General features: G+C 37.0%; 4 protein-coding genes and 1 long non-coding RNA gene across 6 annotated transcripts; 2 read left to right on the top strand and 3 right to left on the bottom strand.

Annotated features, from left to right (window-relative positions):
• Positions 1-10,061: 10,061 nt before the first annotated feature.
• Positions 10,062-12,182, bottom strand: LOC126818303 (uncharacterized). The gene is made up of 2 exons (XR_007679188.1): positions 11,511-12,182; positions 10,062-10,187 (listed from the first exon to the last, which is right to left on the bottom strand). It is a non-coding gene; the product is annotated as an uncharacterized LOC126818303 (long non-coding RNA).
• Positions 12,183-16,574: 4,392 nt separating this feature from the next.
• On the top strand, positions 16,575-37,682 carry LOC126818290 (tetratricopeptide repeat protein 39B). The gene is made up of 16 exons (XM_050545622.2): positions 16,575-16,685; positions 17,810-17,841; positions 19,363-19,467; positions 20,311-20,386; positions 21,607-21,739; positions 22,377-22,509; positions 25,318-25,417; positions 25,941-26,006; positions 26,858-26,969; positions 28,534-28,601; positions 30,045-30,104; positions 32,608-32,699; positions 35,127-35,285; positions 35,773-35,890; positions 36,954-37,065; positions 37,564-37,682. The coding sequence occupies exons 1-16, from the start codon at positions 16,635-16,637 to the stop codon at positions 37,680-37,682; spliced, it is 1,536 nt and encodes a 511-aa protein (XP_050401579.2). The 5' UTR covers positions 16,575-16,634.
• Positions 37,683-59,390: 21,708 nt separating this feature from the next.
• On the bottom strand, positions 59,391-64,388 carry LOC126818135 (adenosine 3'-phospho 5'-phosphosulfate transporter 2). The gene is made up of 7 exons (XM_056100502.1): positions 64,320-64,388; positions 63,223-63,661; positions 62,701-62,822; positions 61,156-61,310; positions 60,462-60,667; positions 59,971-60,063; positions 59,391-59,429 (listed from the first exon to the last, which is right to left on the bottom strand). The coding sequence occupies exons 2-7, from the start codon at positions 63,457-63,459 to the stop codon at positions 59,391-59,393; spliced, it is 852 nt and encodes a 283-aa protein (XP_055956477.1). The 5' UTR covers positions 63,460-63,661; positions 64,320-64,388.
• A 52-nt stretch (positions 64,389-64,440) lies between these two features.
• On the top strand, positions 64,441-87,574 carry LOC126818134 (THO complex subunit 1). 2 transcript variants are annotated; one of them, XM_056100533.1, is made up of 20 exons: positions 64,441-64,509; positions 65,096-65,169; positions 65,495-65,555; positions 66,489-66,555; positions 67,881-67,999; positions 69,049-69,097; positions 69,302-69,397; positions 70,116-70,195; positions 70,812-70,873; positions 72,522-72,630; positions 73,035-73,166; positions 74,322-74,422; positions 75,971-76,088; positions 80,159-80,271; positions 81,885-82,013; positions 83,157-83,240; positions 83,407-83,554; positions 84,099-84,231; positions 85,646-85,824; positions 87,388-87,574. In XM_056100533.1, the coding sequence occupies exons 1-20, from the start codon at positions 64,459-64,461 to the stop codon at positions 87,484-87,486; spliced, it is 2,004 nt and encodes a 667-aa protein (XP_055956508.1). In that variant the 5' UTR covers positions 64,441-64,458; the 3' UTR covers positions 87,487-87,574. The 2 variants fall into 2 exon arrangements, with proteins under 2 accessions (XP_055956508.1, XP_055956509.1); XM_056100534.1 differs by lacking the exons at positions 74,322-74,422; positions 75,971-76,088; positions 80,159-80,271; ... (4 more) ...; positions 85,646-85,824; positions 87,388-87,574 and adding an exon at positions 74,040-74,093.
• A 26,092-nt stretch (positions 87,575-113,666) lies between these two features.
• Positions 113,667-136,684, bottom strand: LOC126818287 (choline transporter-like protein 1). The gene is made up of 20 exons (XM_050545616.2): positions 136,629-136,684; positions 131,647-131,739; positions 130,612-130,754; positions 129,623-129,868; positions 128,483-128,591; positions 127,632-127,695; positions 126,612-126,720; positions 125,501-125,567; positions 124,752-124,799; positions 124,249-124,320; positions 123,963-124,029; positions 122,772-122,833; positions 122,162-122,268; positions 121,508-121,561; positions 120,885-120,971; positions 120,253-120,368; positions 119,481-119,647; positions 118,617-118,709; positions 116,949-117,041; positions 113,667-116,397 (listed from the first exon to the last, which is right to left on the bottom strand). The coding sequence occupies exons 1-20, from the start codon at positions 136,671-136,673 to the stop codon at positions 116,341-116,343; spliced, it is 1,899 nt and encodes a 632-aa protein (XP_050401573.1). The 5' UTR covers positions 136,674-136,684; the 3' UTR covers positions 113,667-116,340.
• Between the last annotated feature and the right edge of the window lie 581 nt (positions 136,685-137,265).

Raw genomic sequence — 137,265 nt, 5'->3', positions numbered from 1 at the left:
GTCATTGAGTCAATTGGCGTGGTTGTACGTGACAAGGAGTAGGGTCGCCTGTCCAACCTCGTGGGTTTTCTCCGGGTCCTCTGGTCTCCCCTCACTGCTAAGGACCCCTATGCGCAAGCGAATTATTGAAAGAAAATTGAACCATCTGTTAGTCCCGAAATGACCTAGTTTGTGTCGAGTGGACGCTAAATCTCTCTCTCTCTCTCTCTCTCTCTTCGTCCCGGGGTAATTGTCCATCGCCACCACGTCTATGTTACGCCCCGGTCCGAGCTACCCAGACTCGGGACAGCCCTAGTGTAACCGCCAACCCTGAAAAGACAGACAGACAGACATACGGACGGACAGACAGACAGACAAACTAACGACAGTCACAAATATTAGACTAGATAGGTAGAAAAGTTGGATTTAGAAATAGGGTATGAGTAGGCATGGTTATCCAGTCGAAGAAAAAACACAGGACGTCAAACCCTATTTTATTTCATTTCACGTTAATGCTACTTGGCCTGTAGGTGCCATTCGATCTACTGCCTGATTCAGTTATCTCATTGTATGACGTCATGGTCAATAGACGCAAAGCCCAAGTTAATGACCTTTAATAGTGCTTGTAGCTGGCGTTTCTTTTATTTTGGTTTTTCTTATGCTGTGTAATAATAATAATAATAATAATAATAATAGGTTCAGTCTACATGTACTTTACGATTATAGACTCTTCTTCACGAAAAGTGAGCCACGGTGGCTAAGTGGGTAAGACGCTAGCTCCGCTCGTTAGTCTGGAGGTCGCGTGTTCGATCCCTGGTTCCTCTTGTCAGTGGTGCAGGACGGAGGGCCTGACAAGGACAGCTGTCTAGTCGTTCGGATGGTACGAAAACAAAAGAGGCGCCATATTTACATTGGGGTGCACGTAAAAGATCCCTTGGCAATTGGAATTCGATATAATATTAGGCCATAGTGCCGAATCCCGTGCAAAATTTCCCACATAGCACACTGTATGGCTTATGTCCGTCTTCATTAGCCCAATATGGGAGCAGAACAGTAGGACGTTAAACCCCATTTCATTTCTTCACGAAAATCTACGAAATATCTTTGCATGGCACGTGCCTATAAAAGCCAAATGCGACATATCACTAGTATGGAACATAAATAATATAGTGAGTAGGTACAGTCACGTGGAACACAAAATTGTGTCTTTGTACACTTGACGTCATCAAAACCGTATATAGATCAAATTGCGACAACTGTGAAGCCAGAAATAAATTACATTAATTATTCGCTAATAAGCTGAAAACCACATGTTAAGCTGATCTGCTATTGCGTAGTTTACTTACATAGCGGATACAAAATATCTCCCAGGAAAGGGTCTATCATCTTTGGGAGCCTAAACATCATGGCCCCTTTTTTTATTAGGTTCGGGATCTTTAGAAAGTACATTGGTGTTCGGAATAGAATAGTATATTTGGACTGGAATTGGTGTTCGGACTGGAATGGTATTTAGACTGGAATGAGATGTGGTCTACACAATGGCGTACACGCAAAAGAACCCATAACAGTTGGAATTTGATAAAAGAGTAGGCTGGAATTTCGCTGTCCGTGCAAAATTTCCCTCATAGCACACTTCATTAGCCCAGTATAGGAACAGAACAGTAGGACGTTAAACCCCATTTCACTTCGTTTATCAATGATATGTTCACCGTATAATTGCCCCGCCCCCACGTCTTTTCACCACTAGCATGTATTAATGCCTCGTGAAAATGTGATAATGACCCTCCCATCTAGTTACCCCTAGCATGTGGATCCCACCTAAATTAACAATATGACGCACCTGTTCTCATTGTGTAGGAAGGCGTTCTGTATCCATGCTATAATGAGGCTGACGTATATAGTTGTCTTGTATATATTGAGAGATATTCAAAACGACGGAGACACGTGAACACGATCGGCTGGAGAGCAGAACTACATTTCCTTCAACTAGGAACTGAATTTGGAACTAAACGTAACTGAGAACTAAACGTGGCTGTAACTGAGAACTAAACGTGGCTGTAACTGAGAACCGAACGTGGATGTAACTGAGAACCAAACTTAGCTGTAACTGAGAACTGAACGTGGCTAAACCTAATCATAAGAACTGAATCTGGTTGGAACGAGGAACGAAAAACGGAATTTGGTTAGAACTAAGACCCGTATTTGGTTGGGACGAAACCCTGAACGTGGTTGAAATTACAAACTGAAGTTAGTGGTACACATTTTTGGAAAGCACAAAAACGCGTATTTGGTTGCGACGAAACCCTGAACGTGGTTGAAATTACAAACTGAAGTTAGTGGTACACATTTTTGGAAAGCACAAAAACGCACCCAAGCTGGCTGTGTAGCTCTTCTGAACTCTGCATCATAAAAAGGGTGTCACGAGAAGGAAAGAGAAAAAATATCCCGTATTCCATCTGGTGCGCTGGAAATTGATTGATCTTAATAAATCGTTTTTAAAACTTTCGGATTCTTACCGAAAAACAACCGAGCATTTTCATATAATATTCAATATCCAGGTGTTGTATTTAGATGCAAGCTATTCAATATATACCTGCTGACGATAAAATGTTTTTTACTAGAACAACACCTGATGAGGTGACATGTTTGGTCAGGTGTAAAAGTCTGCTAACGAGAAACAGAGTTGGTATCAACGAAAGTGACCGAGGTTCGACAGCAGAACGGCTTTTAAAATCGGCTTTAGTCATAATACCAGACCCGCTTACCACGCCCTCTATCACTGTTACGGTGGAAAGTTCAAGCCAAGTTTCGCTGAATGATGAGCGTGTTTTACGACCAGGTGCTACTCGACATTACCCTGACGCCAAGTTGTTGGAGGCTAGAGGCAGTCTCTCTCGTGTTTTAGACAACTTTCGACAACACGTACCTACTAGAATATCTGTGGGGATTAAACACCTGGAGTCGGATTCTAACTACCTTACAGTGCCAGTTGCATGACTAACCCTAACCCTAACCCTAACCCTAACCATACGAGGACTGCTCTCCAGTCTATGGAAATACAAATTATCTGCTTTCGTCATTTTATTGTGTGGCATAGACTGGGCCGAGGCAGTCGGAATTTTTCACACCGATTGAGAATTCAATACCTTTGTTACATGACGTGACCAAGCGAACGTAATAAAGAATCAACAACTACGATCTGGATAGTTACTACCACAACAACGACTACGACCTGGATAGTTACTCCCACAACAACGACTACGATCTGAACAGTTACTCCCACACCAACGATCTGGGGCCGGTTGCTCAAAGCTCTGTTATCTTTTAACGATCCGTTAACATGGAGTTAACGGATAGTTAACTTTAACGGAGAGAAAGGTTGTTGCTGGAAGCCCCGTTAACTTTAACGTGATGTTAACTTGGCGTTATATTTAATGGAGGTGTTAAGCTCCTTTATCTGTTTAATGATGGCATTAGTTGGCTGTAGCAAAAAGTCATAGATTACCTATATATGTAATTTTCTATAGAACATTCTAGAGAGTTGGGCGATGCGGGCCAATTCCATTTTCTATAGGGTGAAATTCTATACTATTTTACAGAATTTTGGTGGCCTGTAGGAAATAATGGCCGCATAATTCTGTAGTGCAAATCCCATAATTTTTCCTACAGATTTATGCTAAAATTTCTAAAGAAAAAAATAAAGTATTCTATAGTTTTTTTTTATAGGTTTTTTTCTAGTAAATTCTACAGTTATGTTTTTGTCTTTAATCAAGTTTTGTGAACAGACTGCACAGTTGTCTCACTGTCTTCAGTTTCTTGTTAATACTAACTTCTATGAAGTTGTTATACATGTACATTGAATTTAAAATTCAGCCAATGAACAAACAGTATTCTCTCGGATTAACTTTAATGAATCCGTTAGCTAACGGATAATGAAAGTTAGAGTTTAATGGATCGTTAAAATAACTTAGTTTTGAGCAACCGGGTCCTGGACAGTTACTCCCACAACAACGACTACGACCCGGATAGTTACTCCCACAACAACGACTACGATCTGGATGGTTACTCCCACAACTACGACTATGATCTGGATGGTTACTCCCACAACAACGACTAAGATCTGGATAGTTACTCCCACAACAACGACTACGATCTGGACAGTTACTCCCACACCAACGATCTGGATAGTTACTACCACAACAACGGCTACGATCTGAATAGTATCTCCCACAACAACGACTACGATCTGGACAGTTACTCCCACAACAACGATTACGATCTGGACAGTTACTACCACAACAACGACTACGATCTGGATGGTTACTATCACACCAACGACTACGATCTGGACAGTTACTCCCACACCAACGATCTGGATAGTTACTGCCACAACAACGACTACGATCTGGATAGTATCTACCACAACAACGACTACGATCTGGAGTTTATCTCCCACAACAACGACTACGATCTGGATAGTATCTCCCACAACAACGACTACGATCTGGATAATATCTCCCACAACAACGACTACGATCTGGATAATATCTCCCACAACAACGACTACGATCTGGATAATATCTCCCACAACAACGCGAAGGGTACATTCCTTACTATATATATAGATGCGCTGGTTTATTAACAGACGCAGGTTTAATTGTTTTCTTCGTATTAGCCAGGCCCAGATTAAAACCTGTTGAAACCCGAAGCACTTGGAAGATTTTGGCGCCCCCCATATAGTCATGTTCCTGAAGCAATGATTGTAGGTTTTACAAGATCTTGATAATATGTGAGATGAGATTAGAATCTGTTTGATATATCTATAAATTTATGGACCTGATTAAAAATATTAGAATTAACATCAAGACTGTAGGCTGTGGAGCCGAATAAAAGACAGTTTATATTTTTAAAATCGTGTTGTAATTTGTCTATGGTTTCTGTTCGTGCAATTGAATGTAAGGAACATCGCAGGAGGTAATGAAATGAAATGAAATGAAATGGGGTTTAACGTCCTTCTGATCTGCTCCTAACGTGGGCTAATGAAGACGGGCATACGCCATACAGTGTGCTATGAGGGAAATTTTGCCCGGACAGCGGCACTACGGCCTACTCTTATATCGAATTCCAACTGTCAAGGGATATTTTACGTGCACGCCAATGTGTACACGGGACCTCGGTTTTTCGTCTCATCCGAATGACTAGACAACTGTCCTTGTCAGGCCCTCCGTCCTGCATCACTGACAAGGGGAAACCACGCCGGAATAGTTAAAGGAAGGTCAAGTTTTCTATTGAAGATGCCATATAGTTAACTATACTAATGTCCAAAAGAAAGTTTACACTGTGCATTTTGTGCTGCATCAACCAAAGTCGTTTTTCCATGGTATACGGTATTTGGGTAGAATGTCAATTTGTTTCACATTTTTATTTTGCTTAAAAATGTTGAGTTTTGACGCAAGAGACAAACTCAGTAATGCTTTATCAAATGTTTTTAATCCAAACAAAACTTAGTCATACTTTTAGTGTGTATACTTTGTTTTGGACATCAGTATATTCAAACAAAATACACCATAAACATTACACCAAGCACGTGGTTAGAGTTTTTCTGAGGATTTTATACACGTCAGTATATTGAAACAAATAAGGTAACAGTAAAAAAATAAAAAAAATAAATAATAGTGAAAAACTAATCAATGAATTTTTAAATTAAATATTATTGATTCGACATGTAACAAAGCAGAAATTCTGGAATGCCTCGCCTCCAGGGATGCCGTAAGCATGTGCTTATTTTGCTTAATGGTAGTATTCGGATATTTTTGCTATGGAATGAAAATAAATATTATATTCTGTAGTATTTTACATTCACCTATTAAAGTTATAATAAAGTTAATCTGTAGTATTTTATATTCCCATATTAAAGCTAATCTGAAGTATTTATATTCCCCTATTAAAGGTTTGGGGGCGTTTGGAAAAGTGGACCATGAAAAATGTATGAAACATTTTCTTTTTATTTTGCTAGAACAATAATAGTTTATCCTATTATCTTGTAAAATAAGGGGAAAATATATTCTACAAAATTTTATCATGTGGTGTTTTTCACCACAAGAGTTCCACAATATATTAGAATTAGAATTTTTTTTTTCTTTCAAATATTTCTGCTCAGAACCCCTATGTGCCTGTGTGGTACCACATTCCACAAGATTTTCGATAGTATTTTGAGTCTGTGGTGTTTTTCACCACAAAACTTTCACAAGAAACTGGACATAGATAAAAAAAATAAAAAACCTCCGACCCCCTATATGCCTATGTGGTACCATATTCCCCAAGATTTTCATAGAGTGTTTTGGGTCTGTGGTGTTTTTCACCACAAGAGTTCCACTAGATACTGGACTTTGGGTTTGAGTTCAAGATCAAAGATTCCATTGGATGAAGACTTGCAGATGTGAAAATATGAATGTCATACTCTTGGACTCAATTCTGTACACTGTCGGGGACCCTCAATTTTATTTCTAGCTGTTACATTGATAAGGTACTCTGTTACACCAAAAAGGGTATTTTGACTCTGCTGGTAAACATCTACATGTTTCTAGTAGACGCTTCCTCTGGAAATGTGAGATCATTCATACAATTAGTGATCCTTCCTCGTTAAAAAGGAAATGAAATCTGTTTTAACGTCCTACTGTTCTGCTAAACCAATGTGTTCACAGAGAGAGAGAGAAAAATGGGGTTTAACGTCCACTGGACACAAACTAGGTCATTTCGGGACTAACATATGGTTTAATTTTATTTCAACAATTCGCTTGCCCATAGGGGTCTTTAGCAGTGGGAGAAAACCGGAGGACCTGGAGAAAACCCACAAGGTTGGACAGGCCAATGTGTTCAGGGGACTTCACGATTTTTCATACCATCCAAAAGACTAGGCACTTTTGCTTGTCAGATTCCCCCATTATGCACCACTGATAAGGGGAAACTACATCAGTAAATCCTTTGGACCTTTCTCGACAACACGGGAAACGAAACCGAACTCACCCAGTTGCTTGTATGCATCTTACTCAATGAGCCATGGCAGCTCCTCTAAAATAAATGAAATGAAATGGGGTTTAACGTCCTACTGTTCTGCTCCTAAACTGGGGTAATGAAGAAGGGCATACGCCTTACAGTGCGCTATGAGGGAAATTTTGCCCGGGCAGCAGCGCTACGGCCTACTCTTATATCGAATTCCAACTGCCAAGGGATCTTTTACGAGTTCGCCAATATGTACAAGGGACCTCGGTTTTTCGTCCCATCGGAACGGCACAACAGCTGTCCTTGTCAGGCCTCCGTCCTCTCTAAAATAAAACTCATTTTTCTATAATAAAAGTTTTAATTTAAAATTGTACAGACATATGTTACATTTCTCTCTTTCCACAAACATTACAAGGCTGTACCTTTCTGCAATATTAAACATTACAAAGTTGTACCTTTCTACAATTTTAAAAAGTTGTACCTTAGAGCAATATAAACATTACATAGCTGTACCCTACTGCAATATCAAATATTACAAAGTTGTACCTTACTGCAATATGAAACATTACAAGGTTGTACCTTACTACAATATGAAACATTACAAAGTTGTACCTTACAGCAATATTTACACTACAAAGTTGTACCTTACTGCAATATTAAACATTACAAGGCTGTACCTTACTACAATATCAAACATTACAAAGTTGTACCTTACAATACTCCATACAATATGTACTCGTACACTCTGCCCTCATACACAACACACATATAAATATTTACATATTACATACAAGAACTTAAGTTTAAAAAAATTATACTTTTCAATACATACATATCTTCCCAGATGACATAATGATATATTAAACATTGAAACATATATATTATGATGTACATCAGTCTTGCGTAATCAGTTTTTAATTACTTTATATAATTTACACGATTATTTCTATACAAGAGCATCGCTAACGCTGCAATATACGTCCACATTCCAGCTTTGATTGATATGGTACTTTTTAAAATTAAGAGAATGAAATATGAAATGGCTGTAATATGACCAGAGGCAAAGAAGGCTAGGCGTTGGGGTTGTTTTGCCAAATTTACAGACAAAATACTACAAGAAAGTGGGTGTGACACTGCCCCAGGAGGTCGGGGCAAGCATCAAAATAAATAGTTGCCGTCTTTACGGTATAAGGAATAAATATGCAAAGTTCCAAGATGATCCATTCAGAATTGCAGCCTGTAGACGATAAATACAAAAAATGGGCGCGGCTCTGCCCGTATGGGGGTTGGATATGGAAACAATATAAATAGGTACCACCCTGTTATCAAAATGTCAACATCAATAGTTACCGTCCTTAGGGTATAAGGAATAGGTATACCAAGTTCCATGGCTCTGCCCTTGGGGGTTGGATATGGAAACAATATAAATAGGTACCACCCTGTTATTGAAATGACAACATCAATAGTTGCCGTCCTTAGGGTATAAGGAATAAGGATACCAAGTTCCAAGATAATCCATTCAGAATTGTGGCCTTTGGGCTCTCGAGGCAAAAATTGTGCATGGCTCTGACCCTGGGGGTTGGGCAATCACCGAAAAACAACAGGGGGCATCCTTAGGGTATAAGGAATAGGTATGCAAAGTTTCAAAAGGATCTGTTAAGAATTGCGGCCTGTAGGCGACACAAAAGGCACACAAACATTGGGCGTGGCTCTGTCCCAGGGGGTCGGGCATGCACAAAAAATAATAGAGGTCAGCCTTAGGGTATAAGGAATAAGTATAAAAAAGTTTTCAAGATGATTAAGCATTGCAGGCTGTGACATACAGACACACAAAAAAAAAATGGGAGCGGCTCTGTCCCCGGGGCTTGGCATTCACCACAGGGATGTTCCTTAGGATAGAAGGAGTAAGTATGCAAAGTTTCAAGGTGATACGTTAAGAAATGCGGTCTGTAGATGACAAACAATGAATACAAGAAATGGGCGTGGCTCTGCCACTGGGGGTCGGGCATGCACCAAAAACAATAGGGATCATCCTTAGGGTATAAGGAATTCATATGAAATTTTTTCAAGACTATTAATTAAGAATTGTGGCCTGTAGGCGACACACAGACCCAAAAAATGAAAATGGGTGTGGCTCTGCCCCTGGGGGTTGGGCATGCACCCCAAATGATAGGGATGTTCCTTAGGGTACAAAGAAGTATGCAAAGTTTCGAGATGATAAGTTAAGAAATGCGGCCTGTAGACGACAAACAAACAAATACAAGAAAGGGGCGTGGCTCTGCCCCCTAGGGATCGGGCATGCACCAAAAACAATTGGAGGCATCCTTAGGGTATAAGGAATAAGTATGTAAAGATTCAAGATGATCTCTCAGAATTGTGGCCTGTAGGCGACACACAGACACAAAAAAAAAGAAAATGGGCATGACTCTGCCCCTGGGGGTTGGGTATGCACCCCAAAATGATAGGGATGTTCCTTAGGGTACAAAGAATAAGTATGCAAAGTTTCAAAATGGTATGTTAAGAAATGCGGTCTGCAGACGACAAACAAACAAATACAAACTAGAAATGGGCGTGGCTCTGCCCCTGGGGGTCGGGCATGCACCAAAAACAATAGGGATCTTCCTTGGGGTATAAGGAATAAGTATACCAAGTTTGAAGAAAATCCAGTAAGAATTGCGCCCTGTAGGCGACACAAAGACACACGAAAAGAAAATGGGCGTGGCTCTGCCCCTGGGGGTTGGGCATGCACCCCAAACGATAGGGATGTTCCTTAGGGTACAAAGAATGTGTATGCAAAGTTTCAAGATTATTAGTTAAGAAATGTGGCCTGTAGACGACAAACAAACAAATACTAGAAATGGGCGTGGCTCTGCCCCGGGGGGTCGGGCATGCACCAAAAACAATAGGGATCTTCCTTGGGGTATAAGGAATAAGTATACCAAGTTTGAAGAAAATCCATGAAGAATTGCGCCCTGTAGGCGAACCACAGACACACACACACACACACACACACACACACACACACACACACAGACAGGGGCGACGGCATAATACGTTCACATTATGAATGTGGACGTATAATAAACTGGCAATTATTGTGTATAAAATTTTTGTATGGATGATATCAGATCACTACATATTACCATGGTGGCTGCATTGGTTGTGGATTCTGGAGATATGACATGACTACTGCTGATATCGATAACCTATTGAATATACAAATAATATAGATACAGAAACATTTAATAGTCTCTCATTGCTATAAAATTGCTATAAAATAAAATTCAGTACGACTAGGATACATGTATATCCTTCATTTCAATACTATTTTTAAAATTTAGCATCTGTCAGCATGTATATAGTATAAAATAAAATAATCATAACGGTACACGCAAATTTTGACCTAATTCCAACCAAGATGTCACGTGTTATTGGAATTCGACATTGAGATTCCGTCGGGAAAATATCCACTGTTTCTCTCTCTGTGTATTCGGTGTTCTATCCGGGGATTATATTCAATGAAGATTTAAAATTAACTTACTGGTCAAGGAATTCATCAATGTATGATCCAGTTATATTTTTTAAAAATAATATCCAGAATTCACACGGACGGACGGAGTGTGGAAGACGCACGATTCGCAAACCATGCCGAGGTCGTGGCTTATTAATTATTTTACTGAACATATTTAATATAATGAATAATTACTGTATATATACAGCTTTAATTTTGCTTCCAGAAGCCATGTCATTGTCCTAAAAAAGTTTGATAAATACGTTGTCCGCACAAACGACAGTGGACGAAAAAAACATGTGACCGACCTTGACAGTGACAAAATAGAATTGGAATGACCCAATTTAACCCCTGTGGGGAATCAAATTGCCGCTCGAAAGGATAAAATCGTGGAACCCAAACTATTTCGTTTCAAGGTTGGCATGCTAAATATTTTTTAAGAAGGATTAAAATAAATAATTAGGAAACAAATAAATTTTTATCGTAACTGAAATATGCATAAATACTCTACTTCTAAAAGCAGTCGCTGTGTCATGATCGGGGAATTTTCCATAAAATTTATTACATAACAAAAAGACAACAACCAGCCAGAAACTCGTCAAAATTATAAGTTAGAAGTAAACAGTAAAACAAAAACACAACAATTATTTTATTTTATTATACATATAGTATGCTATAAAGTAAGTCATACAAATTGACTGACTGACATTCAATAGTCGGTCGGACTCGACAATTCTCCTAGATTTTAGTTTGTTTTTTTTTATATACAAAAGTTTTACGCGAATCCTTATAGATTCGCATCGTAACCTCTTGCGAGAATCCCAGCGCGAATTAGATTCGGAGATTCGCGTGAATTTCTAGCTCTGCATGAAGATCTGACAAGTTATAGCGATAGGTCACGTCAGGGGTCAAAAGACCGACTTATGACCCTATGACGTCAAACATTTGATTAACCAATCAGCATTGATGTTACTAGTGGATTACCCACAGTTCCATGAAAAACAAGCCTAAAGCTCACCGTAACAGACCGTTTCGTTGGCTTATCCCTGTCACCATTCAGAACACGAGTTAAATAACAACTCTTCCAGATCCAAGTGTAGTAAAGACAAGTAAAACGAAATTTTGAACTATAAAACGAAAACGAAATAGGATCTGTGTTTTAACCAGATTGATGCCGTACCCTCTCTGAAAACAGGAAAAAAGTCAATCACATCATTTAGAAGGCTGATGCGCGTAGAAATATTACGATACAAATAATTGGGCTTTTCATGACTGATCCCGAATGAGACATAACTGACATCTCATGTTGGATTATATTTGAACCATTTTAAATCAAAATGGATTCATACTTAGGAACTTTCGCGACGAATGACCATACAATTTCATAAGATTTAGTCCCGAAGAGCCCCACATTCTTCATATTTATGAGAGAGAGAAATAGGGTTTAACGTTCACTTGACACAAACTAAGTCATTTTATTTCAATAATTCGCGTGCACATAGGGGTCTTTAGCAGGGGAAGGAAACTGGAGAACCCTGAGAAAACCCACGAGGTTGGACAGACGACCCTATTCCTTGTCACGTACAACGCCAGTTGACTCAATGACAGACGTTATGATACAGCGTGCACACGCTAACCATTCAGCCATCCAACCCCCCTCTTCATATTCATATCAACACATGAAAGGGTAACTTACATAAAACTACTGAGCATTTGTTTCGTATCTTCTGAGGTTCTTGAATTTGCAAAGCTTATGAAAGAGCAATAAACTGCCACCCATGCACACCATTTTAACTATAATTAAAAAAAACAATGAATATTAAAACACAACATCACGTCAAAAACACAATGAATATTAAATGAAATGAAATAGGGTTTAACGTCCTACTGTTCTGCTCCAAACTGGGCTAATGAAGACGGGCATACGCCATACAGTGTGTTATGAGGGAAATTTTTCCCGGGCAGCGGCACTATGGCCTACTCTTATATCGAAATCCATATCGGGTCTTTTACGTGCATGCCAATTTGTACACGAGACCACGGTTTTTCGTCCCATCGAAATGACTAGATAGCTGTTCTTGTCAGACCCTCTGTCTTGCATCACTGACAAGGGAGAACCATGCGGGAAAAGGAAAATCTGGATGAACTTTCTCTGCCAATGTAGGGATCGAACACCCGACCTTTAGGCTAGCAAGCCAGCGTCTTACCTACTCAATGTCCACTCAACACAAACTGGGTCATGGTTCAATTTTAATTCAATAATTTGGTTGCGCGCATGTGTCTTTAGTGAGAGAGAGAGAGAAATGGGGTTTAACGTCCACTCAACACAAACTAGGTCATTTCGGGACTATCATATGGTTTAATTTTTTTTATTTGAATAATTCGTTTGCGTGTAGGGGTCTTTAGCAGTGGGAGGAAACCGAAGGACCTAGTGAAAACCCACGAGGTTGGACAGGCGACCCTTCTCCTTGTCACGTACAACCGGGGAAACGAAACCCTGCCAGTTGACTCAATGACAGACCGCATGATACAGCACGCGCGTGTTAACCATTCGGCCATCCAACCCCCTGGGTCTTTAGTAGTGGGAGGAAACCGGAGGACTCGAAGAAAACCCACGAGGTTGAACAGACTACCCTACTCCATGTCACCTACATGTACAGGTGGATTGAAACCATGCCAGTTGACTCAATGACAGACCTTATGACATAGCATGCACACGCTAACCATTCGGCCATCCAACCCCCTCCTCCTCCCCCTGCGTTTAGAGAGAGAGAAATAGAGAGAGAGAGAAATGGGGTTTAACGTCCACTTGACACAAACTAGGGCATTTCGGGACTAACATATAGTTTAATTTTATTTCAATATTTCGCTTGCGCGTAGGGGTCTTTAGCAGTGGGAGGAAACCGGAAGAGAGAGAGAGAGAGAGAGTTTAACCTCCACTTGACACAAACCAGGTCATTTCGGGACTAACATATGGTTCAATATTATTTCAATAATTCGCTTGCGCGCATGGGTCTTTAGTAGTGGAAGGAAACCAGAGGACTCTGATAAAATCCACGAGGTTGGACAGGCGACCCTACTCCTTGTCACGTACAATGTACAACCGGGGAATCAAAACAATTTTACGTACCTTCATCATTAGACCACACATACTAAAGATCATTCCTAATAAATTCATATAATCTGGTGTAGGGTCATCTGATGGTGTTCCTTGTGCTGGTGCCTTGTACCTACAGTAGAAAAACAAGAATATAACAGTTTTCTTTATCAGAATTGACAAAATTATTGTCTCATAAAAATTCTAATCACTCTGCTTTAAACCCGAGAAGTAGATGACGAAAATTAATCAAGGTTTTATGTAATGAAGTTTATATACAAAGCATCAACAAATCAAAATAACTGTTTCTCTAAGCCCAAGCTGAATAGGATAGACCTATGCTTGTCACCAAACTCTGTTATAGCATTCACTAAAGAAACAGCTACACCAAGTCACCAAGTTTTATTTTCAATTGATATATGTACAAAAATCAACAGAAAAATAATAAAAAAAACCCATCTATAAAAACATAAATATACAATGTTAATTTTTCGGATGGCTAAATGCATCCAAAACTCGCATTTTTTAAAAAAGTTTCTAGCCAATAGACACATACATGTATCCCTGGTTGATAAAACAGTCTAGCCTCTCAAAAAGATTGAAAACTTTGATTCTGCTCAGGTGTCGCAGTGTAGAACGTGTTAAAGCGAGAATTTCATATTTTCTAAGAAAGTCAAAACATAATTATTTCTATGTCTTTTGCTCAATAGGTTGTCAACTCACTATTATACGATCATAGGTTAGTTAGTTAGTTAGTTGTATTTTACGTCCGCTTCTACCGAGGTGATATCGCAGACATAGGTATCATAGGTATCATTCTCACACTTAAAAATGTTTCACACCGGAAATAACACAATTCCCTCCCTTGTTTTTCTATTCCCTACCATGGAATAGCTATCTTCAAACATTTGAATTTGAAGTTGAAAATGATATTTTTGCCAATTTCTTAACTGGCAATAGTGAATTATAGGATTATTCTTTATCAAGGTAGGACTGTTTATACATAGCGTCGATTTGAAGGCTTTATTTTAATACATTTTAAAAATATAACTTAAAAATATGAAATTGTAGCTTTAAATGCCATTCTGAACTAGAAATGGTACCACTACTGATGTCTTCCGCCTTACTCCAGCCACAGTAGTGGCTCGTTCTACAGAGTTCCATTGCGCAAGTTTTTTAGTCAAATGACTACAAAAAGGTTACTGGCCTATAGCTCCCTTTAAGTAGCTAAGTCTCTAACTCAATATCATCCAAAATCTTCAACATTGAAAACGCGATTTATTTGTCAAATTAAATCAACATTCATGTTGTGATCTTACCGGAAAAAGATGGGCTTTTGATATCCAATATTTAAGACAAAATAAACATTTTACCATTGGTACACGAATCGTGTACCATAATGCGCTTCAGCCCCAGTTGTATCAAGAGACTCGAGGGACGAGGCTAGACACATTGCACCAAATCAAACGGCTTATGTAGACTGGAATAACCAGACGCTAGAAATTTGCACTCGCTTGAGACTGCTGGCTTATTTCGCCGAACATAAATGATTTGAAATTGGAGTAAAAACGGAAACCATTGAATGTAAATCAGTTTATATACATTCATACTACAGTATTATATGTGTTGGGACCCACTTTTGTCAATTTCTAGGTCCCAAATGTTAGCGATTTAGCTCCTTTAATTTACACATAAACTGACCCAAAACAGTACTGCACATAGCTTAACATATAATAAATCAATTCCCATTGAAATAAATGTGAAGCCTTACCGCATAATTATATGATTTGATGAAACCCAACTGCTACGCGAAATTTCAACTGGCCGGTGTCATGGCGGCTTGAGTAATACGGCATTACAAGAAACATCGCTATGCAAATGTAGAACGCATAACCACAAAGAAAAACTGTTCAGTAACCATTTTAGTGGTCCAGTCTTCACTATTTGTCATAGAATTACTTATTCCAATACAAACTGTATGTCCTATGATATGTCACTGTGTTGACAATTGTGCGTTTGAACCTATTTGAACTTGCGTTTAACGTTACAAGTATAGTAACTAATTCTGGACTAGTTCCATTCGGAAGAGTGTCTGATCAGACGGTGTCCTATCACTGTTCCTATTAAAGTAGCTAAGTCTCTAAGTCAATATCATCCAAAGTCTTACACGTTGAAAATACAAATTATTTGTCAATTCAAATCAACACTGATGTTGTGATCTTACCAGGAAAAGGCAGGCTTCTGATATCCAATATTTACATGTAAGACAAAATAAACATTTTACCATTGGTACACGAATCGTGTACCATAGTGCGTTTTAGCGTCATTTGCAACAAGTGACCAGAAAGAACGAGGCTAGACATATTCAGCTGGAGAGCCTGCTTAATAGACTGGAATAACCAGACGCTAAAAATTGCTATAGGGTTGAGACACATGCTGTTTTTCGCTGGATATAACTGATTTGAAATTAGAGTCAAAAAGGAAACAATTGAATGTAAATCAGTTTATATACAATCAGATTAGATTATTATATCCGTTTCGACCCATTTGGGTCAATTTCTAGGTCCCAAATATTAGCGATTTAGCTCCTTTAAGCTGCAATATGAAAATCATTTCTCGCCATATCTGACACAAATTTATAATAGGCCTAATTCATTATCAACATTGTAGCAGAATTTTGTGACCGTTCCTAAAACTAGAAGTAGAATATAAACTAGTACGTTATTTCTTTTACTAACCGAATAATTTTATTTGGACGCCTTGGGTCGTTCACGTTGTTTTTCGCCTCGTTCGACATATTTTTAAGATACTGGAACAGGAATATCAAAAGAATTGAACTTCTTCAACGTTGACTTTCTCACCGACACGAGTCAAATTTCCACCGGAAGTTGTCTTCTTTAACAGGAAGTAGCAAAAATAGGTAACTCTCAGCGAACTTCCGATTTCGTCTGCTCATAAAAATTAGTATTTAATAAATGTAATTAATGATAAAGTTGTTAGATTACATAAACATAATTTAATTCCTCCATATGTCTTAATCTTCAGATGGACGAACAAGAATTACGAGCCGAATTGGAGAAACAAGACGATGACGAGGTTTGTTGAACAGGATTACCATTGCCCTTATGGCTTTTGAACGAATATCACCAAAACATGTACACGAACACCATTCATGATTCAATGACCAATAGATACCTTCAGAAAAAAAATAAAAACAACCCATAATAGAAATGCTACGACTTTCTTTATTTTAAATCTAGAACATTTAATGGATTATACACAAATAATACAATTAAATTTTACCTAATTGTAATAAATATGGCTACGTCCTCCTGCAGCGGACCCTTCTTATTAAAGTAGCTAAGTCTCTAACTCAATATCATCCAAAATCTTCAACATTGAAAACACAAATTATTTGTCAATTTAAATGTACATTGATGCTGTGATCTTACCGGAAAAAGATGGGCTTCTGATATCCAATATTTAAGACAAAATAAACATTTTGCCATTGGTACACGAATCGTGTACCATAATGTGTTTCAGCCTCAGTTCTAGCAAGAGACTCTGGGAACGAGGCTAGGCATATTGCACCAAACCAAACGGCGTATGTAGACTGGAATAACCAGGTGCTAGAAATTTGCATTCAATTGAGACTGCGGGCTTATTTCGTGAAACATAACTGATTTGAAATTAGAGTAAAAACGGAAACCATTGAATGTATATCATACATTCATATTACAGTATTATATGAGTTGCGACCCACTTGTGTCAATTTCTAGGTCCTAAATGTTAGCGATTTAGCTCCTTTAAGGCTAAGGCGTATGAAAAAATCCTATAGAAAAATTGTAGACCCCTATGGAATTTTGTTGGATTCTATAGAATGCTATAGAATGCAACAGGAAAACAAATTCATTCTGTAGTTTTTTTCACATGACAATAGTTTTGTACAGGATTGGTAGATGATTTTTTTCTAAGTAGGCTATAATTTCCTGGCTGAAAGGTTTAAGTTTTGTATTTTTATCACACATTTGGAAATTTTATACAATTTCCCCGATTTGCTGTGAAGTGTACTGTTGCGGCCACGTATCTTCTTTGGCGACACATACTGAAATGGACTGGAGTGTACATCCCTGAAAAGCTTAAATAAAGTCTCTGTGGTGGAATTGAACCATTGCCTTTAATAGACTGGGTTTTTTTTCTTTATTTGTTTATCTTTTCAGGAGTTTGAAGATGCTGCAGAAAAGATTAATCTGTAAGTAGATATGGATTATAACAGATTAGTTCTATCATTAGTGATGGATAATAGATTAGGCCTATTCTATCATTAGTGATGGATAATAGATTACTTCTACCATTAGTGATAGGTAATGGATTACTGTCTTCTACCATTAGTGATAGGTAATAGATTACTTCTATCATTAGTGGTGGATAATAGATTACTGCTATCATTAGTGATGGATAATAATATATTACTTTTCTATCATTAGTGATGGATAATAGATTACTGCTATCATTAGTGATGGATAATAGATTACTGCTATCATTAGTGATGGATAATAGATTACTTCTATCATTAGTCGATGGATAATAGATTCCTGCTATCATTAGTGATGGATGATAGATTACTTCTATCATTAGTGATACTTAATAATAATAGATTACTTCTATCATTAGTGATGGATAATAGATTACCTCTGTCATTAGTGATGGTAAATAGATTACTGCTATCATTAGTGGTGGATAATAGATTACTGCTATCATTAGTGATGGATAATAATATATTACTTTTCTATCATTAGTGATGGATAATAGATTACTTCTATCATTAGTGATGGATAATAGATTACTGCTATCATTAGTGATGGATGATAGATTACTTCTATCATTAGTGATGAATAATAATAGATTACTTCTATCATTAGTGATGGATAATAGATTACCTCTGTCATTAGTGATGGATAATAGATTACTTCTATCATTAGTGATGAATAATAGATTACTTCTATCATTAGTGATGGATAATAGATTACTGCTATCATTAGTGATGGATAATAATAGATTACTTCTATCATTAGTGATGGTAAATAGATTACTGCTATCATTAGTGATGGATGATAGATTACTTCTATCATTAGTGATGGATAATAGATTACTTCTATCATTAGTGATGGATAATAATAGATTACTTCTATCATTAGTGATGGTAAATAGATCACTGCTATCATTAGTGATGGATAATAATAGATTACTTTTATCATTAGTAATGGATAATAATAGATTACTTCTACATTAGTGGGATATATTTCTTTGACGGAAGATATTCTACACAAAGTTATTTACCTTTATATTAAATTTAGAGCATTGGATTTTCCAAGCGATACGAAACCGGTCCAAAGTCCTTCTCTTTAAATGGAACCACCAGGTCAACAAAGATACACCACCAAAGTATGATAGACCTACTCATTCAGTTTCTTAACAGACTACAATCTGACCTCGGTCCTTAAAAAAGAGTCAAATTACAGGCCCAGGACTGTACATCACAGTTGATGCTTATGGCTAGTCCCCAGATCCATTCACTTGTTTTGATATTTGCTGTTTATTTCTTGCAATGTCTTTGTGTTTTGTCGTGTTCGCAGGTTTGATTTGTTTTGCACTTAGTGCAGTCCTCCTGCACTTACTAATACAATATAGTCACCTCTGTGTTCCGATTATCGAAACACTCTCGTCGAAATCTATACTGTCACATCAAACCTTATCACATCATATATTACAGGCCAAGTGATATGGACTTGGCAACGTCCATATCAGAGACAAGTATTGCCCTTAAGTTATTCCTTAATAACAAATTTACGGATGCGAAGGAGAGAATGGAACCACAGTAAGTCTTGTTTATAGTTTCATCTTATTAAAAATAAAAATATTATTGTGCAGGGTGTAGAGCCTGGCAAGTTACAGCATGTAGTCATCCCGATGAGTCGAAAACCAATTAAGGTCCTGTGTACACATTGGTGTGCACGTAAACCAATGAGAGTTGGAATTTGATATAAGAGTACGCCGTGGCGCAGGTACGGGACAATTCGTCCCCTGGCAACTTGTCTCCTGACAACTAATTCCCGGACAATTCGCTTTGACATATGAGCCTTTAGCAGTTGCAGGAAACTGAAGGTCCCGGAGAAAATCCACAAGGTTGGACAGGCAACCATGTCACATGACATGGAATGCTAGGTTCCCACTATCACGATTCGCACTACGATTGAAATCGTGGTTTTAATAGTGAAGTAATCGTGGTGATCCTATCAGGTCTTATCATATATTGAGGTTGGTCATAGCAATCGTGCTGATGGTATCGAAATGTACCAGAACGTATCTGCACGTACCAGATCGTTGGCTCGGTAGGGACAATCCTAATCTTACGCATCGCACGACAATGGGAACTTAGCATTAGACTGTATGGCCACCCAAACTTCCATATTCTAAGTCTGACTAATGAATGTAAAAATGTTTATTTAACCAGTCATGTATTCCACGTGACTCTATTTATCTCTTCCATGTGATTCTATTTATCTCTTCCATGTGATTCTATTTATATATTTGTGTATTCCATGTGATTCTATTTATATATTTGTGTATTCCATGTGATTCTATTTATATATTTGTGTATTCCATGTGATTCTATTTATATATTTGTGTATTCCATGTGATTCTATTTATATATTTGTAGTTCGTTGAAGAGTATGTATCCTGCTTTAGGTTATGGAACCATTTTATATCTTCAAGCTGTCATGACATTTGACATGGTAAGAGTATTATCCTTTCATCATTTTGTGAGGGCTAACACACCTGCCATGGTGGATGAAATGAAATAAAATGAAATGGGGTTTAACGTCCTACTGTTCTGCTCCTATACTGGGCTAATGAAGACGGGCCTACGCCATACAGTGTGCTATGAGGGAAATTTTGCATGGGCAGCAGCATTATCGCCTACTCTTATATCGAATTCCAACTGCCAGGGGATCTTTTACGTGCATTCCAATATATACACAGGACCTCAGTTCTGCTCCACTGACAAGGGAAAACCACACCGGAAAATCTGGATGAACTTTGTCGGCCAATGCAGGGATCAAACACCCGACCTCCTGGCTAGCGAGCCAGCGTCTTAACCACCTAGCCACCGTGGCTCCGCAATGGTGGATAAGTGCACCAAATGTAGGATTTAGACAAAGAGAGAGAGAGAAATGTGGTTTAACGTCCACTCGACACAAACTAATTCATTTCGGGACTAAGATATGGTTTAATTTTATTTCAATAATTCCCTTACGCGTAGTGGTCTTTAGCAGTGGGAGGAAACCGGAGGACCCGGAGAAAACCCACGAGGTTGGACAGGCGACCATACTCCTTGTCACGTACAACCGGGGATTCGAAACCATGCCAGTTGACTCAATGACAGGTCGTATGATACAGCACGCACATGCTAACCATTCGGCCATCCAACCCCCCAAGATTTAGACAAAGACCTGGCCGTTCTTGTTATAATAGTTAAAAAATAGATAATGCAAAATGTATATATTGAAAATTTCATTCAAATTACTTTATCCTGATTGAAGATATTAGCCTTTAAAGGTTTGTCAAGATGTGTGCATTGATTGTAACCATGGTATTGGTTGTTTGTGGCAAAGCCTCGCTGCTCCATTTTTAAATTAAATGGCCAAACTGTTCTAATCTACTTAAAATAAGAGCCATCTGATGACATCGAGAGTTGATAATGGTCTCGTCATAATGTTGTGTGATTGGAGACACCTAGATTGTTGTGTCTCTGTGTATTCTGTGATGGTTTGTATATCTGGAGACGCCCTAGATTGTTTTGTCTCTGTGGTGTATTGCGTGGTGGTTTGTATATCTGGAGACACCTCGATTGTTGTGTCTCTGTGTATTCTGTGAGTGTTTATATATCTGGAGACACCCTAGATTGTTCTGTCCTGTGTATTATGTGATTGTTTATATATCTTTTCTATTACAGACAGATATAGAAACAGCTATACAGACCATTAAAAAATCTGTTGCTGTTTGTAACAGATTTCGACGGAAAACAACCGTCATGGGGTCATTCCGTAAATCTTTAACCAAAGTTAATTACAACGATCTTTCAGAAGGTAAATTTTTCCTTATTAATTTAAGGGGTAGGGGAGGGCTGAGGTAGTCGAGTAGACTCTCTACTAGAATGTCCCAGGCTTGTATCCTAGGGTGGGGGTGGGGCTGGCAGGCTGCGGGAGTCGAGCAGACTCTCTACCAGAAAGTCTTGGGTTTGTGCCAAGACGAACCATCGTAGATTTTCAATCTTTGTTCCCATTTGCAAGGATTTGGATTCATTTGGATAAAAAAGAAGGCCATGAAAAATTTCCGAAAAATCCTTTTGAATGGAAGATTTAAAGAGGGATATATTAAACATTAATTAGACATTAATTAACTTATCCAGATCATAATCAACTCTTGATGGCATCAGATTCCTCTGATATTAAATAGAGTAGAATGGTTCAGCCATATGTTAATTTAATTTAAAAATGGAGGAGCGAGACTTAGCTTCGAACAACCAGTAAGGTGGTTGAAATTATTGCACACGTCTTGTCAAACCATCAAAGGCTAATAGCTTCGCTCGCAATAGAGTAATTTGAATGAAATTTTCAAATTATTCATTTTACATTATCTGTTTTCAAACTATTATAGCAAGAATGGCTAGGTCTTTATCTAAATCTTACATAATTATGTTTAAATGTTTGTTATATTTTTTAGAGGAAATCCATGCTGAAATATGTTATGCTGAATGTCTGTTGTTACGTGCATTACTCACGTTTATACAAGACGAGAATTTAATCAGTTTTGTTAAAGGTGGACTCAAAATACGTGAATGTTATAAAATATATAAGTAAGTAGAAATATTTAGTTAATTCATGGCCAGCTCCACAATCACTGAGTCACTGTGGCAGATTTTGTTATACTATGAAATTTATGAAAAAAAAAGGTGCCAACACCTAAAAAATTACACGATAATGTTTTTTGCTGGTTTCTGGTAGTATTTCACTGCCACAAGACGTCTTGGTTACTTAACTAGCTCCACAATCACTGAGTCACTGTGGCAGATCGTTATACCATGAAATTTATGAGAGAAAAAAAAAGGTGTCAATCCCTAAAAAATTACACAACAAGGTTTTTTGCTGGTTTCTGGTAGTATTGAGTGTACTGAATAACATCTTGAAAGTTTACCAAAATGGAAAGAGTTTATTTCATCAGTTTTCACATATATTTGAAATGAAATGAAACAGTACTTAACATCCTACTGGGCTAATGAAGACGGGCATACAACGGCACTACGGCCTACTCTTATATTAAATTTCATCTGTCAGTATCAGAATATTGGAATTATGTCACTCAAGATCATTTCACAAAGTTTTTTGTGGTGGGCCTAAATAGTATATATATTTAATTTGAATAAGAAGATCCTAGTCTGTCAAAACATCAAACTTGTTAAGATCTATACCCCAACACTCATTCACTATCTTTTTGGTGTTATCATGGCCCCTATAATACGGTTGGACCTTGGTGTAACGGCAAGAAACAATTTTATAATAGTTTTCAAACAAATCTACTTACGTGTCAGTCTTGTCGGCCATTTCTGAACTATCCCCACTGCATGGTACGGATGGTCACAACCGCATTTTGAACTAAATGTCATTCACATGCAGATAGTTCAACATCAGGGCCTCCACAGTTAGCGATCCAGCATCTTACTCACTGACCCACTGTACAACCGAACCAACTTTTACAGTTGTAATCCGATGAAGAATAGGCAGAAGCGCATTTTTATATAGTCTTCACCGTCTTTTATATAGTCTACACTGTCTTTTATATAGTCTACACTGTCTTTTATACAGTCTACACCGTCTTTTATATAGTCTACACTGTCTTTTATATAGTCTACACCGTCTTTTATACAGTCTACACTGTCTTTTATATAGTCTACACTGTCTTTTATATAGTCTACACTGTCTTTTATACAGTCTACACCGTCTTTTATATAGTCTACACTGTCTTTTATACAGTCTACACCGTCTTTTCTACACTGTCTTTTATATAGTCTACACCGTCTTTTATATAGTCTACACTGTCTTTTATACAGTCTACACTGTCTTTTATATAGTCTACACTGTCTTTTATATAGTCTACACTGTCTTTTATATAGTCTACACTGTCTTTTATACAGTCTACACCGTCTTTTATATAGTCTACACTGTCTTTTATATAGTCTACACTGTCTTTTATATAGTCTACACTGTCTTTTATACAGTCTACACTGTCTTTTATATAGTCTACACTGTCTTTTATACAGTCTACACCGTCTTTTATATAGTCTACACTGTCTTTTATATAGTCTACACCGTCTTTTATACAGTCTACACCGTCTTTTATATAGTCTACACTGTCTTTTATATAGTCTACACCGTCTTTTATATAGTCTACACTGTCTTTTATATAGTCTACACTGTCTTTTATATAGTCTACACTGTCTTTTATATAGTCTACACTGTCTTTTATACAGTCTACACTGTCTTTTATATAGTCTACACTGTCTTTTATACAGTCTACACTGTCTTTTATATAGTCTACACTGTCTTTTATATAGTCTACACTGTCTTTTATACAGTCTACACTGTCTTTTATATAGTCTACACTGTCTTTTATACAGTCTACACCGTCTTTTATATAGTCTACACTGTCTTTTATATAGTCTACACCGTCTTTTATACAGTCTACACCGTCTTTTATATAGTCTACACCGTCTTTTATATAGTCTACACTGTCTTTTATATAGTCTACACTGTCTTTTATATAGTCTACACCGTCTTTTATATAGTCTACACTGTCTTTTATATAGTCTACACTGTCTTTTATATAGTCTACACTGTCTTTTATACAGTCTACACTGTCTTTTATATAGTCTACACTGTCTTTTATACAGTCTACACCGTCTTTTATATAGTCTACACTGTCTTTTATATAGTCTACACCGTCTTTTATACAGTCTACACCGTCTTTTATATAGTCTACACCGTCTTTTATATAGTCTACACTGTCTTTTATACAGTCTACACCGTCTTTTATATAGTCTACACTGTCTTTTATATAGTCTACACCGTCTTTTATATAGTCTACACTGTCTTTTATATAGTCTACACCGTCTTTTATATAGTCTACACTGTCTTTTATACAGTCTACACCGTCTTTTATATAGTCTACACTGTCTTTTATATAGTCTACACCGTCTTTTATATAGTCTACACTGTCTTTTATATAGTCTACACTGTCTTTTATATAGTCTACACCGTCTTTTATATTGTCTACACTGTCTTTTATACAGTCTACACCGTCTTTTATACAGTCTACACTGTCTTTTATATAGTCTACACTGTCTTGTTAGTGTTTATTTTGGGATTATTCATTGAGATCCACACTGACCTGCACCATTCCAGGGATTCTTCAGCCCACTATTGTTACTCAACCTGATTTCATTGGCTAAGCCTTCACACCATTCAGAACACGTCAACGATAACAACTCTTCCATTTTGAACTATAAAAACGGAATGAAATATGATCTGTGTTTTACTCAGATTGTATTGTTACTGTTAGTCTTAGAATTATTTTATATTTTTAATTGATGTTTATTTCATTATTTTAGAGAATGCAATAAAATATTAAAATCAAGGAAATGGACGGATGAAGAACATCGGTTACATTTTGAGAGTGGAGTAAGGATGGGTGTTGGTGCCTTTAATTTGGTAAGTTTATTTGTTAGGGTTGGAGCATGGTGCCTTTAATTGTTAAAAGGCTTATTAATTTGGTAGATTTATTTGTTAGGATTGGAGCATGGTGCCTTTAATTGTTAGAAGGCTTATTGCATGGGGGATGGTGGGTGTCTTTATTTTGTTAGACTTATTGGTTATTATTGTTATATTATTACAGTCTGTTACAGATATATGATTACAGTATGTTATTATAGATATATGATTACAGCTTGTTATTACAGATATATGATTATAGCCTGTTATTATAGATATATGATTACAGTATGTTATTATAGATATATGATTACAGTATGTTATTATAGATATATGATTACAGCTTATTATTGTAGATATATGATTACAGCTTGTTATTATAGATATGTGATTACAGCTTGTTATTATAGATATATGATTACAGCTTGTTATTGTAGATATATGATTTCAGCTTGTTATTGTAGAAATATTATTATTATGATTACAGTTTGTTATTACAGATATATTATTATTATGATTACAGATGATCTCATTATTACCTGGTAAAGTTATGAAGTTGTTGGAATTTGTAGGATTTTCTGGCAACAAGGTTAGTATTAATAATTCTATGATAGATTAATTGGGTAGTTGGTCAAGTGGTTCTGACTTCTCTACATAAAGGGTTGTTGGGTGGTCTAGTGGTTTAACATGTACACATGAAACCATAAGGTATGTCATTGAGTCAAGTGATGTGGTTTCAATTCCCCGCTTGTACATGACAAGGTATAGGGTCGCCTGTCCAACCTATAACTGACTGAAGTAACGAGCGATAACAGATACTTGGGCGAATTTCTGCTCACTGATAATTCCTTCGAAGACCAAAAGTTGTCTCATCTGACAAACCAATATTTTACACATTGCCTTATTATCAATGAAAATGTTGGCCTATCTATGTCATAATACCTTGATGTAGTTACAGGTTGTTGGGTGACCGAATGAAATAACATAATACCTTTATATTGTTACAGAGGGGTGTTTGACCGAATGATCTAAGATGTGTTTATTTGACCACAAGGTCTGTCATTGTGTCAAGTGGTTTGGTTTTGATTCCAGGCTTGTACTTGACAATCCAACCTCATGGGTTTTCTCCGGGTCCTCCGGTTTCCTCCCACTGCTAAAGACCCCTACGCGCAAGCGACTTATTGAAATAAAATTTAACCATATGTTAGTCCCGAAATGACCTAGTTTGTGTCGTGTGGACATTAAACCCCATTTCTCTCTCTCTGTACTTGACAAGGTGTAGATCATCTGTCCAAGCTTGTGGGTTATTTCCTCATCCTGAAATAACCTAGTTTGTAAGTCTCTCTCTCTCTCTCTCTCTCTCTCTCTCTTTCTCTCATATTCATGAGCTATATGGTAATTCACGAAAATACTTTACACCACTTTGTGTTATATTTTCAGCAATTAGGTTTATCTGAATTAGAGAATGGTTGTAAGATGCAGAGTAGTTTACGAGGACCGTTGTGTTCTATAGTACTGGTGGCATATCATACAGTTGTAACATATGTTCTAGGTAAAGTATTGTTCTATAGTACCGGGAGCCACGATGGCTAAGAGGGTAGGACGCTGGCTCGCTGGCCTGGAGGTCGGGTGTTCGATCCCTGCATTGGCCGAGATAGTTCATCAGGATTTTCCGACGTGGTTTCCCCTTGTCAGTGGTACAGGATGGAGGGCCTGACAAGGACAAATGTCTAGTCATTTGGATGAGACAAAAAAACGAGCTCCTGTGTATACATTGGCATGCACGTAAAAGATTCCTTGGCAGTGTGAGTTCGATATAAGAGTAGGCCATAGTGCCACTGTCCAGGCAAAATTTCTCTCATAGCACACTGTATGGCGTATGCCCCTCTTCATTAGCCAGTCGAAGCAGAACAGTAGGATGTTAAACCCCATTTCATTTCATTTTCTGTTCTATAGTACACAATTTCCCAACAGAATGATTAATTAAAGCGGAAATTGCAAATTTTCAAGTTATATTTTTAAAATGTATTAAAATAAAGCCTTAAAATAGATGGTATCTATAAACAGTCCTACCTTGTTAAAGAATAATCCTATTAATCCTGTAATTCGCTATTGCCAGCTGAGAAATTGGCAAAAATATCATTTTTAACTTCAAATTCCAACGTTGGAAAATGGCTGCCCTATGTTGTCAATAGCAAAACAGAGGAGGTAATTGTGTTGTTATTTCCTGTGTCATAGATTTTTAAGGGTGGGAAATAATGCCCATGATCGTATAATAGTGATTTGAAAACCTATTGAGCAAAAGACATAGAAATAGTTATGTTTTGACTTTCTTAGAAAATTTGAAATTCTCGCTTTAATTGACACCGTTAGTGAAAGTAAACAGTTGTCAACCCAACACACATCTAATCTACGAACCCAATATTTGGGGGATTCTTAATAAACTTGATCAATTTGTCAACAATGGTTTGAAACTCCTGTTAAAACAGCACAACTACACGATTCCCACGTTGTAGTGTAAAGTATTGTTCTATAGTGGTAGCGTTAAGAACTCTCGACAATGTAGGCAAGATTCTCCAGTCAGATTGCTAGCTGTACCTAACATATATAAATATCACCGAGTAGTCAAGATTCTCCAGTCAGATTGCTAGCTGTACCTAACATATATAAATACCACTGAATAGGCAAGATTACCCAGTCAGATTGCTAGCTGTACCTAACATATATAAATACCACTGAATAGGCAAGATTACCCAGTCAGATTACTAGCTGTACCTAACATATATAACTGGACATTTATTAAAAATTTCAACATAAACTTTTAACAGGTACAAATCTTCTGTTGTCTGTTATTTTATTATACACAGAAATTTCTCTTTTCTGTGTTTATATTTTAATAAATGTCCAGTTATACAGTGAACTCTGTCACTTCTGACTGAGGAATCTTGCCTACTCAATAGCATTAAGGCCTAGACTTCATCAATTTCAAACTGTCAATATTCTATAACATGCACGTCAGCGACAGGTGCCTTCAATTTGTGCCTGACATTGTCAGCGACCAGCACCTTATATTCAAGCTTCTGTATATTTTTATAATATATCAATATATCTTGTAGGACTGGGTGATGGAGATATTGAATTAGCATCGGAAATATTAAAACCATGTTTAATGAATTATCCTAAGGTAAATCTTTCTATATCTAATATTTCCTATTAAATAGTTTTTCTATATCTAATATTTCCTATTGAATAATCTTTATATATCTAATATTTCCTATTAAATAATCTTTCTATATCTAATATTTCCTATTAAATAATGTTTCTATATCTAATATTTCCTATTAAATAATGTTTCTATATCTAATATTTCCTATTAAATAATGTTTCTATATCTAATATTTCTTATTGAATAGTCTTTCTATATCTAATGTTTCTTATTAAATAATCTTTCTATATCTAATATTTCCTATTAAATAGTTTTTCTATATCTAATATTTCCTTTTAAATAATGTTTCTATATCTAATATTTCCAATTAAAGATACATTATGGAAGATTCGATAACGAGTTGGCAGTTCTCACTATAATAGTTAAAAACTAGATAAGTCAGTACGATAAACATCATAGGCTCAATTATCCATTTAATCCTTATGCAGTAAATCGGCTCATAATCCACTAAAGATCACATGCTAGCGATGCCATCTAGAGTTGATTATGGCCTGGATAAGTTAATTAATGTCTAATTAATAATTTAGATAACATTTCAGGCCTAAAGAAAGAGCTGCAATAGACAGATTTAGCTCTTGTATAATGTATGTTTCATATGATTAGTACAATGACATCATTATTAATGTGACGTCATAATGTATGTTTAAATAATATTTCTATATCTAATATTTCATATTAAACAATCTTTCTATATATAATGTTTCATATTAACTTTGTTTATAAAACACAAAATAATGTATATGAATATAATCACTGTTACAAGTATTCTCCTATTGTTCTTAAGCATAAATGTATATAGATCCATTTATGATATCCATATTATGCTTGATAACTACTATTGTTGAAACATTACTCATATTTTACTTGATAACAGCTAGATCATCATTGTTGAAACATTGCGAGGGCCACAGTGGCTCGGCGAGTAGGATGGAAGGCCTGGCAAATTTGATATAAGAGTAGGACATAGTGCTACTGTCCGGGCAAAATTTGACTCATAACATGTATGGCGTATGCCTGTCTTCATTTGCCCTGAACAGTGTTAAACCCCATTTCATTTCATTTAAAATTAATTATTAGTATAAAAGTCTTGTGTTTTGGTGATTTGATGTATTACTTTAATTACTCCTACAATTAGCAAGGTATTTAAATCATTTATATGTACAAAAATCCATTTCCGTGCATTATCCATATTGTCCTCCATAAAGACTGTTTAATCCTATAATATTCAGTCATTATATTCATTTCTATTTTGTGGATTAGATTTGATACAATCCTGTTCCACTGGGCGTAATACGAAGTCAGCGATCAACGTGCCTATATCAGTATGGGCACCTCATAAAGCCGAGTGATATTGGTTAGACCTGTGATATATTTGATATATTATTTTATTGTTTTTTTTAGGGTGCTTTATTCTTGTTTTTTGCTGGTCGAATTGAAGAAGTAAAGGGCAACATTGATGAGGTAAGTTTTATTAGGTGTTAAATCTGAAGATGGGTTGTAGACCTTTCTAGCATACTGTACCGTATCACAGCATATACATACTGTACCATATCACAACATACATTCTATACCACATCACAGCATACATACTATATCACAGCATACATACTGTACCAATCACAATACATACTGTACCATATCACAATACATACTATACCATATCACAGCATACATACTGTACCATATCACAGCATACATACTGTACCATATCACAGCATACTGTACCATATCACAACATATATACTGTACCATATGACAGCGAAACCAGTTAAATGATATAGAAGATAAACAACCCAGAATATCAAGATCATGTAGTAAGTAAATAAACCTGATTGTTGTTCAAGTGGTGAATAACAGGATGGCTCTTCTTGTTATTCACCTCTAATATCCCCTTATTCGTTATTTACCACTTGAACAACAATCTGGTTTATTTACTGACTATACATCATTTATCCAGTATTATTCTACAGCTAGGGAACACCTTGCAATCTGTTGTTGTCCAGTTGTCGTTTTTATTTAAATCCTGAAGATACCTGAACACCTTCGTATGTGAATCCTGAATAAAGAGGTGAAAAACGAATAACAAACAACTCAATATTTGCTGCTTGAACAACTATTTGGATTGTTTTTATCCCGCGCCGAACGAAGTTAGGGAGGGATATTGAAATGGGGTTCGTCCGTCCGATTTCGTTTCCGGAGCATATCTCATAAACCATTCAAGATATCTTTCTGAAACTTTGCACACATATCAACCTATTACAGTAGTTGTGCCTTTTGCTATTTAGGAATTTCTGGGATTTTTATTTCTTTGTATTTCCATGGAAACAAAAATGACTTAGTTTTTGATGTACAATTTTGTTTCCGGAGCATATCTCATAAACGGTTCAAGATATCTTTCTGAAACTTTGCACACACATCAACCTATTACAGTAGTTGTGCCTTTTGCTATTTAGGAATTTCTTGGATTTATATTTTTTGTGTTTCCATGGAAACAAATTTGACTTAGTTTTTGGTGTACAATTTTGTTTCCGGAGCATATCTCATAAACGGTTCAAGATATCTTTCTGAAACTTTGCACACACATCAGTCCATTACAGTAGTTGTGCCTTTTGCTATACAGGAATTCCTGGGATTGATATTTTGTGTGTTTCCATGGAAACAAATTTTACTTAGTTTTTGGTGTACAATTTTGTTTCTGGAGCATATCTCATAAATCGTTCAAGATATCTTCATGGCACTTATTTTGAATTTCTCAGATTTGATAATTTTATCCATGGAAACACATTTGACTGTTCAAGATACCTTTAAAATAATTTTACCCATTATTTTATTTTCTGAAATCCAGCCTTCCGTCCTGATTTTGTATCTGGAGCATATTTTATTATCTGTTCAAGAAATCTTTTTAAAACTTTGTACAAACATTAACCTATTATAGTATTTTATTTTCTGATGTATAAGTTTATTGTTTAACATACAGCAGCTAATTGAGGTAGGCAAAGGTTGTTGTGCAAACCTTACAGGGAGTAGCGACCCTGCCTTGCCGAGCTACTGTGATCAGAGTATGAAATTCTGTGAATTGATATTCCATGTGTCGGAATATGAGATTTGTCTAAAGTTCCAGTTCCCTCCACTTGCAAAATATCTCTATTTTCTATGTAGTTATGTCTAATTTTTAAAACCAGAGCTTAATGTCATAAATTATCTCAAATCTTCTAGTAAATATCAATCAGTCATTAGTTTTCAGAAATAGAGAGCAATATCTACTAAACAGGGCCACAATATTAGGACCAGTGACACTGTTTGCGAAATCTGATACATTTTTATATTGATTACCAATAGCATAAACAAGTTATTTTTCCTTATTTCTTCCAAACAAGTGCAAGGGCGCGGGATGTTGATGACTAGTCATCTTGTTGTCATTTGCTGTGTTTTATGCTTCTGGAGGATACTTAACTTTCATCATTCCAGTGATGGCTAGTTAAATATAACAAATAACAAGGCAGCGTATCCCACATTATTCGCCAATAGGGACCATCTAGAGTACTGTACTAGCAGACTGTTTCAACAAATCTCTGTGAAACGATATAGGATCTGTGTTTTAAGCAGATTGTCCAAGATTTGTATATTTTGATAATTATAGGCTGTCTATAACTTTGGATATTTTTGATGATTTCAGGCTATTTATAAATTTGGATATTTTTGATGATTTCAGGCTATTTATAAATTTGGATATTTTTGATGATTTCAGGCTATTTATAAATTTGGATATTTTTGATGATTTCAGGCTATTTATAAATTTGGATATTTTTGATAATTTCAGGCTATTTATAAATTTGGATACTTTTGATAATTTCAGGCTGTTTATAAATTTGGATATTTTTGATGATTTCAGGCTATTTATAAATTTGGATACTTTTGATAATTTCAGGCTATTTATAAATTTGGATATTTTTGATGATTTCAGGCTATTTATAAATTTGAAGAATCTATAGATTCCCAGTCTGAATGGAGACAGTTTCATCATTTATGTTTCTGGGAGTTGATGTGGTGCCATTGGTACGTATAATCCTGAGGGGGGTGGGGATGGGATGATGTGGTGCCATTGGTATGTATGATCCTGAGGTGGGGAGGAGGGGAGTTGATGTGGTGTCATTGGTACGTATGATCCTGTGGTGGGGTAGGTGGGAAAGGGGGTTGATGTGGTGTCATTGGTACGTATAATCCTGGAGGGGGGAGGGGAAGGGAGTTGATGTGGTGCCATTGGTACGTATGATCCTGGAATGGGGAGGAGGGGGGTTGATGTGGTGCCATTGGTACGTATAATCCTGTGGTGGGGTAGGTGGGAAAGGGGGTTGATGTGGTGTCATTGGTACGTATGATCCTGAGGTGGGGAGGAGGGGAGTTTATGTGGTTCCATTGGTACGTATAATCCTGGAGTGGGGAGGAGGGGGTTGATGTGGTGCCATTGGTACGTATAATCGTATGGTGGGGTAGGTGGGAAAGGGGGTTGATGTGGTGTCATTGGTACGTATGATCCTAAGGTGGGGAGGAGGGGAGTTGATGTGGTGCCGTTGGTACGTATGATCCTGAGGTGGGGAGGAGGGGAGTTGATGTGGTGCCATTGGTACGTATAATCGTATGGTGGGGTAGGTGGGAAAGGGGGTTGATGTGGTGTCATTGGTACGTATGATCCTAAGGTGGGGAGGAGGGGAGTTGATGTGGTGCCGTTGGTACGTATGATCCTGAGGTGGGGAGGAGGGGAGTTGATGTGGTGCCATTGGTACGTATGATCCTGAGGGGGGAGGGGAAGGGAGTTGATGTGGTGCCATTGGTACGTATGATCCTGAGGTGGGGAGGAGGGGAGTTGATGTGGTGTCATTGGTACGTATAATCCTGAGGGGGGAGGGGAAGGGAGTTGATGTGGTGCCATTGGTACGTATGATCCTGAGGTGGGGAGGAGGGGAGTTGATGTGGTGTCATTGGTACGTATAATCCTGAGGGGGGAGGGGAAGGGAGTTGATGTGGTGCCATTGGTACGTATGATCCTGAGGTGGGGAGGAGGGGAGTTGATGTGGTGCCATTGGTACGTATGATCCTGAGGTGGGGAGGAGGGGAGTTAATGTTGTGTCATTGGTACGTATAATCCTGGGGTGAGGAGGAGGGGAAGGGAGTTGATGTGGTGTCATTGGTACGTATAATCCTGAGGGGGGGGGAAGGGGGTTGATGTGGTATCATTGGTACGTATGATCCTGTGGTGGGGTGGGTGGGAAAGGGGGTTGATGTGGTGTCATTGGTACGTATAATCCTGAGGTGGTTTGGGGAGGGGAGGAGAGAGGAGGGGATGGGGGTTGATGTGGTGTCAGTGGTACGTATAATTCACCATATAATCCTGGGTTGGGGGGTGAGGGAGGGACGGGGCCAATGTATAATCCTGGGATGGGTGGGGAGGAGGGTTGATATAAAGGTGATGGGGGCGCTGTGTTACTCAGTTTACTGTATGATATACTTAACATTCATAACTGAAATAATTGGATAAAATGGGGTTAATGTAAACAGGTATACACCATCTTGTTTGTCATGACCCCCCTCCCATCCCCCACCCTTATGTGTGTTGTAAACACAATTTAACAAATCCCAGGATGATGAAAGATTGTAAGATTGCAGTGCTTGTAAGACAGTGGCCTAAATATCATTCTCCTTGGGGTCCCCTAGAACATGAGGCTGTATGTTTCAGCCTACCAAACCTATAGGTAAATCTGGAACTGTACACAGAGGAAGTACAGCCTCCTCTTAATTCAATTTTCAACTGCTAAAGGATATTTAGATTTCCATCAATGCCATGCATAGTATATGAATAAATCTGGAAGATAGTATATATATAGAAGTATGTAAATATATCTATAAATGTCCTATACAGAATATTACCAGTAATTATTTTGTTTTAAAAGATACATCTATAACAGCTTCATAATTAATATATTGAAAATTTCAGTCAAATCACTTTGAATTTTTCAAAATATAGTCTTGATTGTAATGTACCATATTGCTGCTAAAATAAACAAAGTCTTTATTTTTAAATTATTAACCACAATAGTTCATTCAGATTTTCCGGCGTGGTTCCCCCTTGTCAGTGATGCAGGACAGAGGACTTGGCAAGGGACAACGTATAGTCCTTCAGATGGGACAAAAAACCAAGGTCACGTCTACACATTGGCATGCACGTTAAAGATCGCTTGACAGTTGGAATTCAATATAAGAGTAGGCTGTAGTGCTGCTGTCCGGGCAAAATTTCCCTCATAGCACACAGTATGGCATTTACCTATCTTCATTAGCCCAGTCAGGAGCAGAACAGTAGGATGTTAAACCCCATTTCATTTCATTTCAATTTAGATTATTAAATTTTGCATCTGTTCTAATCCCTTGAATATCTGATTGTCTAGAGAGTTGGTTGTAGATTCAGACATTTTTAAATCTGTTTTGTAGTTTTAAAGGTGATTGGTTATTAGCTATGAAATATGCTGAACGATTATGTCGTGAGAGTCGATGGAGTAAAGCCACGTACACCTATCAAAAGGCAGCTTTTCTAACGATGTGTGATGACCAATCAGAACATACCATAGCACATGTAACGTACCTCTTCAGGTAGGAAATAACTATTCTTGGGATTGAGAGTATTAAATTCTCGAACATTCAGTCAGGTGTCCCATAAAAGATAAATTTACCCACATTTCCCTGCATAACTTAAGAATAAATTTATTCCTATGGAATTCGATGAGGAATATGAGAAAACAAAATCCCCCCCCCCCCCAACACACACACATTCTCCCTTAAACTACATTCCTATCTTGTCCTATCATAGCTAAAACATGTTTCTTCTTCCTATCCTGTCCTATCTTAATACTGTCAAATCATAGCTAAAACAAGTTTGTTCTTCCTATCTCATCCTATCATAACTAAAACATGTTTGTTCTGCCTATCTATTCTCATCATAACTAAAACATGTTTGTTCTTCCTATCCTATCCTATCATAGCTAAAACATGTCTCTTCTTCCTATCTTGTCCTATCATAGCTAAAACATGTTCTTTTGTAATTATAAATATTTATTTAGATTTTTTTATTTTTTTAAAGTGAAGTACCAAACTTGAAACAGAGGATAGCAGGGAAGTCCCTCCCATTCGAAAAATTTGCAGTGGCCAAAACTTTGAGATATGCTGAACAGAAAGAAAGATTGACACTACCAGCTCTAGTAAGTGTATTGACCAATGAAATGGGATTTAACGTCCTACTGGGAGCCACGGTGACTAAGTGGGTAAGACGCTGGCTTGCTAACCTGGAGGTTGGGTGTTCGATCCCTGCATTGGCCGAAAAAATTCATCCTGATTTTCCGGCGTGGTTCCCCCTTGTCAGTGGTGCTGGATGGAGGGCCTGACAAGGACAGCTGTCTAGTTGTTCAGATGGAGCGAAAAACCGAGGTCTCGTTTATTCATTGGCTTGCATGTTAAAGATCCTTTGGCAGTTGGAATTTGATATAAGAGTAGGCCATATGCCTGCCTTCATTAGCCCAGTATAGGAGCAACATGACATTTAACGTCCTACTGTTCTGGTTCTGTTCAGATTGGGCTAATGAAGACAGGCATTCATCATACAGTATGCTATAAGGGAAATTTTGCCCAAACAGCGGCGCTACTCTTATATTGAATTCCAACTGCTAAGGGATATTTTACGTGCACACCAGTGTGTAAACAGAACCTTGGGTCATTCTATTGCTGACAGGCATATGGGTCACTCTATGTCAAATCACCCAAAAATATGAAAAGGCCGTAAACTGCATGTCGTGATTTGACAAGTAATGATCCATATACCCTGCAATTCGCTGTGAGTTATATAAACCCAGGCATTCTGTTCTAAATGGAAAAAGATTTGCTTTTTAACGATTTTGAAGATTAAATGGGCTTTAGTATGCAATATTTCACTACCTGTATATGCATGTCAACTTTAATTCTTCCTGTAGTCAGTAGCAACTAGCTGAGACAGAGGGTCATCACTGTAACCCGGGTATCATTTAATCTTGTGTATTTAGAACTAATTTCTTTCACATTCATTTAATATCAAATCACTGCAAATTGTTTAAATTGAATGGTCAGCTTTAAACTGGACACAAGTACAAATCAGATGATTTTTGGTGATTTTTAACAAAAATTTGATATTAAACGAATGTGACAGAAATTAGTGCTACATACACAAGATTAAATGACACCCAGATTACAGTGTCAGTTGACCTTGTTTTAGCCAATGTCTGTTATTTTCAGGAATTAATCTATGTATGGAATGGTTTTAATATTATCGGTCAGAAAATGTCTCTGTTGGATCCCATGTTGACTATTATAGAACAAACAATTAATCAACTCCAAAATAAAAAAGGTAAATAAATAAATAATACAACATGTCCATTTGTAGCTAGGGGGTTGGGTGGCCGAATGGTATGCTGACCCAGTGCCTAGGGAGCACCGCTTGTAAACCAACGTCTTATAGATTAGTTGGTTGGTTGGGTGGCTCAATGGTTAGCGTGTGCCCACTGTATCATAAAGTCTGTAATATAAGTAGGGTTGATATATTCAGGCAAATTATATTTGCCTTGTGTGTCCGCTTCACTGAAGCATTTGCCTGAATGTAGAATTTATTAGCTAATCACCACAAATATCGAGAAGTCACATGATTGTTTGAAGACATGGTCGCTGCCATGTTTAATCATGTGACGTGAAAGTTCATGTAATCAACTGGTGGATCAAGCGAAGGATTTGCCTTATGTGTGCACTCATTCGGCTGTAATTCGGCGTTGATTAATTCGGTGCTGATTGATTTGGATAGTGTTTACTGTTTATGATACCGGTAATAAATGTAAATATGTTTATTTTGTAGACGAGTATATATATTTCTATGATGACTATGGATTAGCTCTGTTATTAAAAGGTGTATGTTTATATCATAGAGGACAACTGTTTCAAGCTAATCAGTGCTTTATAGAACTTATTTCATAGTAAGTTATCATATATTACACATCTCAATAATACATAGTAAGTTGTTATATATTATATATCTATATAATGCATAGTAAGTTCCCCAGTTGTACGTGACAAGGAGTAGGGTCGCCTGTCCAACCTCGTGGGTTTTCTCCGGGTCCTCAGGTTTCCTCCCACTGCTAAAGACCCCTACGCGCAAGCGAATTATTGAAATAAAATTAAACCATATGTTAGTCCCGAAAAGACCTAGTTTGTGTTGAGTGGACGTTAAACCCCATTTCTCTCTCTCTCTCGCATAGTAAGTTATCATATATTACATATCTTTATAATACATAGTAAGTTATCATATATTACATATCTTTATAATACATAGTAAGTTATTATATATTACATATCTTTATAATACATAGTAAGTTATCATATATTACATATCTTTATAATACATAGTAAGTTATTATATATTAATGGCTAACGTGTGCACATTGGATCATATGATCTGTCATTGAGTCAAGTGACCTGACAACGAGTGAGGTCGCCTATCCAACATCGTGGGTTTTTTCTGGGTCAACAGGTTTCCTCCCACTGCTACAGACCCCTACACGCAATCGAATTATTGAAATAAAATTGAACCATATGTTAGTCCCTGAATGACCTAGTTTGTGTTGTGGACGTACAACCCTATTAAACCACATTTCATTTTATGACCTAGATTGTGTCGAGTGGATGTTAAAATCTCTCTCTCTCAATAGCCTTGTTGATACAACAATGGATGACCTTAAACGATATAAGTTAGTCCCGAAATGAGTAGGACGTTAAACCCCATTTCATTTCATTTCATTTAGTCCCAAAATGACGTAGTTTGTGTCGTGGACGTACAACCTTTTTTCTCTCTCATGAGTAGGACGTTAAACCCCATTTCATTTCATTTCATTTAGTCCCAAAATGACGTAGTTTGTGTCGTGGACGTGCAACCTTTTTTCTCTTTAGCTTTGTTGATACAACAATGGATGACGTTAAACCATATTTCATTTTATTTGTTTGTTTTAGTGAGAAACAGATTAAACAAGATCTGTACCTGATTCCGTACGCTCATGTTGAAATGGCCAGAATTTGTTTGAAAAATGAAGAATTTGAAGAAACAAAAACTATCCTGGGGAAAACAAAGTAAGTACTTAATCAAAAGGAGAGAATGTTAGTCAAAATGACGCCAGAAATACAATTATATAATTGTGTTATGTGTTGTTCATATTCAGTTAGGGAGCCAGCCATGGTGGCTAAGTGGTTAAGCCGTTTAGTCCCTGTATTGGTCCAGAAAGTTCATTGGGATTTTTCCGACGTGGTTTCCGCTTTGTCTTTGGTGCAGGATGACAGAGGGTCTGACAAGGACAGCTGTCTAGTCATTCGGATGAGACGAAAAACCGAGGTCCTGTGTATACATTGGCATGCACGTAAAAGATCCCTTGACAGTTGGAATTCGAAATAAGAATAAGTCATAGTGCCGCTGCCCTTTGCAACATTTTCCTCATAGCGCACTGTATGGCGTTAAACCCCATTTCATTTTATTTTATTTCATATTCAGTGACTAAATGCTACATTAACAATTTAGGTGATTCATGGTTTCATGTGTGTCCATAGCACACTGTATGACATATGTGTGTCCATAGCACACTGTATGACATATGTGTGTCCATAGGACACTGTGTGACATATGTGTGTCCATAGCACACTGTATGACATATGTGTGTCCATAGCACACTGTATGACATATGTGTGTCCATAGCACACTGTGTGACATATGTGTGTCCATAGCACACTGTATGACATATGTGTGTCCATAGCACACTGTATGACATATGTGGGTCCATAGCACACTGTGTGACATATGTGTGTCCATAGCACACTGTATGACATATGTGTGTCCATAGCACACTGTGTGACATAGTTGTATCTTTATTAGCCACTTGATGCAGAAAAGTAGGATATTAAAGTGCGATTTACTTTCTTTTTACACTTCGGTTAATCTAACCTTCTCAATAATTTTACAATGTTATTTTTACAGAAAGAACTATAAGGGTTATCACTTGGAATCAAGGCTACATTTCCGTATTCACGCTATACGACTACAGCTTAACGCGACAGAAAAGCAGGACACGCCTCCACCAAGTACACCAACAGGTTCATTTAGCGGATCATTTGATGCAGGAGGCGAAGACACAGCCCCGTAGATCATCGATAATTTCCAGGGCTGTAGATACGGCCTGGAGGTGGGATAATAAATCCTAAATTTTAAGATTATGTTCACAGATATAGTTTCATCAACTCAATAATAAAAGATGAAGAAACAGATGAAAATTATGATTTGTTTAAAAGATGCATCATGAAAGATAAAGATATGAAACAATCTGATTAAAACACGGATCCTTTTTCGTTTCGTTTTTGATAGTCCAAAATTTCGTTTTACTTGTCTTTACTACACTACAGTCGAGTAAAAATAGCAGAAAATAGTGATGGACCGAGAATAAATTGCAAGAAATAGTTTTTTGTCATTTTTCAACGCTATGGGACTTGTAAGTCGCAAATATGAAAATCGGACAAAATCGGCCCTCAGATAAGTGTTCTACAGGGGTCAAAGTTCAAGGTCATGTCAAAATGAGGTAAAAATGAAAGAATTGTCATAAAATCCTTAATATTTGTCATAAAGTATCAAACTTAGTGTCAAACTATGGGTTTTCAGGGGTGCTGAATCCAATGCAACCATTATTTATGTCGCGCGACGTCGCTATGACGTCATGACGTCATTTGGGAATGACATCATGACTCTTAATTCCGCGATTTATCATCATTATAGGGCCCTAATAGAGTATCGACACTTGACTTTATACATGGGGTTATCGGGGATGGACAATCAAGGAAAGAAAATGCGACAAAACGTATTTTTGAGAGACCATTTCAATAGAATCCGATCTACTAGGTATTTCGTTTCAAGAATTACAACTATAGCTTTCATTATAAACAATATTTTCTCTTATTACAATTAAAAATATCAATAAAAATGAAGGGCAAATGCAAGACAATTTAATGATTATACATATTCACATAGATTGTAGAATCTAGAAATAATTTCTAAACGAAAAACTTCAATATTATCTTAGGTTTTAATACCTCACCGTGCGACATATGACTGGGTAACTCAGAGTTACCTTGTCCGGAGTTACCCGATCCCGCCGTTTTTCTGATCCTCGAAAATCTCCGATTTGCTGTGAAGTTTTCATGTCATTCGCCCGACCGAGTATAAATTCGACAGATTGGGAGTTTGGTAAAACTATGAATAAAGACGAAATCTTGACAATATGCAATATTTTGGGTAGTTACCCGATCCTAGAAATGGCGTTACCCAAAATGTCGCATACCTTGTCAAAATTTCAACTCTATTCGTAGTATTTCAAGAGTCGCATTGTGTCGAATTTGTACTCAAATGAGAGATGAAAACGTAAACTTCACTGCTGAAAAGGATTCTGGTGAAATCTCATTTGCGTCTAACCTCAGGCGGGGCCCAAACTCAGTGATTTTCGAGGATAGGAAAAACGGTGGGATCGGGTAACTCCGGACAAGGTAACTCCGAGTTACCCAGTCATATGTCCCACGGTGATACCTTACGGAAGGCTCAGTAGCAACTGCAGTAAAAAGTGCGACTGATATACGACTGACTATATACAAACAATCTTGAAGTTGTTCCACTAAGAAAGTCCAGTAAATGGCTGATCCTTAGAACAACTTCAAGGATTTATAGTTACATAGCATTTGTCAACAGCAGAGAAACATAAATAAATTAACTTAAACAAAATTATTAATTTGTAAAAATCCCTAAAAATCCCTAATAAAAGTATTATAGTTTAATTTAGAATAAATCCAAATCTATATCATCCTCATCTTCATCATTGTCCTGCTCCGTTTCAGGTAGGATACAGTTCGTACAGTGGTCCTGTTGGCATTTTCTGCAGCCAGCGTGGCATGGTAGACCATATTTCCTACAGGAGCAATTGGTATGCTGACACCCTGTCGTGCAATTACAGTGGATGAGTTTTAGTAGATATTCTGGGTAACCCCATGTATAAAGTCAAGTGTCGATACTCTATTAGGGCCCTATTATGATGATAAATCGCAGAATTAAAAGTCATGACGTCATTCCCAAATGACGTCATGACGTCATAGCGACGTCACACAACATAAATAATGGTTGCATTGGATTCAGCACCCCTGAAAACCCATAGTTTGACACTAAGTTTGATACTTTATGACAAATATTAAGGATTTTATGACAATTCTTTCATTTTTACCTCATTTTGACATGACCTTGAACTTTGACACCTGTAGAACACTTATCTGAGAGTCGATTTTGTCCGATTTTCATATTTGTGACTTACAAGTCCCATAGAGTCGAAAAATGACAAAAAACAATTTCTTGCAATTTATTCTAGGTCAAATGTTATTTTTACTCCACTACTAGGATCTGGTAGAGCTGTTATATTGCCGGCGTTCTGGTTGAAGTGAGGGATTAGCTAATGAAACGGTCTGTTACCACGTGTTCTTGGCCCCTGACACAACCTTTCAGTACAACCAGTCAGATCTTCATGTAGTGTAGGCCATCAAAAGTATAAAAAAAAATGAAACAAAATATAGATCTGTATTTTAATTAGTTTGAGAGATGACAGTTCTCGCTATGATAGTTAAAAAAAAAATAGATAATGAAAAAATGAAATATATGGAAAATTTCATTCAAATTATCTTATTGTGTTTCAAGATGTAGCGTAGATTGTGTATTATCGTAGCAATGGTACTTGACAATCGAGACTAAGTCTGGATTATCCATTTTTGAATAAGATTTATTAAATAGCGATTATGTTTAAATCCATTTAAATCTCAGCCATCCGATGGTCTAGAGAGTAAATTATAGACTTGTCATGTGAATAAATAGTTTATATAACATTTGAAACTAAAATAAAAATCTTCAATAGACAAATAAATTTAGCTCTTACATAATGCATCTTTAACTTGAGATAATCTTATTTAAATCTATGATATTATAATCATATTGTTGTTTATGTGAAAAGCTCAACTAAAGTATATGAAATACTGTAAAATAAGTAAAGTGTGGGTGGTTTGACGGAGATGCATATACTGTTCTTAAAATCAAAGTCAACTTATTCTACTACTAATATTCGAGATCTAGTCAAATTCAATCATTGGAAGTCAGATTATCGTTAGGCCTGGAAATAATAGTTTTAGATGTACCTGACAAAATGTCAGGCACTAATGAAATAGTACCTGACATTTTCGACTTAGTGCCGGACATGTATTAATAATATCAATAAAAAAGACAAATCAGTGACGGACAAAATAACAGGCAGCAGAAGTTTGGTGCCTGAATCGCTGCCTGACATTGTCTGTGACAGGTGATTATTTCCAGGCTTGGTTATCGAATATATTCCTTGGGTATAATATTAATTATTTGTTTTGTTTAATTTATTACTGTAAGGACAGTGATGGGTTTTACTATTGAGATCGAATGATTTATATGACTGACAGTAAGGGGTCGTTAAAAATGGGTGGTTGGCAGGATATTAATAGGGTGTTTTTCGTAGGAATGTATCTTTCTATCTTTATTAGGCATGTATCTTTAGTAGGAATGTATCTTTCGTAGGAATGTATCTTTCTATCTTTCGTAGGAATGTATCTTTCTATCTTTCGTAGGAATGTATCTTTCTATCTTTCGTAGGAATGTATCTTTAATAGGAATGTATCTTTAATAGGAATGTATCTTTAATAGGAATGTATCTTTCGTAGGAATGTATCTTTCTATCTTTCGTAGGAATGTATCTTTAATAGGCTGTCATATAGTTGACACCCCACAGATCAAACTTTTATTTCTGTTCTAATTTACATTTTTAATAATCATGTACTTCTTTAGATATATTTTACATTTGTTGAAAAAGATTGTTTTAGAATAATTGAGTGAGTGAGTGGTGAATTACTACTATAATTACGGCAAGTATATAGACTTGATTATCCAGTGGATAGCAATCACTATATGATACGTGTACGACCTTTCAATAAGATTTCAAGTATGTAAATTTACAAAATGAAAAATAATTGGTATGTTTGAGAATGACCAGTGGGACGTTAAACCCCATTTTATTTGCACGATTCAGTAGGGTGTTAAGAGTCTTTCATTCAGCATAAAATCCACCATTTTACATTCGGAGCAGTAGGACTTTAAACCCAATTTCATTTTGTGATTGGTATCCATAGAAATAAAACTACCATCAGGTGGTTTGTACAAGCCTTTCGTTCGATCAGAATAAAATCCACCATTTTATTTTCACTACCCAATCATTTTGGTGAGACCTCTTTTATCTTCTTGGGACAAATTAATTTTCAAAATGCTAATTTAGTTTTTAGAGTGTAATTGTCTATTACATAATTGATTTTGAAAATGCTAAATAATATTGTGTAATATTTAGAGAAGTATTATTTTCAAATGTTTTAATTAATTAATTTAATTCTTTACAGATTCTATCTTGTTATAATTTATTATTATTTATTTTTATGATCTGTGTCCATGAACTCTACACAACAGCTACTCTTTATGTCTAGAGAATGCAGTGGGGTGGTGGGTGGGGGGGCTCCTGGATTGTATTGTATACCATCAGGACTGAATTATTTATTCGAAATAACTCCACCTTGTCCATACACAACTATTTTGTTGTACACACTCCACAACACTCAATATCAGACCTGCCGAACAGTAGGACGTTAAACCCCATTTCATTTCAGTTACAGACCTAATGATCTAAATCACATGTATCGAATAGAGAATTACATCGAAAAAATATATTGTGTTTTGTTGTATAAATAGTTTTCAAAAATTTAAATTCAAAATTATAGAACTGTTTTATTGATTAATGGGGGGGTTGGATGGCTAATTGGTTAGCGTGTGCGCGTTGTATCGTACGGCCTGGCATTGAGTCAACTGGTGTGGTTTCAAATCCCCAGTTGTACGTGACAAGGAGTGGGGTCGCCTGTCCAACCTCGTGGGTTTCCTCCGGGTCCTCCAGTTTCCTCCAACTGCTAAAGACCCCTATGCGCAAGCAAATTATTGATATAAAAATTAAACCATATGTTAGTCCCGAAATGACCTAGTTTGTGTTGAGTGGACGTTAAACCCCATTTCTTTCTCTCTCTTTATTGATTAATGTTGCTGTTGGACTGAGACTGATAGAGAGGACAGATTGATTAATGTTGCTGATGGATTGAGAGTGATAGAGTGGACAGATTTGATTTTCCCAAGTGGCTATGATTAGTTCATGTTTAGTAATAGGGTTGGCTTAACAAGATTATAACCCATGGGGGCACTGGGTTTAATTATCTACAACCACTCACAAGAATAAAAATATATATATATAAAAATATAGATATATTTATTGTATTGGTACTTCCAATAAAATCAATGTTTCAACATCAAATCACAAACATACATAGATTACCACAGGGTCTTATAGAGAGGGGTGGGGGGATGGCTGAATGGTTAGTGTGTGTGCGTTGTATCATAAGGTCTGTCATTGAGTCAACTAGCGGGGTTTTGATTCCCCGGATGTACGTAACAAAGAGTAGGGTCGCCTATCTAACTTCGTAGGTTTTCTCTGGGTCCTCTCGTTTCCTTCGACTGCTTAAAGGCCCCTATGCGCAAGCGAATTATTGAAATAAAATTGAACCATATGTTTGTGTTAAGTAAAATAAAGAAAAAAAAGGGTCTGATAGTCGTTGGGCCCCTGGGTAACTGCCCACCATGCCCATGCATTAAGACGTTCCTGTGTAGCAGATGTTTATCAATTGTATATATTATTTGTATAGTAGGAGCCGACATTGTAACTGTGTGTATAGTACCTTCTACTAGGGCTGGACCATATGTGTGGTTTAATGGGCGAGGGCCCGACATTAAGAAATATATAGATATTGCACAAAGGCTACTGGTATATCAATATATTTCACAATGTCTTCCACAAGACCATTAAACAACTTAAAATACAGAAACTATCCAGCATGTTCATTTCAATGAAATACCGATATTAGTATAAATAATGTACGCTTGACAAGTTGCCCATACCATTATATGAAATAATGGTACGGACGTCACATCTGTATTCTAAATTGAATTATTGTCCAGCTCGAAATTGTACATACATGTGTTGCAGTCATGAATAACCATTATAAATTGGATATTATTTTGTATAATAAGATGGAGCAGACACTTGAAATATAGGAGTTCAATTATTGTTTACAGTTTGCTGTGTTGCCTTTCATCAAGTTTCTTCCAGTACATAAAATATTTAATATAGATATTGATATTTATTATTGATATTCAATATTGATATTTGATATTTAATATTGATATTTAATATTGATATTTAATATTGATATTCAATATTGATATTTGATATTTAATATTGATATTCAATATTTAATATTGATATTTAATATTGATATTAATATTGATATTGGTATTTAAAGATACGTTATGTAAGATTTAGATACAGAGCTGACCATTCTTGCTATAATGGCTCAAAATAGATAATGTAAAATGATAATATTGAACATTTCATTCAGATTACTTCACTCTGAGCCAAGTTATCAAGGTTTGTAATTTTGACAAGATGTGTGCGTTGTGGTAACCAGGGCACTGGTATATTCAAGACTTAGCTTCGCTTTCCCATTTTTAAATTAAATTTTTAAATGGCAAACCATTCTAATTTAGTTAAAATCTTGACTATCCCATGTCATCGAGAGTTGATTATGACCTGGATCAGTTAATTAATGTCTAATTAATAATTCAGATAACATTTCAGGCCTAATGAAAGACCTGCAATAGACAGATTTAGCTCTTGTATAATGTATTTTAAATGAGAATTAATTACTTTAAAGATGTTATATATAATAGTTTGATGTTTTGACAAGATGTAGCATAGATTGGTATTTATTAAATGGCGATCGTTTTTCAATCTATTTGAATCTCAGTAATTCGTTGGTTTAGAGAGTTTATATAACATTAGAATCCAAAATAAAGGGGGACATCTCACTGTGCCCCCTGCAATTGTTCTCATGGGGGGATTAATCAAGCAAGGGGGTTATCGATTGGGGGGCACAGTGAGATTAAACCAAATAAAGACCTGCAGTAGTTCTTACATAATGTATCTTTATATCTGTCAAAGATCTTGTTTATTAATTAGAATGTGATAATCAAACATCTAAACATGTGCTTTATCTGTTTCCATGGTATTTAGTAAATGATCATTGGAGTATACAGGTCACAATTCTTTGGAATACGATTACTGTTTAATGTCCACCAGACACAAACACTAGGATTATTTTGGACTAACATGGTTCAATTTTATTTCAAAAACTTGTATGCACGTATGGATCTTTAGCTTGGCAGTGGAAGGAAACCAGAGGAACCAGAAAAAACCCACAAGGTTGGACAAGCAATGCTATTCCTTGTCATGTACAACAGAGGAATCGAAAACATGCCACTTGACTCAATGATTGTGTTAAACCACTAGATCCAATCCCCCAGTAATAAACACTAGCGGTAATTGTGTTCCATAGCACTTTGACTTGTATAGTGATATTAATACTCAATACACCCAATTAAACCACAGCACAGCAAGATTAAAATTATGTAATATTACTTTATTTTGATCTGTGACGTCACATGATCGTGTTAAAAAAATTAACACTGATTTGCCGTTTTCAACACTGTTTCTTGCATGATTTTAAGATGACCTGTGACGTCACATGTTGTGTCCGCAAAATTAACACTAATGTGCCGATTTCAACTCTTTTTTTTTTCTTTACTAATATTTATTATTATTATGCAACTTTTATTATAATTTATTGAAGCCTTTGTATATTTTAATTGTTTATTATTGGTGTGAATTATTTAATTATTGTAGACCATTATGACTCACAATTCACACAAAATGTTGTTATTCTGAAAACCTAAGACATACCTAATCTGAAAATTCAGTGTTTTTTCGGTGGGATTTTTTGTTTTTTAGGGGGGTTTTTGTTCTTTTTTAAGAAAACCTACCTGCCCTCCACTGTGGATTAAATCGTGAAGTCTGACCGCATGTGGATATATAAAATTACAGGGTTAGGAATTTAAACATCATGAAAGACAGAAAAGGGACCCAGGTTAGGAAGGTTTTTTTTACAGCAAACCAAAGGTTTTTATACAGTTCTCTTGAAAGGACAAGACCAACAATATTTAAGCCCAGTTGTTACGTTGGATGGCCGAATGGTCTTATGCATGCACTTTAGATCGCACGGTCTGTCATTGAGTTAAGTGACTGGGTTTTCGATACCACTCTTGTAAGTGACAAGGAGTAGGGTCGCCTATCTAACCTCATGGGTTTTTTCCGGGTCCTCCGGTTTCCTCCCACTGCTAAAGACCCCTACGCGCAAGCGAATTATTGAAATAAAATTGAAGCACGTGTTAGTCCCGAAATGACCTAGTTTGTGTCGAGTGGATGTTAAACCCCATTTCTATCTCTCTCCCTTTGGTTTCCTTCCACTGCTATTGACTCCTTTGAGCAAGCGAATGATCAAAATAAAATTAAACCATGTGTTAGTCCCAAAATGACCTAGTTTGTGTTGCTCTCTAATAACCCTGTTAATTTACCCAGCTGACTAGAACATTTTTTTAGAGAACTGTGAGTGATAATGGTTTATGTACACTGTTGATATTTTATTGAATCTGTGATAAACTGAATCATTGTAGTTATAAGATAGTTTAAAATAGTCTGTCATACTGTTTCTCTGTTTGCATGGGATCAAATTATTGTAACACATGAGTGATTAATACGGTAGTCGTTACAATTAAGGTACCATTTTCTCAAAATTTCAAAACTAGGGTCCAAACAAAATAACACATGGATCTCAACCCATCCACCCAACTGCCTATGTACCACTTATGTACACATCCACACCGACGTAGTTAGCAATTGTTGACACTGATGGATATTCGTGGACAAGCAACATATAATTTATCATTTTCTATCTGCAGTGTCAAGACAGCCATCCCGTTACGCCGTGTCATTCAACCATAACACCCATAGTAACGCTGTGTCATTCAACCTACCCATCCAGTTCCACAGTGTCATTCAACCATAACATCCACCCACCCAGTTCCACATTGTCCTTCAACCCACCCACCCAGTTCCATGGTGTTGTTCAACCATAACACACCTACCCACCCAGTTCCACTGTGTCATTCAACCAACCCAACCACCCAGTTCTGCTGTGTCATTCAACCAACCCACCCACCCAGTTCTGCTGTGTCATTCAACCCACCCACCCACCCACCCAGTGTTAACCCACCCAGTGTTAACCCACCCAATCAGTTTGGACTCCAGTGTTAATATTTTGAGGGGGGTTGGATGGCTGAATGGTTAGCATGCGCGCACTGTATCATAAAGTCTGTCATTGAGTCGACTGGCATGGTTTCGAATCCCCGGTTGGACGTGACAAGGAATAGGGTCGCCTGCCCAACCTCATGGGTTTTCTCTGGGTCCTCCGGTTTCCTCCCACTGCTAAAGACCCCTATGCGCAAGCGAATTATTGAAATAAAATTAAACCATATGTTAGTCCCGAAATGACCTAGTTTGTGTCAAGTGGACGTTAAACCCCATTTCTCTCTCTCTCTCTCTCTCTAATATTTTGAATGATGGTTGATAAAATTTAGTCATAGGATGTGAACAATATGTATGGTTTAATGGTCGAGAACGAGACATTAAGTAATATATTGTAACAACAAGAGGGCCGTAGACCCGAGTGTTTTTACAATATATTACGCAATATCTTAAGCTCGAGACCATTAAACAATACTCCCCACGTGCTTTTACAGTGAAATACGTCACAAGAGTCCAATATTTCATTAGTATAAATAATGTATGATTGGCAAGTTGCCTGCATGATTATTTGAAATAACAGTACGCCAACATCAAACGGTGATGTCACATCTATATTTTAAATATAGTGGTGTACCACACAGGATACTCAACAATCAAATAAAGGGCTTTTAATTCTGACCTTTATCAGACAGCCAATTATTCACATATTTAATATAAATATTATTTACCCATAGAGACCATAAATTTATTTGTGTTTATTGCATTTTATGTTTAATTTTGGAACAACATGGTTTTTTCAAAGATTATGGCATTTTATAATCTCTTTGTGAGTGTTTTTAAATATAGAAACTATAAATTTAATTTATTGCGATTTATTGTTAAATTCTTTGAAATATATATTTTATGACATATAAATTGCCTGACCTGTAAGTTCTCCAGTCGGTCAGCCAAGACCGGTAAATATGAGAAAAACATGAACCCTAGTGACCCCCCCCCCACCCCACTTTAATTATAACTACCTGGGTAAGGTGCAACCAAGTGATGCTTTCTTTTTAAAAGAACCTGGCCCTGGTTTCACAAAGCATTGTTCGACTTAAGAATTTACTCAACTTTCAATCTCTGTTTATGAGAATTATCTTTGATACAGAAACACAATAAAATGCACATAGTTTCTTATTGATGTATTTGATACATTAAAACAACAATAGTTTTATAAAGGGCTATATTTTAGTTAAATTAAGGCGGAAAATTTTGAGTAAATTCTTATCTTAAATCTGAGAATGTTTTTTTATAACCGGGGACAGAATGTGTTCTTGGTTATTCCTTATTAGTCATGCACAGCAATATATAGCTACCCACTATAATAGAATTCAGCCAATGCAGTGGTGATGTGTATATACAATTGTTAAAGTTTGTATGATACAAGTGAATAAGAGTTGTTTCAAATTATATTATAATAGATATGTATTAGGCTAGAATATTTATTAAATGATCTATTTATATATTTTTTGTTTTTAATTTATCTTATTATGAGCCTATTATTGAGGTTAAATCACCTCATGGACCATATGTTCATATGTATTCATTAATTAAAACAATAGAAAATCCAAGTAGAGGTTTTTGAATTAAAACAATAAATAATTTAATTGTATCAAGTTGGGTTCTTTAGGAATGGAGTCTATAATTCCCAGTTGTTAGTATTATCCAATCTGATTAAAACACAGATCCTATTTCGTTTCGTTTTTTATAGTTCAAAATTTCGCTTTACTTGTCTTTACTACACTAGGGTCTGGAAGAGTTGTTATCATTGACGTGTTCTGAATGGTGTGAGGAATGAAACGGTCTGTTATGGCGAGCTTTAGGCGTGTTTTGCACGGAACTGTGGGCAATCCATTAGAAACATCAATGCTGGTTGGTTAATCAAATGTCTGATGTCATAGAGCCAAAGCCGTTTGTATCACATCTGACGCCACCTATCGCTACAACCGATCGGAACTGTGGGCAATCGATTAGAAACATCAATGCTGGTTGGTTAATCAAATGTCTGATGTCATAGGGTCAAAAGCCGCTCGTTTGACCCCTGACGTGAACCCCAACTATAACTTGTCAGATCTTCATGTAGTGTAGGCTATTGAAAGTATAAAACAACGAAACGAAATATAGATCTGTATTTTAATTAGATTGGGTATTTTCGAGGCTTGCTCCCAACATGGACGTTATAAGATTATAATTTTATTTATCTTTTTGCATGTTCTCCTAAACTTTTAATCAAATGATGTATAATGTATCTTTGAATTATTTTTCTTCTTTTCACTGGAATTTTTTTGCACAAGTTCTACTTATAACTTCCATGCATATTGAAATTATCTCCATTCTGTCACTTTAAATGAATTATGACTACATTTTTTTTCATTATTTTATATTTTGGTTGAAATTATTTTATGTGCAAATTTTATGCAACCTCTAAGCAAAATAATGGCCCCCGATTGTAGGCTATAAAAAAAAAAATTATTTTTTTTTTAGCTTGTTCTCTATCCATCTCTTGCAAAATGTGGGCATATCTTGCATGGCAACCACTGGTTAATGAATTTTGTAACCGTCAGTTTACTGGTACAAGTACTAGCAAGGCGATAAGGAAAGTAAAGTATGATCGCGCAGTTGATTACCTTAAAGGAAGAAGCTGTAGCGAGAATTCAGAAACTTGTACATTTCACTTTGATAAAATATTTAAAAATCTGTCAACAGTTTGTTATAAATGTATTTTATTCAACTATACAAAAATAACTTGAAGTTTACGGTAATTACAGCCTAAATATTTTTGCAATTCAGTCAGTTGATGTATATAAATAGCAATTTGCGCATCAGTTTGATACACGCAAATTACAATCGGTGCGCGCTAGATTGCAATCTATCCGAGGGGTGAAGAATGCGCCCAACATAGGTATTTCCGGCCAAAATGAGAATATAAACCAAATTTAAGAAAATTGAACGGGTACACTTTACCTCATTGGGTGATTTGACATGGTATCACCGTAACTTTCACTTTTAAAATGGGACTCGTCTATTTTCACTTTAACTAATGGTACTCTTCTACTTTTATTTTAACTTTTATGGTATACTCTAACTTTATACAATGGCACCATGTATTTTTATTCTAATTCTAGCTATACAATAGCACCATGTATTTCTATTTTGTCCAAAGGTATTCTGATATTTTGTGTTAAAGTATTTCGACAAAATGTAGCTTGTTTGTTAAGTTTCCATATTTTACAATCAAATAGTATAATGTCTAGGCCTATCGAGTATAAAGCCTAGACCCATCGAGTATAAAGCCTAGGCCCATCGAGTGAGTATAAAGCCTAGGCCTATCGAGTGAGTATAAAGCCGAGGCCTATCTAGATATTTTATTTCATTTTATTTTATCTTTTATTTCATTTTTAAAAAGTTTCTACATTCCAAATTTATTTGCATGATTTATAAATTTTATTCAGTATTTATAAATTTTATTGAGAATTTGATGTGTCTATTTATCTGTTGACAATCTTTAATAAACTATTACAAAAAATACCACAAAAACTTGAGTTATTTATCACACCAAAACAAATGAATGACGTAGGGTTTAACCCGCTACTGTTCTGCTCCGACTGTGCTAATGAAATAAAGACGGGCATATGCCATACAGTGTGCTTTGAGGAAAATTTTGCCCAGACAGTGGCTCTATGGTCTGCTTTTGTATCAAATTCCAACCACCAAGGGATCTTTTACATGCATGCCAATGTGTACATAGGACCTCGGTTTTTCGTCCCATCTGAATGACTACGCCAATGCGGGGATCGAAAACTCATCGGTAACTCATGAAACTCAAATGCCTGTATCCCAGTCAATTTTCAAGCAAAAGACCACAAATTTTGCACAGTTTCTACTTTTTATATGTACAATAACATATATTTTTTCCAGATTTTTTCGAGGGGGGCGATTTCCCACCCCTGCCCCACTTGACATGGAATGACCCGTATCCAAATCCAAAAATTAGTGTGTTAAAATAAATCAAAACTGTCTTTAATTTTTCTTTTCCTTTTGAAAATAGTACTTGGGCCCTGATAGCACCTGTAGTGCACATAGTTTGAATCCAGCAAACCTGGAACAAATAAAAAATTAAAGAAAACACATTTTGTTAAAACCATTTTACTCAAATAAATAACTTCCCAAATTTGTTCTCTGATAAAAGCTCATAATTTTATACAGAAACAATAACCATATCTAAACATGACAGGTGGTTGATAGTATTAAAACCCACAATTATATATATATATATATACTCAGTAATACCATATCTAACAGGTGGTCATGGTACTATACTCCACAATTATATATATACTCAGTAATACCATATCTAACAGGTGGTCGATGGTACTATACTCCACAATTATATATATACATGTACTCAGTAATACCACCCTAACCCTAACCCATCTAACAGGTGGTTGTTGGTATTATACACACACAATTATATATATTCTCAGTAATGCCATATCTAACAGGTGGTTGTTGGTATTATACACACACAATTATATATACATGTATACTCAGTAATACCACATCTAACAGGTGTTTGATGGTATTATAACCCACAATTATATATATACTCAGTAATACCACATCTAACAGGTGCTTGATGGTATTATACTCACACAATTATATATATATACCCAGTAATACCAATAATACCATATCTAACAGGTGCTTGTTAAATATCCTCTCAGCATTACATTTGATTAGAGAGGGATGTCTTGGGCTATTGCTTCAGGAATATAGTGCTTGTTAGACTCCTGATCATCATGCACTCACCAGCAGTAAATTTGATAGGACCCATTAAATAGAACCCATTCGGGTTGAACACAGTTGTCATAGAAACTAGGATGATGTTAAATAGAACCTTACATGTTAGAACACAGTTGTCATAGAAACTAGGCTAGAGTATGATAGGAAGATGTTTAAAGAGAACCTATCCTGGTAGAACACAGCTGTCATAGAAACTAGGATGACGTTAAATAGAATCTTTCCTGTTAGACCACAGTTGTCATAGAAACTAGGCTAGAGTATGATACAAAGATTTTAAATAGAACCTATCATGGTAGAACACAGTTGTCATAGAAACTAGGTTAGATGAACAAACCCAAATCATCATAAATCTGAATGTCTTATAGCGAGTAACAGACATGTGGCACCGCATAACCACAAAGACTTCTAACCCAACGGACATGTGGCACTGCATAACCACAAAGACTTCTACCCCAATGGCATTATAACACATGATTATAATAGACATGTTATTCTGATGTTTGTGTGTTAAAATTATAAGGTGTCATGTATTTCTTTCACGTCCTTCAATTCACACTAATTTCATTGTAGCACATTCTTCGCAACAAAAGCAATATAATGTAAAGTGTGCCACAGCAACAGAAGCAGCACATCCCTACCAGTAGGACAGTACCACCAGTAGCACAGTTCCAACAGAAGCAGCACATCCCTACCAGTAGGACAGTCCCACCAGTAGCACAGTTCCAACAGAAGCAGCACATTCCTGCCAGTAGGACAGTCCCACCAGTAGCACAGTTACAACAGAAGCAGCACACCCCTACCAGTATTACAGTCCCACCAGTAGCACAGTTCCAACAGTAGCAGCACATCCCTACCAGTAGGACAGTCTCACCAGTAGCACAGTTCCAACAGAAGCAGCACATTCCTGCCAGTAGGACAGTCCCACCAGTAGCACAGTTCCAACAGAAGCAGCACATCCCTACCAGTAGCACATCTCCACCACAAGTAGCACAGTCCCAGTAGCATGTTACAGTCAGAAGCAGACTTCACATTCAGGTTAAATAGTATATTTGTGAAATTGTGAGCCACAACTAATCCAAAGCATTCAGTTGGGAGAAGTGAAATCCCTGTCAGTTTTATAAAATATCCCTCTCTTCACACATCAAACAATACTTTCAGCACCAATGTATTTTGAGGTAGTTTTTTCTGCGATTCTGTGTAGAAGTCTGACGAAGTACTGATTCCATGCCGCCTGGTTTTTACTGTACAGATTTAAATAGATACCCAGTAGAACGATTAAACCAGACCAGATATATCTGAAACAGTTTTAGAGTTTTAACATTTAAAGGTTTTGTGGAATCAAACTTCTTCAAATTATAGCCATGCTTACAGAGGACGATAAATCTTGACAAATTTTCAATTCCACATATCTTTCTGCCTGTGTGCAAGATAACTGTTGGAATTCGATGGAAAGCTGCAGGGCTGGGGCCATTACATTGGACATGTAATTAATTATATTACTATCACTTTTTGAAAGTAATCATTACAATTACTTTTTCATTTTTAGCAATATAATTAATTACCATTACCCATTACATTGAAAGTAATTACAAAACAAGAAGCACTAATTAAGTCATAAATACATTCTCTTTATAATATAAAAAACCCTTTTATTTTCATGAATACAAACACATCACCAGTCATAGCACCGTATATAGTTGGTGCAAAAACTTAGGAAGTTAAACCCTATTATAACATTCTCTTGGTTGACAACAAAATCAACCATTTGACGAAAGACACAGTCAAAAACATTATACTCAAACAAATAGAATAATACTTAATGAACGGCAATACTATATACCGGAAAACACCAAGTTATACTGAACACCGGAAAACACACTAAATACCGGAGAACACACTAAATACCAGAAAACACCCTAAATACCAGAAAACACCCTAAATAGGTAACCCAGAGCCTGGTCCTCTGTTTGCGGGGAGTTAGGATTAGGATTAGGGTTAGCGTTAGGTTTTTCCGGTGTTTTCCAGAGGACCAGGCTCCAAGTTACCTATTTAGGGTGTTTTCCGGTATTTAGTTTGTGTTTCCAGTATTTAGTGTTTTTCCAGTATTCAGTATAACATGGTGTTTTTCAGTAGTTTTCCGGTATATAGTATAGCCCTTAATAAGATGTGATAGATATAATGTTTTATACTTACTGAAATGTGAAAGGTTTTGTGAAGAATAGAAAAGATAAGATGATAGTGATAGCTTTTCGACATGTTGTCACTGAAAAACAAACAATCAAGTAATAAAATATTATAACTAATATACTGTACTCGTATTATACTAATATAGTATAACCAATATACTGGACTAATATTATACTAACATAGTATAACCAATTTACTGGACTAATATTATATTAATATAGTATAACCAATTTACTGGACTAATATTATATTAATATAGTATAACCAATATACTGGACGAATATTATACTAACATAGTATAACCAATATACAGGACTAATATTATATTAATATAGTATAACCAATTTACTGGACTAATATTATATTAATATAGTATAACCAATTTACTGGACTAATATTATATAATTATATACTATTCAAAAAAAGTAGGGGATATTTTATTTTGTGGGCATAATACTAAAATATGCAAATGACTACGAAAAAAGTCACTATAGAACCTAACAGAAGAAACATTTCCAGTTACATGTGACGCCCAAACGCACCAATAGCTACCGCATGGAATGCAGGTGATGCTTGGGATCATCATGGGGGTCCAACCCAAGATTTGCACGACTCTGACTTTGAATGTTACAGTCATTGTGGCATTGAATTCCAGGGTGGAAACATCAGTTTAATTGTTTTAGTGACCAGAAAACAAATTTTGATATGCGTCGGCTTACCCAAAATGAAAGGTTACGTGCCCTTGGCATGCTACAGATCGGCACAACACAGGCGGTTGTGGCGCGTACGATGAATGTTTCTCAGTCTGTCATAAGCAGGCTATGGTCCAGATACCGTGATACACAATCTGTACAGGACAGACCACGCTCAGGTCGACCAAGGGCGACAACTCAAGCCCAGGATCGATTTATCCGTACCTTGGCCTTGAGAAATCGTGTCATCACAGCAAATCAGATCAGCGCTCGTCTTCAAACAGACACTGGTGTGAGAGTGAGTGGCCAGACGATTCGGAATCGACTGCATAGGGGTCACCTTCGCGCCCGACGTCCTCGCGTGATCCCTTGTTTGAGAGATCATCACATTCAGGCAAGACGTCGTTGGTGTAGGGATCGTCAACACTGGGATAATCGACGCTGGAGCAATGTGATGTTTTCAGATGAGTCAAGGTTCACTGTTGATTTTTTGGACAGACGTAGGAGGGTGTGGCGTCGTCGAAACGAGCGCTTCCAAGACGTTAACGTCATCAGACATGATCGATTTGGGGGTGGTTCTGTTATGGTGTGGGGAGGCATCACTGTTGCTGGAAGAACGGCTTTACATGTTGTTGCAGGGCGTGTTACAGGCCAGTACTACCGGGACAACATCTTGGCAGTCCATGTTGTGCCGTTCGCACGACGTCATGGCCGCCGTTTCATCTTCCAGGATGACAACGCAAGATGTCACAGGGCCAGGATCGTTACAGGTTACCTCCAACAACAGAACATCACCACATTACCTTGGCCAGCACTGAGTCCCGACCTCTCCCCCATCGAGCATGTCTGGGACATGCTTGGACAGAGGTTACGTCAACGTCAACAACGTCCTGCCAATGTCCAAGAACTTGCTGCTGCGTTGCAACAGGAATGGGACAATCTGGACCAAAATGACCTTAGACGTCTCATTAGGAGTATGCCACGTTGGATCAATGCTTGTTTGGCAAACAGAGGAGGATTTACCCGTTACTGACTTGGTTGTGATGCTGTGGTAACTTTGCTGTTTGACCCCGGGTATCATTTTACCCTTAGAATGGTCAGTCTGTGCCTTACTTAGTCTAACGATCATTTGGAATAAATCGATGAATGTGAACTTCATTTCATTTTGTCATTTGTTTCTTCGTCAGTTTCATTAGGTGACTTTAATAACACTTAAAAATCAAATATCCCCTACTTTTTTTGAATAGAATAGTATAACCAATATACATGTACAGGACTAATATAGTATAACCAATATACTGGACTAATATTATACTAACATAGTATAACCAATTTACTGGACTAATATTATATTAATATAGTATAACCAATTTACTGGACTAATATTATATTAATATAGTATAACCAATTTACTGGACGAATATTATACTAACATAGTATAACCAATATAGTATAAACAATATACCGGACTAGTATATTATAACCGATAAACTGGACTTATATTATACTAATATAGTATAAACAATATACTGGACTAATATATTATAACCAATAAACTAATATTATATTTATATCTTGGAAATCCTTCATACAAGTAGCAAAGTGAGTAAGGTACTAGCCCACTAACCAGTAGGTCTGGCGGCCATCCTAGTGTTCTCCTGGATTTTCCAGCGTAATGGTTTCCCCTCGTCAGTGGCGCACGACAGATGACCTGGCAACTGGCAAGGATAGCGTCTAGTCGTCTGGATGGAATAGAAAAACAAGTCCTGTTTACAAGTCAGAGTGTAGATAGAAGAAACCATGAGAGTTTAAATTTGAAATAAGAGTTGGCTGCAGCGTTTCTGTCGAGGCGAGTTAGTGAACCAGTGCCTTACTCACTGAAGCACTGTGGCTCATAAATAATTAGAATTGTGAAGAAAAGCTTGAACAAACCTGTGACAGCTGTTAAAGCACCGAATATCTTCACTAAAGTTAAAACTATATTTACACCAATATAACCAGTTATAGAAAATATCACAGCATAGCCATATGTCTCTATAGGATGCTAGAAAATATAACAATATAACATATAACTATATGTCTCTATAGGATGCTACAAAATATAACAACATAACTATATGTTTCTATAGGATGCTACAAAATATAACATAGCCATATGTCTCTATAGGATGCTAGAAAATATATCAATATAACATAACCATATGTTATAGGATGCTAGAAAATTTAACAACATGACCATATGTCTCTATACGATGCTAGATAATATAACAATATAACCATATGTCTCTATAGGATGCTAGAAAATATAACAAAATAACCATATGTTTCTATAGGATGCTAGAAAATATAACAATATAACCATATGTCTCTATAGGATGCTAGAATTATAACAATATAACCATATGTTTCTATAGGATGCTAGAAGATATAACAATATAACCATATGTCTCTATAGGATGCTAGAATTATAACAATATAACCATATGTTTCTATAGGATGCTAGAAGATATAACAATATAACCATATGTCTCTATAGGATGCTAGAAGATAACAACATAACCATATGTCTCTATAGGATGCTAGAAGATATAATATATTATTACGGCATACCATTTGACAGTTTGAAGTCTCATCAAAGACGTACTTCAGACATTGTGAGACTAACAGACAAAAATCATGGAATCAAAACCATGCGACTAGAATCAATGACAGACCTTATCATCTAAAGTACACATATTAAATAATTCTGTCACCCAACCCCCTCCCCCCCCACTCCTAATACTGTTAGAGAGAGAGAGAGAGAGAGAGAGAGAAATGGGGTTTAACATCCACTCGACACAAACTAGGTCATTTCGGGACTAACATATGGTTTAATTTTATTTCTATAATTCGCTTGCGCGTCGGGGTCTTTAGCAGTGGGAGGACCTGGAGAAAACCTACAAGGTTGGACAGGAGATCCTACTCCTTGTCACGTACAACCGGGGATTCGATACCACGCTAGTTGACTCAATGACAGGCCGTATGATACAGCTCGCACGTGCTAACCATTCGGCCATCCATTCCCCCCCCCCCTCCCCTCTCAATACTGTTAGAATATGATTATATAAAATACTGACTGACCTTTTGACAAAACTTGAAAGCTGGTAATAGTTGACCGGATGGTATGAGAAATATTAATATATACAGAAATCCTATACCATATGAATATAATACCTGAAATATAATATAATACTTGACACAAACCAGGTTGTTTCGGGACTAACATATGGTTCAACAGTCCTTCACGTTTAAAAACTTGTGAGGTAACCATAAAAACTTACTGCCAATTTCAAAAATGAGAAAAAAACTTCAATAAAAAACTCTTCATTATACTGCGAGAGTAATTAATTCTACATGTTTTTGAATAAGGAGAACCAAATTGTATTTATGTTTTAGTCTTGTTTAATATTTGGTGAAGATTCTATAACCTATTCAAGGGCAATAACTCTATAAGTAATTATCAGAGCGTGTTGTAATTGTAATTCATTACTAGGGAACAAAACTATGTCACTGTTACTGGCATACAAGCTGGGAATAAAAACCACAGGCCTTATGATCAAAATCTTGCTTACCACTTCACAGTTACTGGCACCGTGCTGTTTTATTGTCTTCTCCTGGACATTTCCTATAACTCCATCTGCACATACGGCTAATGATATCAATATGATTCCATATAAATTAAACTCCGGGGAGACGGTACTATCCGCTAACGTAAATAATATTAGCCCTAAACTCATACAAACACAAGCTGATACATCGATTATATTAAATTTCTTTCCTGTAATAAAATAAATAAACAGAAATGAACAGGAGGTCGATCAAGAGTTCAAGGGTTCAGGAGGTCAAGGGTTCATGAGGTCAAGGGTTTTGAAATGAAATGAAATGAAATGGGGTTTAACGTCCTACTGTTCTGCTCCTATGCTGGGCTAATGAAGATGGGCATATGCCATACAGTGTGCTATGAGGGAAATTTTGCCCGGGCAGCGGCAATATCGCCTACTCTTATATTGAATTCCAACTGCCAAGGGATCTTTTACGTGTATTCTAATGTATACATGGGACCTCGGGTTTTCGTATCATCCGAAGGACTAGACAGCTGTCCTTGTCAGGCCCTCCGTCCTGCATCACTGACAAGGGGAAACCGGGCCGGAAAATCTGGATGAACTTTATCGGCCAATGCAGGGATCGAAACACCAGACCTCCAGGCTAGCGAGCCAGCGTCTTACCCACTTAGCCACCCTCATCCATGGATTAAGAATCACTTGCCTTGTATCAAAATTCCACCGATTAAAACTGGTATCAATTTACAACATTTAAATATAACTTGAGTGGCATAGTTTAAATATCCAACAGATGTATTAGATAATCCCATTGTGCTGACGGTTAAAAATGCTAGGAAGAAATACGTCTTTATTGGTATTCTGAAACAAAAAAAATAGTTTTCAATAGAATGATAGTGGTCGGATGGTCCAACATATCTCCCTATCATCAGGTCTGTCATTGAGTCAAGTGGTCTAACAAGTTTACTTTAGATCAGTGATTCTCAACCAATGTGCTGCGGCACACAGGTGTGTCACGAGATTGTGCCGCGAAATTTTGAATGGCACACTAAGCAAATGTGAAAATTCAATCCCAATTGAATATTCACAGGTGTCTACTGGTAAGTTCATAGCTGTGTTTTTCTTTATTTAGTTTGAGCCATTCTATTATTTCTTTCACTACTCTCTGTCTACGGTTGTATTCCATTTGACTTGCCATGTTTTTATTTTGTAAAATTTGAATATTTGTCATATATATATTTAGCCAGGTGTGCCGCTATGTTTTCATGTGTTCTAAGGTGTGCAGTTGGCCAAACAAGGCTGAGAATCACTGCTTTAAATCATAAGGTCTGTCTTCGAGTGGCATTGTTTTTTTCAGAGCTTGTCTTTACTACACTTGGATCTGGAAGAGTTGTTATTTAAGTCGTGTTCTGAATGGGGTCGAGGATAAGCCAATGAAACGGTCTGTCACGGCGAGCTTAATGCGTGTTTTGCACGGAACTGTGTGTAATCCACTAGTAACATCTATGTTGATTGGTTAATCAAATGTCTGACATCATAGGGTCATAAGTCGGTCTTTGACCCCTGACGTGACCTATCGCTATAACTTGTCAGATCTTCATGTAGTTTAGGCCATCGAAAGTATAAAAAAAAAAACGAAATATAGATCTGTATTTTAATCAGATTGTTTTCCCCAACCCGACATGAATTATTGTAATAAAATTGGATCATCAGTTAGTCCAAAAATGATCTAATTTGTGTCGAGTGGACGTGAAACCACATTTCTCTCTCTCTCAAAATGCGGAAATAATGTGATTCAGCACCACACCCAACGATTTACCATGGCCAAAGATCCACCACACCTAACGATTCACCACAGCCAACAATCCACCAGACCCAAGGATCCACCACACCTAACGATCCACCACACCCAACAATCCACCACACCCAAACATCCACCACACCCAAAAATCCACCACACCCAACGATCCACCAAACCCAACAATCCAGTACAACCAACAATCCACCACACCCAACCATCCACCACACCCAAAGATCCACCAGACCCAAGGACCCACCACACCCAACAATCCACCACACCCAACCATCCACCACACCCAACAATCCACCACACCCAACGATCCACCACACCCAACAATCCAGTACAACCAACGATCCACCACACCCAAAGATCCACCACACCCAAAGATCCACCATGACCCCCGTAAGTAAAACAAATCAAAGAGTAAATTTAACTGTGATTATAAATTACTTTCGTGTTTTGTCTTCTTTAAACTGGAGTTCCAAAACACCAAATATCACATAACAAGCAAACTGGATTAACGTCAGGTACATCCCAAACGGACGGAAACCATCCAGGCGAAATATCAGTTCCTAGAAATAGAAATACAAGATTACCAGTATAATAAAATAAAATGAAATGGGGTTTAACGTCCTACTGTTCTGCTCCGAACTGGGCTAATGAACTATGAGGGTAATTTTTCCTGGGCCTACTTTAATATTGAATTCCAACTGCCAAGGGATCTTTTATGAGCACGCCAATGTATACACAGGGCCGCAGTTTTTCGTCCCATCTGAACAACTAGACAGCTGTACTTGTCAAGCCCTTCGTCCTGCACCAATGACAAGGGGAAATCACATTGGAAAATGCAGGTATCGAACACACAACCTCCAGTCTAGCGAGCCAACACCTTACCACTTGGCCACCGTGGCTGCCTTTATTATATAATATAAGTAATAAAAATAAAAAAAATGTATATATTGAAATGATTACCTGCATATATCCATAAATAAGGTAAAAGAAGAAAGTAGCCGATGTAAGGAGTAAGAATTGAACAGTTGTAGATGTGTGACTTATATCAAAACACATCAATGAGACGGTGACGCTACTTTTCTGTTGGATCGAATCTGGACTTGAAGCAGACATCATGGGTATTGAGATGATATTCGAACTGGACGCCGTTTTCTGGCGTAAACTATGCTGTGGTAGTGGTAAATTGTATCGTGACATTTTAGATATCGACAGTCTAGACTAGAGATTGATTCGAATCCAAGCTAATCTTATAATCACGAAAACATTTTAAAATTGCCTCTGCATCTTATCCTGACTAGTCTTTCTCTCCACCTCCCGTTCAGAATCTGATGGCAGTAGTACTACACACCTATTAATTTCAATATGATGGCAGTAGTACTACACACCTGTTAATTTCAATCTGAAAATAAAGAGAAATGTCGTTTATCGCATACATTACCAGATTTGGATGTTCATCAATTGGAGATGAAGCTATTATTCAGTACAAGTAGGTCTCATTTTACATTATTTGAAAAGGTCTTTCCAGGGCAGATCCATGTACATATACGCCAAATAATATTTTACCCAAATAAACAGGTAATCTACATGGACAATACTAGATCTTTGTACGATCTGAGAAATATCTTTCTCTAGGGTTAGGGTTCGGGTTAGGGTTTGCTTTATAAATTACATGTCAAATGTACAAATTGAAGCTGTAACAACGGTGGATTGTGGCTAAAACTATTCTGAAGGGTTAGGGTTAGAATTGTGGGTATAAACACGGAAAGATATTTCTCAGATCAGAAAGATCTAGTATCGTGCAATCTGTATAGACAATTTAGTTTCAAATCAAAGCTTTCGCCAATTTTGGCACCCATGTCCTGAGCTAAGTATCTACAAAACAAGCTGTTGACGTTGTGAACCGACCGAAATACTTTAACGCTAAACTTGCCTAAACTAAAGGCAAACAAAAAATCAGTCTTCAAAAAGAACCAAGATTTCTTCCTCTCGAAAAACAAAAATGAATTGCATTTAACTCTGAGTGGTAAGCCTTACTTTTCTATTTGTAATTAAGTTACTTAAAATGAAAAATCTCCAAAGAAAATTCTTACGTTAAGTTACAACCCTTACACGTTTCAACAACAAACTTACTTTTTCCAATGTATTATGCACTTCCGGTGTGATCTACGTCATCAGTTTTCGTGTAGAAATTCCAAGATGTCAGCGTCCATGGTGCTTGATTTTGAACGTACTCGGACCAAGTTTTTGGTAAATATCTATCTTCTGAGGATAGTATTTCAATTTCATTCATTTTCTCTGCATCTTATACAACTTTAAGGAAATCAGTCGAAACGATAGGAGTCACTTAGAAATGATAAATTCCAATCCTTGGTCGGCCTTCGGTTTCATTTGTGGTCCAGGTTTTCACTAATCATTTCTCTAATCTCAGTTTGAGTTGATGTTTTGTAAGAAAAGAGCAGGTTCGGTTGATTCGATGTTTTACTGTGTAAAAGCAGTTTGGGTTGATTTCCGGATGGTAGAATACGATTGGGCATTCATGTTTGATGTGGCTCCCATTTTTGTGTCTCAATATTTCATTGTTGTTGAAGATTTTGTCTTACTCATTGGTTTTAATCTTAAATACCTGGCCCTAACCCTAACCCTAAAATGTAAAAGTTATGGAATGTAAAAGTGATGAAAATAGAAAAGGGAATCGGATCAAACATGATCGCCTATGATTGGATGATCTTGCAGTAAACTGCACCCGCTAAAACAGTTAGCCTATCTCTCAAATACAGCATCCACAATATGATCTAGTGTAATGTGACAATAATGGTATTATCTTATTTTTCAGAATGTCATTGAGAATAGTGTGAAAAGTGGAAACATACAGGAATGTGTTACAAAAATACAAGAAGAAGATGGGGGGTGAGTAATTACTCCAGGAGAGGGCAAATCAAATGGGCTTTACTTTGCTGCACATGGGGCAGGGGAGCCATAGTGGCTCAGTGACTAAGATGCTTGCTCAATAACCAGGTGGGCCCGTGTTCAGTCCCACTGTTAGTCGTAAAAAATTCTCAGGATCTTCCCTTGTTAGTTGTGCAGGACGGGCGGCCCTGTCAAGGACAGTCGCTGGTTGTTCGGAGTAGATGAAAAACCAAGGTCCTGTACGTACACATTGAAAGTTGAATTATGTCAATAGTTTATATTGTTTGTATGTATAATATCTCAATTAATTCTGTTTAACTTGTAGAGAGGGAGAAAAGAAACTCGTCACAGATCAATCACTTAGAGATGTCATCAGGAAATTGGTGGTAAGTTAGGGAAAAAGATAAATTTATCTTCATTTCGTAATCGTTCATTTTGTGTACAATATCTAGATTCCAATTTGACCATATAGTCAATTATAATTGCTTGAATTAAAAATTGCCCAAAATGTCTTAGGACCAATTGGTCAATTTACACGCTGTAAAACAAGCTTATTTTTCAAAATCCCATTTCCAAACATGGCTACTATAGATCTCTGCCATATAAGTATAAAAATTCTTCGACATTTAGTATATAATATCAGTCCTTCACGTTTAAGGTGTGCTTTCGCTCCTGCTCCTAATCCTCTCGACGCACCTTGACTTTCCTTTGTGGGAGTCATTAATGGCTCCTGCAAATTAGCTAAATCGCGCCTCAATATTGAGATTAATAAACTACTTTCAGTTTTTGTTTATTTTTAAACTGCATATGTTCAAGCCATCAGTTTCGATGATGATAATTTTAATGCTATCATACTGTATTCACCATCATATTCACTAAATATTAAACAAGACTAAAGCCTAAATACAATTTAGCTCTCCTTAATTCAAGAAAATGTAGAATGACTCTTGCAATATAATCAAGAAGAGGTTTTTACCTGAGCTCTTTCCTCATTTTTGAAAAGGGCTGGAATCATACAAGTCACATGAGCTCATACTACAAGATCCTCTTCTCGGACACCGTCTTCATTAGCCCAGTTCGGAGCAGAACAGTAGGACGTTAAAACCCATTTCATTTTATTTCTTCTCGGCAACAAATACCTCTAAATGTTATTTATCTTAAATTTAAGAAATGGAACTTGGATATCTGTTGACCAACTTTAATATTTATGTGACTGTCTAATTCTAATATGGCATCGATGACATCATGAATCAGAGGTTTCTTGTTTATATTGTATGTTTATATTTGTTTCTAAATATGGTATTATGTATATATTACAGGATTCTGATGCACCATGTGAAACATTTAAACTGGTTATTGGATGTGCTGTGGAAGGCGCTATAAAAGGTACATACTTCATTCTTAAAAAGACATTATGGGAGATTAGATAAAGAGATGGCAGTTCTCGCTATGATAGTTAGAAAATAGATAACGTATAAAAATAGAGTATGCTGAAGATTTCAGTCAAATTGATCCACTCTGAACCAAGATTTTAGCTTTTGAATTTTAAGCTAGCCCTGATCAACATTCCTAAAGTCGGTACGATACAAACAAAGTCTTGATTACCAACTTTTACGTTGAATTATTTTTCGAAAAATATATTTCAATCCACTAAATATCGCAGGCTAGCGATGGCATCAAGAGTTGATTATAGCCTGGATAAGTTAATTAATGTCTAATTTATAATTTTAGATAACATTTCAGACCTAAAGAAAGACCTGCAATAGGCAGATTTAGCTCTTGCCTAGGGGGGTTGGATGGCCGAATGGTTAGCACATGCGCGCTGTATCATAAGGCCTGCCATTGAATTAACTGGTGTGGTTTCGAATCCCCGGTTGTATGTGACAAGGAGTAGGGTTGCCTGTCCAGCCTCATGGGTTTTCTCCGAATCCTCTGGTTTCCTCCCACTGCTAAAGACCCCTACGCGCAAGCGAATTATTGAAATAAAATTGAACCATATGTTAGTCCCGAAATGACCTAGTCTGTGTCGAGTGGACGTTAAACCCCATTTCTCTCTCTCTTGCTCTCTAGCTTTTGTATAATGTATGTTTAATTGTTGTCTGCATCTCACAAAAAGCCAATTGGTTTAATGTGTACTTTAGCTCATAGGATCTGTCATTGAGTCAAGTGGTGTGGTTTCAATCCAACACTTGTACATGACAAAGAGTAGGATTGCCTGTCCAGTATAGGTACATGACAAGGAGTAGGGTTGCCTACAGGGTTGCCTGTCCAACCTCCAGTTTACGCCCACTACTTAAGCCCCCTACGTGCAAGCAAATTATTGAAATAAGATTGTATGTGTACCATAATATGTTAGTCCCGAAATTGTCCAGTTTGAGTTGAGTGAACGTTAATCACCATCGAGAATCTGGGTTGCTCAGGGAGTAAAACGTCCGCCTGCTTACTTGGAGGTCATGTGTTCAATCCCTGTGTTGACCAAGAAAGTTCATCAGGATTTTTGGGTGTGGTTTACTCTTGTCAGTGATACATATATGGTCATTTGGATGGGACAAAAAAAAACGACGTCCCTTATACACATTGGCATGCATGTTAAAGAACCCTTGGCAGTTGGAATTTGATATAAGAGTAGGCGTATGCTCGTCTTCATTAGCCTAGTCAGTACAGAACAGTAGGACGTTAAACCCCATTTCATTTCATTTTCTCTCTTCTAGATATATGTACAACCACAGTACCGTTTTTAATGTTAGCGGACATGTTTGATATGTTAACGCTAGAGAAATCAGAAAGAGTATTTAGTATTGTTGAAGATAATGTTTCTGTCTGGAAATCAGTAAGTAGGGTTTGATCAGCATGTTTAATAACGTAGTCACCTCCGTCCGTTTCCCGTCTTTATTAGTCTATTTGGTGAAACAGAATGTTAAACCCCCTTTTTATATTAATTCCGTCTTATCATCTGTCCGGCGTGGTTCCCCCTTTTTATATTAATTCCCTCTATCATCCGTTTTCAAGTTTACAGAATACGGCCTGTCATTGAGTCAACTCGCGTGGTTTCGAATCCCTGGTTGTACGTGACAAGGAGTAGGGTCCCCTGTCCAACCTTGTGGGTTTTCTCCGGGTCCTCCAGTTTCCTCCCACTGCTAAAGACCCCTACGCGCAAGCGAATTATTGAAATAAAATTAAACCATATGATAGTCCCGAAATGACCTAGATTGTGTCGAGTGGACGTTAAACCCCATTTCTCTCTCTCTGTCAAGTTTACAGAGATTGTCCATTTCGTCATATCTGGTGTTATCTCCCCTTTTAGCTTAAAACTGATGAAATCTTGGGGGTGCTCAATTGTCAGTCCGAAACGTCACGAATTGACAGAATTGCAATCAAGTGATACAGAATTCAGCCCTGTCACAGTTCTGCCAGTCCCAACAGCTGAGGTAGTGTGAGTAGAATCGTGATGTATTTTAAGTAACAAATATGTTTCAGCTGCCATGATTGGTTGAGATATTTTTTTTATGCAGTCAGCACATGTGTTGTACTCCAAAATTCTCCTTTTCACTGGATTGACACTATTTTTGGAACGTTCAATCGAGTATCCCCCTTGTGAACATATTACAGGATGAAATCGCTAATAAGACTGGATATTTATACCGTATTTTAAACAAATAGAATTAGCCTGAGTAGTAGTGATGTTAGTATAGTTTGCTCAATAAAATAAAACTTATTCCATCTTTCACAACATTAAAGGAAGGCTTTTGTATCAAAATCTTTAAGGCAGAACCCTGTTGAGTTATAAAAATTTTGGGGGTTCTAAATCTCTCCGTTGAGGTAAGTTTTTTTCTTTCAGTATTTTATTCATTCATTAATATTCTTTTTCATTTCTTCCAGGCCAGTTTTTATGATGCAGGAAAAAACTTTCTCCTGAGAATGTGCAATGGTAAGAAACATTTTTATTCATAAGGCTTCTTGTCATTTTTTTCTGGTTTCCTCCCACTGCTAAAGACCCCTACGCGCAAGCAAATTATGGAAATAAGATTGAACCATATGTTTGTGTCGAGTGGACGTTAAACGTCGGTTTCAGGAAAACAAATTTCTTGTACATGTGCATTATTTATCATTATTTTAATTTTGCTTATTTCAGATTTGATTCGTCGTCTGTCGAAATCTCAGAATACTGTATTCTGTGGAAGAATTCAACTGTTTCTCTCACGGTTATTTCCCCTGTCGGAAAGATCAGGTTTGTACAATAAATTTCTGTTTCAGACATGCTTTTCTTCAAAATATTCATTTTGCGATTTGTCTCTATTAACCATAAACATTAAAGCATTCTTTTGCATTTTCTGGGTAATATCAATCGTAACTTCTCGAATAGATTATAAAACACTTCATTAATAATCTACCCAAATAGATTATTTAACACTTCATTATAAATCTACCCAAATAGATTCTCACTGTTTGGATTTTATCGAATTAGAAAGAGGCCCATCAAAGGATTTTACTCAACATTTTAGTGGAACTGGCCTGTTGGATGTCGTCTGAAAATTATACTGAATGTTGAGAAATTCTCAATTCATCATATTTATGTAAATACAAAAACGGAATTAGAATGATATTTCGTTTAGATATTCAGAACATGTTCACAAGAGCACCACAATAGCTGATGTAGCACCTTTAAACATTGATATTTCATTTAGATATTCAGAATGCGTTCGTAAGAGCACCACAATAGCTGATGTGGCACCTTTAAACATTAATATTTTGTTTAGATATTCAGAACACTTTCGCAAGAGCACAACAATAGCTGATGTGGCACCTTTAAAAATTACATTTCCTTTAGATATTCAGCTTTGACGATAACTAATGTTGCGACTTTAAACATCGACTATAAATATATTTTCTGTGTTTCCCCCTTTTTGTCCCAAATGAAATTTATTTGAATTGTTTTTATTTTTCAGCCTTAAATCTTATGAGTCAGTTTAATTCAGAAAATGTAACCGTGTTCAATATGCAGGCCAATGAGAGTAAATTTAAAAAAGTAAGTTTATTTTATTTAAACCGTTCTCTTAATTTTCTGAGTGATAAAGGTCCTTTATCATCCATGTAATATTCAGAGAGGGGGAGAGACAAAACGAGCAAGTCAGAGATGAGGGGGCCGGAGACAAAAAAGGGGGTAGAGATACAGAGAGAGGAGAAATTGGGCACGGCAAGATACAAGGAGGGGAAGATGGGACGGAGGGGGGGGGAAGATACAGAGAGGGAAGATACAGAGAGGGGAGAGATAGGGGATGGGGGAACATACAGAGAGATGGGGGCGGAGAGGAGATGGGGGGGAGATACCGAGAGGGGAGATAGGGAGAGGGAAGATACAGAGAGGGGGGAGATAGGGGATGGGGGAACATACAGAGAGATGGGGGAAAGTGATACAGAAATGGAGAGGGAGTGTGGGTGGTACTTATCCCCACTCAACATGAGTAGATACATTTATCTTTTTAAATTAGTCCTAAGTAATAAATCGGAGATCTCAGAAAAACTGTTTATGGTCAGACAGATGAGTCTGTTTCTTGTCATTAACAGATCACATTAGTGCAGAGCTTTAGACTAATTAATGTTAGAACTCATAAAATTAAATTCAAAACTGATTTTTTTTATAGCCGAGCGAAATTAAGGTTGAAAAAATGGAAATGGAAGAAGGAGAAATGGAAGAACCACCCAGGTGAGAATAAAACACAGGATATATGTTATCAGACTTTAACCCAAGTATCATTTAATCTTGTGTATTTAGCACTAATTTCTTTGAAAATTCGTTAAAATCGTTTTAAATCATCCCAAATCATCTAATATGTATTTTTGTCCAGTTTAAAGCTGACCATTCAATTTTTATAATGAGTGTCTAATTAACAAGTATTTAATTTCTAAATCACTGTTCAAAAATAAACAACCCAATTGGTTATAGATTTATAGTGAATAATTTTTTAACATTGAAAAAACACAACACAACTTTAAAAGTGCAACGTTTCAACAAGTGTCCTCTTGTCGTTATCAAGCACAGGGTAAAAAAACGACAAATATTATCATCATATAAACAATATTTTTAACAGTGGTCGGGAAATTAACAATTTGTAAAAATTCTACCAAAAGCCATTTAATTTAAGGTCAAACAAAAGATGTTTAAATAATACTTAAACCAAGGACCTAAAAATAAGATAATGTTATTTTATAATATCTAATCAGGAATGCTCTTTTATAGATTATCGCTATGCCTACATTGAAATTTAAAATCCGATTGATTTTAAATTTTAACACAGTTTTCAGGTCATGAGACGGAGAAGCCTATTTATTTTCAACAATTTCGGATAATTACTGCCAGAGTTATGGCCCTTGATCACTGAAAATCTTATGGCCACTCTAGAGGCTCGAGTTAATATCATATTGACTTTAAATTTATACACAGTGTTTAAGGTCATGAGAGAAGAAACCTATTGATTTTCAACGATTTCCGATAATTACTGAAAAATCTTGTGGACGCGCTGGAAGCTAAAGTTAATATAAATTTATACACAGTGTTTAAGGTCATAAGACAAACAATTGAAACAGATTCTAATGATTTCTGATAATTACTTAATGGGTTCTTAATCATAATCAAATTTTAGTGTGTTGTAAATGTTTTCATTACAGACAAAACAAAAAATATGCGACAACACTTGTTGACTGCCAGGACGACTTATCTGCTGTGGGCTTTGGTTTCATTGCCTGACAACCTATCTTTTTAATTAATTTAACATGATTAGAAATAGAAATGCAACTAAATTTTAATCTAAGTTATGGATTCATAGATCTATTTAGAAATGTAGGATGATAAACACCATTTCATTTTGATAAATCTATCAGAAATTGTACACATAATTTATTTTTAAAACTGTGGATATAATAGTAATACTCAAATCACACCAGATTGAAAATTTTACTTTTTTTTTTTATAGCATGGCACTTATATGCCTCTTAAACTGGCTAATAGGAAAGAAAAACAATTTCTGGTGGGTGTGTGGGTTTGGGTGCATGGCCGAATGGTTAGTGCTCGCACGCTGCACGCTGATTCCCTGGTTGTACGTGACAAGGAATAGGATCGCTTGTCCGACCTCGTGGGTTTTCTCCACCTCCTCCATCTTGAAATAAAGATGAACCACATGTTAGTCCCGAAATGACCTGGTTTGTGTAGAGTGCATGTTAAACCCCATCTCTCTCTCTCTTACTGGAGATTTTTATTGTACTTGTCAGATATAGATATTCGCAGAGAGAAAAGACAATATTAAATCTCTCAGTATATACCCTAGTGTATTAAATCTCTCAATTTTATTTTTCAGCACATTTCCCATAGATTATAATCTATATCGAAGATTCTGGTCGTTACAAGAATATTTCCGTAAACCTACGCAGTGTTATGACAAGGTCTCGTGGAAAACATTCTCCATTGTAAGTAAAACATTGTCCATTGTAAATAAAACATTCTCTATTGTAAGTAAAACATTCTCCATTATAAGTAAAACATTCTCCATTGTAAATAAAACATTCTCTTTTGTAAGTAAAACATTCTCCACTATAAGTAAAACATTCTCCATTATAAGTAAAACAATCATTTGTCATAGTTAATTTGGTCACAGAAACTAAGTACAGTTGTACCATATGTTAATCTCTAAATGGCCTACCCAATGTTCAGTTGATGTAAAGACCCCTACCCCCAAGCGAATTATTGAAATAAAATTAAACCATATGTTAGTCCCGAAATGACCTAGTTTGTGTCGAGTGGACGTTAAACCCCATTTATCTCCCTCTCTCTTTCTGTCTCGTCTAAGGGTCTCTGTTTATTTTGTTTGTAGCATGCCGATGAAGTATTGAAAGCTTTCGATAGTTGTAAACTGGACGATCTAAAATCACAACGTAAAAAATTAGATAAGACAAAACAAATGGATACACAGACGTTTTTTGCTAAATATCTCACCAGCGAAAAGGTGCGTATATGTTTTCTCATTTTTATACGTCTACATGGAAATGTGGTTGTATATTGTTGTCAGCCCAGTATGTTGGTACGGCCGATAAATATCTCACCCCTTGTCACTGGGGCTGGTAAAGACAGTGTCTAGTCGTTTGGATGGTACGAAAAACTGAGTTCCAGTGTACATATTGCCATGCCTGTAAAAAAAAGGGAATGTTGGTGGGGGTAGGGGGTGGATGGCTGAATGGTTAGTGCGTGCGTGCTGCATCATAAGATCTGTCATTGAGTCAACTGGCGTTGTTTCGATTCCGCAGTTGTACATGACAAGGATTAGCATCGCATGTCCAACATGTGTTTTTTCTCTGGGTTTCCTCCCACTGCTATAGAGCCCTACGCGCAAGCGGATTCTTGAAATAAAATTAAACCATATTGTAAATATAACATTCATTAATGTGTCATGTTAAAGCGGAAATTGCAAATTTTTAAGTTATATTTTTAAAATTTATTAAAATAAAGCCTGAAAATAGATGGTATACATAAACAGTCCTACCTTGTTAAAGAATAATCCTATTAATCCTATAATTCACTATTGCCAGCTGAGAAATTGGCAAAAATATCATTTTCCTCTTCATTTTCAAACGTTTGAAAAAAGCTACTCCATGGTGGAGAATAGAAAACAAGGAAGGTAATTGGGAGGTAATTGTGTTATTATTTCCTGTGTAAATCAGTTTTAAGTGTGAGAATGACACCTATGATTTTATAATAGTGAGTTGACAACCTATTGAGCAAAAGACATAGAAATAATTACGTTTTGACTTTCTTAGAAAATTTGCAATTTCCGCTTTAATGTGTATTGTATATATAATATTTGTATGTTTTTGTTTTCTAGTTATTAGACCTTCAACTGAGTGACAGCAACTTTTATTAATGTGTCATGTTAATGTGTATCATATATATTATATTTGTATGTTTTTGTTTTCTAGTTATTAGATCTTCAACTGAGTGACAGCAACTTTTATTAATATGTCGTGTTAATGTGTATTGTATATATAATATTTGTATGTTTTTGTTTTCTAGTTATTAGATCTTCAACTGAGTGACAGCAACTTTTATTAATGTGTCATGTTATTGTGTATTGTATATATAATATTTGTATGTTTTTGTTTTCTAGTTATTAGACCTTCAACTAAGTGACAGCAACTTTCGACGATATGTTTTAGTCCAGTTTCTCATCCTCTTTCAATATCTCAACGCACAAGTTAAATTCAAGAGGTGAGGTTATAAACATCATATCAGGCCCCGAGTTCACAAAGCATTCTCAGACTTAAGTTGAGAATTTGCTCAACTTTCAATCACTGTTTATGAGAAATATCTTTGATCCAGAAACACAACACTTTGCACATAGTTTCTTATTGATATATCTGATACATTAAAACAACAAAATTATTATAAAGGGCTATATTTTAGTTAAACTAAGGTGAACAATTTTAAGTAAATTCTCAACTTAAGTCTGAGAATGCTTTGTGAACTCGGGGCCAGGGATATTTAATCCTTTGAGTTGAATCTCTGAAAAGGAATATTAGTCTGTCGGATATTTACAAAGATGTGACAAATTTCATGATATTTAACATCGTTTGCCTATGGTGGGGTGTGTGCTGTATTATAAGGCCTGTCATTGCCGTGGTTTCGAATCCCTGGTTGTACGTGACAAGGAGTAGGGTCGCCTGTCCAACCTCATGGGTTTTCTCCGGGTCTCCGGGTCTCCGGTTTCCTCCCACTGCTAAAGACCCCTACGTGCAAGCGAATTATTGAAATAAAATTAAACCATATGTTAGTCCCGAAATGACCTGGTTTGTGTCGAGTGGACATTAAACCCCATTTCTCTCTCTCTCTCCCTTTGCCTACGATATAAACCAGCCAGAGCCAATTTATATATCTGAAATAAAATGAAATGGGGTTTAAAATGACATAGGTTATCCAATTTCGGTATATTCTGTGTATGGAGAAATGAAATAGGGTTTGACGTCCTACTGTTCTGCTCCGAACTGGGCTAATGAAGATGGGCATACGCCATACAGAGTGCTATGAGGGAAATTTTGCCTGGACAGCGGCACTACGGCCTACTCTTATATCGAATTCCAAATGCCAAGGGATCTTTAACGTGCACGCCAATGTGTACACAGGATCTTGACTTTTCATGGTCCCATCCAAACGATTATACTTTGTCCCTTGCTATGTGTTTGAAGCCGTTGAACATTATTTGGGGAATTTTGATATCCTTAATAACTACAGTATTGTAAAAGATGAAACTCCATTATGAAATGAAATGTAATGGGGTTTAACGTCCTACTGTTTTGCTCCGAACTTGGCTAATGAAGACGGGCATACGCCATACAGTGTGCTATGAGGGAAATTTTGCCCGGACAACGGCACTACGGCCTACTCTTATATCGAATTCCAACTGCCAAGGGATCTTTAACGTGCACGCCAATGTGTACGCGAGATCTCGGTTTTTCCTCCCATCCGAATGACTAGACAGCTGTCCTTGTCAGCCCCTCCGTCCTGCATCACTGACAAGGGATAACCACGCCAGAAAATAAAACTCCATTATGAATATCTGTCAAAATATGGTGTAATTCTGTTAAAACTTCATTCCATTGTGAATTAGTTATTTATAGAACAAAGGATGTAATTAGTCAGAAGTCTCGACTTTTATTACATTTTATTTGATATTTTTATGTAGATTATTTTCAGTGCTAGTCATGTTTTTATGTAAATTATTTTCAGTGCTAGTCATGTTTTTATGTAAATTATTTTCAGTGCAAGTCATGTTCTAACAGATGAACAATCAGCTTGGGTAAAAACAGCAACGGAAAAAGTCACAAATTTGATTAAAGAAACACCACCTGATGGTGAAAAGTTTGCTGAATCAGTGGAGGTACGTAGAAATCCTTTGAATGACGGAACTCAACTAGTTGAACTATCCTATAAATGATGGTACTCAACTAGTTCAACTATCCTAAAAATGACGGTACTCAACTTGTTGAATTATCCTATAAATGACGGTACTCAACTAGTTGAATTATCTTATAAATGCCGGTACCCAACTAGTTCAACCATCCCATAACATTTTGTTTTACTGTATTAGTTTGATAACTTTGAGAGAATACTCTTCGATAGGTCACCCAGATAAATTAGTATGTAATATGGCTCGATATCCAGGTTACAATGCTGTTTAAAGATTATACCACAACAGCAACTGTTGTCCTTGTCAATTGTAGGCCTATTTGTGTGTTTGTCATCCACATGTGAATATCTGTCGTCCACATGTGAGTGTCTGTCGTCCACACAATGATGCATCTCCGGTTGTACTTGACAAGGAGTAGGGTCTCCTATCCAACCTCGTGGGTTTTCTCCGGGTCCTCCGGTTTCCTCCCACTGCTAAAGACCCCTACGCGCAAGCGAATTACTGAAATAAAATTAAACCATATGTTAGTCCCGAAATGACCTAGTTTGTGTCGAGTGGATGTTAAACCCCATTTCTCTCTCTCTCTCCACACCATGATCCACAAGCCACCACTTAACATGGTAATACAGAGACAATCAAGTTAACATGATAATATCGAACAACAAAGGTGGGTGGGGGTGGATGGCCAAATGGTTAGCGCGTGCTCGTTGCATCATAAGGTCTGTCATTGAGTCAACTGATGTGGTTTCGATTCCCTGGTTGTACGTGACAAGGAATAGGGTCGTCTGTCCAACCTGGGTCCTCTGGTTTCCTCCCACTGCTAAAGAGCCCTACGCGCAAGAAAATTATTGAACTAGAATTGAACCAAATGTTAGTTTCGAAATGACCTAGTTTGTGTCGAGTGAACGTTAAATGCCATTTCTCTCTCTCTCGAACAACAAAACATGCCAAATGATAAAAATAATAATTCCATAGCTGAGACCTGTTTGACTGAAGGTTTAGAAATGTATTCATGGAGTAGAATTCTTCTTAGTAAGTTATCTAGCCGTGTTAACCTATTGTTTATAGTATCAACTAATACGGTATAATGCATGATAAATAATATTTCATCTGTTGTTTATATAATAATAAATAATATTCCATTGGTTGTTTATATAATAATAAATAATATTCCATAGGTTGTTTATATAATAATGAATAATATTCCATTGGTTGTTTATATAATAATAAATAATATTCCATTGGTTGTTTATATAATAATGAATAATATTTCATCTGTTGTTTATATAATAATAAATAATATTCCATCGGTTGTTTATATAATAATGAATAATATTCCATCTGTTGTTTATATAATAATGAATAATATTCCATCTGTTGTTTATATAATAATAAATAATATTCCATCTGTTGTTTATATAATAATGAATAATATTCCATCTGTTGTTTATATAATAATGAATAATATTCCATCTGTTGTTTATATAATAATAAATAATATTCCATTGGTTGTTTATATAATAATGAATAATATTCCATCTGTTGTTTATATAATAATGAATAATATTCCATCTGTTGCTTAATATTAATAAATAATATTCCATCTGTTGTTTATATAATAATGAATAATATTCCATCTGTTTATATAATAATAAATAATATTCCATCTGTTGTTTATATAATGAATAATATTCCCTCTGTTGTTTAATATTAATGAATAATATTCCATCTGTTGTTTATATAATAATAAATAATATTCAATCGGTTGTTTATATAATAATTAATAATATTCCATTGGTTGTTTAATATTAATGAATAATATTCCATCGGTTGTTTATATGACAATGAATAATATTCCATCTGTTGTTTAATATTAATGAATAATATTCCATCTGTTGTTTATATAATAATGAATAATATTCCATCTGTTGTTTATATAATAATAAATAATATTCCATCTGTTGTTTATATAATAATAGATAATATTCCATCGGTTGTTTATATGATAATGAATAATATTCCATCTGTTGTTTAATATTAATAAATAATATTCCATTGGTTGTTTATATAATAATGAATAATATTCCATCTGTTGTTTATATAATAATGAATAATATTCCATCTGTTGCTTAATATTAATAAATAATATTCCATCTGTTGTTTATATAATAATGAATAATATTCCATCTGTTTATATAATAATAAATAATATTCCATCTGTTGTTTATATAATGAATAATATTCCCTCTGTTGTTTAATATTAATGAATAATATTCCATCTGTTGTTTATATAATAATAAATAATATTCAATCGGTTGTTTATATAATAATAAATAATATTCCATTGGTTGTTTAATATTAATGAATAATATTCCATCGGTTGTTTATATGACAATGAATAATATTCCATCTGTTGTTTAATATTAATGAATAATATTCCATCTGTTGTTTATATAATAATGAATAATATTCCATCTGTTGTTTATATAATAATAAATAATATTCCATCTGTTGTTTATATAATAATAGATAATATTCCATCGGTTGTTTATATGATAATGAATAATATTCCATCTGTTGTTTAATATTAATGAATAATATTCCATCTGTTGTTTATATAATAATGAATAATATTCCATCTGTTGTTTATATAATAATAAATAATATTCCATCTGTTGTTTATATAATAATAGATAATATTCCATCAGTTGTTTATATGATAATGAATAATATTCCATCTGTTGTTTAATATTAATGAATAATATTCCATCTGTTGTTTATATAATAATGAATAAGATCATCTGTTGTTTATATAATAATGAATAATATTCCATCTGTTGTTTATATAATAATAAATAATATTCCATTGGTTGTTTATATAATAATGAATAATATTCCATCTGTTGTTTATATAATAATGAATAATATTCCATCTGTTGTTTATATAATAATGAATAATATTCCATCTGTTGTTGATATAATAATGAATAATATTCCATCTGTTGTTTATAATAATAAATAATATTCCATTGGTTGTTTATAATAATGAATAATATTCCATCTGTTGTTTATATAATAATAAATAATATTCCATCTGTTGTTTATATAATAATAAATAATATTCCATCTGTTGTTTATATAATAATGAATAATATTCCATCTGTTGTTTATATAATAATAAATAATATTCCATTGGTTGTTTATATAATAATGAATAATAATCCATTGGTTGTTTATATAATAATGAATAATATTCCATTGGTTGTTTATATAATAATGAATAATAATCCATTGGTTGTTTATATAATAATGAATAATATTCCATCTGTTGTTTATATAATAATGAATAATATTCCATCTGTTGCTTAATATTAATAAATAATATTCCATCTGTTGCTTAATATTAATGAATAATATTCCATCTGTTGTTTATATAATAATAAATAATATTCCATCTGTTGTTTAATATTAATGAATAATATTCCATCTGTTGTTTATATAATAATAAATAATATTCCATCTGTTGTTTATATAATAATGAATAATATTCCATCTGTTGTTATATAATAATGAATAATATTCCATCTGTTGTTTATATAATAATGAATAATATTCCATCTGTTGTTTATATAATAATAATAAATAATATTCCATCTGTTGTTTATATAATAATGAATAATATTCCATCTGTTGTTTATATAATAATAAATAATATTCCATTGGTTGTTTATATAATAATGAATAATATTTCATCTGTTGTTTATATAATAATGAATAATATTCCATTGGTTGTTTATATAATAATAAATAAAATTCCATCTATATAATAATAAATAATATTCCATCTGTTGTTTATATAATAATAAATAATATTCCATCTGTTGTTTATATAATAATGAATAATATTTCATCTTTTGTTTATATAATAATGAATAATATTCCATCTGTTGCTTAATATTAATGAATAATATTCCATCTGTTGTTTATAGTAATGAATAATATTTGCTCTGTGTAATGAATAATATTTGTATATATTTCAGCATATTTTAGAAAGAGAAGAAAATTGGAATAATTGGAAGAACGAAGGCTGTGTTAGTTATGTGAGAGAGAAACTAACAGATGATAAAGAACCCGTTGAAAAGACACGTGTCAGGTATTACCCATATTCCTGAAGTAATGGCCCGAGAAATCCCTCTCTGGCCATTCCTAGATTGACTTCTGATACTTGAGCTTTTGAGGGAGTGTGTCTATTCTTCCCGTTCAATCAAATCTATCCCAAGTACAGCAACATGACAGCCCTTTGTTTAATCTGGGTCTTCCCAAAAACTTTGGACAGTGATTTAAGGTATTCAAAACGGTGAAAGTATGTTCGTTTCCAAACAGTATTGTTTACATTTTGATAGCCTCGTTTGTCACGCAATTAGTTTTTCTGCAATATTCTGCTATGCACTGGTTAATTGGGCATAATAAAATCTTGAGTCATGATGTAACCTTATGTAAGCATATTTGGTCCAATTTGGAGCTCTTGTTTTAAGCGTAATGCTTTTGTTACGCAGTTAGATATTGGTTGTTAATCGGACCATTGACCAGTCATAATTTGGAATAGAAATTTGCTTTCGTTAAAGCAGTGTTTAGTGGGATTAGGTATAATCAAACGAAACACTGCGAGGAGTATGGGTATTAACATATCATCTCTTCTCTCTTCATCCACATCAAACTATTTATACTTATATAAAAAACTATTTGAATTATTATATTTTGGTGGGCTCTACTCTACTGGCTGATGGTTCAGTGATTAGAGCACAGTCTCGCTAACTAGGAGGTCTTGAGTTCACTCCCGGTGTTGGTTGAAAATGTTTCCCCTTGTCGTTGATGTCAATGGGGGTACTCGATTGAACGTTCCGGAATTGAATTCTCTCAATCCCAAAAAATAGTGATAATCAAGTGAAAAGGAGGATTTCGGGCTACAACGCATGCGTCGACTGAATAAGTAAATATCTCAACCATCCATGCAGCCGAAACCGTTTAATTACGTCACGATTCTACTCACACCACCTCCGTTGTCGGGACTGACAGAACTGTGACAGAACTGAATTCCGCGCTACTCGATTGCAATTCTGTCAATTCGGGATGTTCTGGACTTTGAATGAGTTGAGATAGAACGAAAAATACGAGATACTGTGAAAACATTGGTTGCATGTAAAAGAATCCTTGACAGTTGGAAGGCGAAATAAGAGTAGGTTGCAGTGTCGCTGTCTTGGCAAAATGTCTGTCATAGCACACTGTCGGTGCAGGAAAGTAGTATGGAAACATCTTTCTCTGCCAACCCGAGGCGAGGGGTTAGATGGCCAAATGGTTAGCACTGTATCATACGGTCTGTCATTGAGTCATCTGGCGTTGTTTTTGATGTTCCGGATGTACATGACAAGGAGTAGGGTCACCTGTCCAACACCATGGGTTTTCTCCTGGTCCTCCGGTTTCCTCCCACTGCTAAAGACCCCTACGCGCAAACGAATTATTGAAATAAAATTGAACCGTATATTAGTCTCGAAATGACCGAGTTTGTGTCGAGTGAACCAGTTTGTGTCGAGTGAACGTTAAACCCCATCTCTCTCTCTCTTTCTCTCTCTTTCTCTCTCTAACCGGAGCCTTCCTGGTTAGCGAGCCAACACTGAGGCAGATGAATTAATAATGATGTCACGCATGAAACAATTTGTGGTTGATTTTCCTGTTTTATTAAATTTATGTTCATTTTTATTTGTTCAGAGCAAAACGTAAACGAGTTGGTGATGATTTAATGACAAGTGCTGGGAAGATTAATATGGGAAGTTCCGAGTTAACCAGGTTATGGAACATCAATTCTGATAATATGGATGCTTGTAAAGCTGATACAAGGTAAAGTTGGGAACTACATGTCGGAATACGCGATTGAAAGTTGTCGAATTGAATTCTCTCAATCCCGAACATAGGGACAGTGAAAAAGGGAATTTTGGGATACCACGCATGCACAAACTTCATTAGAAAATATCTCAAACAATAATGTCAGCTGAAACATGACACATGCCACAATTATATGAAATACAAGGTGAAGTTGGGAACTACATGTCGGAACACTCATTGAAGGTTATTTTCTCAATCCCAATCATAGCGACGATTGAGTAAAATGGGGAATTTTGAGTTACCACGCATGTACCGACTTCAACCAATATCTCACCCAATAATAACAGCTGAAAGATATGTGTTGTGTTTAATTGCATCATGATTCTACTACACCACCTCAGTTGTCCGGGGGGAGGGGGGGATGGCCAAATGGTTAGAACGTGCAAGCTGCGCTGTATCATACGGTCTGTCATTGAGTCAACTAGCAGGGTTTCGATTCCCCGGTTGTACATGACAAGGAGTAGGACTGACAGAACTCTGACAGGACTGAACTTCACTTCAGATGGTTTCTAACCGACAATTGATTATCCCCCTTGTGTTGTGATGAAAACGGGACACTATATATTCGACATGAAATGAATTGGTTTTTCTGCATCAGTTAGAACAGATTTTCCGGCGTGGTTTCCCCTTGTCAGTGATGCAGGACGGAGGGCCTGACAAGGAGAGCTATCTAGTCATTCCAATGGGACAAAAAACTGAGGTCCCGTGTACACATTGGCATGCACGTAAAAGATCCTTTGGCAGTTGGATTTCGATATAAGAGTAGGCCGTAGCGCCGCTGCCTGGGCAAAATTTCCCTCATAGCACACTGTATGGCGTATGCCCCTCTTTATTAGCCCACTTTAGGAGCAAAACAGTAGGATGTTAAACCCCATTTCATTTCATTTCATTTCAGTAAGAACATGGGTCCCCTACTTTTCTGCATCAGTTAGAACAAGGGTGCGCTACTTTTTTTCTGCATCAGTTAGAACAAGGGTGCCCTATTTTTTTTCAAACCATCTTTGAATATGAAATGAGATGAAAGAAATATTTGTATTTTTCTACAAGCCATCTTTTAATATTACTCTGTAATAACCACATGATTTGTTATGTTTTTAGAGTATTTTTACCACATCTAGAAGAATATTTTGCTGAAGCTATAGAACAAGCTGATCCTGAAGCCCAGATAGAAGATACTTATAAGTAAGATTTTTATACACTTTTGTTGTTGTTCTTAGTGTTTAAAGTCCGCTTCCACCGAAGGTGATATCTCAGACAAGTTGTCTTTTTTTTATTATGTTAGAGCATGCGCAGGGGTCTTTCCTGTTTTAACTTTATTTTACTTGTATTTCGATTTGAAATATTTCAGATTAGTGAATAAAGATAGTTACCAATGGCGGTCATTACGATTATTGGCTAGACGTTCTCCACATTTCTTCACACAGCTGAATCCACCAGGAATTCCACTCAATAAATATCTCGATATCATGGTCAATAAAATAGCACAGGATATGCCTGTAAGTATGTAATATTATTTTAGGGGGGACAGGCCCGTTGAGAGGGGGTGAGTAAATCGAGGGAGCACTTCGATATCCATTAAATATTTTTATACATTGGCATGGCCAGTATTCATGCCACAGAGGCCCTGATCCAATCTCTATGGACTACCGCGGCTATACAGTTAAGTTAGAAAACCTATTTCTGGTATTTTATGGTCTTAATGTCGGAGGGAGGCCCACAGATGTCGGATAGAGGCCCACAGGTCTCGGAGGGAGGCTCACAGGTGTCAGAGGGAGGCCAACAGGTGTCGGAGGGAGGCCCATAGGTGTCGAAGATAGGCCTTGGTCCCTTGGTCGGATACTCCACTGAACATTCCGAATCGAATTTTCTCAATCCCTGCAAAGGTATCAGTGCAGCAAAATTGAGAAACTCGGGTGCCATTGTATGGCGTATACCCGTCTTCATTAGACCAGTCGGAACAGAACAGTAGGACGTAAAACCCAATTCCAATATTTAGATTATAATCAGGATAGGGATTTATTTTGGTGATTTGATTTTTAGTCGAACTCCGGTGAAGGTGAGATGGACGGAGAAGGAGAAGAAGATGAGAAGAATGAATTAGATGAAGAGGAACCAGAAGAAAAAATACCCAGAAGACATCAAATCACCGACAATAGTAAAACTATTAACACAGGTATTAAATATATATTTTTATAAATAACTTAGCTGTTGACATGGTAATCACAGGTATCATTTAATGGTGGGTTGCTCTGTTTAAAATAAACTACCAAATTGATTAGCAATGTATATTAATAGGACATTAAACTCTTGTAAATTATTAAAACTGAACGGTCAGCTTTAAACTGGACACAAGTACAAATTTGATGATTTTGGGTTATTTTAGACGAATTTTGCGAATTTTCAAACAGAGATTTGATATTGAACAAATGTGATAGAAATTAGGCATAAATGATACCTGGGTTACCGGTCATGGTGTATTTATCTGTAATGATACATGGGTTACCGGTCACTGTGTTTTGATCTGTAATGATACCCGGGTTACTGATCACTGTGTATTGATCTGTAATGATACATGGGTTACCAGTCATCGTGTATTGATCTCTAATAATACATGGGTTACTGGTCACCCTGTATTGATCTGTAATGATACCTTGGTTACCGGTCACTGTGTATTATGATACCTATGTTTCCGTTCACTGTGTATTAATCTGTAATGATACCTTGGTTACCGGTCACTGTGTATTGATCTGTAATTATACCCGGGTTACTGATCACCCTGTATTGATCTGTAATGATACCCGGGTTACTGGGTTAGGTTTAAGAATTTGGGGGCAGAGATTGAGTCTCCACATAAGCACTGACCTAGGATGATGAAAAAATTTGATTCGGGATATTTCCTGGTTTTATAAAAATACATATTATACATTAATACTCAACTCTAATTCAACCCATACAATAATGGTTACCGCTGTATTGATATGTTTCTCGAATTGTACCTGACAAAAGGAGTAGGGCCACCTGTCCAACCTCGTGAGTTTTCTCCGGGTCCTCCGGTTTCCTCCCACTGCTAAAGCCCCCCTTCGCGCAAGCGAATTATGGAAATAAAATTGAATGATATGTTAGTCCCGAAATGACCTAGTTTGTGTCGAGTAGACGTTAAATCTCTCTCCCTGTATTGATATGTTATATTATATTATCTACATACTCTATACAATAATGAAGTCTAATGTTAAAGAGTTTCAATTACAGTAATAGATTGTCAGTTGTGGCAGCACCAGGATCGAACATGGGACCTCCCAGGTTAATGAGCTAACATCTTAATCACTGGGCCAGCATAGCTCCCTTATTGATTTGTATGTCCCAGAGCAGACTTTTTCGCTCTTACATTCACTGAAATAACGTGGAACAAACAATTGTTTTGACCTCAAGCCATTTCGATCCTATACATGGACAGAATAATGGTATCAGAGCTTCTGAATATATAAAATTCTGGAGTTATCTCCAAGACCTCACACCCAAGTTCCTAAAAATGCCCCAGTGTCTATATTTCAGTCTCGTATGGTGATAAATAATTGTTTATTTTGCAGTAAAAGACGATGCACCATTAACAGATATAGTTACCAAGGAGAATATTGCTAAGATTGCTGGTTTAATTGGTGAGAACTGGAAGATGTTGGGTAAAGAATTACGAATGCAGGAGGATGATTTGGCTTATTTTGAATCAGAAGGTGAAACAGCTCCACTTAATATGTTAACAGTATGGAAGGTTTGTATTCAAATATTTATCTTTTAACCTATGTGGGGGGGGGGGATGGTGCACTGCATCATAAGGTCTGTCATTGGTTTCGATTCCCTGGTTGTACGTGACAAGGAGTTGGGTCACCTGTCCAACCTCGTGGGTTTTCTCTGGTTCCTCTGGTTTTCTCCCACTGGTAAAGATCTGTATGTGCAAGCGAATTAATGAAATAGAATTGAACGATAAATAGTCCCAAAATGACCTAGTTTGTGTTGAGTGGATGTTAAACCCCATTTCTCTCTCTCTTTTAACCTGTGGTACTATCAACATTGCTGCTCACATTCTTTTCTTCTGTTTCATTGTTGACAGGGGAGTTGGGTGGGGGGAATGGTCAGAATGACTTTAAAGATTGTTTGTAAGTGAAGCCATATGAATCTACATGTATATAATATTAGTCAAACATTAGCATATCGTTAAAACTTACATTTACGAAAACCAAATCAAATTGTGTTTTCTGTTAAATGATATTTTATTTTGAAAATGAAATCCTGTGACTTGTTCTAAAGAAATGAAATGAAATGAAATGGGGTTTAACGTCCTACTGTTCTGCTCCTATACTGGGCTAATGAAGACGGGCATACGCCATAGAGTGTGCTATGAGGGAAATTTTGCCCGGGCAGCGGCACTATCGCCTACTCTTATATCGAATTCCAACTGGCAGGGGATCTTTTACGTGCATTCCAATATATACACAGGACCTCGGTTTTTTGTCTCATCCGAAGGACTAGACTGTTCTAAAGAAGAATAGGGGCATTGGCCGCATGGTTTAACGTGTATGCATTAGTCACATGGCATAGTTTCGATTCCCCACCTGTACGTGACCAGTGACCAGGAGTACATACGCCTGCCCAACCTTGTGGGTTTTCTCCAGGTCCTCTGGGTTGCTCCCACTACTGAAGACCCTTACCTGCAAGCCATTTATTGAAATAAAACTGAACTAATGTTAGTCCAGAAATGACCTACTCTCTCTCTCTCTCTCTCTCTCTCTCTCTCTCTTTTTTTTTTGTTCTAAACTAAGTTGAACCTAATCTTTAAGTGGCATTTAGTGATTGGGGTACACAATAACAGAACACAATTTTTATGGGAAACAATCACTGGTTTTATTCTAATAGCACGACGTTTCGACAAGTATCCTCTTATCGTTATCAAGCACATCGTTATCAATATCATTATTGTGCTTGATAACGATAAGAGGATACTTGTCGAAACGTCGTGCTATTAGAATAAAACCAGTGATTGTTTCCCATAAAAATTGTGTTCTGTTATTAAGTTGAACCTGTTTTTGAAGGAATAAAATGGATGGCTTCTCTGGGATCAAGGAGCTGACCTGGTAACTGCTGGCACTGGCTCACTAAACAGTAGGCCCTGGAAATCCTGTTCAAGAAAACTTCTCAGAATTTTCAGGCCAGGTTCCCCCCCCCCCTGTCAGTGCTGCTAAAGCATATATTTGTCTTGATGAAATGAAGAACCAATTATACAATGGGCAGTAGTTTTATTATCTAAATATTATACCCATCTTTTGTTTATTTCCAGGAAAATGAGACCCGGGATTCAAAACTTGATGTGATAAAATCGGCCCTCATCAAGATTGGACAATCATCAATTGCAGACAGCGTTTTTACTTCATCTTAAACTCTTCATCATTATTATTGTATAATCGTCATGGTTATGAACAAATATCATTGTATAATTTTCATGGTTATAAACAAAAATTATTGAATTATCTTCATTGTTATATGTTCTTGGGAGCCACAGTGGCTAAGTGGGTGAGACGCTGGCTCGCTAGCCTGGAGGTCAGGTGTTCGAGTTTTTCCAATTTGGTTTCCCCCTTGTCAGAGGTGCAGGACGGAGGGCCTGACAAGGACAGCTGTCTTTTCGTTCGAATGAGACGGAAAACTGATGTCCCTTGTATACATTAGCGTGCACGTAAAAGATCCCATGGCAGTTGGAATTCAATATAAGAGTAGGCCATAGTGCCGCTGCCCAGGCAAAATTTCCCTCATAGCACACTGAATGGGGTATGCCCGTCTTCATTAGCCCAGTTGGAGTAGAACAGTAGGACGTTAAAATAAATGAAATGAAATGGGGTTTAACGTCCTACTGTTCTGCTCCGAACTGGGCTAATTAAGACAGAGTAGGACGTTAAACCCCATTTCAGCTGGCCGATCGAATTTTTTAATGCACACTTTAGATCATAAGGTCTTTCAATGAGTAAACTGTAAATAGGTGTGTTTTCGAGTCCCTACTTGTACGTGACAACGAGTAGGGTTGCCTGTTCAACCTCATAGATCCTCACACTGCTAAAGACCCCTATTTGCAAGCGAGTTATTGAAATAAAATTTAACCATGTGTTAGTCCCGAAATGACCTAGTTTGTGTCGGGTGGACGTTAAACCCCATTTCTTTACCTTCAAATAAAAGGGCACATTCATATTCCTGGTGAAGGTCAGGTTCTAAAACAGGGTCTAGTGCCAGCGTGATGGAAACTGGAAAAGAGATTTAATTATGTGGTATATCATCAACATGATACTTCCTCAAATAACTCAAGAGTTTAATGAATGGATAGATGACTTAGAACGATATTCAAGGAGAACTTGCCTCAAGATAAAAACACTGATGAAGTTGTATTAAATTTGACCAATACACATGTAATTAACGGTGTAAATGAGCAACAAGTCGAAAATCTTGGAATGTGGTACCACATAGGGAGATAAGGGGGTCTGATAAATTTTTGAAAAAATTAATTCTTTTCTATGTCCAATATCGTGTGGTTGAACACACCCTAACCTGTTACAATTTAAAATATCATGGAGTAATTTAACTCCCTTGTTAAGTAAAATCGGATCTAAACCTGAATCTACTAAAAGTTTAAAGATGTCTGTAGAATTAATCATGTGATATTGAACACAATTACATAAAGCTGTATAACCATAATTATCAGCCAAACTTAGATCAGAATGTTGAAACAACAGTTTTAATATAGTGATGTCAGCTTGGTGTTTAATATGGTCCATTAAAGCAGTTTTTCACATTACAACCAACTTCTAATAAAATGTTAATCATTATACATTTCAATTAAACATGGATATCCTGTCTTTTCTCTAATTTCGCCCCCCCCCCCCCCAAGAATTAGATAAAGATCTAGCCTTTCTTGCTATATTAAATATTAATTACAAAACATAGCTAATGGAAAATGAATATATTGAAATTTTCAGTCTAAGTGAAGTTATCACTATTTGGCAAGTTGTGGCAGAGATTGTTTAGGGTCGTAACACCGGTACTTGTTATTCGAGACTTAGTCTCGTTACGTCATTTTTAAATTAAATCATTAAATGGCGACCGTTTTTAATCCATTTAGATCTCTGCCACCCGATGGTCTAGAGAGTTGATTATAGGCTTGTCATGTGAATAAATGTCTAAATAATAATTTATATAACATTTGAAGGCAGATTTAGCTTTTGCATTTGTAAGTTGGAAAAGCGGTTTCATATACATCTATATGATAAAGGAATCATAATTTTGATAAATATTTATATTTTCTAAAATACTGATGAGTTATTCACACTGCTTAGTTTTCGCGTTATTAGTATTAGAGCCTGTCCACTCTTTTTTTACACCATACCATACTGGAGACAACCCTAATATTTACTATATCTATAGCCCCGTTTACACTTGGGCGCGATAAGCGTGTCGTTCTGGGCACGGTACCAGGCCGCGATAAATTTCAAGAAATTGACCCGTTTACATTACTCTAAAATAACCGGTCTCAGAACCGTGCCAAGCACGCTAAATGTAGAACAAATTACCCAATGATAGTTGATGTAGTTTGAGCAGCCATTTTGACAGAATTGATGACAGAGCTGTCAAAGTTTGCGAGGAAAAAAGGTCAAGGTTCATTTGGAACATGCGCAGTAATCCGTGCTCAGACCGGTTAGCGTTTACACTACGAAAATTTAAAGCGAGCCGGTCCAGGTACCGTTCCGAGACCACCTCATTCAGTGGGCCAGATTGGCACCGTACCAGGCGCGGCATGCTTACGTTTGACCCGTTTACACTACAAAAAAGCGAAGCGTGCCGTACCTGGTACCGTGCCTGGTACGCTTAAAAGTTGTAATGTAAACAGAGTTTATGACTGGTGTAGATGATTGTAATTTGCATTCGCGAGACCTTACATAATTCTAATTCTTTACAGTTTTATCCCCACTAAAATGTAGAAACTACTTCTTTATTTAGCAAATTAAAGATGCATTAAGAACAAGCTAAATCAGCCTAATGCAGATTTTTCGTTTGACCTCAAGTGTTATATAAATCATTAATTAGACAATTTTTTTCCTGCCAGGTCCAAAATCAACTCTCTAGAACATCGGATGGTTTTGATTTTCAGTAGATTTAAATACGATTGTCAGTTAATAATCTAATTAAAAATGGAGACTTTGTTTAATAATGGTACAAAAGACTGGATGAAATGTGGTTTTTTTTGTTGTTTTTTTTTTTGTACGTTAGCACCAACCGGGCTATATTGCGACAAACATATTTATTCGAGACAGACTAGATTATATCACAATAAATTATTATATTCATAAATAAAAACAATATCACAGTAGTAAGTAAAATTAAAAATAAAATAAATTTTTGATGCATATAAATATTTAAAATACAAAAATGAAATGATATACAATTACGATTTATGATAAAATCCTACCGATTGAGCAAACTGGCAACGGTAATGTTTAGATCAAATATGCTTCAGATGATTGCACTGGGTGTGTGGTTGGCGGGAGGGGGGAAGGGCATTCACGGTGGCTAAGTTGGTAAGATGCTAGCTCGCTAGTATGTAGGTCGCGGGTTCGCTCCCGGTGTTGACCGAGAAAGTATATCGGGGTTTTCCGACATTGTTTCCCCTTCCTTGTCAGTGGTGTAGGACGGAGAGCCTGACATCTAGTGTAGTCGTTCGGATGGGACGGAAAACCGAGATCCCGTCAAAAACACATTATGTGCACGTAAAAAATCCCTTAGTAGTTGGAATTTGATATAAGACTAGGCGCTGTCCGGGCAAAATTTCCCTCAAAGCACACTGGCTGTATGGCGTATGTCCGTCTTCATTAGCCCAGTCGGGACAGAACAGTAGGACGTTAAACCCAATTTCATTTCATTTCATGATAGCACTCGGTCAAAATGTGACAGAACAAATTCTCGCTTTAAGATGAAAATGTGAGCTAACACAAAACAACATTATTCCTCCTGTTGGACCTATTGTTGTATTATCAGGGCCAGATTTGTACAAAAGAACACATATGTATAATAATAATATTATGGCCTTCTCCATTGTCAGTATATTAGCTATTGTATGAGTTTATTTGAAACCCAAATTAAATTGTTTATGAAATATTGTGAAATAACAGGACACGGGGTCTAAGGCCAAGGATAAATTCTTTTGTCTGGAACACTCAGGTGAAGAATTTTCCATTATCCATAAAAGGATAGTACTCACGTCATTAAGCACCAGGGCCAATCATTATGATTAATTACGTCATATTTTGCCAATTAAATAATAGATAGTCGAAACCCAAGCATATAAAAAACGTTAGATCTGTGTGACGTATTTGTCAGATATCATGTAGATTCTAAGAGGGAAAGATGAAGGGGTCGAGAGAGAAGGCTTTATTTTAATCTATGCTTGTAACCTTTGTATCCAGTGCTTGACATAAAATGCAGAAACTAACCGTGGTATTGTTATTCCTGTGTTTAACCATAAACTGACGTCAGAATGATCCAAATATGGACAGCTAACTCCGACGTCATCATATCTGGTAAATGTTCATTGATTTGTTTATTTTAATCAAAAAAGTATTTTGTTCGCCTATGGATCCTTTTAATATGTCACGATATCATCTATTTCCGTTGTATTACGAATAATGCGACACTTGTGTTGGATTTTAAATTCCCAGACATTAATATCGATTATGAAATAATTAACTTTCGATAGTTATAAATTTTATAAATTGTGATCAACTGAATTAACTGAATCCGTTCAATAGTAGTCGTGAAATATTTATTATTAACCAAATTTGAAAAGTTTGATGGGTATGCCCACGCTGATTGCATTAACACTTTCAAGTAGGTCACCCTCAACACGTGGACCACATGTTTGACAATAGGCTACATGTACCTCAAATTCAAAACTTATTTCTAACGAATTTAATAAATTGCATGGATCAAATCGTTTGTCGAAACAAATGAGTAAGTAACCTAGTTTGTGTCGAGTGGACGTTAAACCCCATCTCTCTTTCATATTATTAGATAATATTATATCATTGTCCGTTAAAAGACGGCTACTAATATGTATTATATGTATTATAACTTATGGATGACTGTTAAAATACTAATAAGCTTAACTCAGACAAGCTTACCGAGAAGCTTGCTGAGTGACAAACAGATCGGGGGTCGCTGTACAATACAGAAAGAGGGTATATTTGTATGGTTTAATGGTCGAGAGCGAAACGTTAAGTAATATATTGATACTGCACGAGACGTTAGCCGAGTGTTGTTTCAATATATTACGCAATGTCTTTATCTCGAGACTATAACGACACGTGCTTTTCAAGGACATACGTCACGCGAGTCCAATATTTCATCTGGTGTAGATAATGTACGATTGGCAAGTTGCCCGTACATTATTGGAAATAATGGTAGGCCAACATCAAATGATGACGTCCCATCTGTATTTTAAGACAACTGAGGCAGACGCGAATTACAACGATGACCGTAATGACTACAATCTGATATGATATTTTATGTTCCTGTGTGATGTATTGTTTGTTAGAATTATAGATGTAATAAGTTTTAATATGTGTTCCTGCATTGTTGAAATAAAGAAGTCAAATCCACATACAAATCCAACTGCCAAGGGATCTTTTACGTGCACGCCAATGTGTACACGGGACCTCGGTTTTTCGTCCCATCCGAACGACTAGACAGCTTTCCTTGTCAGCCCCTCCGTCCTGCATCACTGACAAGGGAGAACCACGCCGGAAAATCTGGATGAACTTTCTCGGCCAATGCAGGGATCGAAGATATTGAGTAAGAGACTTAGCTACTTTAATTTTATCTTTGAAAGAGGTTTTCCACCTTGCAGGTGTCTGTGCCCAAAACTACCCAGCGGTTGCTTTCATTGATCGAAAACTAGACACCCACATTTACAGACTATTTGTTTAGAAACAATTAAAATGTAATGTATCCATTTTTATATTTTTATTCAATCCAACAGTCAACGAACATAGTTTTATATTAAAAATTATTATATTATACTATTCAAAAAAAGTAGGGGATTTTTGATTTTTAAGTGTTATTAAAGTCACCTAATGAAACTGACGAAGAAACAAATGACAAAATGAAATGAAGTTCACATTCATCGATTTATTCCAAATGATCGTTAGACTAAGTAAGGCACAGACTGACCATTATAAGGGTAAAATGATACCCGGGGTCAAACAGCAAAGTTACCACAGCATCACAACCAAGTCAGTAACGGGTAAATCCTCCTCTGTTTGCCAAACAAGCATTGATCCGACGTGGCATACTCCTAATGAGACGTCTAAGGTCATTTTGGTCCAGATTGTCCCATTCCTGTTGCAACGCAGCAGCAAGTTCTTGGACATTGGCAGGACGTTGTTGACGTTGACGTAACCTCTGTCCAAGCATGTCCCAGACATGCTCGATGGGGGAGAGGTCGGGACTCAGTGCTGGCCAAGGTAATGTGGTGATGTTCTGTTGTTGGAGGTAACCTGTAACGATCCTGGCCCTGTGACATCTTGCGTTGTCATCCTGGAAGATGAAACGGCGGCCATGACGGCGTGCGAACGGCACAACATGGACTGCCAAGATGTTGTCCCGGTAGTACTGGCCTGTAACACGCCCTGCAACAACATGTAAAGCCGTTCTTCCAGCAACAGTGATGCCTCCCCACACCATAACAGAACCACCCCCAAATCGATCATGTCTGATGACGTTAACGTCTTGGAAGCGCTCGTTTCGACGACGCCACACCCTCCTACGTCTGTCCGAAAAATCAACAGTGAACCTTGACTCATCTGAAAACATCACATTGCTCCAGCGTCGATTATCCCAGTGTTGACGATCCCTACACCAACGACGTCTTGCCTGAATGTGATGATCTCTCAAACAAGGGATCACGCGAGGACGTCGGGCGCGAAGGTGACCCCTATGCAGTCGATTCCGAATCGTCTGGCCACTCACTCTCACACCAGTGTCTGTTTGAAGACGAGCGCTGATCTGATTTGCTGTGATGACACGATTTCTCAAGGCCAAGGTACGGATAAATCGATCCTGGGCTTGAGTTGTCGCCCTTGGTCGACCTGAGCGTGGTCTGTCCTGTACAGATTGTGTATCACGGTATCTAGACCATAGCCTGCTTATGACAGACTGAGAAACATTCATCGTCCGCGCCACAACCGCCTGTGTTGTGCCGATCTGTAGCATGCCAAGGGCACGTAACCTTTCATTTTGGGTAAGCCGACGCATATCAAAATTTGTTTTCTGGTCACTAAAACAATTAAACTGATGTTTCCACCCTGTAATTCAATGCCACAATGACTGTAACATTCAAAGTCAGAGTCGTGCAAATCTTGGGTTGGACCCCCATGATGATCCCAAGCATCACCTGCATTCCATGCGGTAGCTATTGGTGCGTTTGGGCGTCACATGTAACTGGAAATGTTTCTTCTGTTAGGTTCTATAGTGACTTTTTTCGTAGTCATTTGCATATTTTAGTATTATGCCCCCAAAATCAAATATCCCATACTTTTTTTGAATAGTATATTTGAAAATAGTTTTGAAAGTAAATTTTAATAAAATTCTTTGTAAATGAAGACACATTTTGAAAATTTGAACTGATACACAAGAAACAGGATATGGGCCAATATGACACCTTGGCTCAATCCATCTATCATTAGGTGGTTTTACGTCTCCTTCCGCAATAAAGATATCGCAGTAGTGGGCGGTAGTGTTAAATAAAGAAGCGCATCACGCGACAAGGTGTGAAATACAATTAAGTATAATAACAGCTTTACAATTTTCATTAACAGAACATTATGCAGAGGGATGCTGGGTGGATAGACAGCTGCCCTCATTAATAAAACACAAATTTAACTGGAAATGGATGATATCGCCCGAATCCAGTGAGATGTTCTACCAGTGTTTAGGATCTGTAGTTGGGTGCCCTCCCTTCTGAAAACAATGCCCTAACCTTGTTCAAGCCAGATCTAGCGATACTAAAATTCAATTGCACCCAGTATACGTACATGTATGGCGGTATATTAGATTCAAAATTCTAACGTGCCCTCATCTAATTTCTAACTTCTGTTCATGTACTTTTGTCTTAATTGTCTTAATTTGAAAGTTACATGAATGGAAGTTAGAAATTACATGAATAGCAGTTAGAAATTAGACGATAGCATGTTAGAATTTTGAATCTAATATACCACCATACATATACATGTATGTACCATGACTCCCAGTCTAGGTAAGACTAGGAACCAGTTAATGCTGCTGGCCATTGATAAATTGTATCTCGTCTCGTATGTTACGCCAGGCAGGGTAAGCTTACTCTTCCGGACACCTGTTACCGCTATTTGTCGTGTATTTTGTACACGGTGAACAGTCCATTTGCTGATTACATTTTTTGCCTATAACATTTTTTTTTTTTGGGACTTCGATTTTTGTCTAATGGTTTAGATTGTTCGTACTTGATTTTGTTTTATTTACGTCTTACGATAGTTAAGAAATCATACAAATAGTATTTTTTGATTCAATTTCAATATTGAACCACCTGAGCTCATTGGTTAAGGTGCGACATCTGAGCAATCAGTATCAGATTTTAAATCAAGAGTGAATTTTATTCGCTGAACATTGTGTAAGGTTAGGTATTTAACGTAGCAAGTGTGAGCCACATAAACTGACGTAAGGGCAACTATAACCATTACAATACCAGAAACCATCATGAAAATCTCATCCGAATCAAAACGATCTTTTAACATGTTATCCATAGTTGATTCATACATATTAGATGTGTTATCTGTGGAAACAAACCGATCCCCTCCTGTAGTTGATTCATGTATATTTGGTGTGTTATCTGTGGATACCATTGCTTCTTCTGTTGTTTGTGTATAAGAAGAGGTAGATTGTGTTGTCCAACTGCTAGTTTGACGGTCGGCCGGTCTTTCTAAAATATTACAGAGATATTTATATTTTATAGATCGACAATAATGTTCTGATTTTAAAAGAGAGAGAGAGAGAGAGAGAGAGAGAGAGCCAGACAGAGAGAGACAGAGAAATGGGGTTTAACATCCACTCGACACAAACTAGGTCATTTCGAGACTAACATATGGTTTAATTTTATTTCAATAATTCGCTTGCGCGTAGTGGTCTTTAGCAGTGGGAGGAAACCGGAGGACCCGGAGAAAACCCACGAGGTTGGACAGGCGACCCTATTTCTTGTCGCATACAACCGGGGATTCGAAACCACGCCAGTTGACTCAATGACAGGCCTTATGAAACAGCGCGCTCGTGCTAACCATTCGGCCATCCACCCCCCCCCCCCCATTCTGATTTTAATATACAATTCAAATTGATTATAATATATAGACCATACTATATATTTTTAGTTTTTGAAATCACATCCAATTCCTCCCCCAAATTCGCATTATTCCGTCGAATTGCGAACGACCTACGCTACATTAATATTAGCCCAGTTAGATTATCCCTGCCGTTGGTCAAAAATATAGGCAATGCCTGTTCCCCAATCCCTATTCAGATACAAATCTGAATAAAATATTGCTTATAAAAAAAAAATACTAGGAATGTGTTATCATAACTAAGATTCTGGCCATTACAATGTGTTATGTGTTATATATGTATTACGATACAAGGCATGAGTTACCAGAGCCGAGGTTCTTATAGGCATATATCACCGGTATCCCCAGTTCTACTCCACTAGCCACTGGTTCCTTTAAAGAAGTATTCACCAGGATGACAGGTGTGCACGAAATAATTCAGAGAATGTACAATATCATTATATATTTGGTAGGATGGTTTAAATATATGTGGTTGGGTGCCATTGATAAGATTCACTACCGTCATGATGACACCAAGCTAACTCTAGAACTACCGTCATGATACCAACAGCCTAACTCTAGAACTACCGTCATGATCAGTCTAACTCTCTAGAACTACCGTCATGATACCAACAACCTAACTCTAGAACTACCGTTATCATACCAACAGCCTAACTCTAGAACTACCGCCATGATACCAACAACTTAACTCTAGAACTACCGTTATCATACCAACAACCTAACTCTAGAACTACCGTCATCATACAAATAACCTAACTCTCTAGAACTACCGTCATCATACCAACAACCTAACTCTAGAACTACCGTCATCATATCAACAACCTAACTCTAGAACTACCGTCATCATACCAACAACCTAACTCTAGAACTACCGTCATGATACCAACCACATAACTCTCTAGAAATACCGCCATGATACCAACAACCTAACTCTCTAGAACTACCGTCATGATACCAACAACCTAACTCTCTAGTACTACCGTCATGATACCAACAACCTAAGTCTCTAGAACGACCCTCATGATACCAACAACCTAATTCTCTAGAACGACCCTCATGATACCAACAACCTAACTCTCTAGAACTACCGTCATGATACCAACAACATAACTCTCTAGAACTACCGTCATGATATCAACAACCTAACTCTCTAGAACTGCCGTTATGATATCAACAACCTAAGTCTCTAGAACGACCCTCATGATACCAACAACCTAACTCTCTAGAACGACCCCCATGATACCAACAACCTAACTCTCTCTAGAACTACCGTCATGATACCAACAACACAACTCTCTAGAACGAACCTCGACACAAACTAGGTCATTTCGGGACTAGCATATGGTTCAGTCTTCAATGTAGAGGTCTTTAGCAATGGGAGAAAAACGGAGGACCCGGAGAAAACTCACGAGGCTAGAAAGGCGACCCTACTCCTTGTCACATATAACCGGGGAATTGAAACCCCGCCAGTTGGCTCAATGACAGACAGTAAGATACAGCGCGCGCGTGCTAACCATTCGGCCATTCAACCTCCTATTCAGCAGCAACTCGATATTGTTTGTTGTACCAAAAGCAGAATCGTATTTCCTCTCACTCTTCATCGAATTCCAAATGTCAAGGACAACACAACAAGCTAGTGTCTGTGATATCACGTCGGTGGAAGCGGACATTAAATAAAGCTATTTCACACCAATCTGGTTATAACGCAGATCCTATTTCGTTTCGTTTTTATAGTTCAAACTTTCGTTTTACTTGTCTTTACTACACTAGGATCTGGAAGAGTTGTTATGTAACAGGAGTTCTACTTAGCCAATGAAACGGTCTGTTACGGTGAGTTCTTGGCCTTTGTATGCACGGAACTGTGGGTAAACCACTAGAAACGTCAACGCCGGTTGATTAATCAATGTCTGACGTCATAGGGTCAAAAGCCGCTCGTTTGACCCCTGACGTGAACCCCAACTATAACTTGTCAGATCTTCATGTAGTGTAGGCCATCGAAAGTATAAAACAACGAAACGAAATATAGATCTGTATATTAATCAGATTGGGTATTTTCGAGGCTTGCTCCCAACATGGACGTTATAAGATTATAATTTTATTTATCTTTTTGCATGTTCTCCTAAACTTTTAATCAAATGATGTATTTTTGAATTATTTTACTCGTTTCACTGGAATTATTTTGCACAAGTTCTACTTGTAACTTCCATGCATCGCTTTACCAATATTGAAATTATCTCCATTCTGTCACTTTAAATGAATTATGACTACATTTTTTTTCATTTTTGTGATCAGATTGATTTCAAACAATATGATGACAAAAGAGCAAACTTACCAATGTTATTGTCTATGACCTCAATTCCAGTAGCAAATTCTTCTAGTTTTACAGTTTGGAAAACTCTGGAACCTTCGGTTTTAAAATTATATACTGAAATACTTAAAAGAGATCAATTAGACTTTAATTGAAATTGTATATCAGAATACAATGAGAAATATTCCAATAAATTATCAACAAGAAATACGATAAGAAGTAGCCCTGGAAATATTTGGAAAGATTTGATATAATAAGACTGAACCGGGTTACATTATATCAAGTCAGCTATTACAATACTAAATTACAATACATCTATTAGGTAAAGTCGATAATGCCCCCGTCAGACTGGGGTAGCGACCGTTCGCGACCAGAAGATGCGCAAGGTCACCGGCAAACGTGACCACAACGCGAGAAAATGTCCCAAACATGCTCAAAACAAACGCCGTGACCCGGCGATCGTTTGCGACCACGGAGACCACAGCACGATATCTGATGTTTCCACCACGCTTTTGCCCCCGCTTATGGCGATCTTGAGACCATTTTCTGTCGCCGTAGCAGCGCATTAAGAACGCCACCTCGGTCTGCTGGGTGTATGAACGACAGTTGTGTCTCGAAAACAGATAGTCATATTAGAGAGAGAAAGAAATGGGGTTTAACGTCCACTCAACACAAGCTAGGTCATTTCGGGACTAACACATGGTTCAATTTTATTTCAATAATTCGCTTGAGCGTAGGGTTCTTTAGCAGTGGGAGGAAACCGGAGGACCCGGAGAAAACCCACGAGGTTGGACAGGCGACCCTACTCCTTGTCACGTACAACCGGGGATTCGAAACCACGCCAGTTGACTCAATGACAGACTTTATGACACAGCACGCACGTGCTAACCATTCGGCCATCTCCCCCCCCCCCCGATAGTGATATTAAAAAATAAAGTACGTAGAATATATTTATTATGTATGCGAACTTCTCAAACCAACCCTGCTTGGGCTAAGTAGAGAACTTTGATTTTAATTCGATGACAGGGATGAAACTGAGGATTATGGTTTCACTACATTAACACCTTGGCCGAGTTAGATGCTAGAATTGTCTGTGTAGGTAAAGCAATGTCAGTGGTTGATTCTTTGGGCCACCAGAGAGAGAGAGAGAGAGAGAGAGAGAGTATAACTGTTAAACGGAACACTTTAACTGATATTGCGTAATACGGTACACTAAAACTGGTATTGAGAACAGAACATTATAACTACAAAACTGAACACTGCAACTAGTGTTGTGGGAAACAGAACACTACAACCGGCATTGTGTACCAAAGAAATATTGCACATTGAGAACTACTTACGTGTCACTACTAAAATAGAATAAACGTTCACCGAGAATATCCATGTCGTAAACAGCTCCAAAGGAGTGTCTAATTTCTCCCATAAATGAGCCATTTAGATGGAACATCACCATTTGATCATCGGCGGATTGAGGATCTGCATACATGTCGCATACAATGGCCTGCTGACCTAAAATAAATGAAGCCAATAAGAAATCAAAACAGATTTCAAATATATCGATGGCGTTAGTCTTCTTTCGGTATTTTGAATATTTTGTTCTTTTGGTGAGACTGGTTACACATTTTGGTGAGACTGTTTACATATTTTGTTCTTATGGTGAGACTGTTTACATATTTTGTTCTTATGGTGAGACTGTTTACATATTTTGTTCTTATGGTGAGACTGTTTACATATTTTGTTCTTATGGTGAGACTGTTTACATATTTTGTTCTTATGGTGAGACTGTTTACATATTTTGTTCTTATGGTGAGACTGTTTACATATTTTGGTAAGATGGTTTACATATTTTGGTGAGATTGTTTACATATTTTGTTCTTATGGTGAGACTGGTTACATATTTTGGTGAGACGAGACTGTTTACATATTTTATTCTTTTGGTGAGACTGTTACATATTTTGGTGAGACTGTTTACATATTTTGTTCTTATGGTGAGACTGTTTACATATTTTGAGAAGCAATATAAAATTAACTTACCATAAAAAGCAAACGATAAAATATACTGAGTAGTCGAATATATCACAGTAACACAGTTCAGGCCTTCTGAAGTACATTTTTCCAGAAAATCTTGGTCAATTACACAAAATAACCTAGAAAAAAGGCATATATAACTAGTAACATCTAACGGGGAATTCTGTTATAGAGTCAAGTGGCGTGGTTTCGATCCCCGCTTACGTGACAATGAGTAGCGTCACATGTCCAACCTCGTGGGTTTCTCCGAATCCTCCGGTTTCCTCCCACCACAGAACCCAACGCACAGGGGGATCTTGAAATACAGTTTAACCATATGTATATGTTAGTCCTGAAATGACCGAGTTCGTGTCGAGTGGACGTCTCTCTCTCTCTCTATCTCTCTGCTCAAATCGAAAGATTGTTAAATCATTTTCTACTATACAGAAATGGGACAGAGACCCCACTGTTTGCCTTATACCATTAACACAAGTCACCGCCTTCCCTCTGTGTGCAGTGGCTCAATCAATTGCCTCCGTGTGTGAGAGAGAGAGAGAGGGAGAGAGGGGGGGGGGGGTTAACGTCCACTCGAAACAAACTAGGTCATTTCGGGACTAACACATGGTTCAATTTTATTTCTATAATTCGCTTGCGCGTAGGGGTCTTTATTTTATGATGTAAACCAGTATTTACCAGTTAGTGCCGTCCACATCTGTATATAGCTTCAGATGAGAAATATGTCGCTCAAATGTCTTGACTGTCTCAGTTTTTTGTGTGATGGTATCTACTTTTACTTTCTTTATGTGTTCTCCGACAGCATAATACAGGTAGTCATCAACAATAAATCCAAATATAACACGATTATCATCACTGTTATCTGAAATAGCATTTTATATTATTTGTTGAGTAATAAGATGACAGCCAATGTACCATTAAAGCCGGGTTGGCATTTTCCGGGACAATATCTAAAATTTTGTTGATTAAGCATACTTTATGCAAGATCTAAATCTGCCTGTTGCAGGTCTTTCTTTAGGCATGAAATGTTGTCTAAATTTATTAATTAGACATTAATTAACTGATCCAGGCCATAATCAACTCTCGATAGCATCGGATTTCTCCAATATTAAATAGATTAGAACGGTTCAGACATATTTTGATTTAAGCCAAAAATGGAGGAGCGAGACTTAGCTTCGAACAATCAGTACGGTGGTTGGAATTATTGCACACGTCTTGCCAAAACTTCAAAGGCTAGTATCTTCCTTCGCAATAGAGTAATTTGAATGAAATTTTCAATATATTCATTTTACATGATCTATTTTCGAACTATTATAGCAAGAATGGCTAGCTCTTTATCTAAATCTTACATAATGTACTTTTAATCCACACTAAAACATATTGACATTCATTATGTAACATTCAAGAAAACAAAACGGACCTATCAACAGAAAAAGAAATCTATCGGCGTGCATTCAATCGGATTAAATGATTTTCGTTTATTTATATCTTCGACAGAAATGGGGTTTAACGTCCTACTGTTCTGCTCCAAACTGGGCTAATGAAGACGGGCATACGCCATACAGTGTGCTATGAGGGATATTTGGCCGGATAGCTACATTACGACCTACTCTTATATCGAATTCCAACTGTCAAGGGATCTTTTAAGTGCACGCCAATTTGTACACGGGACCTCGGTTTTTCGTCCCATCCGAACGACTAGACAGCATTTCTTGTCAGGCCCTCCGCCCTGCATCACTGACAAGGAGAAACCACGTCGGAAAATCTGGATGAACTTTCTCAATATTGTAGTACATAATAATGGGTTCAAAATCATTCAAATGACAATTCACTCTCAAATGTGTTACAGTATTGTGTCTGTATATCAGGTTCAGATGACAAGACTAGTTTAGCATCTTATACAGGGGCGTAAATCGGGGTGGGGGGGTACACCCCCCCCCCCCAGGAAAAAAAATTGTCGGTCGCAAAATCAGTGCAGTCTATCGCAAAATAAGAGCAGTCGGTATCAAAATAAGTGCTAACTGCACACGTCACGCTACTCACGCAAAACTTTAGTATAACATAACCTTGTCAACTTATCATGTTTGAAAAAATGATGTGTTTCACTCTTATTCTGTTGTGAGTATGTAGGTCTAAGAACAAAATTTCCTCCAGGGAGAAAAATAGTCGGTCTCAAAATAAGTGCAGTCACTGCAGTCGGTCTCAAAATTATGCATCGCCGTCTTAATGAATTAATGAGGTAAACAAATAATGCCAGAATAGATCCCAAATACTAGTCGGTCGCAAAATCAGTGCAGTCGGTCGTAGGATATGAGCAGTCGGTATCAAAATAAGTGCTCACTGCACACGTCACTCTACTCACGCAAAACTTTGGTATAAAATAACCTTGTCGACTTATCATGTTTGAAAACAATGTTTTTCACCCCATGGCAAAAAAATAGTCGGTCTCAAATAAAAAGTGCTCACCGCAGTCGGTCTCAGACTAAATGAATTAATGGAGTGTTTTCTGACCATCAGAATTCTGCAAAATCTCTCCCCAAAGTCCAGGGCATTTCAGAGGACAAGTAAGCGCCCCATTGAGGTAAAGTGCCCTCAGGCCCAGTCCTCAAAAATTAAAAGCTCAGTTACATATCAGTGCTCAATTCCATTATGCCATCATTCTTCAACTCCTTCTCTGTCTTATACTATCTCATCACTATCATATTCATAGTTACAGTGAATCGCCCAGTTAGTAGTACCACTAGTGAGTGAGTCGTGGGTCAAAAGACTGTAGAATTGTTAGTTCTACTCTCACAAAACAGGCGACATTGACAGATAGGCCTGAAGATTCTGTCCCATTTCTTATCCTCTCGTTAACGAGAATTTGGATGCATTTGCCATGATATTGACAAAAATTGTCAGGCCCAGTCCCAAAAATTAAAAGCTCGGTTACACATCTGAAATTTTTTCGCGCCTGCGGCGCTCGATTCCATTATAACATCATTCTTCCACTCCTCTGTTGTCTCATACTGTCTCAGCACTATCATATTCACGGTTATACTGAACTGCCTAGTTATGTTAGTAGTACCACTGGCACTGGTGTGTGGGTCGTGGGGCGTCAGACTATACAAAGGTTCTGTCAACTCTTGCAAAACAGGCGGAATTGACAGGGGCGGATCTCGAGATTTTGTCTAATTGACTCACATTTCTGGTCCTCTCGTCCACAAGAATTTCTCCCAGCAATGACCTCAAATGCCAAGATATTGACTAAATTTTTCAAAATTTTCTCAGTGTTATAGGCACAATCATATATGACATAAACTTTATGTTAACTTAAAAAAAACTGCTTTCCAGCGAGACAACGATCGGCAAACAACTATATAATTATACAATACCATCTATGTTCTACCGGGACGCTAAATGTTATAGCCAGTATTTTGTTGACATTCATTGTGGGGTGGGATTGTGGCTGGGGTGGCGACCTAGATTTGGACCCCCCCCCCCCCGAACCCTATCTAATTCCGCTACTGCACATGGCTCCTACAAAACCTGTGGTGCTCGGCCCCTGACTGCGTCACTCATACTAGGGGTATGGGCATCAGTCGGTCGCATTTTGGCTAAACACCCCCCCCCCCAAACAAAATCGTAATGTACGCCCCTGATCTTATAATACTTTTATTCTCTGCTTCTTACATATCAGTTACAAACATCGTAATGTTAAAGACACCCAGAACTAACTTTTATTGAGGGAGCCATCGCCTAGCTTGGCACAAATGTGCCAACTCCAATACGCTCTCCCTCGTTCCGTCTCGAATCGTGTTAAGCCACCCATGGCCGGACCTCACTCACTATGTCGTTTCCATTCTTGCTAATGTATCATGTATCATATCAGGTTTAACATTCGATACATGCTAATCAGACAAAGAAAGTTTAAATAAAACATGCCAACAACAAGTTAAGATTAAATAATCACATAAGAAAGGCTACCAAGAACTCCAGGGGTAGGACAGGTTGATATGTTGATATTAGAGACTTTTGGCAAGTGGAATTTTTCCCATCCGTATAACGTATCCGTATCGTCACGCGATACGTTGCGTTAATTTAGTTTTAGAGTTTTGGGTAGCTGAGCTGAGCGTAGTTCTATTACAGCATGATGGCAGTTATCTACCAAGATCAATATCAGTACTAGTCAAGTACCTAGCCTACAAATTCCTGAAGGGAGTAAAGTCGTTCGACTTTCGCGGAGTTATTTAAACAAAAAAAAAAAAACAAAAAAATAATGTCGAATCTTATTAAAAATAAAGGTCCCACCTCCCTAAATTTAGCACGTAGATCAACAAGCGTGCATACAGATAGAAAAATATGAAAATTCCGCGAAAATCTCATCCAAAGTAATAATTAAATTCCAGTCTTTGCCATGCTTAAAATCACATCAAATATACACCTTCGTTCTAGGATAGACATATATAGATTCATAAAAACGCTACGACACAACATTTCAGCGTCTAAAAGTAGCAACAAAGACGACGACTTTTTCCGTATTAAAGCTGTTCGATACGTGCTGCCGTATCCGTGTGCCGTATCACGTATGAGAAATACACACGAATTAATGACGTCACACGCAAAATCATTACGGATACGCGATACGGACCAGGAATTTACGCTTGCCAAAAGTCTCTATTAAAACCACTTTCACGTGTCAAGTTGGCAGGAAGCGTCTATAACAGCTGTGATTATCAATCTGATTAAAATACAGATCTATATTTCGTTTCGTTTTTTTATACTTTCGATGGCCTACACTACATGAAGATCTGACAAGTTATAGCTATTGGTCACGCCAGGGGTCAAAAGACCGACCTATGACCCTATGACGTCAGACATTTGATTAACCAATCAGCATTGATGTTACTAGTGGATTACCCACAGTTCCGTGAGAAACACGCCTAAAGCTCGCCGTGACAGACCGTTTCATTGGCTTATCCCCGACACCATTCAGAACACAAGTTAAATAACAACTCTTCCAGATCCAAGTGTAGTAAAGACAAGTAAAACGAAATTTTCAACTTTAAAAACGAAACGAAATAGGATCTGTGTTTTAACCATATTGCTGTGATTATATAATAGATAAAACATTAATAATAATATATAAAACATTAATAATAATATAATAATAATATATAAAACATTAATAATAATATATAAAACATTAATAATAATATATAAAACATTAATAATAATATATAAAACATTAATAATAATATATAAAACATTAATAATAATATATAAAACATTAATAATAATATATAAAACATTAATAATAATATAATAATAATATATAAAACATTAATAATAATATATAAAACATTAATAATAATATAATAATAATATATAAAACATTAATAATAATATATAAAACATTAATAATAATATATAAAACATTAATAATAATATAATAATAATATATAAAACATTAATAATAATATATAAAACATTAATAATAATATATAAAACATTAATAATAATATTAATTCCATCTTCATACCTCTGTCGTTTTCTATCATATCAATCCGAGGGAGAGTAGGTTTATATCCGACATATACAACGTCATTTCACGATTAACTTTAATGGGCTCTTCTATTAAAAGGCAACAATGATTGGATAATTGCTCGATAGTTTCCGCCAAATAGTGAAAATCACCGAAACGTCGCCATTTTGGAGTAACTGAATTGAAAGCAAAAACAAAATGGATAGTAATACGAAGTCAGACGAATAATCAATCCTTTTTAGCCAACATATTGACGATGGAATAGATGTGAATGCAAATATCTATGAGGATCTATCCAAAGCCTGAAAAGAATTTGGATCAAAAGGCAATCTTTTCCGATAATTCTGACACTGAACCGTGATTGAAGGGTTTCGGTATGTTCAGAGAAGGATTTGACCGACTGTTTTATATGAACTGTACCCAAAAATACTTTACAAAGGAACTCGTGGGCGATAAATACTTTCAAGTCTTGGAGTGTGTGGAGAAATAATTGAAATGTGGACGGAAAGAAAATTCTGAAAGATATCTTAGGCATGAAGTATAGATAACCGATTTAAATATGCCGTTAGGTACGCCGTCTATTTCGGTTCTGATTGCTACAAACTGTACCATAACAATTTTTAATTGTCCAAACAATAAAAAATTATTTCTGTGTTCTTTGTATTATTTCGATCATCTACGTCATCGACCTATATATCGACCGAAGATGACGTCATTAGCGGTTGATATGAACCGAATATATCAACCTATGATGACGTCATAACAGGCTGTTATGAGATATAACTGCTATGGACATCAAATAAAAAACTACCACCAGATGTATATGTATCTATATTTACCATCTGTGAGTGTATAATATATATCTATATTTACCATCTGTCAGTGTATAATATATATATCTATATTTACCATCTGCGAGTATATCATATATATCTATATTTACCATCTGTGAGTGTATCATATATATCTATATTAACCATCTGTGAGTGTATAATATATATCTATATTTACCATCTGTGAGTATATAATATATATTTCTATTTACCATCTGTAATGTATATCTATATTTACCATCTGTGAGTGTATAATATATATCTATATTAACCATCTGTGAGTGTATAATATATATCCATATTTACCATCTGTGAGTATATAATATATAATATTTCTATTTACCTTCTGAGAATATCCGTCTACGGTCTACGAGACGTATATCGTCTATTTTGAAACCGTTCACATAATTCTCATTAAAGGCCAGGTAGATCGTGCCTCGTCTTGCATCTACTAATATATCGGTGATATATTCTCTGAAGGTAAGCATTCTTGTTTGAATTTCAGAATTCCCACTGATTTTATATAAACTTTGGTCATGGTCAAAATAGATTTCGGTATATCCTGTAACATAATAACATATTCTATACACATGTTGAATGGGTGTTTGGAACATTAGAACCATGAAATGAAATGAAGTGAAATGGGGTTTAGCGTCCTACTGTTTTGCTCCGAACTGGGCTAATGAAGACCGGCATACGCCATACAGTGTGCTATGAGGGAAATTTTGCCCGGACAGCGGCACTACGGCCTACTATTATATCGAATCCAAACTGTCAAGGGATCTTTTACATTCACGCCAATGTATACATGGGACCGCAGTTTTTCGTCCCATCCGAACGACTAGACAGCTGTCCTTGTCAGGCCCTCCGTCCTGCATCACTGACAACGGAGAACCACGCCACAGAGCCACCGCGATTGTCGTCACAACTATGAAACAAATAATATGAAAACAAACCACAACACAAACGAACCAAAAAAAACACACAAAAACAAACACACAAAACGGAAACAAGGAGATATGTTATATTACCTTCAACTGTGGCACAAGACAAGAATATGGTGCAGTATATACAGAATAATAACTTCATCTTTGAAGTCTGTATATATCAATAGTATATGCAGCTGCGCGTCTCGTTCTCAGAATGTAATTAATTCAGAAACATCTCATATATCGTATCAGTTTAATATAGCCTGAAATAAAATCATCTCCGTGTGGATTCTGTATAATTATTTCAATATTTTATGGAGTTGCGTCTCTCATTTAGTTTCAGAATTTAATAACGTGTGAATTCTGTGTATTTCAATATTTTATGAAGTTTCTTCTCTCATTTAGTTTCAGAATTTAATAACGGTAATTCCTGACGTTCTGATATATAACGCTTCGTATTCCTTTGGGTTAATATAAACTGAACTAAAATCGTCCCCGATGGTCTCTCTATGATTCAACTCGATTATCAAGCCAAACTTTATCTAAAAATTACTATAGCTTACAATTGTTGAATCAACAAAACAGTTCCTGAAATCAATCTGTTGCATAGTAAACCCACAACAAAACAAATAAATAGTTGCCTTGTTATGAATCAGCCGCTATTCTCAACCAGTGTGCCGCGCCTGTGTGCCGCGAGATCTTACTAATGCGAATAATCAAGTGCTCCCAATTGAGTATTCACTGGTGTCTACTGGTAAATTCATAGCTGTGTTTTTCTTTATTTAGTTTCAGTCATTCTATGTGTCTATGACTAGTCTGTGTCTACGGTTGTATGCCGTCTATGACGTGCCATGTTTTTGTTTTGCAAAATTCAAATATTTTTCATATATATTTGTGGTGTGTGCCGCTATTTTTACATGTGTTCCAAGGTGTGCCGCTAGCAAAAAAAAGGGTTGAGAACCACTGTGACCTAAATGTTTAAATCGATTTCCGGCGTATAAAGAATCAAAGTGCGAGGATTAATTCAAAGACAAAACAGAATGCACACATTTCTCCCGTGTTATATTCGTTTACATTGGCTGGAGATGATTATCTCTTTAACATATCAGCTAACATTTTTAAAATAGACAAACTTTCACGTATTACGTTTTAAATATTCAAATATATAACGGATTTGATATATTTATTTTCAATTATATTTTCTGTGATATTTGTTTTTATTTAAAAATAAATACATTTCTCATTAAAGTCATCGGATGTTTAGCGCAATATAGCCCGGTTGGAGCTGACGAGCCATAAAACTCCGCTTCATTCATTTCTATCTCTAACACACATCCTCGGTATCCCCAGTGTACTCATACTTGGCAATTTGATTCTCAATAACACTCTTGAGCCTATATATATATAAAAACACCTGTCCGGTCTTCATTAATATATTATAAAATAATTGTAATTTGTTGTTAATAAATATAGAAGGAGCCTTTGCATTTTGCTTACTTTACCGATGAGAGTTACTTCCCTTTGGCAAATTCCTTTTCAATTAACGATTTATGGGATTGGTCGATAAAAATAGCACCATCATCAAGGGCGGATAACTTGAAAACGTGTCCCCCCCCCACATTGATGAACCCAGAGGTCAGCGGAGTAGAACGGAATTAGACCACTGGGGATACCGCGGATGTCTGACAGTGTTCGCGAGATCTTCCTAAGTGTGCCGCGAAACTTTGAACGCCACACTAAAAAAAAATTCTCATAAAAGAAGCCAGTTATTTGACTGCACTTCAATTCGAAACACTGCAATAAAGTAAGTTCATAGCTGTGTTTTTCTTTATTTAGTTTGAGTCATTTTATGTGTCTATGGCTAGTCTCTGTCAACGGTTGTATGCCGTCTATGACTTGCCATGTTTTTATTTTGCAAAATTCAAATATTTTACATATACATTTAACCAGGTGTTCCGCTATTGTTTCATTTGTTACAAGGTGTGCCATTGGGAAACAAAAAAAGGTTGAGAACCACTGCTCTAACATACCAATAAATTAATTTATCGGCTCCACCGTATGTCTAGGACTTGGGCCATCTCTATGTCCCATCTAGATGCCTACGCCTGGTCACACCCACATGCAAACTGAAAACGTCCTTTATATGCAGCAATTTTATGAAACACTACATTCTTCATCTTAAAAACCAACAAATCTTAACTTCATTCAAATCAAACCTGATAACATTTCTGTTTCAGAAATATTTATTTTTTATTAGTGTTTTGTGTGTTTGAGGTGTTAGATGCGTTGTTTTTTGTTAAAAGCATTTTCTAATGTGACGTGGAATATTGCGCAATATAAATGTTGATATTATCGTTATTATCATAAGCTTTATTATTTCATATTTTGGATTCGCTAATAAAACAGACCCACCTACATTACAACCGACAACTTCCTCGCTACTTCCGACCGTATGGATACGCGATCGAGGAGTAACAAGCAAACAAGCAGAGTGTTGATTAGTTTGTTGGCGTCCATGTTATTCGCCAATCCCGCACGTACACGGGGCAGTCCTCTCCCGCACTCACCTGCGTTATTCTGGAATGATCGACAATATTTTTGCGGCGGTACGCTCTTCTTTCTAAGTCTACATGGTGATCTCCCTCGGTCCCTAAGCCGAGGCGACTAAAGTCTAGCTAGCAGCTTTGCGGAACATTGGCGCCTTGTATGATTTCGTAAAAAAGGACACCAGTTCCTTAGTTTTAATGGATTTAATGGAATTATTCGCTGATACAACTAAATGAAACTAAAACTGGAGTAATGGCTTAATTAACAACAAAAACAATTTATGGTTTCTAATGCAGGACAGCTTTTAAAGGGGCAGTATTATAGTCTTGCTAAGATTACTCTCTCTCACATAAAGGTATGTTCCTCTAGGCAAACTGCATGTTGTCTCTATTTCTTCTGAGAACCCTGCATGATGTCGGTATCCTGGCCTCTAGGCCGAGGTGCCTAAACGTCCCTCTAGGACAGCTCTATGATGTCTGAATGATTTCTTCACTAGGAACACTGAATGGTGTCTTCACCCTGGCCTCTAAGCCGAGTAGGCTGTGGGTATGACGTTTCCCCAGGAACGCCCTTCTGAGAATACTAAATGATGTCTGAAAATACCTTAGAGTCCCAAAGGTGGCAAGAGTCACACACTTCTTGATGGTTCTACATGATGTTCTCGCCCAGCCTGTAAACCGAGGCGGCTAACGGTATGTCTGACTAGGAAGCCCACATGATGTCTAAAGAAACTTAAATCCCGCACGTTCTTATAAAGAGGATACGTGCATGAGTCATGGACTGACCCTCGGGAATCTGGTCAGACACTTCCTTTATCTGACGGGTCAGCTGCTCAGAAGCTACCCCGGATTTAAATACAATGTACTAATGTGGGCAACAAGGAGGACGGATGTTCGCGTTTCTAAAGCACGAGATTACTCTATATGGATTTCCAGTCTATGATGTCATTGCCCGATCTTAATATACAAGGTCTATATCATTATCTCGGTTCTTGTTGTGACTTGTACTAGCTAACGACTTCAAAACCTTAAACAGAGCACCTTTCATAGAACTAAAATAACCCTTATAGTATTACAGATTTTTTATGAACCATAAAAAATGGGAATCGAGATATGTCTAAAATAAACCAGTAGAGGCATGGATGATGGGGAGAATAAAGGCTTGAGCTAACACCTTACTTGGAATTCAGACCATTGGCATGGAAACAGAGGATGGGGCCCTTCCTCTTCTTCTCCTGTATCCAGCTTGTCATTCAGGATTGACGAAATACAAATACATGAAATGGAATGGGGTTTAACATCCTACTTTTCTGCTCCGACTGGGCTAATGAAGAAGGTCATGATACACCATACAATTTTGTATGGGGGACATTTTGCTCGAACAGCAGCGCTAATGTCAAGGGATCTTTTACGTGCACGAATCCCAGAGATAAGTTTACCGTAGCCCAATAATTGTTTTGATTTTCTGATAACATGTTTTGTTTTTGTGACTCATCGAATAACTAATAACGAACCAGCGTCTCCAAATTCGATGTTCATAAAAAAAACAGATTACGAAGTAGGAATGATTGGAGGTTTCTCCACGTCGCTTTAAATAAAATAGTAATTTTGTTCCATATTATGTTTTTTGTATTACGTATGTCAATTGCTAAATGCCGCTCAAAGAAGATATTCGTCATCAATATGGAGATGAGGCAGTGAAATCAGTGAATTTAATTGGTAAATTAGAAGGTAAATATATCAAAGCAAGTAACAATCTGGCTTGAAAACGTTGAGAGAACCCTCAACGAAACATCGCTTTAAATAAAATAGTAATTGTGTTCCATATTATGTTTTTTGTATAACGCATTCCATCTTTAAAAACAGTGCAATGTGCGCACTTATATTCACACTAGGGAGTGGAGAGGTGCGAATGATTAGCGAGTTCGCGTTGTATTATAAGGTCTGTCATTGAGTCAACTGGGGCGGTTTTACTTCCCCGGTTGTACGTGACAATGCGAGGGTCGCCTGTCCATCCTCTTGGGTTTTCTCCGAGTCCTCCGGTTTCCTTTCACTGCTAAAGAGCCTACGCGCAAGCGCATTACTCAAATAAAATTTAAAAATAAACATATGTTAGTCCTGAAATGACCTAGTTTGTGTCGAGTGGGCGTTAAACCTTTCTTATTTCTAGTGAATCAAGGCTACCGTTCTCCAGTTTCCCGCCACTGCTAAATACCCCTACTCGCAAGCGAATTATTGAAATAATTTTTTTAAAAAATCATATGTTAGTACCGAAATGACCTAGTTTTTGTCGAGTGGACGATAAACTCCATCTCTCTCTCTCTATATATATATATATATATGTATATATATATACATTGTGCTATGAGGAACTTTTTGCCCGGGCAGCGGCACTATGCCTACTCATATCGAATTCTAACTGCCAAGGGATACTTTACGTTCACGTCAATGTATACACGGGACCTCGGTTTTTCGTCCCATCCGAACGACTAGACAGCTGTACTTGTCAGGCTCTCCGTCCTGCACCACTAACAAGGGGAAACCACGCCGGAAAATCGGGATGAACTTTCTCGGCCAATACAGGGATTGAACACGCGACCTCCGGGATAGCAAGCCAGCGCCTTACCCGCTTAGCTACCGTGGCTCCCAAAGTGCGATGAAAGACTTCCGCGGTGTGTGTCGATAGAAAGTGAGAGCAAGTTAACGGATAGAGAGTGGGGATAAATGTGTGTATAACAATATTTGATGTGTGGAGAGAAAGAGTCGACAGAGATTGTGGAAGAAAGTGTTTGCGGTTTTCTCCGGGTCCTCCGGTTTCTTCCCACTGCTAAAGACCCCTACGCCCAAGCGGATTAATTAAATAAAATTGAACCATGTGTTAGTCCCGAAATGACCTAGTTTGTGTCGAGTGGACGTTAAACCCCATTTCTCTCTCCCTCTCTCAGCTATTCCACCCACCAAACTAAAAATTTCAACAGTGATAATTGAAGAACTAAAACTAACAATTGCATATAGTTTATTTATATTTATAGAACTTGGCGCCAATAAAATTGGACTAGTTTATTTATATTTATAGAACTTGGCTCCAATAATAATGAAAGAGGTCCAATAAAAAGAACTAAGGCCAAACCAATTTAGAGTTTAATTTTCAGGTCTTCCCGGGATTTTCAAAGGTTTTTAGTTCCGAAGTTTTAAGTTTTGAAATTTTAAACAAAACAACTTTCACATGATTCAACCCAAATGTTTATAGATGCATTATCCAAGAGCTAAATCTTAAATCTGTCTATTGCATGTCTTTCTGTGGGCCTGAAATGTTATATAAACTATTAATTCGACATTCATTAACTTGTCAAGACCGTAATCAACTCTCGATGCCATCGAATGTTTGAGACTTTCAACGGATTTAACCATGATTGGCGGTTAATGATTTAATTAAAAAATAGATAATCGAGACTTTGTTTACTATCGTAACAACGGTAGCCATGGCAATCGAGACTCCGCTATTATCAAAACAGCCCTAACTGCGCTCAGAATAAAGTAATTTTCAAGATATTCCCTTTTAATTATCTATGCTTTAACTATTAAAACGAGAACTGTCAACTCTTTATCTAATCTTATATAACGCATCTTCAAGTTTTGAAATTTTAAACTAAACATCTGTCACGTGATTCAAGCTGCTATTACGCATTTATCAAGACTGTGAATTATCAATCTGGTTAAAACACAGATCCTGTATCGTTTCGTTTTTTATAGTTCAAAATTTCGTTTTACTTGTCTTTACTACACTAGGGCCTAGAAGAGTTGTTATATAACCCACGTTATATATCGCGCCATCAATCTGATTAAAACACAGATCCTGTTTCGCTTCGTTTTTTATAGTTCAAAATTTCGTTTTACTTGTCTTTACTACACTAAGATCTAGAAGAGTTGTTATCATTGACGTGTTCTGAATGGTGTGAGGGATTATCCAATGAAACGGTCTGTTACTGCGAGCTTTAGGCGTGTTTTGCACGGAACTGTGGGTAACTCCACTAGTAACATCAATGCTGATTAGTTATTCAAATGTCTGACGCCATAGGGACATTTTGCTACAACCGTTCAGATCTTCATGTAGTGTAGGCCATCGAAAGTATAAAAAAAACGAAACGAAATATAGATCTGTGTTGTAATCAGATTGACGAAGAACAGAAAATCAAATTAATGTGGCCTTGGTTCGATCTTTGGTCTCTACAAATATTCATGTTAACTTTATATAATAATTACTAAAATAATTTTTAATTTAATAATAATAATTTATATATGGACGGAATCCTGATTCCACTCTTTCAACTGCTTTCAAACCATGTCACATTGGTCAAATAAAATACTTATCTCCGCAACAAGCCACACAAAAATGAAAAGGGATTTGACGTTATATTTGGGCGGAACTGACAAGGGGAAACCACTCGGGGATAAAGATTGAGAAAATTTCTCATCCATCACCGGGAGCGAACCTGAAACCTGCTCGTTAGTGTGGCAGCGTTAGGGCAATAATTTCTCCTGGCTCTTTGTTATCTTGCTTGTTGAAATTCTAAATGTATATATAGTTTCCATGATTTTGATTGTAATGTGGAAGGAATCGATGAAAAAATACTGATAACAACATCATATCTCACAACAAATCGCATATCATAACAAAATACAAAACATACAAGCCTGGAAATATGACACCTGTCACAGACAATGCCAGACACAGATTCAAGCTTTGTCAGGCACTAAACATTTGGTGCCTATCAATTTGTCCAGCACTAAACCTCTGGTGCCTGTCATTTTGTCTGGCACTGATTTGTCTTTTTTATTGATATTATTAATACATGTCCGGTATTAAGTTGAAAATATCAGGTACTATTGCAGAAGTGCCTGACATTTTGTCAGGTAGATCTAAAACCGTTATTTCCAAGCCTGATAACATACATTTATATAAGGATAGGTGCAACTTTAGGGTCACAGACACATCAGGGCTATGACCAATCTGTTTAATAAACTTATCAATTCGGAAAGAAGCAACATTTACAACAAAACACAGAGAAAAAAATATCGCAACTTCTTAGATAACAAATATAAACCGTAAACATACTGACTGACGTTCAAAAGAAACAACAGCTAATTATGTGGGTTATTGAACCATAATAATTCGCGTGTTTATATCGGCCCACGTTCGGGTACTTATTCGCGAATACTATTTTAAAATGTTTTAAGAATGCACTCCTTTCGTTGGCTAAAAACTAAAATCTATACAAATGTAGTTAAAAATATCGTTTTATTTGTGTTCACTACAGTAGTGCAGGCCAACGAACGTATAGAAAAACGAGAAGAAATATAGATATTTATTTTAAGCAGATTGAGTGGCGTGGTTTATATTCCCCGCTTGTACGTGACAAGGAGTGAGGTCGCTTGTCCAACCGGGGGTGTGTTTTTGATATGCAGCCTGTTATTGTTTTTGTTCGGTCTTGGTGTAGATTCGTTTGGACGTCAGTTATAAAGTAATAGTACCAGATACTTCAGGGGGTGTGAAATATTGTTAAATTACAATTTTATAATACTCATATTTCAGAACACAACAGCACTCAACATCTCGAGAGATAAATATAAATATATATCACACATTTGGGTTTTATCACAAATTCTATCAAATCAAAACTTCTCTTTGCCTTCTTTACTGTCCACCAGTTTTCCTCCATTCACATATTTCTAGAGATAAAAAACAAAAACATGTAGAACACCACAATGTCGGTTTATCTGTGTGTATAATATACAAGATTCGGATGGAATGATGTTTAATGTCTTACTGATCTGGGGGTAGCACGAGCGCGCTGTATCATAAGGTCTGTCAACTGGCGTTGTTTCAATTCCCCGGTTGTACGTGACACGGAGTAGGGTCGCCTGTCTAACCTCGTGGGTTTTCTTCGGTCCTCCGGTTTCCCCCCACTGCTAAAGACCCCTACGCGCAAGCGTATTATTGAAATAAAATGGAACCATATTTCTCTTTGTCCCTCTCTCTCCCTGTTCGGATACCTAATGCGTCGAGTGGACACTAAACCCCCTATCTCTCTCTCTCTCTCTCTCTCTCTCTCTCTCTCTCTCTCTCTTGTGATTTTGTTTAGAAACAATTCATTATATTTAAGTCCAATATCTTGTGGCTCATACAAAATCCTAAAAACCTTTACTTATTTGTATATAATGAAACATTTATTTTTTTCCATTGTAAAGGTTCGTTGTCAAATTTGTATAATAAATCTTACCATTAACGATTTACTCATAAAATATGGATTTTTATCGCCATCATTCATATCACAGTCTTCAACAAAGCAAATAAATATTGCATCAATGGTCATCTGAAGGATAAGATGGAAAACACGTCATAAGATGGAAAATGCGTCATGATAAGATGGAGAACACGTCATGATAAGATGGAGAACACGTCATGATAAGATGGAAAACACGTCATGATAAGATGGAGAACACGTCATGATAAGACGAACAACATGTCATGATAAGATGGAAAACACGTCATGATAAGATGGAGAACACGTCATGATAAGATAGAGAACACGTCATGATAAGATAGAGAACACGTCATGATAAGATGGACAACACGTCATGATAAGATGGAGAACACGTCATGATAAGACTGAGAACACGTCATGATAAGACGGAGAACACGTCATGATAAGATGGAGAACACGTCATGATAAGATAGAGAACACGTTATGATAAGACGGGGAACAATTCATGATAAGATGGAGAACACGTCATGATAGGACTGAGAACACGTCATGATAAGACGGAGAACACGTCATGATAAGATAGAGAACACGTTATGATAAGATAGAGAACACGTCATGATAAGATGGAGAACACGTCATGATAAGATAGAGAACACGTCATGATAAGATAGAGAACACGTCATGATAAGACGGGGAACAATTCATGATAAGATGGAGAACACGTCATGATAGGACTGAGAACACGTCATGATAAGACGGAGAACACGTCATGATAAGATAGAGAACACGTTATGATAAGATAGAGAACACGTCATGATAAGACGGAGAACACGTCATGATAGGACTGAGAACACGTCATGATAAGACGGAGAACACGTCATGATAAGATGGAGAACACGTCATGATAAGATAGAGAACACGTTATGATAAGATAGAGAACACGTCATGATAAGACGGAGAACACGTCATGATAAGATGGAGAACACATCATGATAGGACTGAGAACACGTCATGATAAGACGGAGAACACGTCATGATAAGATGGAGAACACGCCATGATAAGATGGAGAACACGTCATGATAAGATAGAGAACACGTCATGATAAGATAGAAAACACGTCATGATAAGATAGAAAACACGTCATGATAAAATGGACAACACGTCATGATAAGATGGAGAACACGTCATGATAAGACTGAAAACACGCCATGATAAAGCAAAGTACTGGTGTATTAATTGAGTAATTTACAATCCGTGTAGCATCATCAAGTGCAGGTTCGCCGGAAATCAAATGACATGGTGTTTAACATTCTAATTTTCTGCACTGACTGGCTAATAAAGGCAGGTATACACTATGCTATATTGGAAATTTTACTCGGACAGCGGCACTATGGCCTACTCTTTTATCGAATTACAACTGCCAAGTGCCAAGTGCTCTTTACGTTTACGCCAGCGTGTACACGGGACCTCGGTTTTTTTCGTCCTGCACCACTGACATGAGAAAAGAAAAAAAAACCAGCGGAAACTCCCAAGGAATTTGCTCGACCAACAGCGGGCCAAAACTCGAAATCGTCTGCATGTTCGCCGGTAAAATGTCTTTTTTGATTTAGCACCATTTGGAATACATACGAGTACTGCACCCACCAGTTTTTCAGGGCGTAACATTTAAAAACCTGACTCACCTCATATACGGAGAGGAAACAGCTACTGAGTAAATACGATATTATACAAGCCACTGTGATAGGTAACCATACGTAATTAATATCTACACGATCCTGCAAATAAAACACAAAAACGCCATTAAATTGTACTTGAATATAATCATCAACACATTATTACTCTACTTTAAAGTTGCAATTTCATATTTTTAAGTTATATTTTTAAAATTTATTAAAATAAAGCCTTAAAATAGATGGTATCCATAAACCGTCCTATCTTGTTAAAGAATAATCCTATTAATCCTATAAGTCACTATTGCCAGCTGTGAGATTGGCAAAAATATCATTTTCAACTTTAAATTCCAACGTTTGAAGGTAGCTAATGCATGGAGGCAATAGGAAAACAAGGGAGGTAATTGTGTTATTATTTCCTGTGTCAATCATTTTTAAGGGTGGGAAATAATGTCCATGGTCGTATAATAGTGAGTTGATAATCTATTGAGCAAAATACATAGAAATAATTATGTTTTGACTTTCTTAGAAAATATGAAATTATCGCTTTAAAGAGACACCGGTTGTGCGTGGTTCTTCACAGCTTAGATAAACAGATTTTTTTTACACCGTTCGACTATCGACTTTTAAATTAGATTACCCTCGGAACAGACTCAATTTATGCCCATCCATCGCTCAGATAAAAACAATTACACATTCCATTTGCGGGTTGGGCAGTTTCTTAAGGTTTGGCTATAACTCTTAAAACCGCGAGAAACTTTGATTTTCATACAACGACTGCTAACTGCGGGGATAAACGATTAAATTGTATTACGTTTTTTTCTTGACTTTGATGTCATAATATGTAAAATAGTTGACAAAATAAGATTGACATACCCTAAACATTTCAATACCAACAACTGCTACTATGGCAACGGTTCCAGCTTTTCCCAGAAAGAGAAGAAAATCCCCGACACAATTAACAGCAGCTACCCGGAGAACATTTTTAATGATGACCGACATGGCAGATTTGGCGGCTTTACAGAAACTGTATCCATGAATAGCTAAAGATGGAATATAAAATGTCATAAAATGATCTTTTTAAATCACATTTTGGTTCATTAATATTCGGTTTATTTATAAAATCATTTTCGCATACATTTATCCACTGTGAATAACGTATTCACTGCAGTCACTCATTATGATATTTGTTTTGTTCAAATGTTGATGAATTAAACTTTATACAATGGGCTACAAAATGGCTGTAGCGCCTTACTGACTAAGCCAACGCGACTCCCTGGTTGAAATGGGTAGCAATGACATTCAATTAAATCTTCTTAAAACTTTTGTTTTTCTGAATATAAACTACAAAAAGAAACGAATGAATGAAAAGGGCTTCTGCTTCAACTGGGCTAAAGATGACGGGCATATGCTATACAATGTGCTATGGCGGATATTATGCCTGGGGCGAAATTTTAAATTGAAGTATCTAATACAATTTGGATTTTATCTTAAGTTAAGATTTCGAGAAACAGGGCCCAGGTCAGCAGCACTACTGTCAACTCCTATCTCAAATTTCAAATGTCACGGACTCTCTTTCGTGCACGCGGGACTTTCGGAAAAAAAGAAACTAAATGACGGCGTGTTTGCTTGTAGAAACAATATTTACCGATTTCGATGTAGGCGTTGGCATTCAGAAATTTCAAAAACTTTTCAAAACACCATAAACAGCAGCTTAACATTTTTAGCAATACCTGGGCAATGGGATTTTCTTTTCCTCTCAATCTGAAAAATTTAACAAATATGAAATGGGAGTTTAACGTCCCACTGTTCTACACCTACTGGACTAATAAAGACGGACATGCGCCATACAGTATGCTATTTCGAATTCCAGCCGTCACGGGTTCTGTTACGTGTAAGCCGATGTGTAAAATTTTGAATATGCAAGTAGGCCCTGGGGGGCGTGTGGTGCACTGGGCATAATGTATGTTACAGTTAATTAGGTAACTAGAAATAATTTGGGCATTCCTTAAAAAGCTTTTCTAGCACATTGTTACATAAATTAAAATATCATTTTGAACGCTTCAAGAGGATGAAGATTAGAATGGAAATTGGATACAAGTTTAGTTTTTTATTTTCTCAAATTTTCAAAAGATTTTATAGCCGCCACAATAAGGGGGAGTGAAATATACACTGTAATAGTAACAGTAACTGAAAAAGGAAATGATTTACATTGTCCCTAAAATATGAGGTAAATTGATATTTCTACAATTAAAATAAACTTGAAAAAAAATATCTCACCTGCCGTCAATAAATGCCACTATTAACCTAACAAACTGTACTAGAGCTATTAATAATGAACCCAGAGCTATTGAACCAAGATGATACCTGAAAGATAAATACACGGACGGTGTAACAAAAGTCCCCAAAGCAAGCAATTATTCTACCGGGTTTGGTCTAGTCTTGACAGGCGAGTTGAGACACATACAAGCAATCTGGATATGCCACAGGTCTCCATCTAAAAATACCAGTAACTTTTCTATATGCGATTGAATATCCAGGTCTACCCAGGTCTAACTATGACTGAATGTCTAGGTCTAACTACGTGTGTGACTAAATATCCAGGTCTATCTATGATTGAATATCCAGGTCTAACTATGACTGAATATCCAGGTCTATCTATGATTGAATATCCAGGTCGTGTATAAATACCAGTAACGTTTCTAACTACGATTGAATTACCAGGTCCTGCTTAGATGTATTATTACATGGCAGTTTTATCGAGATTAACATTAAAAACCTGTTTCCATTACTCCGCGCACCTGTTTGGGATAGTCAAACAGATTAAAGTCTGAATTTGCTTGGTTTTAAGTATATATAATCCTATATCTAGGTAGGTATCATGATAATAAAACTGATCATACCTTATCATAGTTTTATATGATTTAGAAATTGGCCAATTCAGGTCATCTTTATTCCTGAAAAATATTACACAGATTTTCAATACCCAGGCTGCCTTTAGTAAATGATACATTTACTAAAATAAAAACCAAAGTGGATCTTATGCATGTTTACTTGGCTTTAAAAACAAAAAATATCTGAATTTTGTTTTTTGGAGAAACCCTGTTAAAATTTTGCTTCCTTCAGAAAAACAATTAAAAAAGTGTACTTGGTTGTTCTCAAAACCTTTTAGTTCTAAATTTCTAAGTCTTAGAATATTAAATAAAATATCATACACCAGAATTGTTATTTGTGTGTCAAGACCCCGCAAAACACGAAATTAAATTAGTTTGTCATTAGATGTTTTCTATCATGACACCATTTACTTGACGTTAGTGTACAGCAATATAAACAAACAAATACAACGACTTGCTACCAAGGACAAAATATTTTCTTTGAATGGCATTTAGTAATTGAACATATTAACACAAGGTACAATTTTTATGGACACACAATTACTGAGTTTAATACTAAGCAACGTCTCGACGAGGATACTGTCGTCTTTATCAAGCAAATGAATTGTGTATCCATAAAAATTGTTAAAATATTTATTGGGATAAAACTAGACTATGATCTACCGTGTGAAATACCATCGAACTACAGCACCAGATATCAACATTCTTTCACAGCCAACAATAAACTCCATAATCCATAGAAACCCCAACACATAATAAGCCATTAGATACTGTAAAAATGTAAAACACACAAATACTAGAAATCGACCCAGGATGAACAATGTAATCTTCGAGATATAATAATACACATAAAACATTTCTGCTGCTATCCAATAACATGCCCTTCCGCTTAACAAATACGCCATGTATATTTTAAGGCATTAAATCATTGATTTTAACACGAGAACAATGTATTAATATCAACCATGATGAAATTCCTGTTTTGCAATGAATAATGAAACTATCTCTGCATTAATTCATTGATTGAAATAAGTGAACCGTGCTTATCGGGTGAGACGATTTACCCAATACTACCCAATACTACCCAATACCACCACAATATCACTACACGAGAATCGTGCATATCGGATGGGACGATTTACCCAATACTACCCAATACTACCCAATACCACCACAATATCACTACAAGAGAGCCGTGCATATCAACCATGAACAGCCTTCAAATTTAAAGCCGATCATTAAATATGTATTACGATAATAATTGTTTCCCTACATTCATTTTAGGGTCGTCGTTGAAGGTCACGTGACCATTGCTGTCATCAACACTAATGATTTCTGAAAAACAAATAATTTTTAGATAAATGAAATGAAATAACATCAAATGGGGTTTAACGCCAATAAGTGTACTACGAGGGAAATTTTGTCTGGACAGCGGCGCTGTGGTCTAATCTTGTACCGAATTTCAATTGCCAAGGGACCTTTTACGTGCACGCCAATGTGTACACGGGATCTCGATTTTTCGCAGTGGTACTGTTAAGGCAATGAGTTCTCAGCTAGAATGTGTCGGATACGAATTCTGGCGTGGATGGAGAAGAACCTTGGTGATTGTGCAAGGCGAGGTAATCGGCTGTCGACCAAAATGTCCCGGGTTACGATTCATACGTGGCCAGAGTTCAATCGCTGGAATTTTTAATTAGCACCCGGGACCAAGACCGGGGCTCATTCGTGTACACATTGGCGTGCATGTACAGGTAATCAATGTGGACTATAAGCGGGAAGGTTAAAAGGTCGCTGTTCTGGCAGAGTTCACACACGTCGCATTGTACAAGTAACAACAGAAATAAAATGATCATTCTTTTGTCTCAAAATGACCAAATTACGATGTTGGTTAAGTGGTCTAAAGCGTCGCGCTACCATCCAAAGATCATTTATCAATATCTTATTGATTAAACTCTAAGGATTTCTAGCTGCCATTGCATGGGCTTAGACAACCTGCTCTAAATGACGTCAGACATGTTCCCACGCCACGTCGATATCCAAATGCAAAACAGGAGTGGCGTAATGGACAAGGAGAGGCGTAAGGGGCAAGTATAACATATCAGATCAGGTTTCCAGCCCCTTTCTTCCACTGATAAACAGCCCTTCTGTCAGCGACTTCTTGAATTATAGAAGATCTATATGGTACCTACAAAATAACCTGGTTCGAGTGTAATATATAATACACGGGTTAGATTCACGGTTTCTTGATTATATTGACACTAGGTCACTATTGCGAGGTTCCGTTCTGGTGATAGCTTAGATAGTTTATCGTGATTTTGCAGCGTAGTTTCTTTTTGTCGGGGTTGCAGGACGGGGAACTGGACAAGGAATAGCGTCCAATCCTTTGGATGGAACACCAAATCGAGGCCCCGTGTATACCGTTACCAGCGACGATGGTGTTTTTTAAATAAATATCAGAACTTACTTGCTGTAACTAAATACAAGAACAGATAGACCAATCCAGCAGCGGCACCACCGCGTACAGTTAATGTCTGCAATTTAAAACGATGGCGATTAATTTGTATTTTTTTTTAAAAAATAAAGTGGAACAAACAGTTGTGACATAAGAAGCAAATTAAGAATTACGATAGTTGACAGTAGTACGATGATAACAAATTTTATGACGTACAAAAGCACAGGTGATGATGTTAAAGGCAGATGCCGAAGATACAAGTCAATAATATCGACTGACGTATAAAAAATGACCTTACGAGAAATGGCTGAAGGAGTAAAACCGGCATTCTTCCTACTGCTTTCCCAGCTTCCTTAAATAACTGTACGGCCTGGAATTAAAACCAAATACACAATTTCAAAAACAAAAACAAAACCGTTTCTTTTGTCAATAGCGCCCAAAGTACAGCGACCGAAAAGGAAAGATATGTAACAAATATGTACATTCTACACATCATATAATTAAATAATTTCATAAATAATTTAAAAAAACAACTAACGGATAAATCGGCTTGACTAATCAGAGATAGGGGTGGTATTTTGAAGCGGTATTTTTGTCAGTAGAGCCTAAAGTATTGTAAAAGGTGACCAACTCTACACGTCATTTTCGAACAAAGGCACACTCTTGTAGAACCCGCGTGTTTACTCTTGTAGATTGCTTCCGAAAAGTAAATCAAAAACTTAATAGCTCCGAGTCAATGTGTAATCCAGTGATGATCGAAAATGTGGTATAATGATTAAGAGTAAAGCTATTTATACTTACTAACGCTATTCTTTTCCTCATAACAAGTAATATTAGCAGAACAATTAACTGAAAAATAACAAGTAATATATGTAACAAAATCAACTATAACAAGCAATATCAGTAACGCAATTGACTTCAGAATAACAAGTAATATCAGTAACACAATCAACTATAACAAGTCATACCAGTAGCACAATCAACTGTAGAATAACAAGTGATATCAGTAACACAATCAACTGTAACAAGTAATATGAGAAACACAATCAACATACGAAAACTTGTATAGTATCATCAAACTCTGAATACTACCATGCTATGACGTCGTGCAATTTGTAATCTTCCATCGGAATTTGTTGCAAAAGATAATTTGATGGTGTATGATATGGAAAGTGGCAAGTCACTTGGTGCGTTTGATTGGGGTTGAGGTCATGAAGTAACACACTGAATACATGCTGTGTTCAATAAAACGCCATGTTTAATAAACCAGCCTTCAATTATAACTGTATATATCGTTTTATAAGCCAATGTTATAGACCGGGCAATCTGTTATAATACGTCAAACTGGCACCTACGTCACTCCTTTTCAAAATAGCGCAGTGACGTAGGAACTAGATAGGCCTTATTTGGAGCAAGTATTTAGCCTAGTATGTGCATAAACGTAGGACCGTAAACCTCATTTCATTTAAGAGAAAAATGCAATAAACCGTAAACCGTAAGAATATAGTAATACAAAGCAAAATAAAATAAAAAAATAAGTAAATACTTACACAAACAACAGTGGCTACTATCGAACCAATCAACCAATTCTGGGTTAACTTCAGATAATAACTATACCTTTAAAATTAAATTAAAATCATTTGTTTGGGGTTAAAAGAAACGGAACTTAAACGTCTTACTTTTTAGCACCAGCAGACTCATAAAATCGAGCATACCCAATGCATTTCCGCCCTCTATTACGTGCACATTAACGGGCACACGAGACCTTGCGTTTTCATCCCATCCGATCGATTAGCTGCTGGCTTTTGCCAGTTCTCCACCCTGTACAACTAACAAGGAAAAATCAGGAAGAAGTCTCTCGACCAATACCTGGATCGAAACCAAGATCTCCTGGTAGTAAGTCAGTGCTTCAATTGCTGGACCTCGCTCCCACCCCCCAAACACACACAATTTAAAGTAAATTAAATTCAAGTCATGTGACCCGTCTTCATTAACCTGGTTGATGCAGACATTTCATTCATTTCATTCATTCATTCATTCATTCATTCGTTCGTTCATTCGTTCATTCGTTCATTCATTCATTCATTCATTCGTTCATGCATTCATTCGTTCATTCATTCATAATGAGGTGATAGTATTAACCAATACTTCCAGAATTGATATGCCCAAGAGTGTACATCCGATATGCGTTGGTGAATGGTAATAACTAAATCTCTAAAGTACGGTTAAATATGCGTATCAATGTTTCAGATACACATTTGTTCGAGATAATATTTTTTAAAACTGAAAAATGTCGTTGACTTACAATAACATATAAAAGCCTTCTTCTAGTCAATAAATCACGAGGATGAATAATCTATAGACCTGCTCCACATTTCATATTTTTGACTTGTAGATGTTAGAATTAACCGACATTCGACATTTGATATGTTTGACTTGTTTAGACGTTAGAATTAACCGACATTCGACATTTTTGATATGCTTGACTTGTTTAGATGTTAGGTTTAACCGACATTCGATATGTTTGATTTGTTTAGATGTTAGAATTAACCGACATTCGACATTTGATATGTTTGATTTGTTTAGATGTTAGAATTAACCGACATTCGACATTTGATATGTTTGATTTGTTTAGAAGTTATATTTAACATCGTCACTAACCAGCAGAATCCTGTACCAGCTAAAGTTGCTAGAACCACAATAATCACCATCGACCACACTAATACACCGGCAAAAAACCTCAACAAGATGATAATAACCACAGATAAAGCTGTAATAACAAGATAATAATAACCACAGATACAGCTACAATAACAAGATAATAATAACCACAGATAAAGCTGTAATAACAAGATAATAATAACCACAGATAAAGCTGTAATAACAAGATAATAATAACCACGGATAAAGCTGTAATAACAAGATAATAATAACCACGGATACAGCTGTAATAACAATATATAAACTGAAATAACCAAATCAAATTTGAATTTAGAGAATAGGAATGGGGTTTAACGTCCCGTCAACTTGTCAACTTCAGTTATTTTGGGACTAACAGACGATTTGTTTTTCTATGCTCATGTCTGTAACACCGAGGAGGACAGCGGCATCTCAACGTTCTAAATGTCGAATTAAAACAGTCAAGTTCCTTTTACATGCACGCTAATCTGTACACGTGTTTCCTTGAATTTCTGTACCTTTCAGACTCCATATAAAGAAATTCTGATAGATCAGTTCCAATCGATGATAAAGGGACTACTAAGCGTCTAAGGTCTTTTTATTTCCTGTTTATCGGAGGCCACCCCAATGTACGCCTATTTGTAATTCTTCGTCCAGGCTGTCACATATGGACGATTACCAGGTGATAGTTTATCAGAGGATCAAATCAAATCAAATATGTATTTATAGACCTTGTCATGTATTTATAGACCCTGTCATGTATTTATAGACCTTGTCATGTATTTATAGACCTTTTCATGTATTTATAGACCTTGTCATGTAATTATAGACTTTTTCATGTATTTATAGACCCTGTCATGTATTTATAGATCGTGTCATGTATTTATAGACCTTGTCATGTATTTATAGACCATGTCATGTATTTATAGATCGTGTCATGTATTAATAGACCATGTCATGTACCCCCATGCTATAACACCAATAGAAGAATATGAAACAAACCTAAAGCAAATGAAGTAAGATATAAAATGTCCTTCCATGTCTTCTGCAAGTCAGAGTAGGATTTCTGAAATCAAAAGTTAAAATGAATCAGTCTAAACGAGAAAAAATAAAATGCTGTTTAATCTCGCATACGCAACGCGGTGTGCTCTGATGGTGTCAAGATTAACCAGTCGCTTTTGACCTGGGCTAACCGATTTACCCCAACCAATTGTTTTAAAACTATTCATCCCCTTTATTGATGATCGACAACTCACTTTCACTTTTTATTGTTATAGTTTTTTGTATTTATTTAGCATAAATCTTCAACCTACTGCTCATTAAATGTAATCTCGCTTTCATTGATTAAAAATAACCATGTCAGGAAGTAATATTCATAAGCATGCTGCTTGTTTTTGTGTCCTTTAGACTGTACGATTGTATGATTATATTGAAAAAAATATTGTTTAAACCAAATGAAATCAGGTCTAACGTCTTACTGTTCTGCTCCAAACTGGGCTAATGAAGACGGGCATACGCCATACAGTGTGCTATGAGGGAAATTTGGTCCTGACAGCGACGCTAAGGCCTACTCTTATATCGAATTGCAACTGCCAGGGGATCTGTTACGTGCACGTAAATGTGTACACGGGACCTCGGTTTTTCGTCCTATCCGAACAACTAGACAGCTGTCCTTGTCAGGCCCTCCGTCCTGCACTACTGAAACCACACCGGGAAATCCCGTTGAACGTTCTGGGCCAACACCGAGAGCGAAACCGCGACCTCCAGACTAGCGAGTCAGCTTCTTACCCACTTAAGTCATCGTGACTCCCTTTAAAATTGAACAAGATATCGACAGATAAAATTTTGCTTACTTCAGTAAAATCTTCATCAATCAGATTGAGCACACTGCTGATAACTTCACCAAACTGGTTGAATATCGATGTTAAACTAGTTGGTATACATCGGTGGAATATCTCAGTTCTAGGGAGAGACAATCATAGTCAGATATAATAATAAAATAGATTTTAACCTCCTACTTCTAGGCTAATGAAGACCGGCATACTCTATAAAGTGTGACATGGACATTTTGCTCGGAACGGGGTATTACGACCTGTTCTTATTTTTAATTCCAACTGAAGAACTGGGGGGAAGAACGTTGTTGTTGTTGTTTATTAAAGATTTAACTTCCAATACAATGAATATGATATTATGGACAGGTTGATTTAATTAAATTATTTACACTTGAAAATTGTTAAAAACACAAAATAAAAAGATCCTCGGATACCAAAAGTTTCTTAAAGCACAGGGGGAGAACGATCCAAGTCATTTTTTCAATGAACCCCAGTTAATGGCGCCATCTGGTAGCAAATTGTATAAGCTTTCTATGGAACAATCAATTTCAGGTAAAAACGATCGGAGTCACATCGAACCAAGGCCCTTCTGAAATGGCCTCCCAGACACATACATCCGTCGTACCCTTTATTTGACCTAAATTTGGCTAAAAAGTGGAAGTCAGTTGTTGTACTGGTAATTATGATTCGTATTAAACATCATATTGAAGTTCCAATTAAACCCACTCGTTGTTCTGTTCGCGTCACGCATTCTCGTCCAAAAGTCTGTTTTGCCTTTTATGCGAAAAGACAAAAATGTGACTTAGACCGTTCCTCCCCTGGACTCTTAAACTACCAAGAGTATGTTTTACGTGCACACCAATGTGTACATGGGATCTCGATTTTTGTCCCATCCGAATGACTAGACGCTTGTGGTTTCCCGGTCCGTCCTTCACCGCTGATAAAAGGAAACCTCACTCGGAAATCCCGAGGACCTTCCTCGAACAACAATGGTAAAGGTATCGAACCCCGAACCTCACTGCGCCAGTGATAAGGCGACACAAGTTCGAGTCTGTGACCTCCAGGTGATTAGAAGACACGGGTTCGAACCCAGAACCTCCTGATGCTAAGAAGATATGAGTTCGAACCCGGGACCTCTTGGTTAGTGAAATGACGACTTACGTCTCTTCAACGGGTAGAGGTGGACAGCTTCCAGTACCATTGACGTCACCAGAATAATACTGACTGACCTCCACGTCATATCGACATAGTCTAGAATTAAAACTTGTAGCAAAATCTTGTAAATCATTAACAGTAGTAAGAGTAGAGTTCGGACATCTTGATACACAGACTGATACAGATGATGACGTCAAGTAATTACCAGATGATATATCTTTTAGAAAATCTTTATCATAATAAAATACAACCCTGAAAATAAATTATAGGTAACTATGAGTTTAAATTGTTAGAAATATCTGACCCAACTAGATTTATTGACTTCAAAACGAATATATAATAAACTCGCAGTATAAAAAAAATGTCCTGTTGGTTTGCAAGAGAAGGGAGGTGGCATGGTGGCATATTATGTGAGCTGTGGTTCAAATTACAACTGCTCAAGGTGTGTGTGTGTGTGTGTGTGGGGGGGGGGGGGTTATTACATGCAAGTCAATCCTATCAATATTACCGCTGACAAGTGGGCACAAGTTTATCCAATCTTTATTGGTAAAACGGAGGAGGAGGGGTGAATGGGGTTACGCGGGGAGGATGAGTGAATGGGGTTACGGCGGGTAGGGGGGGGGGGTAAATGGTGTTACGCTTCTCGTTAGATTATACGGTACGTCAGTGGTGTGGTTTCCATTCCCAGCTTGTACCCGACAAGGAGTAGGTTTCCCCTGTCCAACCTCGTAGCTTTTCTCCGGGTCCTCCGGTTTCCTCTCACCTCTAACGACCCCTACACGCAAGCGAACTATTGCAATAATACTGAACCATGTGTTAGTCCAGAGTTTGTGTCGGGTGGACTATAAATCCTATTTTTCTGAGTAGAAAAGTATCATAAAGATATCTTCAACAGTGTATGAGGTATCCTTCGATATACAAACTGTGTACCAAAACTAAGTCAAATATATTTCCATGGAAACACAAAAATAACTGTATATTTGTATTATACTTACGGTCGCTGTCCCATATCTTGTCCGGAGAGGTTGGAACCTGGTATTTTATCATTATATTGATTACAAACATTACCCCAGCTATCTGTACCATAGATAAAACGATTAGGATTACCAGCTATAAACCCTAGATAGGATACATAGCCCTGAAATATAAAAATAAATTACCAGTTATAAACCCTAGATAGGATACATAGCACTGAAATACAAAATCAAATTAGCAATTTACACAGCAGGAGAGAAAGGTGTGAAATGGGATTTTTCCTACTTTTCTGCACGGGAAAATGCCATGTAGTGAGCTAAGGGGGGGGGGGCATGAAATGAAATGGGGTTTAACGTCCTAATAGTCTGTGTTGGCTGCGCTAGTGAAGACAGGCATATACCATGCAGGGTACTATCAAAAAATGTTGCCCGGACAGTGGCACTGTGCGGGCCTACACTTATACATTACGGCTCCGACATGGGATCTCGGTTATTCTTCTTATCTGAACAACTAAAATTTTGCCAGGGCTACAGGCCAAAGATTTACCAGGACTCCTATTTCGATTTCTAAATATCCGTCCAGTTAAGGTAAAGCCAGACCCTCCGTCCAGAACGACTGGCAAGGTAACACCAGACCCTCCGTCCAGAACGACTAGCAAGGTAAATCCTGACCCTCCGTCCAGTACGACTGACAAGGTACAACCAGACCCTCCGTCCAGAACGACTACCAAGGTAAAACCTGACGAACTTTCTCAGTCAACAGAAATTGGTATAATAATTTCAGTGCACTTTTATTTCAATACATCTCTTGCGCACGAAGAGATACTTAATTCTGATTGTGCGGGGTTGGGGTGGGCTGAAGACCCGGATCATCGAACTTACCATGCCGCCAGGGTGATGAAACTTGCCATGTCTCCATGGGTGATTAATATGAAAGTAGAACTTACTATGCCTCCAAGGTGTTAAAAATGAAAGTAGATCTTACCAATGAGTTTGAAGTGAAAGTAAAATTAAAGTAGAACTTACAAAGGTGTGTAAAATGAAAGTAGAACTTACCATGCCTCCAATAAAACAGATGAAGAGTATAAGAAATAAGACATCGCGACATGTTCGGTCTTTTACTGGTCCCTCTAGAGCCTGACCACTCGGCTGAAATATTTCAGAAAATTGAGACATTTAATAACTTAGAAAGATATCTTAATATTATGTTTTAAAAACTTCCAATCTCCACGAGAAGTTGTTTACGTCTCCCCTGTATATCTGCGTATGTATATGTATATGTATAAATATGTATTTATGCCAACTGCGATATCTGGTCTAATTTGGCCACTTACCTACATGTAGAAAGTCAGTCATTGGAAACGTACTGGATAGACAATCATACGCCTTAAAACGTACACAATGAAATGGAGTTGAGCGGTTTTCTTTTCTGCACCGACTGGTCTAATGAAGAAGGGCATACAGTGTGCTATGAGGGACATTTTGCACATACATCAGCGCTACGACCAATCTAATCAAAATACAGGCATATATTTCGTTTCGTTTTTTATACTTTCGATGGCCTACACTACATGTAGTAAAGACAAGTAAAACGAAATTTTGAACTATAAAAACGAAACGAAATAGGATCTGTGTTTTAACCAGATTGCGCTACGACCTACTCTTATTTCGAATTCCAACTGTCAAGGGTTGTTGACATACCGCTTCAACGTACCAAATCTTAGAGTTCTTTAAGGGATTTTTATGATCCTGGATGGATGGGGGAGAATTTGGCCCAGACAGTGGTGATTTGCTAGGTGACAAGTGTATTATAAATCTGAGTAGGATTTAGATGATAAGAGGCCCTAATAATATATTCCAATGATAAGGACCCCATATAATCCTGCCCCTTATGACTAGAGGAAGATGAAAGTATGTTTTAAATACAATTAAGCAAAAGTTGAGTATGGCAAATTTGGTATATATGGAAAGTAGATACATTTAATCTTACTAGAAAATATTACCCGGCATTTCGGGATGTCTGCTTGAGTGACATCAAAGGTTGTATGCGAAGATTGTCTGATCTCTCAGCGCTAGTGAACGCTTGATGTATATGTTGATAAACTTGGTGGTGAGCTTAAACGTACAACAGTTTCTGAGATAAAAACCATGGAAGAAGACGTGGGCAGTGGATAATCCGAGAACTTAATTATAGGATTCGTTATTTATGATTAAAAACAACATCGTATTGTATATGCATTGAATTCTCCCCTGGCTTTGCGTCCGTTGCTAGGTACCGCGTCAGCCAAGTCATGTGACACAAACATGACTTCTTTTAATATATTTTTATAGCAGGGGTATTCCCTGGCGAATACAATGTTTTGAGAAGGGGTTGACGAAAAAATATTTTGATAGATTAATTAGTTTGAATATGTTTTTGGTCCAAATATATCATCAAATCACCCAGTTTGCACACGGGAAGGTACCTTTAAGACTACAGTGAGTATAAGAAAGGCATATGAAATGAAATGAAATGAAATGGGGTTTAACGTCCTACTGTTCTGCTCCTATACTGGGCTAATGAAGACGGGCATACGCCATACAGTGTGCTATGAGGGAAATTTTGCCCGGGCGGCGGCACTATCGCCTACTCTTATATCGAATTCCAACTGCCAAGGGATCTTTTACGTGCATTCTAATGTATACACGGGACCTCGTTTTTTCGTCTCATCCGAAGGACTAGACAGCTGTCCTTGTCAGGCCTTCCGTTCTGCACCACTGACAAGCGGAAACCACGTCGGAAAATCCAGGCTAGCGAACCAGCGTCTTAACCACCTAGCCACCGTGGCTCCCGAAAGGCATATGACAGTGTCCTAAATATTATACACCATGACCGGAAGTCCCTAGATCATGAGGCCCTAATCTTCAGTCTATCAAGCCTATAGGCAAATCCGGCAGTGCTAACAATGTGGGTTTTTTTTTTTGTACCATTTGATGGAAATTTAATGAAATGAAATGTGATAAACGAAGTGACCTACTCATTTCGGTTTTCAATTATCACGTGATTTTTAAATGATATACACGTGACGTCATTTTCTCGTCCTGTTTCTACCACTCGCCCAACCAGACTGAGAAAGCCGAGGACTTTCGCATCATTGGATGAACTGGACCCCTCTGACCACTGACATTGGATGAACTGGACCCCTCTGACCACTGACATTGGATGAACTGGACCCCTCTGACATTGGATGAACTGGACCCCTCTGACCACTGACATTGGATGAACTGGACCCCTCTGACCACTGACATTGGATGAACTGGACCCCTCTGACCACTGACATTGGATGACCGGATCCCTCCGACCACTGACAGTGTGTACCTCGGGATGTTTCAGCGTGTCTTCTCCTAGTTGTCGATGCAGGATGTTTAATGTCCTACTGTTCTGCATCGACTGGGCTAATAAAGACGGGTATACGCCATACAGTGTGCTATAGGAAAATTTTGCTCGGACATTCCAACTACCAAGGGATCTTTTACGTTCACGCCAATGTAAGCAGTGCATAGGTTTTTGTCCCATACGAACGACTATACATTTCTCTTATCAGGTCCGTCTTCATTAGCCCAGGTTAGGAGCAGAACAGTAGGACGTTAAACTCCATTTCATTTCATTTCTCTTATCAGGCCCTCTTTCCTGCAATATTGAGAATAGGGAGACACGCTGGAAAATCCCCATCGAACATGAGACCTCCCGGTTAGAGATCCAACGTCTTACTCGCTGAGCCACCATGACCCCCACCTCCCGCTCAGAAAAAGGAGAGCATTTAGGCCATTTCATTTCTTTTAAGATTAGTTAGTTATAGCTCTTCTAATTAAATCCGTAACTATTTCTAAATCTGTTTAAATGACTAATTTTACCCGCTCTTCTTGTGGTGTTAATAATGGCGTAGTTAGACTCATACTTATATTTTTGAAAACAACGGAAGTAGAACGTGTGACTGGTGTATTAGTGGATAGTTAGTGATGTTCAATTAGAGTTGTAGTCCCTGTCAAAACAACCGCCATTGATTGTCGTCGTAATGACGTAATCAAAGTGAAATATTGACCGTTTATATCCTACCCTATAAAAGCAGTTAGAGTTTTTTTGGGGTTTTTTTTTTTGTTTTCTTTTTGGGAGGGGGGGGGGGGTCATGTGTGTGATATCACCCCACGTGGAAGTGGACGTACAACTCCAGGAACGAACGGCTTTATTTATTTTTTTTTCTCCAAAAGCTGGACCAATCCTATTTTTGGGGATTCTTCTGGCAAGTTTCTTAAGAAACACTTTTCTGCGATATCACCCCAGGTGGAAGCGGACGTTAAATCCCACGAACGAACAAGGTTTTTTTTTATCCACATTAATGATTTTTGAACTACATGTTTATGATGACGGAAGGAGAAGATAACCCACGAATTTTAACACTGTGTTTTTCAAAGTGATTTTTTTTTTATACAAGAACTTTTATGGTTTTTATGGGGTATTTTGTTACTCCTTCATGTAAATAATTTTATATAAATCAACCTGTCCATGATATCATGTAATATGTATTACACGTAACGTTAACTTTGTAATAAACAACAACAACACGAGGTCATTCACACCCTTATCATCAATCATTAACACTGTCCGTTGGAACGTTTGGTGGCTCAGCGGTTAAGACGTCGTCCCATTTTCGATCCCTGCGTTGGTGGAGAATGTTCTTCTGGATTTCCCGGCGTGGTTATACCATGTCAATGGCGCAGGAGAGGGGGCCTGGCAAGGGACAGTTGTCTAGTCGTTCGGATGGTACGAAAACCGAGGTCCTGTGTACACATTGACGTGCATGTATGGCAGTTGTAATTCGATATAAGAGTAGGCCGTAGCGCCGCTGTCCGGGCAACATTTCCCTCAAAGCACACTGCATGGCGTATGTCTGTCTTCATTAGCCCAGCAGGAGCAGACCACTATGACATTAAACCCCATTTCATTTTATTTCGCAACATTTATTCAAACCAGGTGGTGAGTTCTAACGGATAAAAGAAAAATTTGTCTTGGTAAAAACCCGGGATCCACCCCTCGGCACTTTGGTGTGCACGTTAAAGACTCATTGACAGTTGGAATTAGGAAAGAGATCACTGTCCGTACACAATCCTCGTGTGCATGTTACAGTAGATGTATAACCACATGTCAGTCTCAAAATGACCCAGGTACAGTGAAGACACATTATAGCAGTAAACATTAAAGAATCTCAGACTTTCACAATCTGAGTGGACGTTAAACCCCATTCCTCTCTCTCTCTCTCTCTCTTTCTCTCTCTCTCTCTCTCTGTTTCTTTTTACGTGCACGCCAATGTGAACACGGGACATTGGGTTTTCGAACGACTAGACACTGCCCTTGTCAGGCAGTCTGTCCTGCACCACTGACAAGGGGAAACCACGCCGGGAAATCTGGAGGAAATGTCTCGGCCAACTCAGAGCCACCACAACTCTCCACATGACAAAGACTCTCTTTGTATAACGGTTATTTCGTAGCCATCGCCCATCGGTACCTAGTGGTTTAGTTCAACGCATGTGCTGCGGAACATAAAACCTGTTATTTATGCATGTCATGAGTTCGATCCCATGCTTGTACGTGACAAGGGGTGGGGTCATCTGCCGGATTTTCTATTTAGAAGAATTTTGCCCAGATAGTGGCATTTCCACCCACTGAAAATCCCATATTTCAAACTTATTAGTCTTACCGGGGGGGTTGGATGGCCGAATGGTTAGCACGTGCGCGCTGTATCATAAGGTCTGTCACTGAGTCAACTGGCGTGGTTTCGATTTCCCGGTTGTACATGATAAGGAGTAGGGTCGCCTGTCCAACCTCGGGGGTTTTCTCCGGGTCCTCCGGTTTCCTCCCACTGCTAAAGACCCCTACGAGCAAGTGGATTATTGAAATAAAATTAAACCATATGCTAGTCCCGAAATTGCCTGGTTTGTGTCGAGTGGACGTTAAACCCCATCTCTCTCTCTCTCTCTCTCTCTCTCTCTATTACTCTTACCTCTAATGGTTCTACTCTATTGCCGTAAGCCGCACAACATCCCATGATGGTTACGTCATTCCAGGCAATGTCCTCTCATTTACCTTAACAACCTGAAAACAATATACACCAATATATATATATATATATCACAGGTATATCAAATACCTGAAATATTAATATGATTATCAATCAATCTTTAGTAGCCCAGTGTAACTTTATAATATCAATTAAAAACACGTAGCCCCGGGCGGTTCACCCCGATCTTAAAGCGATGCATAAGGTGACTATTGCTATATAAGTTTTCAGCATGGTAGCCCCAGGCGGTTCACCCCGATCCTATAGCGATGCATAAGGTGACTATTGCTATATAAGTTTTCAGCATGGTACCTAAGGAGGTATTTAAGTTAATAATGAGAGAGAGAGAGAGAGAGGGAGAGAGAGAGAGAGAGAGAGAGAGAGAGAGAGTTTTACGTGAACTCGACACAAATTAGGTCATTTCGGGACTAACATATATGGTTAAATTTTATTTCAATAATTCGCTTGCCCGTAGGGTTGCAGGGGAAGGAAACCCGCGAGGTTGGACAGGCGCACCCCCACTCCTTGTCACATACAACCGGGGAATCGAATCCACGCCAGTTGACTTAATGACATACCT

This window comes from Patella vulgata, chromosome 4 (assembly GCF_932274485.2).
Source record: "Patella vulgata chromosome 4, xgPatVulg1.2, whole genome shotgun sequence".
Taxonomy (NCBI): domain Eukaryota; kingdom Metazoa; phylum Mollusca; class Gastropoda; family Patellidae; genus Patella; species Patella vulgata.
Note: the sequence above shows the minus strand (reverse complement) of the source record. Positions and strands in the feature narration are given on the sequence as shown.

What these genes read in the sequence shown, in the direction of transcription:
- LOC126818135 (XM_056100502.1), bottom strand. Translation starts at nt 63,459, where the DNA reads ATGTCACGATACAATTTACCACTACCACAGCATAGTTTACGCCAGAAA. An exon ending in TTATTTATGGATATATGCAG is followed by an intron (nt 62,823 to 63,222) that starts GTAATCATTTCA and finishes TTCTATTTCTAG; the next exon opens with GAACTGATATTTCGCCTGGA. An exon ending in AAAGAAGACAAAACACGAAA is followed by an intron (nt 61,311 to 62,700) that starts GTAATTTATAAT and finishes TTTTTGTTTCAG; the next exon opens with AATACCAATAAAGACGTATT.
- LOC126818134 (XM_056100533.1), top strand. Translation starts at nt 64,459, where the DNA reads ATGTCAGCGTCCATGGTGCTTGATTTTGAACGTACTCGGACCAAGTTT. An exon ending in AGTTTGCTGAATCAGTGGAG is followed by an intron (nt 76,089 to 80,158) that starts GTACGTAGAAAT and finishes TATATATTTCAG; the next exon opens with CATATTTTAGAAAGAGAAGA. An exon ending in AAATAGCACAGGATATGCCT is followed by an intron (nt 83,555 to 84,098) that starts GTAAGTATGTAA and finishes TTTGATTTTTAG; the next exon opens with TCGAACTCCGGTGAAGGTGA.
- LOC126818290 (XM_050545622.2), top strand. Translation starts at nt 16,635, where the DNA reads ATGGACGAACAAGAATTACGAGCCGAATTGGAGAAACAAGACGATGAC. An exon ending in AAGGAGAGAATGGAACCACA is followed by an intron (nt 19,468 to 20,310) that starts GTAAGTCTTGTT and finishes ATATATTTGTAG; the next exon opens with TTCGTTGAAGAGTATGTATC. An exon ending in TCAACTCCAAAATAAAAAAG is followed by an intron (nt 37,066 to 37,563) that starts GTAAATAAATAA and finishes TTTATTTTGTAG; the next exon opens with ACGAGTATATATATTTCTAT.
- LOC126818287 (XM_050545616.2), bottom strand. Translation starts at nt 136,673, where the DNA reads ATGGGATGTTGTGCGGCTTACGGCAATAGAGTAGAACCATTAGAG. An exon ending in TCTTACTTCATTTGCTTTAG is followed by an intron (nt 126,721 to 127,631) that starts GTTTGTTTCATA and finishes TTGTTATTACAG; the next exon opens with CTTTATCTGTGGTTATTATC. An exon ending in GCTGGTACAGGATTCTGCTG is followed by an intron (nt 125,568 to 126,611) that starts GTTAGTGACGAT and finishes TTAATTTTAAAG; the next exon opens with GTATAGTTATTATCTGAAGT.